The sequence below is a fragment of the Cnephaeus nilssonii genome (genome assembly GCF_951640355.1).
Source record: "Cnephaeus nilssonii genome assembly, chromosome: 21".
NCBI lineage: Eukaryota > Metazoa > Chordata > Mammalia > Chiroptera > Vespertilionidae > Cnephaeus > Cnephaeus nilssonii.
Window position 1 is genome coordinate 43,870,130 of NC_137092.1, and position 138,193 is coordinate 44,008,322.

Here is a 138,193-nt window from a genome sequence, read left to right on the forward strand (position 1 = left end):
CCACCCGCCCCGACCTCCCGCAGCGTCAGGGGGGGCTGCTCTCGGCCCTCACCCCAACCCCGGCCTGAGTCCTGAGGCTGAAAGGGCTCACGAGGGGGCCGTAGGGAGAAACTGGGAGTTTGGGATCCAGCCTGGCCCTTATTGCCCTTGAAGAAGAGGTCACGGCCATGGTCATTGCCGAGAGTGGGACCTAGAGCCAGGGCGGGGTCATGTGACACCCCTCATTCATGGCTTCATGCCATTAACAGATGCACTCAGTCCCACTCACGGCGTGCGGTCGGCTGTCCCGCACGGACCGCAGACAAGGCTGTGACACAGCCCGCCCGCCCTCGCCGGGCGCACGGGCTTCAATGCCCTTGATGTGAAGCCGGGAGGCAGGTGCACAGACCACGAGCGCGGGCCATGCCGGCGGCCCAGGCCGAGCCGGTCCTGACGGAGCCCGGACGTGCGCCTCGTCCAGTGTGAGGAGGTAAATGGCAACGTGACCCTGGCGATGGGGGAGGGACCCTGCACGTGGGGGCTCCAGGCCAGGTGAGAGGGGTGACGCTGAGGGCCCGGGCGAATCCCCTGGTCCGCCCCTGGCATGTCCTACATGTGGGTGGGGCCAGGGGGTCACTTCAGTTCCTTCTTAGGAGTCTTTGAACGAGCTCCTACCTCAGGGGGAAAGATGTCTGCGCAAACGCAGAGAGACCCTCCAGCACCTTTCCCCCCTCCCGCCTTCTCCTCGGAGGGCTGGGGGCTGGGCAGGTACTGTCCTTGGTTCGGCCTTCCCTGATTCTGTGGCCCCGGAGCTGAGCCCTCGGAGATGGAGGCCACCGGCTGGCAGGTGTGGATGCTCAGGTTCCCTCCACCCACAGCCTGGCCCTGCTCCCTGGCCGGCGCCTCTCTCCTCGGCCACCGGGCCGCCCCTCCCCCCTCGGCTCGCCTCTCTTCACAGCCCCTTCCGTGCTGCCAGGTGAAGCCTCGAGCTGAGGGGATCCGAGGGTGGGATCCCACCCCAGGTCCTCCCCTCCCCCCCCCCAGCGCCCATCAGCCCGGCCGGGGGCGCGGCTGCAGCCTGAGCCAGGCCCGGCCCCCAGACGCACCTGTTCTGACCTGCTGAGCAGGTTCCCAGTTTCTGCCGGAGCTGTTGGCCACGGCGTGGGAAGCAGCTCTGGGGGAGCTCGGAGCTCCCGTCACGGCTCAGGGGGGGCAGCTGCCGCTGGGTGCAGAACGGGGCCAGGTCCCCTAGCGGGAGCCCCAGGAGGACGGGCAGGTGCGCCAGGGCCTGGACCTGCGGCCCCGCTGCCCCCGGGGCCGGTGCCTCTCCAGCCCCAGAGCTGGCGCCCAGGGAGAGCCCGGCGGCACCTGAGGAACGCGGGGCAGCTCTGCGTGGGACCGATGGCCCTGGCCCGCGGAGCCGCCATGCGGGGGCCTGAGGCCTGGCTGCTGCTGCTGCTCCTGGCGTCACTGGCAGGTAGGCCTCCTGGAGCCACAGGACCCTCCCTTCCGAGCCCCAGTGCCCCCCCACCGCCCGCCCCCGCGAGGCTGGACTGAGGACCCACCTCTCCCACCCCGCTGCCGGCCTGCCCAGGGGAGTCAGGGTACTCTTCCCCACTGCACCCCTCCCGCTGAGGCCCGGGGCGGGGGGAGAGAGGAGTGGCCGGCAGGGAGCAGGGGCCTTCCACCAGGTCCCGGGAGGAGCCCTCACCTCCCTGCTGAGCCCGGAACTGCTGATGGCGCCGAGGCTGACTCAGGGGTGAACTGGTTCCAGTCAGGGGTGTGGGGAGCTGATGCCCAGAGAGGGGACGGGGTTCTTTCTCCTTCTCTCTCCCAGAGCCCCAGGACCCGGCGCTGGTGGGGTGATGCCCCCCTTCCCCTGGACACAGTTAGATGCCAGAGTGGTGATGAGGTGACTGCTCAGATGAGTTGGGGTCTAGGGAGGTGCCTTCTAGCTAGGTGTGGTTCCCTTTGCTCATTCCTGTCCCCCATTTCCTCACGGAGACGCCTGGTATCTGCTGTCTGAGGTCACGAAGCCGACGTAAATGACAGGAACGCTGAGCTTCAGATGGGACAGGGCCACAGTGGGATCACGTGGGCCATGCCAGGGCCCGGAGTAACCGGGACACCCTTCCCTTTGGGACACGGGGACCTGCCTGCCTGGGACTGTTTCACCCCAGTCCCAGGAGCAGCCACGGAGCCCCCCGCCCCCCGCGGAGGCTGACAGGGCAGCGAGCCTGGCTGTGTGTGTGTGGGGGGTGGCTGCTCTCCTTCCATCTGAAGGTGGAGGGGTCGTTGGCCCAGCCTCCAATCATAGGCACTGAGCTTCTACCCCCACCGCCCCCCATCTAAATTCCCCTTCTCCACAGAGCCCTCTCGCTTGCTCAGGCCCAGCAGGTGGGGCCTGGTTGCCCGCCAGGCGCTGGGCAGCCACTTGCCTGCAGGACCTCCCCACACTGAGGATGGGCAGGACCCGAGAGGTCCAGCTCCAACTCCCTCACTGCCCCAGGGAAACAGGCAGGGGGGCCCTCGGGGTTAGAACCAGGCCGTCCTGAGCCAGACCCGGCCCTGCACCTGCCATGGCCCAGAGCTTCTTTCTGAGAGAAGCCCGGGGGGCGGTGGGGGGCTTCTAGTGAGGGCGGCCTTGGCCTTGCCCAGGCCTGACAGACGGACAGGGGACGAGGCAATGGCGGGAAGCAGCCTGGCTTCAGGAGCCGCTGGCGCTGCTGTCACCGCCGCAGGCTGAGGGCTCCGGGGCGAGGTGCAGACCTCGGGTTCCAGGAGCGTCAGCGGCCCCCACGGCCCCATCGTCCAGGCTGCTCCGTTTGGGCTCCTTCTCAGCGCTCCCAGAGGCTGAAGTGTCTCTTGTCTCTGAAGAAGCCTGGCGTGTTTCTGCTCTGAATTTGTTAGGTGACCTTGGGCAACTCAGAAACGAGTCTTCGTAGACCCGGAGGTGGCCCGACGTCTCTGTGGCCCTCCAGCCCTGAGACCCGCCGCGGAGTGAATGGTCAGGCCCGGCGGAGGGGTGCTGGGTGCGGGAGGCAGGCAGTCTGGCTGTGGTGATAAAAGGGGGTCCCTCTGGGTGGGACCAAGGCTGGCTTCACCCCGACACCGTCCCCCCATTAGTGCCCCCCCTGCGGGCCCTGACAGCTGAGCCCCAGGGCCGAGCCCCACCCCAACCGAGGAGGAGGCTGGGGAGGCGCCCGCACCAAGGCTCTTTGTTTCTCTTTAATGAGATGAGTTTCCGGGTAGGTCCCCTCCCTGCTCCCTCCCCCACCTCCCGCCCTGGGCGTGAGGGACCCGGGTCGACAGACACCCTGTAGTAAGCAGATCCCCTTCCCAGCTCGGTCCGGCCCCCGCGGGCCGCAGGGCCAGGGGCGGGGTGTCCGTTTCTGCCCTCTGAGCGGAGGACAGCTCTTTGGGGCTGGTTTCCTAGAAAGGGAGGCACATCCCTGCTTTTCTGCTCACGTTCCGGGCAGCCCTTTCCCGGAGGGGCTTCCCTAACCCGAGGAGGCCAGAAGGGGCTGCTTCCGCCCACGGGGCAGGCGGCGGAGACCCAGGACCTCAGTCCTCCCTGGTGCCGCCGAGGTGGCGGCGAGGGGCTCCCAGCACGGTCTGGGCTGCAGCCCTGGGGCCCTGGTCCCCCGGAAAGCGGAGCGTTAAGCCCCGTGAGGGAGAAGGCCTGGGCTCTCTGGCCTCTCAAACGTGCCCTCTGCACCAGGTCTAGGCAGGAAGGAGGGTGCGGTGGGGGAGCTGAGTCGGGAGGGAGCCCAGAGGCTGGGTCTGGGAACAGAGTAAAAATGGAAGGTGAAGCTGGGAACTGGGGCCACAGCCCTGGAGGAGGGTGCAAGGTGGGACCCCTCAGCAGGCGATGGCCTGTGGCCCTGGCCTTTCCCATAGTTCTCTGCCCCTCCCCCCACTCACCTCAAACTGGTGTGTGCTGAGAGCTGAGGTGAGGCTGGGATTTGGGTGGGGCAGAGCTGGCCACACTTGGAGAGTGGCTGGCAGGATGGGGAGGGGGGGTGGCTAGGATCTCAGGAGTTTGGGAGAAGCTGAATTCTGGGTCTCCCACCCACAGTGTGGCTGTTTTGGTGACTCAGCCAGGCTCAGACTGGCTCCGGGGGGTTTAGGGGACTTATCTGAGCTGGAGCTGTGTCTGGGCCGAGCGGGGCTGCCTCCAGGCCTGCCCTGCCTCATTGTTGTCATCCCGCTCCGCTCCTGCTGCGCCCCCTCCCCAGACGCTAAGCGGTGGGTGGGCGCTGTGCCCAGGTTGCTAAGCTGGGGGCTTAGGACAATGGGAGGGAAGGAGGGAGGTGGGGGAAGCAGAGGGAGCATCTCCCGTTTTACTCCAAGGCCAAGGCTGCCCAGGAGGGGCGGGAGCAGGGCTGTGTCGCTGTCCTGAATGGGGGCTTCAGGGCTCCCCTCCAGGTCCTTTCTCCCCCCAATCTCACCTGTGTCTTCCCCTCTCTCTGGTGGAGGCTGCGCGGGGCTGGGGGTGGGGGTGGGGCGTGGGGCAGGGTTAACTCGGCCGAGACCCTGGATGGCTTGAACCCTCCCTCAGCCCCAGGCAGCATCCTCCTCCCACCAGCCCACACCAGACACCGTCACCCAAGCCGGGGCCGAGCCAGGCTTGCTTTGGTGGTGACAGCAGACATTCCCAGGGAGAGGCCTCCTCGGGCCACAGGTGCTGGGGGCCCTGGGGAGGGGCTGGGGGAGGAGGGGCGTCCTGAGGACAAGGGTGGAGAGAGCTCTTGTTCTGCTTTTGGGGAGCCCGTGATGGCAGCTGCCCAGGGCATCCCCTGAGGGCCAGGACTTCACCTCTGGGCCCCTCCCCCTGAGGTGACTGCCCTCGGTGAGGGGAGGGCAAGAGGGCGACATTCCAGATGGACACACGCCACCACCACCCACCACCGACCGCACACCACCGACCGGGCACCACCGACCGCACACCACCGACCGGGCACCACCGACCGCACACCACCGACCGCGCACCACCGACCGGGCACCACCCACCACCCACCACCGACCGGGCACCACCGACCGCACACCACCCACCACCCACCACCGACCGGGCACCACCGACCGGGCACCACCCACCACCGACCGCACACCACCCACCACCCACCACCGACCGCACACCACCGACCGGGCACCACCGACCGGGCACCACCGACCGGGCACCACCGACCGCACACCACCGACCGCGCACCACCGACCGGGCACCACCGACCGGGCACCACCGACCGCGCACCACCGACCGCGCACCACCGACCGCGCACCACCGACCGCGCACCACCGACCGCGCACCACCGACCGCACACCACCCACCACCCACCACCCACCACCCACCACCGACCGGGCACCACCGACCGCACACCACCCACCACCCACCACCCACCACCCACCACCGACCGGGCACCACCCACCACCGACCGCACACCACCCACCACCCACCACCGACCGCACACCACCGACCGGGCACCACCGACCGGGCCGCCGAGACAGGGCGGCATGCAGACACCAGGGGAACCCACATCCAAACATTCGCCACGCGAGTCCGTGGGACAGGAGTGTGAGACACGGGCACATGCACACTCGTAGCGCGGCTCTCTGGATGCAGACAAGCACGTACACTCACTGAAGGCAAGGCCTGAACACGAGTGAGTGGCAAACCCCTTCGTGCAAGGAGGCAGCCTCACAGGCGTGTGAACGGCAACAAGAGCAGCCAGGCCTCACCAGAGCTGCACGTCCCGATCCACAGGCTCACACTCCCCTCTGGTCCTCCCCACCCCCTGTACTCCCGGGGTGCTGGAGGGAGAGGCCCCCCAAGGAAGATCCTCCCTCCCCAGAGACCCTCTCTGGTGGCAGCCTCAGTTCCCCTCCCTGGGGCACAGGCCCGGCCTCACGCCCAGGAAAGCCGGGACAGGAGCTCAGGGTGGGAGCAGCCAGGCCTGGAGGAGCTGTCTGGCTGGTGGCTGGGGCCTGGCCGGGGGGAGCGAGGGGGGGGGGAGGCCGAGGGCAGGGCTCTCGTTGGGCCAGTTGGGCCTGTTCTTTCCCTTGCGCAAGGTGGCGGCTGTGGCTGAATCACCCAGGCTCCTGACCACGTCCTGAGCTCAGGGAGGAGGCTGGGAGGGTCAGAGGGAGGAGGCTGGGAGGGTCAGAGGAAGGGTGCAGCCAGCAGAGGCTGCGGGACAGACCCCAGCAATGTGCAGCAGGAGGGTGGCGGGCCTGGCCACGGGGTGCCCACACAGTGACCTCACCTGGCAGGCGGCTCTGGTGACGCCATCCTTTGCTCTGGTGACGTCATCATGCTGATGCGGGGAGGCGCTGGCTGGGGGAGAGGAGGCTGCTGGGCTGGCGGCTGGGCTCTGGATCCATGGAGACTGAGCTGCGACAGCGGGCTGTGGGAGCACCCAGAGGGCTTTCCTGTCTCCGGGGTCCTGGGCAGGGCTGGGCTGGTCTCTGGGGCGTGTGGGGCTTGGACTCAGGCGTGTGCTGGGCACCCGCTGCCTGTTGTGCTCTGTGACGTTACCTGTTGGGGACATGTGGTGATTAGTGGGGAGCAGGTGGCCGATGGTTGGCAAGTGCCAGGAGTGAGAGAAAAACTGGCCTCTGACTGTCTCGGCAGCAGTCTGTACGAGGGCTCGGGCCTGGCCGGAGCCCTGCGGCCCCCAGACGGCAGTGCTGGGCGCAGAGGAGCGCGGGAAGCCGCCTCAAGCCCGCCCTGGCAGCCCTGCCCTCCTGTGTCCAGGGGACGTGCCGGGAGGGGCGAAGGCGGGTAGCTGGACTCCCAGGCTGGGCTGGGTGGGACCAACATCAGCTCAGGCAGCTCAGGGCCCTGGCATCCAGCCCTGCAGGTCTGTCCTGTCCCTTTCAGGCGCTCCCAGCTCCCAACAGCATCCCCCTCCCCCCGCTCCGCTCCGCCTTTCGGTACCCTCGGATCCCCTGTAGTTGGGCTTCTCTGTCTCCCCCCCATGCTTGCCCTCCACCCCTTTCTTTTTAAAAACATATTTTTATTGACTTCAGAGAGGAAGGGAAAGGGAGAGAGAGAAACATCCATGGTGGGAGAGAATCATGGATCGGCTGCCTCCTGCACGCCCCCCACTGGGGATCAAGCCCGCAACCCGGGCCTGTGGCCTGACTTGGAATGGAACCGTGACCTCCTGGTTCATAGGTCCGCGCTCAACCGCTGAGCCACAGCGCCGGGCCTCCACCCTTCTTTTTTCCTTTGCAGTGAACCCAGCTAACCGGTCTGTCCTGCCTGCACCCCAAGGTTGCCATGCACACCCCTCCCTGCCTAGCCCAGCCACAGACTGCTCCTTCCTCAGGGTCCACCCCTCCATCTTCTGCCTGTCTTGTCTGTTCACTCACTCACTCACTCACCCACCCAGCCATCGGTGAACGTGGCTTGAGTATCAATTACGAGCCAGGAATTCAGTCCCCGGGCCCCCAGAGGAGGCACTGAGTCAGAACCCAGGTCCCCACAGCGATGTGAGGCCCAGGTTCTGCTCTGAGGAGCGCTGTCCGGTGGCGAGGCAGCTGCTACCCGGGTAACGCTGTGCGGGGAGAGCGGGCGGCGGACAGGAAGGAGGGCCTGGGGCGCCGCGAGCAGCGGGCCAGGGGTCAGAGGCTCCCGCTCCCGGTTCGGTGACCAAACGCTGCCCTTTCCCAGGAACGGTGCCCCCCCCCCAGGCTCCCGCTCCCCCGCCGGAGGCACAGCCCCCCTGCCTCCTGGATTCGTGACCCCGCTCCCTCCTGACCCCACCTGCACCCCCTGCCCGGTGCGAAGGTCCGGGCGGCTGCGCTCCAACCACGGACTCGGACGCACCTGCCGGGCTCCCCGCCCTCTGCCTCCGCCCCCGGCTCTGCGCCCCGGGGCTGCCTGCTCCGCGGAGGAGGCTCCAGGGCGGGCCTCCACGCCGCTCGCCTCCCGCCTGGGCCCGCGTCCTGGTCCCGGGCCACCGGGTCCCAGACGCCCGACCGACCGACCTCATCTCTGAGCCTCGGCCTCGGCCTTCCTGTCTCAGCGACTGGCCGGCGGGGGGCCTCCGCCCCCACCTTCCTCCCTGGAACCCGGTCTCCCTCCGAGCAGGAGCCACGTTCCCGCCCGCGGCTCTCACCCTCCTGGGGGGGGGGGGGGGCAGGCCGGCCCCGGCCCCGGTTTTGCGCTTTAGAACCCGCGCCCCTGAGGGCAGAGGCTGCGCCCCCAGCGGCCGCGGCCGCACGGTGCGGGCGGGAGGGGTGGCCCCGCACCTCCGCCGCGGGCCGCAGTCACTCCCTCCCGGGCCTCAGTTTCCCCCCGGGCAGCAGGGACGGCACCGCCCACGCGGGTCTGTGGGCGTCCGGGGGGCGGGCCCAGGTGCTGCCGGCACCGAGGCTCCGAGTCGCTGAGTCCCTAACGCGCTGCCTCTGTGCCCGCAGGCCGCTGCCCGGCGGGCGAGCTGGAGACCCCGGAGCTGGTGACGGTGGTGCTGGGCCAGGACGCCAGGCTGCCCTGCCTCTACCGCGGGGGCCCCGACGAGCAGGTGGCGCAGGTGGCCTGGGCGCGCGCCGACGCGGGCGAGGGCGCCCGGGAGCTGGCGCTGCTGCACGCGCAGTACGGGCTGCACGTGGGCCCCGCCTACGAGGGCCGCGTGGAGCGGCCGCCCCCGCGAGGCCCCCTGGACGGCGCGGTGCTGCTGCGCAACGCGGTGCAGGCGGACGAGGGCGAGTACGAGTGCCGCGTGAGCACCTTCCCCGCCGGCAGCTTCCAGGCGCGGCTGCGGCTCCGCGTGCTGGGTGAGCGGGGGCGGGGCCCTGCGGGGGCGGGTCCTGCGGGGGCGGGGCCCGGGGCGGGGGCGGGTCCTGCGGGGGCGGGGCCGGGGCGGGGCGGGTCCTGCGGGGGCGGGGCGCGCGGCCTGCAGCCCACCCCGCCCGCAGCCCAGAGGACCCCGCGCCTGGGTACCACCGGCTCAGCCCCCAGTGAGTTCTTTCACGCGAGTTCTTCCTCCCGGTGACCTGAGACCGCCCTCGGCTTCTTTCGGGCGACAGGGCCCAGCCAGCTCTCACCTGCACCTGGGCTCTCGGCCGGAGCGACGGGGCAGTCAGCCGGGTGCCTCCTTCTGCCCCGTCCCCGCCGCGCTCACTGGGTCTCACCGAGGTCCCCCAGGCCCTGGTCAGAGCCCCTCGGCACCTGGGCTCCACGTGGGGCAGGAGTGGGCGGGCAGGCCCAGGGTGATGTCTCTCTTGGCCGGACCTCAGGGAGGCTGGTCAGAGGCCACAGTGAGCCTTTGAGTCAGGCTTTCCCCTTGGCGCTCTGGTCGGCGGAAGCCCCAAACCTAAGGTCAAGTCAAGGCTTTTCCGTGCTGGTTCCGGCTGCCAATGTTGTGAAGGTGAAAAGGTTTTGTCATCTCCCTTTAGTCACCAGCTTTGTAGGAAAATATGAGTGTGACCTCGGCTTGAGCACCTAAGAGCCGGGGTCTGGGACCAGCCCTTTCCCCGCCCTGAGCCTCGGGTTCCTCCGATGGGCAACCGTATCTGTGCACCTCAACGGCTTGTTGGCGGGACTGATGAGATACTGTTTGTAAAGTGTTTAGCATAATACTTGGCACTTAGCAAGTGCGTGATAAGGGGTGCCTATTACTATTCTGTCCACGTTATCTTTAATTAGTTCACTGTTTTTATAAAAAATAACCCAAGCTCATGGTTAAAAAGACAAACAACGGACAGGTACAGTCAGATGAGATTCTGCCGCTCACCTGGTGTCTTTCCTGGTAAAATAAGAGAGCGGGCCTGGAACTTGGCACCTGTGGGGATGCGACAGGATGGGGCGGGGCCTCCTGACAGGGGGTGCAGACAGTGACCCCTCCCCCCGCCCCCCTGCAGTGCCTCCCCTGCCCTCACTGAATCCTGGTCCAGCGCTGGAAGAGGGCCAGGGCCTGACACTGGCCGCCTCCTGCACAGCTGAGGGCAGCCCGGCCCCCAACGTGACCTGGGACACAGAGGTCAAGGGCACCATGTCCAGCCGCGCCTTCGAGCACTCGCGCTCGGCGGCTGTCACTTCAGAGTTCCGCCTGGTGCCCAGCCGCAGCATGAATGGGCGGCCTCTCACCTGCGTGGTGTCCCACCCAGGCCTGCTCCAGGACCAGAGGATCACCCACATCCTGCAAGTGGCCTGTGAGTACTGGGGTCTTGGGTGGGGCCCCGTGGCTTCGAGGGGAGGGGAGATCCTGAGACCCTGAGCCCCACTGTCAGGCCAGCCGGGTCCTGGGCCACAACGTGTGGCTGAGAGCACCGGTCTGAGAGGTGAGGCCTGGGGGAGCCGCCCAGATGACCTTAGGTCTCTGACCTAAAAGGGTGGTGGGGAGACTCACACGTGAACTGGGAATTGAAAGGACTTCGGGGGGGGGGGGTGTCCAGGCCGGGATCCGGAGCTGGCTGCCCGCTGTCGTCCGGTCTCCTTCCTTTTCTTCCTCCGCCGCAGGAGGACAGTTACACCCACTCAGGGCTCCGTGGGAACTAGGAGCCCGGAGTGCGGAGCGGCTCAGGCTCAGTGCAGGGGGTGCGCAGAGCGCGGGGGCCTGGCAGTAGGTGTGCTTTCTGACTCAGCTAACCCAGCATGTGGCCCAGCGTGGGTCCCCAGCAGATGCTCGTTAAGGAAATGAATGGAATAGTAGATGGTTTAGCTTCCCAGAATCTGGGAGCATGAACCAGTACAGCTCTGCGGGACGTGCGGGGGAGGGGCTTATGCTGAGGCACTTAGGGGCTCCTCGCACTGTACCCCAGAGAGGAGAGGGCGCTGCGTGGCGAGGCACCACCAGCCAGGGGTGGGGGCTGGGCTGGCACAGTGAGTAGGAAGGAGAAGGCGGGGAGGCTCTTCCAGGTAGGTGGAGCCTGGGGTGGGGGCCCTTGAAGGAACAGCAAGATCAAAGCCCCCATTCCCATTTCCTCCCTCCCACCTCCGTTCCAGACCTGGCAGAGGCCTCTGTGAGGGGCCTGGAAGACCAAAAGCTGTGGCAGATGGGCAGAGAAGGCGCCACGCTCAAGTGCCTGAGCGAGGGGCAGCCCCCGCCCACCTACAACTGGACACGGTGAGGGCCTGGCCTGGGGAGGGCTCGCTCGGACCCAGGCCCCTCTCTCTAAGGCCAGCATGTGCTCCTGGGGGCTGGGACGGCATGTTTGAGCCCCAGGTAAATGGGAGCACAGCCCTGGGGGGGGGGGGGGGGGCGGGCACGCGATCATTCGAGGGAGCCATCCAGTGAACACCTTGGCTTTCCCCTAACTTTTACATGGCCATGTGCTTAAATACGAATACTGTGTATGTTTACGTAAGTTCCTAAAGTGGGTAAGACAACACGACACAGCTGATGTAACTGCGTGAGACCACGCCCCTGTGCCCCCCGGGGGTGCCCGCCCCGGAAGCACCCACCACTCCCCGCTTCCCGCAGGAGCGCTGGGCTCTCTCCAGGGTCTGAGGTCCAGGGACGCAGGGAGGGCCAGGCCCACGGTGTGGGAGCCTCGGGCGCCCGTGGCCTGTGCCCGAGGCCCTGCCTGCCTGTGCCCGGCGCCTGGGGATGGGGCCCCAGTCACTTTTTCCAAGTGCGTCTGAGCCCAGACGGGAATGAAGTGTCCCGTTGTGTGGACTTCATGCCAGGGGTGCCGGTGCCCAGGCTGGGCGATGTGCCGCCGTGGGAGCGTGTGGGATGGCATGCGCGTGTGGAGGGCGCCCGGGTCAGGCTGAGCAGCAGGGAGGGCCGCTGCCTGGACCTGCCTGGGTGGGAGGGGCGCCGTGGGAACAGCCCGCGGCTCTGGGTGACGACATGGGGCGGGAGGGGGAGCCAGGCCTGGGCACGTCGGTGGCGGTGGTGCGGCCGGCCCGGCGGCCCCATCAGCTCCCTGTCCTCCAGGCTGGACGGGCCTCTGCCGAGCGGGGTGCGTGTGGACGGGGACACCCTGGGCTTCCCCCCGCTGACGGCTGAGCACAGTGGCGTCTACGTCTGCCGCGTCAGCAATGACCTCTCCTGGCGGGAGTCCCAGGTCACCGTGGAGGTGCTAGGTGAGCTTTGGGAGACGGGGCGGGCCGAGGGGCTGGCTGAGGTCTGCTCCGCCAGCCGGCAGGCGGGGGAGGCTCGGCTCAGGCAGCCTGTCCCCAGCAGACCCAGAGGCAGCCTCGGGGAAGCAGGTGGACCTGGTGTCGGCCTCCGTGGTGGTGGTGGGAGTGATCGCCGGGCTCCTGCTCTGCCTCCTGGTGGTGGTGGTGGTGCTGATGTCACGATACCATCGGCGCAAGGCCCAGCAGATGACCCAGAAGTAGTGAGTACTGGCCGCTCCTGGGGACAGAAGAGGCAGGCAGCGGTGGGGGGACCGAGGAGAGGAAGTGGGGGTGGGCTTCTGGGGCTCGGGGTCTGGGCCACGGCTGGATGGGGAGGACCTCACTGCCTGTGTGAGGGTCGGATCCACACGCCCAGGTGTCACCACGCACGCGCACACGCACACGCACACGCACGCGCCGCAGCCATGCTGCCGCCACAGCCGTCAGGCACACTTGCGGGGACAGCACATCACCCAGGGCCCGTCTCCCAGAGCCTGGCCGGGGGCTCCCTGTGGAGGGCCACCCTGCCCCGCTCCCGACAAAGAGGTGTCTTTCCCAGCGAGGAGGAGCTGACCCTGACCAGGGAGAACTCCATCCGGAGGCTGCATTCCCACCACTCGGACCCCAGGAGCCAGGTGGGTGCCCCTCTGCCCAGGAGCACAGCCCTCCGTCGGGCTGGCCACCGACTCACAGCTGGGCTGGGCTGGGCTGGGCTGGGCTGGGCCCCGGGGGTCATGGCTGCTCCGTTCCCTGGGTGCTCCCGTTCCCCAGGTCCTCGGGAAGCCCCGTCAGCAGGGATCCTGGGGGGTGGCGGCACGAGGATGTTGTATCCGGGAGAGAATGGCTGTGGGCTGGGGGGGGGGGGGGGTGGTCGGGAGGAGCTGGTGGAAGACAGGTGGAGGCCGAGCCCCGGCTGACTCCTCCCCATGTCTGGGCCCTGCAGCCGGAGGAGAGTGTAGGGCTGAGAGCCGAGGGCCACCCCGATAGTCTCAAGGACAACAGTAGCTGCTCTGTGATGGTGAGGCCGGCCCCCCGCGTCCCCACCACTCTCCTCAGGCTCCTGTCCTGTTCCCAGGGCGGGGGTCATGGCCCCTCCCTGTCCTTTGTGGCCTGCCCCTCAGCCTGGCTCAGACAGCCCACCCCGCCCCCTGCTCCATCTTCGTCTCCATTTCTGTCCCCACACCCCGCACTTGCTCCCAGCTCCTCCTCTTACGCCCAGTGCCTCTCTGAGACAGCCATGACCCCTGACCCCTGTTTATACTTGACCTACAACCCCACCTTGCCCCTCCGCCCCACGAGGGCGTGGCTGCCTGTCTTGGTTCCTGACGTGCCCTCTGCCCTCGGCCTCCAGAGTGAAGAGCCCGAAGGCCGCAGCTACTCCACGCTGACCACCGTGCGGGAGATCGAGACCCAGACGGAGCTGCTGGCGCCCGGTCCCGGCTGCGAGCGGGCCGCGGGGGAGGAGGACAGCGACGAAGGCATCAAGCAGGCCATGAGCCACTTCGTGCAGGAGAATGGGACGCTGCGGGCCAAGCCCACGGGCAACGGCATCTACATCAACGGGCGGGGCCACCTGGTCTGACCCAGGCCACCGCCCAGCCTCCCGGCGCCTGGCTCCCTCTGCCGACCTGGGGACTTCAGCTCAGCTCATCCCCCTCCTGCCCCCTGACTGTTCGCCTCTTCCTCCCGCCCTGTGTCTGACACCCAGATGGCTCCATTGGTTGGTTGAGTCCCTGCTGTGTGTGCAGGTCAGTGTGTGTGTGTGTGTGTGTGTGTGTGTGTGTGCGTGCGTGCGTGTGCGCGCATGGAAGGTGCCTGTGCTGCGTGTCATGCCATCTGTCAGGGTTCAGTGCCCGGTGCTGCTGTGCCCATCTCCCTGGGCAGCTGCATGCAGTCCACCTGCAAACACAGGTGTTTTCGTCAGACCCCAGAGCAGTATTATAATAATGCAGAGGCTGCAGGCTGCTGCGGGCACTTCCAGGTGTGCGGGCACAGCTGGAGCTGGGATCTGGCTCGGGTCAGAGCGGGAGTGTGAAGCAGCCTGGTCCCCGGAGGCTCCGGCTGCCACAGGAAGCCCTCTGCCCTCTAGTGGCCGGGCCCGCGGCACGCACGTGTCTCTAAGGACCAGCGCTGTGAGTCCTTGGAGAAGAGGAAGACTGGAAACAAGCTTTTCACGTACACAAAAGTGTCTCATTCCTTGAAGTGAGGCCGCCAGCACAGACCCGCCCGGGACAACCGGGCGGCCTCGGGGAGGGAGCCGGAGCCAGTGGGTCCGCGGGTGGGAGTGGCCGTGGCCCGGAGGCAGGGCCGTCCTCTGTCCCCTGAGCCCCCTGCTTTCTTCGTTGTGCTCGCAGTGGCCTGTGGACCTGGGGGGTGTTGGGACTCGGTGACAAGAGTTCCTGTTCAGTTGCTGGGGAGAGAGGGTGGGGGATCAGGGGCTGCCGGGGGCCTGACTGGCTCCTTCCCCTGGGGTCCTGGGCCACCACCTCGGCTTTTCTGGCCCCTCTCTGCCGGGTCCGCTCACACACCTCAGGCCTGCCGTGGGGTTCCCGGTCACAGGAGAGACCCGCCCTGCTCCCCGGCCAGCCCAGGGCTTGGGATCTGGGACCCTAGTGTGTACATTCTATGTAAATATGTCCATAGTTGTACATAAATAAACACGATACCTGTTCTGTCTTGTTCCTGTTTGCCCCCCGAGCGGTGTAAGCCTGGACCCTGCTGTCTGTCTCCTGCTGCCTGTGGTCCCGAGGACCCCCTGTGAGGCCGGGGGTGGGGGTGGGGGGTGGGGCTGTGGTCCGGGTGGCACAGGCTGAGGAGCCAAACCGCAGAGGAGTTCCCCGGAGGCTCGAGCTGGAAGGGCTTCCAGGGCCCTCCTGCGTGTGCCGGGCACGGCGCCGGCTGCCTCGGGGGCCGGCCTGGGGGGCCGGCCTGGGGTCTGCACCTGGGGCCCAGCACCCTTGGCCTAAGTGCCGGTCACCTGCTCCCGCCCAGCGCACGCTCACCCAGGCCTCTGACATCACCTCCCGCGGCCAATGGGCCGAGCGCGGCACCGAGTGAGGATGTGAGTGTCAGCTACCTCCCCGCCCCGCCCTGTGGTTGCAGAGATGCTCTGACAGGAAGCGGGTTTGGGGCGCTGCACTGCTTCCTGCCCTCGGGCCGAGCTGGAGGGGCGAGTGCCAGGTCGGCCACGAGACAGTTTGGTGTCAGGGTCCCGGCAGCTTCCTCTTCCGCCGCCACTTCCTCGGCCGGAGCCCCGAGGCAGGAGCTGCTGCCCAGGCCGCCCTCCACCCCGACTCCGAGCCCGCCCCCTGGGGCTGGGTCAGGCCCGCGGGCTGGCTAGGACTTTTGTGGGGAGCCCATAGGCCAAAGGTCTGGGGGACGGAGGTGGCTGGGCCAGAGGCCTGGGCTCCAGCCATGAAGGCTCGGCAGAAAGGCAAGAAGAAGGGCGGCTCGAAGGAGCGGGTGTTCGGGTGTGACCTGCAGGACCACCTGCGGCACTCGGGCCAGGAGGGTAAGGCGGGGCGGGGCGGCAGGGAGGGGCTGGGTGCCCCCAGCAGGCGAGGGGCCGGCGAGGCAGGAAGCTTCGTGAAGAAGGCAGGGCCCTCCGGGGGCAATGGCGGGTCCTTGGGTCTGAAGGGAGGGCTGGGCGAGGGCTGGGAGAGCCGCAGGAGGCACTGGGGTGGGTCCTGGTGAGGAGAGTGCCCTTCCAGCCTGGCTGGGCCCCAGTGAGGGTCCCGGGGGGACAGCCCCCCGTTCTCTGGGATCCTCCCGGTCCCTTTGTGCCAAGGGGAGGGCAGGGGAGGCCGTGGGCATGGGGACGCCAGAGAACAAGGCAGCCTGAGGCCCGGTCTGAAGAGGGGTGAAGGGCAGAGGAGGGGTGGGGACTGTCCCAGAGCTTGCCAGCCGCCTCTCCCTGAGGCCCCGGGGCCTGGGGACAGCAGGATGGGGACTCGGCTCCCTCTGCTCCCAGGAGCGGCTGCGTTTCTGTGTGATTGAGATTGAGCGCAGGTGTCCTGGCTGCCCCGCCCGGCCTGTTTTTGGCAGGTCCAGCTCCTCCCAGAGACCCCCCCCCCCCCGCCCCAATCTGTCATTTCCTCTTTGCCCTTCTCTGCTCGCGCTGTGGCCCCTGCAGTGCAGGGAGGGCCCTGGTTCCTGCCGGCTTCCTGCTCAGGGCCGCCCGCACCCCAGACACCTTCCCCTTTTCTCCCCCAGAGGCCTCAGCCCGGGCTCGGCCTCAGCAAAGCCGGCCCGGGAGGCGTGCAGAGCAGCCGGCGGCCCCCTGGCCTTTCTCCTCGCCAGGGGCTGCGGGGCACGGCCGGCCCTCGATCGGGGTTTGTCTGGAGAAGGAGGCTCTGGGCCCAGGGCCCGCGATGAACGGCTGGCGATCCTCCCCCCAGTTCGCTGTCCTCCCCCCGGGGCCCCGGCACCCCCACGGTGAACACTGACCCGCCTCAGCACAGACCCCACGCCCGAGCCTCTGTCTGCGCTTCCAGCGGGCTGGGGCGCATGTTCTTGGGAAGGACAGCATCGGGTGCTGGGTCGGATCTCAGTGCCTCCGGAGGGTGAGAGGAGGGCCCGGCCCTCGCAGGACCCACCTGAGCCCTCGGGAGGCGCGATCGGCACCAGAGCGGCAGCGGGGCCTGGCCGGCACAGAGAGTGGGAGCGAAGGGGAGACACCCTGCTGGGGGCTGCTGCAGCCCAGGCCCCACAGGAAGGAAGCCCCCATGGGGCCTACGCCATCCTCCCACCGTCCATCTGGCCACTGCTCCCAGCTCTTTGCCCCGGGGGCTCCTCCTCCCCAAGCCCTCTGTTCACCCAGCTTTCTTTTACGTTTTCCCTGATTGTAGAGAGAGAGGAAGGAGAGGGATAAAGATAGAAACATAGATCTGCTGCCTCCTGCACACCCCGACTGGGGATCGGGGATCGAGCCTGCAACCTGGGCATGTGCCCTGACTGGGCATTGAACCGTGACCTCCTGGTTCATGGGTTGACAGTCAACCACTGAGCCACGCCCGCCGGGCCTGATCTCCAGCTCTGACACCTCACTCAGGTTTCTCCAGGCCCGGCCGTGGACTCCGCCCCCCTCCCTTCTCTGGATTTGTGCCTCTGACCCCATCTCTGATCTCTGGCTCCTCACCCCTCCATCTGTCCAACCCTGGCCTCTCTCCCCACCTCCTTGACCCATTTCCTCAGTGGCTCTGACGCCCTGGGCTCCCACGTGCCTTCTCAAGGGCCTGCTCTGGAGGCTCACAATCAGCAGAGGACGCGTGGGGCGGTCTGTCTGCTTGGCTGCCGTTCCCGTGACAAGGACCTGCGTTCCGTATGAGCCGTGTGGCAGCCAACAACGCTGGTGCAGCATGAGGTCCCCGAGAGCAGGGTAGCAGGTGTGACGCGGAGAACCCACCCGTCACTCTGCATTCAGGGAGGGCTGGCGTCCGGCGTGCACAGGTGCCGAGGGTGGTGGGAGCCGGGCCGGCGGGCACAGGTGCTGAGGGTGGTGGGAGCCGGGCCGGCGGGCACAGGTGCTCAGGGTAGTGGGAGCCGGGCCGGCGGGCACAGGTGCCGAGGGTGGTGGGAGCCGGGCCGGCGGGCACAGGTGCTCAGGGTGGTGGGAGCCGGGCCGGCGGGCACAGGTGCCGAGGGTGGTGGGAGCCGGGCCGGCGGGCACAGGTGCCGAGGGTGGTGGGAGCCGGGCCGGCGGGCACAGGTGCCGAGGGTGGTGGGAGCCGGGCCGGCGGGCACAGGTGGGAGCCCGGGGAGGGGGGGGGAACCGGGCGAGGCAGTTGAAGAAGCCCCGCTCTCCAGAGCTGGCACAGCGCACGCACGCGGCACCGCACGGGCCGCACCTGTGCCCTCGGCCTCCTCCAGGCCCTGGGGCTGAGTGCAGGCGGCACATGAGGGGTTTAGAATGGTGGCGGGTGGGTGTGTGAGCTCCTTCATTCCGTGTTTCCACTCACTCACTCCCACAAAGCGCTGGGGGAGTTGACTTTCCACACACAACCCTTCACAGGAGAGCAGGCGACGGGGGCGAGGGGGGGGCGGGGAGTGTGCTGAAGGGACGGGAAGAGGAAGGTAGGATAGTGCCGACTGCTTCCCAGCTCCCATGTGGCCGGGGCGTCCTGGGGCTGACGTGGGGCATGCGGTCGAGCTCACGTCTCCGAAGCCCCGAAGGAGGGACGGGCCGGAGTGGGAGGAACAGCTCTCGGACACAGAGCCGGGTCAGCCAATGGGACTCAGGGTTGTGTCACCAATTATCACAACTGGTGACCAACTGCGTCGTCAACAAGCATTTCCTGAGCATATGCTGTTCCCACACTGTGCTGTCGGGGGTGAGGGGGGTGCTGCTGTCCAGAGGGGCAGACAGAGACGGCCCTCAGGGCGCAGCGGGAGGGGGGGGGACTGCTGTCCAGAGGGGTGGACAGAGACGGCCCTCAGGGCGCAGCGGGAGGGGGGGGCTGCTGTCCAGAGGGGTGGACAGAGACGGCCCTCAGGGCGCAGCGGGAGGGGGGGGCTGCTGTCCAGAGGGGCAGACAGAGACGGGCCTCAGGGCGCAGCGGGAGGGGGGGCTGCTGTCCAGAGGGGCAGACAGAGACGGGCCTCAGGGCGCCGCGGGAGGGGGGGCTGCTGTCCAGAGGGGCAGACAGAGACGGCCCTCAGGGCGCAGCGGGGGGGGGGGGGGACTGCTGTCCAGAGGGGTGGACAGAGACGGCCCTCCGGGCGCAGCGGGAGGGGGGGGCTGCTGTCCAGAGGGGTGGACAGAGACGGCCCTCAGGGCGCAGCGGGAGGGGGGGGCTGCTGTCCAGAGGGGTGGACAGAGACGGCCCTCCGGGCGCAGCGGGAGGGCGGGGCTGCTGTCCAGAGGGGTGGACAGAGACGGCCCTCCGGGCGCAGCGGGAGGGGGGGCTGCTGTCCAGAGGGGCAGACAGAGACGGCCCTCAGGGCGCAGCGGGAGGGGGGGGCTGCTGTCCAGAGGGGTGGACAGAGACGGCCCTCAGGGCGCAGCGGGAGGGGGGGCTGCTGTCCAGAGGGGTAGACAGACGGCCCTCAGGGCGCAGTGAGCGCCGCAGCATCGGTGGCCGCTGGGAGCCGGCACAGATCTACGCCCGCGGCTGGCGATTGGAGGCAGGGTTTGAGGTGTGTTTTGAAGAGCGCATAGGAGTTCTCAGGCAGAGTCACAGGGGAGGGCATTTCCAGGCGAGGGAACAACATGGTGGAATAACAAGGAAGGACATGGTCCCGAGCCTCGTCCAGAGAGCAGCAAAGGGCTGATCAGGGATCTGACGGGAGACTGGCTGGCGCTGAGGCTGAGATGGCAGCCTGGACCCGAGTTATGAAGGGTCTTACCGATCACCTGAATAGTTTATATTTTATTCCGTGTCTGTCAGGTGAGCCATGAAGACGGGTGGAGCAGGGTGTGTATATAACAAAGGATTTGAAGCAGGGAATTGTGGGGTTTCGAGGGTTTCCCATGTGGGAGGCACCGGGTCACACACAGGAGGAATATCAAGGTGGGTCACGTGAGATCTTGTCCTTAGGATGCTTCCCGTCCAGTAGCAGGGGCTTGGGAGGCATGGCGCAGCTCTTTGAGCTCATGGAATTCAATCCTGGCTCTGACTGGGTGATACTGGGCACTTGCTAGTCCTTCGATCCTCAGTTTTCCTATCTGTAAAATGGGAACTAGTGCCCAAACCGGTTTGGCTCAGTGGATAGAACATCGGCCTGTGGACTGAAGGGTCCCAGGTTCGACTCCGGTCAAGGGCACGTACCTTGGTTGCGGGCACATCCCCAGTAGGGGGTGGGCAGGAGGCAGCTGATCGATGTTTCTCTCTCATCGATGTTTCTCACTCTCTATCCCTCTCCCTTCCTCTCTGTAAGAAATCAATAAAATATGTTTTTTTAAAATGGGGACTAGCTCCCCAGTGCGTGGCACACGGGAGCTTCTCTCCTGAACGGACAGGTTTGGGGCCTGTCACTGTGCACCTTCCTGCGACAGAGGTGACATCCGAGGGAGAGTCACGGCGGCCCGGCAGCCCTGTCCCAGGTGGTTGGGACGAGGAGTAAAGCCTGGCCTTGGAAGTGCATTTGTATCACACTTTCAAGCAGATCGCTGCCCACCTGGGTGATGCTGAGGCTCTGCCCGGTGGGCAGACAGGTGGGGGAGGTGGGGAGGGTGGAGCTGATGTCCGGTGAGAATCTTCTTGACAAGTTTTATTCCACGGGCACTGCCCTCGGTCTCCCCCCTCCCTGAGGCTGCCCTCTGACCTGAGACGCCTGTTTCTGTGTCCGCCCCGCGCCCCAGTGCCCCAGGTGCTGAGGAGCTGCGCGGAGTTCGTGGAGGAGTACGGAGTGGTGGACGGCATCTACCGCCTCTCAGGGGTCTCCTCCAACATCCAGAAGCTCCGGTGAGTCGGGCCGTGGGGGCGGAGGCACAGACCGGCACTGTGTCAGGGCGGGGCTGCAGGAGAGCCTGCGCAGGAGAGGCCGAGACCACGCTCCCTCGCCCAGGCTAGCACGTGCAGACACACACTCTCACACATACACACCAGCTTTTTGGTTTTTAAAATATATTTTTATTGATTTCAGAGAGGAAGGGAGAGGGAGAGAGAGAGAGAAACATCAATGATGGGAGAATCATTGATCGGCTGCCTCCTGCACGCCCCCACTGGGGATCGAGCCCTTACCCTGGGCCTGTGCCCTGGCGGGAATCGAACCGTGACCTCCTGTTCATATGCCAGCTTGGCTATTTTTACATTAAAAACAAAACAAAAAACAACTCGGTGTTGCCTGGCCGATGTGGCTCAGGGGTTGAGCGTCGACCTATGAAGCCGGTCACTGTACGACTCCTGGTCAGGGCGCAGGGCTGGGTTGCAGGGTTGCTGGCTTGATTCCCAGTAGGGGGTGTTCAGGAGGCAGCCAATCAATGATTCTCTCTTATCGATGTTTCTCTCTCTTCCTCTCTGAAATCAACTAAAAATATATTTTAAAACATAGGTATAATTCTCCTACCATAAAATTCACCACTTAAAGATTCACATTTCAGCCCTAGCTGGTTTGGCTCAATGGATAGAGTGTAGGCCTATGGACTGAAGGGTCCCGGGTTCGATTCTGGCCAAGAGCACATGCCTGGCTTGCGGGCTCAATCCCCAGTGGGGGGGGAGGCGTGAAGGAGGCAGCCATTCAATGATTCTCTCTCATCATGGATGTTTCTCTCTGCCTCTCCCTTCCTCTCTGAAATCAATAAAAACACATATTACAAAAATAAAAGGAAGATGCCCATTTCAGTGGTTGTTATATGGCCACAGGCTGTGAGCCATCACCACTCAGTTCAGAGCATCTCCTCACCTCCACAGCCATGGCCGTGGGCTCGCCCCTGGCGGCCACTACTTCCGTCTGCATGGGCTTCCTATCTGGCCCATTTCCCATAAATGGATCATATCAGTGTAAATGTTTGTGTGTGTTTTTCACTTGGCCTGTTTTCAAAGTCCATGTGTGTAGCCGCATGTACTAGCACTTCATTCCTTTTTATGGCTGAATGACATTCCGTGGTGTGGCTTGACTACATTGAGTTTATTCCCTCATCAGTTAATGGCTATTTGGGCTGTTTCCGCCTGCTGGCTGTTATGATAACGGTGCAGAGACATTCATGTACATATGTACGTTGACATATGCTTGCAGTTCTCTGTGTATGTATACAGGTGTGGGATTGCGGGTCATGTGGAAACTCTATGTTGAACTTTGAAAGGGCCACCAAACGGTTCCCAAGCAGTTGCATCGTTTTACATTCCCAGGAGGGTCCAGCGCTCCGGCCGTCCCGGCGGCTGTGATGTGCGTTTCCCCTGCGCTTGCATCTCCAACAGCTGGTGCCGTTGCGCATCTTGTGTGCTTATTGGCTGTTTGCGTATCTTCTCTGAGAAATGTCTACTCAAGTCTTCTGTCCATGTTTAAGTGGGGTTGTGTCTTTTGAATTGTAAGAGTTCTTTATATTCTGGACACTCATTCAATGTTAGACACTCATCCAGTCTGACTTGCAAGCCCCATCCTGTGGCCTCGCCCCCTCTCGGCAGTGCCCTTTGACACGCACTAGTTTGTAATCTTTTTTAAATCCTCATCCAAGGAATGAGGATATTTTTTCCATTGATATTTAGAGAGTGGAAGGGTGGGGACGGGGCAGAGAGAGAAACATCAATGTGAGAGAGACACATTGATGTGAAAGAGACGTGGATTGGTTGCCTCCTACACGCACCCTGATGGGGGGCAGGGGAGGGAGGGCAGGCGAGGATTGAACCTGCCACCCAGGAACATGCCCTTGACTGGGAATCAAACCTGCGACCCTTCAGCCCATCCATCATGGCTCAGTGGTGGAGCTTGAACTATGAACCAGGAGGTCATGGTTTGATTCCCAGTGTGAGGCGTGCAAGAGGCAGCCGATCAATGACTCTCTTTCATCACTGACGTTTCTCTCTCTCCCCCTCCCCCCTCCTCTCTGAAATCAATAGAAATACACTAAAACAACGACAACCACACAAAACCCATGACCCTCTGGTGCCAGACCTATTCTCTAACCACTGAACCACGCCAACCAGGGCTCAGAAGTGTGCAATTTTGATGTTCAATTTATTTTTTCTTGGGTTGCCTGTGCTTTTGGTGCCATATCCAAGATTATGAAGATTTACACATACCTTTCCATGTAAGGTTACACTCACCCACCTTTCCCTCTCTGCACCCAGACACAGCCAGGCCGCCTCCCACTTCTACTGGTCCCAGCCCCGCCCTCCTCACACCGCTGTGCCTGCAGCCACACCCCGCTGTGGGCCCTGCCCACGCCCTGAGCCGCTCACTCTGCTCACCGCTGCCCTGTGCCCTGCTCCTTCCAAGTCACACACGTTGCCCCTCACCCCCGTCTGGAGCCCTCCTCAGCTCCCCCATTTTTCGGCCGCACTCCTGACCACTCTGCACCTCCCCCAGGCAGGAGTTTGAGGTGGAGCGGAAGCCAGACCTGCGGCGAGATGTTTACCTCCAAGACATCCACTGCGTGTCCTCACTGTGCAAGGCCTATTTCAGAGAGCTGCCCGACCCGCTCCTCACGTACCGCCTCTATGACAAGTTTGCTGTGAGTTAGAGGCTGGGGTGCCCGAGCGGGCTGAGGGGGTCCTGGTTTGTTTATTGAGCAGCAGGACCCGGAGACCCGAGCAGCAAAGGCGTGCCTCCGTCCACACCGCTGAACCGCGCCTTGGAACCACTCGGGCCTGGGTGCCGGGGGTGGGGGTATCCGGGACCAGGACCCACGGAGGGTGCCAGGCAGAGTGGCAGTGGGTTGTTCAAGGTCACAGGCTATTAAGGGGCACAGCCAAGATTCCGCTGCAGGTCTGTGGGTCCCCGACTCAGCTCTCCCTGCTGCCCTGTGCATCTGCCTCAGAGCTCTGGGAGGAAGCAGAGCAGGCTGGGCCACTGACCCGCTTCTGGAACCTTCCCCCAATCAGGAGGCGGTGGCGGTGCAGCTGGAACCTGAGCGCTTGGTCAAGATCCTAGAGGTGCTTCGAGAGCTCCCCCCACCAAACTACAGGTGCGCAGGCTCCTCCCCACGCCCAGCCCTGCCCGCACACCCAGTCCTTCCAGGGGCCAGTCCTACGCCTGCCCCTGACCCCTGACCCCTGACCTTGGCCCTCTCTGCAGGACCCTGGAGTTCCTCATGCGCCACTTGGTGCACATGGCCTCGCTCAGTGCCCAGACCAACATGCATGCCCGCAACCTGGCCATCGTGTGGGCCCCCAACCTGCTGAGGTGCGAGCTCGTGCGAGCAGCGTGGGGACCCCGGCAGCGCGGGGCCGCGGGCGGCACAGGAGGGGGCCGTGCGGGCGGCTGGAGCGGGACTGGGGTCCCCGAGCCCATGCAGCACAGAAACATTCGGCGTTCACCGAGTGGGATGCGGCTCCGCCCGCGGACGCTGCCTCTGAGCTCCCAGGCCTGGCCCGGTGGTTCCCGAGCCAACGCCTTCTCTCCTGGGCGGAGCCGGGCCTGGCAGCTCTGCGGGAGGGAGCCTCCGGGGCCCATGACACGCAGGCCCCGGTGGGCGCGGGAGCAGAGATGAGTTCAGAGGGTGCCTCGGGCTTCCTGGAGGAAGTGGCTTTGAGCTGGAACCCTGTGGGAGGAGGTGGAGATGGGCTGAGCGCGCAGGGAAAAGTGTGAGGGACTTTTAGGGAGGATGCAGGTAAGGGATTTCCCGCCTCGGCCGTGAGAATAACTCCCCTCCGCACAGGTCCAAGGACATCGAGGCCTCGGGCTTCAATGGGACAGCAGCCTTCATGGAGGTGCGTGTGCAGTCCATCGTGGTGGAGTTCATCCTCACGCACGTGGACCGGCTCTTCGGGAACACCGCCCTCCCTGGTGAGTGTCCTCCAGCCCAGCATGTCACCGCGTCCGGGAGTCCCGGCAGAGCTGCAGGGCCGCGAGGTCATCTGGGCCAGTCTCCCATTTTGCAGATGAGAAAACTGAGTCTCAGGGCGGTGTTGCTGACGGCTCAGGGCGGAGGCCTGGAGATGCAGGCGCTCCTGCTGTGCCGGCAGCACGGTCTCTAGCTGCTTGTTGATCCCCCTCCCCCACAGGCCAGTGCCTGGGACCTCTGGCCCCCTTTGTCCCTGGGACTCACCCCCCGCCCTTGAGGAGCTAGACCAGGGCCTCCGGGTCCACCCCTCGCTGGTGAGCGGGCAGCTGCGATGGAGCTGGTGCCCGGAGCCCTCACTTCTGTTCTCGGTGGCGACTCCCCTCCCTTCCCAGGTGGGGAGCTGGAGAGTGGATGGCGGTCCCTTCCGGGGCTCCGGGCATCGAGCAGCCCCGAGGACCTGATGCCAAGGTCGCTGCCCTACCACCTGCCTAGCGTCCTGCAGGCTGGCGACGGCCCCCCGCAGCTCCGGCCCTATCACACCATCATCGAGGTCACAGAGCACAAGTAAGGCTCCCTCCCGCCTCTGCCCGCCCGCCCGCCAGGCCACCCCCTGACCGCTCCGCCCCCTCCAGGAGGAAAGGGTCTTTGAAGGTCAGGAAGTGGAGGTCTATCTTCAATCTGGGTCGCTCTGGCCACGAGACCAAGAGGAAATTCCCACGGGGGGCTGAGGACAGGGGTAAGTTTGGGGTGAGGGAGGGGCCCTCTGGTGTGGGAGTGCCCGGCCCAGGCCCTACACACCCCCGTCTTGCAGAGGACAGAGCTGACACGGGGACCCTGCGGCCAGCCAAGAGCATGGACTCCCTGAGTGCCGGGGCCGGGCCCGGGGACGGTGAGTGCCGCATGCCGGGGGGCTGCACGGGCCTTGGCATCTGCATGTGGAGCCCCTCTGTGAGGGCGGCAGTGTTATAAGACCATGGTGTGTGCACTTGTGCGTGTGCACTCGTTTACTTCAAAAACAGCGAATATTGCTACACCACAAAGATATGTAACATTACATGCCAGCCACAGTGCTGGCTGTCAGGTTTACAGCGGTTTATCTCCTAATCACATGCAGATGCCGTGGCGTGTGGGGCGACCTGGGACCTCCGGGTGTGGGAGGTGTGCGGTCGGTCGTGGCGGGGAAGGGGCGCGGTGCCTGCGGGCTGTCCTCCGTGCGGTGCCGCCCGCTGAGGCTGCTGCGCTCTCCCCGGCAGAGGCAGAGGCAGAGGCAGGGGCCCCCAGCAGCCCCCGGCCCAGCCCCCGGGCGCCTGAGAGCTCGGAGGATGACCCTGCAGAGGCAGCAGCAGGTGAACCGGAGCCCGAGGCAGGGGCCCCGGGCAGCACCAGCTCGGAGCCAGGAACGCCACGCGCCGGGCGGTCAGCGGCCCGTGCTGGGGGCGGCAGCCGGGCCGAGCGCTGCGCCGGCGTCCACATCTCAGACCCCTACAACGTCAACCTGCCGCTGCACATCACCTCGATCCTCAGCGTGCCTCCGCACATCATCTCCAACGTCTCCCTGGCCAGGCTCACCCGCGGCCTGGAGTGCCCTGCCCTCCAGCCCCGGCCGAGCCCCGCCTCTGGCCCCTGCCCGGGCCCCGGGCCCCCAGGTGAGGACCCGGGACAGGGAGTGGGGCTAGACCCTGCAGCTGGAGGTCTGATGCTGGGCCGGGGCCGGGGCAGGGGCCTCACAGGCCTTGGGCTTTGGGTGGTCACCTTCGCCTGCCCTCGGTTCAAGGTGGGGGAACCCAGTCCTTCACAAGAAATCTATGGCAAGAGGGTCTCTCCTCCGCCTGAGGGTGGGGTCGTGGTGGGACATAGGCAGGGTCACTAAGGACAGGAAGCACCGAGTCACAGCGTTAGTGCTGACGGACGGCTAACCCTACTGACGGGCCATTCTGTGCCAAGTGCCATGTGAAGGGCATGTGGCGCCCGGTACCCCACCTTCTCATCTGTGTGGCCAGGCCTGCTGGCTCCGCGTGGCGCAGCGGCACCAGCCTGGCTGAGCCCGGCGCTGCTTCAGGTCAGCGGCAGAGCGGGTCAGAGCTTTGCTCTGAGCTCCTTCCGCAGCGTCACCCCCGAGGGCGGCAGCGTCGGGCAGGGGCGAAGGCCGTGGCTGTGGGTCCGTGTGGGACCAAATGTGTCTGCCACCCTGTGGCCTGGGCAGCCTGTTTCATCAGAGTCTCAGGTCCCTCACGTGGAACATGGAGACCACACCCTGTGTGACAGTGCTTTGTGGGGAAACAGACGAGTTGCATGTGCTTGGCACCTGGTAGGAGCTCAGTGCAAGCGGCTCTGAGCCGATGGGGTGGAACGCTGGTCTGAAAGGATGGCCACGTGGGGGTCAGGGCTGGGGGGCCTGCAGCAGTGCTGGAAAGGCCACCCTGGAGGGGTCTGGGCTGGCCTTGACCTTTGTGTTCCTGGGGCCACCTCTTCCAACAGAGAAGTCCGAGGCGAGTCCAGCCCCAGGCCCCCTGGCCGACTCTGGCCCAGCAGCCTTGGCCGCTGCCCTGGAGGACTGCCTGTCCCAAGAGGTGCAAGACTCCTTCTCCTTCCTGGAGGACTCCAGCAGCTCGGAGCCCGAGTGGGCGGGGGCGGAGGACGGGGAGGCGGCCAAGGCAGGAGCAGCCTTCTCCCCTGGGGAGGAGGACCCTGGGCTGGGCTACCTGGAGGAGCTGCTGGGAGCTGGGCCTCAGGTAAGGAGCAGCCTGCTGGGTTGGGCAGTGAGGAATCCCGAGGAAAGACAGGACCCGGTCCTCAGCACTGCTGTGCCCACAGGTGGAGGAGTTCTCCGTGGAGCCCCCCCTGGATGACCTGTCTCTGGACGAGGCGCAGTTTGTCCTGGCTCCCAGCTGCTGTTCCCCGGCCTCCACGGGGCCTGGGCCGGAGGCAGAGGACAACGGGGAGGAAGTCTTCCTGAGTGCCTATGACGACCTAAGTCCTCTCCTGGGGCCCAAACCCCTGGCCGGGGAGGGTCCGGACAGTCTGGAGGCTCCGGGACAGGCTGAGGGGGTGCAGGCATGCTGGCAAGTGGAGGAGGTCAAGGAGATGGAGCCTGGCAGCAGATGGGACATCAGGGAGGAGGCTGAGGGAAGTCCAGAGAACAAGGTGGAGGCTGGAGAGGCAGGTGAAGAAGGCGGGGAGGCTGAGGTGAGCCAAGAGCTGATGGTCAGTTTGAGGGAAGGAGGTGGGGAGGAGACAGAGGCCAAGGAAGAGTCCAGAGGTCGGCAGGAGGGTGAGAGCATGGAGGAAGCTGAGGGTGTGGAGCAAACAGGAGAGCCAGGTGAAGACCAGAAGAAAGTAAAGACTGAAAGACGGGGAGAGGCTGAGGAAGGAGAGGACGCCCGGGTGGAAGCTGGAAGGGGCCCAGAGCAGGGTGCCCAGGAAGTGCTAGCTGCTGGCGAGAGCTGGGCCGTTGTCCACACCCCAGCGGCTGAGGAAGGCGGAGAGGGTGAGGATCAAGGCAAAGGGCAGAGGGAGAACAGAGACCAAGACGCCAGAGAAGACCGAGGGGATGGTGAAGACGGCGCAGAAGCAGCCGAAGGAGCAGCGGAGGCCAGCAGGGAGCGGGAGAGCGGGGATGGAGAGGCAGAGGGAGAGCAGAGGGCTGGAGGAGACCATCAAGGGGGCGTCCTCCTCCAAGGGTCGCATGTAGTGTCCCTAGAGGTGGACGATGCCAAAGTGGGCAGTGCCCAGGCCTCTGAGACCCAGCAGGCAGCCCCACAGCGCCCCCGGCCAGAGGAGATGGAGCCCGAGGGGCAGCTCAGTCCAGAGGGCTGCCACCTGTGCCCCTGTCCCCTCAGCTCGGCGGGCAGCGTGGGCATGCGCCTGGCCTCCACCCTGGTTCAGGTCCAACAGGTCCGCTCTGTGCCGGTGGTGCCCCCTAAGCCGCAATTTGCCAAGATGCCCAGTGTGATGTGTAGCAAGATCCACGTGGCACCGGCAACCCCGTGCCCAAGGCCCGGCCGGCTGGATGGGACTCCTGGGGAAAGGGCTCGGGGGTCCGGAGCCTCCCGCTCCTCTTGGAGGAATGGAGGCAGTCTTTCCTTCGATGCTGCTGTGGCCCTGGCCAGGGACCGCCAGAGAACCGAGGCGCCGGGGGTGTGGCGGCCCCAGACCTGTGCCGGGAGTGAGGACTACGGCCTCCTGCCCAGAACCCCTCCCTGTAGTACGATCCCTGCCCTTTCCCCGCGGCCCCTCAGCTGCCTCGAGCTCCCACCTGAAGGCACAGAAGGGTCTGAACCCCGGAGTCGGTTTAGTCTACCCCCCAGGGAGCCCCAGCCTCCTCAGCCCCTTTTGCCCCCACAGCGCCGATCATATGCATTTGAAACACAGGCCGACCCTGGAAGAGGCGAGGGCCTATGATTGGGACGGAGCACCAGAGCAGGGCACAGGGGCGGCGAGCGGCCTTCAGTCCCTGGGGTCCCTGACTAGCGGTCTCCTGCAGCCTGAGCAGCCGGCACCCCCTCTTCAGGCGGGGCCTCGGACTGCTGGCTGTGGGAAGCAGCCTGGCTGGCTGGTTTGCCTCAACTTGTCCCAGACACAAAGCCCCTGCCCCTGCGGAGCCTGTTCCTGGGAGTGAGGTCACTGGCCAAGGGGTAGGCAGGCACCGCGGAGGCTCCCCACGGGGAGAGTGGAGGCGGGGAGGGCAGGGCCAGGGCCAGGGCGGAGCCTGCCCGCGAGCACTCCTGGGGCGTCCGGTTCGGCTCTCCGACCCGGTGGCCGCTCGGCCCCAGGTCAGAACAGGTCCGGGAAGCTTGGGAGACTGTCTGGGGGAAGGTCTGGCTCCCTCCAGCCCCCCGCGGTCTCCTCCAGATTCTCCGGCCTCTTTCCCCCTTGGAAGCCCCTCCCTCCTCTCCAGGGCGGGGAATGGCGCCCCTCGGCCCGGCCGCCCCGGTGGCCACAGGCCGCGCTTCGGAATAAAAGCGGTGTCGCCACAGGCCAGCGTGCGGTTTCGTTATTCCTGTTGCCGCCCCGGGACAGGGAACCTCGCTCACGTCCGGCCAGCCCTGCCGGTGGCCGCTCGGGCGCGGTCGCTGTCACGGGGACCTCGGCTGGCGCCGGAGCGGGCCCGCGGCGGTCAGGAAACGGGAGAGAAACGGGCATCTGCGCAAGTGCCCGCAGCGGCGGCCCCGCGTCCTGGGCTCTGCCCGTTCCCCGGCCGGTTCTGCGCGGCTGGGCTCTGCGTTTACAGCCGAGGAAACCAAGGCCGACGGAGTCCCCGATCTGCGGAGGCACCCGGGGCAGGCCTGCGACCCGGTCCGTGCAGCTCCCTCTGCCGCCATCGCGCTCCGGACCCGCCAGGGGGGCTGGCCGCGAAGGGGCGGAGCGGGGTCCCTCTCGCGGGAGCCGCCGCACCCGCTGGAAGCCTCGGGTCCGGAGGAGCCGGCGGACGCCCACACTGAGGTGTGCGGCGAAGGACGTGCGCCGAGGCGCCGCCCCGAAACGCTCCGGGGAGGGGGCCTGACGCCCAGCGGCCTCCACGCCGGCCCTTATCAAAGATGGCGCCGCCGGTCGGCGTCCCTCCCTCCCGGGAACGCAATAGGAAGGCCCGCCCCTCCGGGAGGTGGCAGCACTAGTCGGTCGTCTTCCTCCCATCCTGCTGGAAGCGCCTAGAAAGAGCGTCGCGCTTCTGGGGTCCCGGGAAGCCGCACCTTCCAACCCCCGTCCAGGTGCAGCGGCCGGAAAGGGCGGCGCTCAGAGGCGGAGCGGGCGGGGGGCGCGGGGCCACTTCCGCCCCGCACCAGCATGGCTGCCGGCCGGGCGCGCATGCGCAGCTGCCCATGGAGCCCCCGAAGACGGAGGGGAGCCCTGTCCCGGAGAGGCGGCAGCTGAGGCGGGTGAGTGCAGGACGGGCCGGGGGCCGGAGGCGGGCTGCGCCGGCAGGAACGGCAGCCTCGACGGCGTGTCCGTCTCGGGCCGGGGAGCCCGGGAGGAAGCCTTTGCTCAGGGGAGGGGCCGCGCCGGGCTCTCTCTCCGGCCCGCACGTCCCGCCTCCGCGCCGGGCCGAACGCCGCGCCGTGGTCCGCTGCGGGCGGCGCCCCCGCGCTCCGTCTTCCCTTTGTGCCCGCCGAGCACCGCCCGCCGGCCTCCCGCCGAGCGTGCGCGCCGCCGCCGGCCGGTCCCGCGTCGCGCCCTCCGCGCGCCCGGGAAAGGCTTCCGGACGCCGGCTGAGGCGCGGTGACCGCGGCCGGGTCCTCGGAGGCCGTCCTCGCCGCCGCCTCCACCGCCTCGTCCCGCGCCCGCCTGGCGCCAGGGGCACGGCCCGCGCGGGCTCGGGACGGGCAGGCGGGTGGTCCGGCCGCCGAGCGCCTCCCGCGGGGACCCCGACCTCCGTGCAGCGCTGCTTCCTCCCGACGGTTTCGCTTTCAGTTCCCTTTTTGTGGAGAGCACTTTCCTTGGATCCGGGTTTTCCACGGCTCATCGCTGCAGGTTTTCTTGGATGGGAAAGGTTTGGGGACCCATTGGGTAGAGGATTTACCCACAAGTTTCCCCTTTCGCGCCGGGATTATTCGTTGCTTTGCCCTGTGTTTCTCTCTGGAGCCTCTGTCTGCTCGGCGCGCTCCCCCCCACCCCCCCGCTGGGTGTCGGGCCCCGGCGGGCACCTCGGGGTGTCTCTTCCCTTTAGAGCCCGGCCTGGAGTTTCCTCCCTTCCTGACCGGCCTCCTTGGATTGGGAGTTGTGGCAACATTTTGGCAACTGTGTCGTTCTTCGCTTTGTGAACGAGATACACGGGGTGGGAGAGGATACATTTGGCTTTAAGAGGATGCACTTGTGCTTTTGGGTCTTCAGCAACATCGTGCATCTGGACACCGGAACAAGAGCCTGTCGCTGTAACGGGTCTCAAAGGCCCAGTCTGGTGTTTATGGTCGTTTGGGAGGGTGTCCCAGGGCCATGGGCTTCTGGTTTCTCCTTCCTGGACCTGAGAACAGGAATTGGTTGGCACTGGGCTCAGCGTGCTGCTGAGCACTTGGAAGAGGCATCAGCGTCAGTGGTCCTGTGGTTTGGTTTTTTTTTTTTTTTAAATATGTTTCTGTTGATTTTTTTTTTTTCTTGAGAGAGAGAGGAGAAATAGAAACAGCGATGAGAGGAACATCATCAATTGGCTGCCTCCTGCACACCCCCAAATGGGGATCCAGCCCGCAACCTGGGCCTGTGCCCTGAACAGGAATCAACCCGGCGACCCTTTGGTTCCAGGGTCAGTCAGCCCTGTGGGTTTTGGAGATGGTGTTCTAATCATGGCTCTTCCTGATCCCCAAGCCATTGCCGATCACAGTGGCTGTGATCACAATCCGTCGTGCTTCGGTGTGATCATTCCCTCTCCCCCAGGGGTGAAGTGCCGCTGGAGGTGAGGGAGGCTGTTAGCGGAGCTGCTTTTTCAGTCACTTGCAGCCCACTCCTCAGCGTCAGGATAGAGGAAACGGATTGTCCCCTGCAGAAATGGGCTTACGTTCCTGGCTGTGTCTTCATGGAGCCTAAGTTTTAATATGGGGCTGTTCAGTTTCCTAGGGTCACTGCAAACTCCTGATTTCTGCCAGGACTTACCACTCAGGCCGGTGAGGCAGGAGATAAGGAGACTTCCAAAGAAGGCCGGTTCCTTGGATGTGCCGCCTCACAGAGAGATGAAGGGGTGAGTGAAGACGAGGGGGTGTGGCTGGGAGCTGGGAGCTGGGAGAAGGTGCTGGCTCTGGAGTCAGGCAGGCCCGATCCAGGCCCATCTCCTGAAGCTCTTGTGGCTGTGTGACTTGGTTTCCTGTCTGTGAAACGCAGGCACTGCTACCTGCCTCGTGGTGCTGTTCTTCGCGTTGGGTGGGTGCTGCCTGCTCAGTGCTAGCTCAGTGTCCGTGTCCGTAAGACACAGCACATTCCAGGCTAGCCCAGTGTCTGTTGGGAATGCCCGTGAGCTTTCCAGGCACTCCTTCCCTTAGCCTAACCCTTGGTCCCTTCACAAACAGGCAGCAGAAAACAGCTGAAACGGAAGAGGGGACAGTGCAGATCCAGGAAGGTGAGTGGTAGAAAGAGAACTGAGCTGGGACCCAGAGCCCATGCTGGCCTTTCCCTCCCTGTGGGCCGTCTGCGCACCTTTTCCTCTGATGACAGGCTAGTGAGATGGGGAGAAAGGCAACAACACATAGGTTCTTCTTGCTCCTTGAATCCAGGTGCCGTGGCAACTGGGGAGGACCCGACCAGTGTGGCTATTGCCAGCATCCAGTCATCTGCCACCTTCCCCGACCCCAACGTCAAGTACGTCTTCCGAGCTGAGAATGGGGGCCAGGTAAAGGAGGGCAGGTGCTGCAGGTGCTACCTGGGCTGGGCAGAGGGAGGTCATGGAGCCTGTCATGTGGAGACCTGGCTCGGAGGATGAGGTGACCATGTGGACTGTTGGGGGTTGGATTTGGAAGAGAGGTAGGTATGGAGTAGGGCTATTTTGAAACCTCCATATGGGGATAGACGGGGAGCGGCTGGGTCGTGTCTCTGAAGGACTTGGGGGCCTGTCTGGGAGACACTTTGTAAGGGGCCCTGGAGCCCTAGCACTTACTCTCTTGTCCTCTCTTCTCCTTCCCCTTTCCTCCCTGCTTCTAGGTGATGTACAGGGTGATCCAGGTGTCTGAGGGGCAGCTGGATGGCCAGACCGAGGGGACTGGCGCCATCAGCGGCTACCCTGCCACTCAGTCCATGACCCAGGTACGGGAGGGGAGGGGCTAGACTCTAGAGGGAGATGAGGCCGGGAAGGAGTGGGGTGTGAGGCATCTCGCTCCCTGTCCGCAGGCACTCTGGACTCTCCCCCTCCCCTCAGGGCTAGCAGCAGCAGAGAGTTCCCTGGGGAGGATCTGATGGTCACTGGACTCTGTCCTCTTGGTCCCTTCCAGGCGGTGATCCAGGGTGCGTTCACCAGCGACGATGCAGTTGACACGGAGGGGACGGCCGCGGAGACACACTATGCTTACTTCCCTGGCACTGCTGTGGGCGACGGGGCGGCAGGGAGCACGGCAGGGAGTGCAGCGGCTGTTGTCACCACCCAGGGCTCGGAGGCACTGCTGGGACAGGCCACCCCGCCTGGCACCGGTGAGATGCTGTGTGAGGCGCCGGCTGCAGGGTAGGGTGGACAGTGGGACATGCTGGGGCAGTGGGCAGGGTTCCTGGTTGCTAGGCCGCCCTCAGCAGGAGGAAGTTTGTCCTTTTTGATTATTTGTTTGTTTGTTTGTTTATTGTCTTTTTTCTGCCCTTTTTATTTTTACTTATTTAAAAAATATATTTTTATTGATTTCAGAGTGGAAGGGAAAGGGAGAGAGACAGAAGAGAGAGAAATATCAATGCTGAGAGAGAATCATTGATTGGCTGCCTCCTGCATGCCCCATCCTGGGGATTGAGCCCAAAACCCAGGCATGTGCCTTAACCTGGAATCAAACTGATCTCATGGTTTATAGGTTAACGCTCAACCACTGAGCCACACTGGCCGGCAGAAGTTTGCCATTCTTAGAGGAGGGTCCCAGGGCCTTGGCCTCAGAGCTCGCTGAGGTTCTTAGTTCCATGCGCTGACGACCTACCCGAACCCTCCCAGGTCAGTTCTTCGTGATGATGTCACCACAAGAAGTGCTGCAAGGAGGAAGCCAGCGCTCCATTGCCCCCAGGACCCACCCTTACTCCCCGTGAGTAACCCTGTTCCTTCTGTTACCACGAGTGCCAGATCTTGTGTGATTACCTACCCCAAGTGCCAATCTGACTTTTTGACCTTCATCACTTGGCTGCCCTGGGCTCCGTGGTCAGGAAGTCAGAAGCTCCCCGGACGACTCGGGATGAGAAACGCAGAGCTCAGCATAATGAAGGTGGGTGCGGTCGGGGCGTGATGCTAGGAGCTGCCTGGTGGGATTGCGGACAGGACAGCGGTGGTGTGTGAGGGGAAAAGTCGGGTAACTTCCTGGGCCTGTGGCGAGCGTGGGCTGAGTCACCTTGTCCTCACTGTTCCCACAGTGGAGCGGCGCCGCCGGGACAAGATCAACAACTGGATTGTGCAGCTGTCCAAGATCATCCCCGACTGCTCCATGGAGAGCACCAAGTCAGGCCAGGTCAGGCCCTGGGCAGCAGGCGCCTGTGTGCCGGGCCGCACGCAGTAGTCGCCCTTTCCTCGGAGGTTTCTTGGGGGAAAGGAATGCCGAGAGGGAACTGCTGTGGGAAAGTATCTCACAGCCCAGCCCTCGTTCTGTTGGCTTTTCCTGCAGAGTAAAGGTGGGATTCTCTCCAAAGCCTGCGATTACATCCAGGAGCTGCGGCAGAGCAACCACCGGTTGTCTGAGGAGCTGCAAGGGCTGGACCAGCTGCAGCTGGACAACGAAGTGCTTCGCCAGCAGGTCAGCCTCCTGTCCCAGGGAGCCCTCTCGGACCCCGAAGCCGCTGAGCCCTGTTGGGACTCTGTACTTCACTTTCCATAGACAGGCGTCGCCCCCCCTTCACCAGCGGAGGTGGGAGTCAGCTCAGGGACCCTGTTCCCTCTCTGCTCCTTCTCCTGCAGGTGGAGGACCTCAAGAACAAGAACCTGCTGCTCCGCGCCCAGCTGCGGCACCACGGCGTGGAGGTGGTCATCAAGAGCGACAGCAGCTGACGGCTCCCTGTGGCGGAGCGGCAGGAAGCCTGGAGCAGCGGCTCCCGTGCCGTGCCTTCCCTGCCCTGCCCACTTCTGGCACGAGACTGGGAGGCTCAGAGGGTGTGTCGGGCAGCAGCCTGCAGGGTGTGAAACACGGAGGGGCACTGGCAGACAGCCCGGTGCACACTCGGTGTCCGTGCTGGATGCTGGACACACCCAGTGGGCCTGCCTGGTGCCTGCTGATGTGACACCTGGCTGCCCCGGACTCGGGGCTTTCGCGGTTCCCCCTTTCCCTGGAGCTCAGGGGTGCACCTGAGGACGCCAGGGGACAGGCTTCAGCAAGACGTGGGGGAAGGAGCAGTGGCCGCTGCCCCAGAAGGTTGGGCAGCGGCTGAGACTTATGCAGACGTCCGGGGAGAACCATAGCCGGGCCCACGTGGGCCTTCCCCCTTGTGGGGACGGTTCCCCCTTTTTCTTTTGTTTCCAAGATAAAGTGTTCAGAGCCGCGATCGACTCCTGTCTCCTTTGTGGGCCCCAGGGCGGACGGAGGGGCTCACTGCGCTTGGACCAGTGCGGCTTGCTCAGGAGGCCAGCGCAGTCCGGGGACAGACCCGCGGGTTTCTAGGGCAGGTGCTCGGGGGCGGGGCGGGAGGCGGGACCTCGCTTCCGGTTCCGGTCTGCTCCCGGAGGGCGGGAGGCGGGCGGAGGGCGGGAGGCGGGCGGAGGGCTGGCCGGGCCGTGTCCCTGCAGCTCGCGCAGGGGTCGTGGGGTCGTCGGGCCGCGTCGTGCCCTCCTGGACCCTGGAGCGTGCGGGCCGGAGAGGAGTCTCGCGCCGGAAGAAGGAGAAGGGGGAGGGCGGCAGGAAGGGGCGCCGCGGGGGCCGGTCCCCAGGCTCCCCCCCCCCCCCCCCCCCCGCAGTACCCACAGTGGCTCCCGGAGCCCCGCTCGCTCCTGGCCAAGGGCCGGCCCGGCTTGTCGACGTGAGGTCTCGGGAGGAGGCGGCTGCGGGAACCATCCCCGGGGCGCTCATCCCGGGTACGGGATTTGGAGGGGGCGCCCGCCGGTTGCGGACCCAGGGGGTCTCAGCTAAGAGGCGTGGGGAGGCCCAGTACGGGGTCCTGAATTCCCGCCCCCCAGCCTCCCCGAGAGGGGCTGGTTGAGGTGGGTCCTGGCGGGGGAGCCGGCCCTCCATGTGGGTGACCTGGTGGGAAAGGGCTACACCCCCTCCCCAGGCCTGATCCCGGGCTGTGGCCCCAGTCCTGCTAGCCCTCAGTCCTGAATTCCGGCCCAGCTGGGCGTATCTTATCCTCGAGGTTGGGGTGGTGCCACGAGGGGCTCCTTGGGGACCCAGTCCTCCAGGCCCAGCCTCTGAACTTGAGGTTGCCAGCCGCCAACCCCCCCTCCCCCCCCCCCCCCCCAGTCCAGCCCCCCTTCCAGTGTCTGAGTTGGAACGTGCCCTGCAGATGGACCCTGCGGCCTTCCGGGCTCTGTTCTCCGCGGAAGCTGGACTGGGAGCTGCGGACCTCCTGTCCAAGGGGCAAGCGGGGCTGGGGCTTGGACACAGAGGGTCTGGGGGAGGTGGGGTGCTGCTGGGCCATAATTGGGCCTGCCCGGCTGTGCTCACCCCTCCTGGTCTCCAGGAGGCTCGCAACTACGCAGGAGCCTATAGGGAGTGGCTCCGGCTCCTACCAGAGGCTGGGGAGAAGGTGGGGTCCGCCCCAGAGCTGCTCCAGGAGGGGGGGCGCAAGGCCTTGTAGTGCTGCGCATCTGATCGCAGCATTGGACGCATTTAATGTTTCAGTTCTATTGAAAACAGTTCTGTAGACCTCAGTTCAGCCCTGGGTCATTCTTCCAGTATTCACCTCCTTCCCCACACCTCCACCCTCACCCCCCACCTCCAGCAATTTCCCAAGACCACAGTTCTCTTTCTAGAAAAATTGTTTTCAGTCCAGAATGCACATCATAATCACCTAAGAGCGTGGGGGAGGGGGGGGAGCTTGGGCCCCGATCCTAGATTTGGAATCTCTGGAACCCCCAAGTGAGCCCCTCAAGTGGTTCCCCTCTGCAATCAGGAGAGAACCACTGCTCTGGTTAGAGGTCCCAGCCTGAGCCCGGCCGCCGCTCACCTACATACTGCCTGTGGCTGCTTTTGTATAAAAACAGCAGATGTTTGTAACTATGTGTCCTTCAAAACCTAACATGGTTACTATCTCGTTCTTTCTGGGAGGTTTGCCTACCTTTGCTCTAGACCAGCTATTTTCAACCCGGTGCCATGAGAATAAGCAGTACCTGACTAGTCAGGGGCACGGACCCTTTTCCCTTAGATTGTCAGATAAAAAAATGACAACAGCCGAAACCGGTTTGGCTCAGTGGATAGAGCGTCGGCCTGCGGACTGAATGGTCCCGGGTTCGATTCCGGTCAAGGGCATGTACCTTGGTTGCGGGCACATCCCCAGTAGGGGGTGTGCAAGAGGCAGCTGATCGATGTTTCTAACTCTCTATCCCTCTCTCTTCCTCTCTGTAAAGAATCAATAAAATATATTTTAAAAAAATGACAACAGCCAACGTAACAATAGCTGTCTGGTGTGAGTGAATCAAAATTATACTTTTTTTTTATCAGATCGTATAAAAGTATAATCTGGTGTGCGGTAGGATCTCGATAGTTGATGTGTGCCATGATTGAAGCCTGCTCTAGACCTTCAGGCCCTGGTACCAGCAGCGGGGGAAGGCTGAATGCCATCCACAGAAGCGCCCAACACATACAGGTGTGAGGCTCCTTCGATGCCACCAAAAACAGGTCCCAGGTTTTTTGTGTGTTTTTTTTTTAATTCTCACCAGTGGATATGTTTATTGATTTTAGAGAGAGGAAGGGAGAGAGAGGAAAAAACATCAATTGGTTGCCTCCCAAATGTGCCTTGACCAGGGATCCAGCCCACAAACCCAGGCGTGTGCTCTGACTGGGAACAGAACCTGAAACCTTTTAGGTGTGTGAAACGGCACTCCAACCAATTGAGCCACCCAGCCAGGGTCAGGTCCCACTTTCTATCAACATTGTTCTCCGATCCCACACTGGATTTAACAACATTTTACTTGTTAAAAACAATGAAAATGTTTACTGAGGCAAAATTCAACACTATAGGGCAGGTGTATAACTTCCCTCTTGCATGGTGATCATTTGCTGTGTATCCTTTTAAATATAATAATGGAAGAGTTTTGACTTAAGTTTGAAAGGTTTTGTTAGGAAGAGGTAGAGAGAGAAACATCAGTTGTGAGAGCCAGACACCGGCTCAAACCTGCAGCCTGGGCATGTGCCCTGACTGGGAACTGGAATGACACGCATCCACCTGAGCCGCATTGGCCAAGGCCTTACACTTTACTTCCTTTTTTTTTTTTTTAATACATTTTTACAGAGAGGAAGGGAGAGGGATAGAAAGTTAGGAACATTGATGAGAGAAACATCAACCAGCTGCCTCCTGAACACCTCCTACTGGGGATGTGCCTTCAACCAAGGTACATGCCCTTGACCAGAATCGAACCTGGGACCCTTCAGTCCATAGGCTGATGCTCTATCCACGAGCCAAACCGGTCAGGGCTCTTATGCTTTACTTCTTAAAGTGTTACTCCTTTACTTGTGGAAGAGGAAGTCGGGTGAGAGATGGACCCGATTTTCTGATTTATCAAGTCTCTGGAGAAATTCTTTCAGATCTTGCATTCCTTTCCTTTCTATCTTCTTCCTTCTGCCCTCCTATCTAACCTCACCACTTACACTGCACACACTGTAAAATCTTCCGTTCATCTAAGCTCCTGCCTCCTCGGCCACAGAGCTGTCCCACTCTGGGTAATCAGCCAAGTACCGCCTGTGCTTAGCTGGACATGGTTAGGTCTGGAGACACAGTTGAAATAGGTGAGAGAGTCTAGCCCGGGTCTGGCAAAGAGGTGTGTTTCTCTTTCCCCAAATACCCAAGTGCTTTTGGTTTTCAGACTGGTTAGTGTCCTTGACCAGAATTGAACCCCCGACGCCTCAGTCTGTGGGCCAGCACTCTAACCACTGAGCAACCCAGCCAGGTCTGGTTCATAATCTTGATAGGCTTTTCCAACCAATTAATTACCTTACCCTCTGCAGTTCTCTCCCTTTCCTTGGAGCTGCGTCATCAGGTGAGTGCGGAGCCAGCGCTGACTGGCTGTGTGTCCCCCCTTGCCTTCTGTTTTCCTTTTCAAACCACATAGACGCCTGCCTCTCAACAAACGTTATCTACCCCAGGTTTGTGATGACAGTACACCTGTGTCCTCACAGGTACTCCCTCACATTTTTCTCTCTCCCAGTATGCTGTGGGCTCCTCAAAAGGGCACTGGTTTCATCTCCTGACCTGCGGGGCCTCAAACACGAGTTCTCAGTAGCCTTCTGACTTTCAGAATCTTCTCATTTGGCCTTTCTAACACATCACTGCCTGAGCAATCTTATAAGAACCCCAGAGGCCCGGCCTGCAGGGATCGGGCAAAACAGGCCTGGTGCACGGATTCATCCAGGGCGTTTCTGGCCCATCTCGCCCAGTCCCCGTCAGCCGGATCCCAGCAGCAAATTAACCTACTGGTTGGAGCCTCTGTCCCCTGGTGGTCAGTGCGTGTCATAGCAACTGGTCAAACTGTCAGATGGATACTTAGCATATTAGGCTTTTATTTATATAGATTTTTATCTTATCAGAGTTGATAATTCACAATAGCTCTCTGTTGCCTAGTGACTCAAGCACAGACCTGAGCCTGGCCCATTGAGCAATCTGCAGTCTGGCTCTGGAGCCACCTGCCTTTCCAAAGTCACCGCTCAGTGCCTGCTCCCTGCAGTGGCTGAAGTCGACCTCCCTACTTCGGGTCCTGGCTTCACTCACCATTTCCCCTGTTGGGGAAGCTTCCAGTCTCTTAGGGACCACTCTGAGTGTCACAAGAACTGGAGGAATGTATTTGCTGCCTCATCCAGAGGGCTTTTAAACTGAAGGAGAAAAATAATCAGGACGCAAGAAACAGGAGAATGGTGGGCAAGGCACACCCTCCATGGCAGCACTTGGACCGGGTTATAACTTGCAAGGCTCTTCCCCTTCAGACTGAGCTTCATTTCATTTTTATTTGACCAACGATTAAACCAGAACTTGACATATAGGAGGAACTCAATAAATACTGAATTTGTATTGAGGTGTTTAGTAATTCCTGGGGGGCGGTACAAAGGAAGAAATTGAGAGCACTACTCACAAATAGTAGCAAGTTCTATAAAGAGTGAAGGCTCCCAGTCAGTTCTGAGGTTGTTTCGACTCAGCACTGCTTAATGGTCACTGCAAGTTACTTAAAAAAAACAAAAAAACAACCACAAACCCAACCACAACCTATTTCAACTATTGGTTCCAATAAGAAAATAATTCTGAAATGTAGGGCTCTCATTTTTTTAAAAATATATTTTTACTAGAGGCCTGGTGCCTAAAATTTGTGCACGGGTAGGGTCCCTAGGCCTGGCCTGCAATCAGGGTGGATCTGTGGGGCAATGGGGCGGGGGGTGGGGGACACTGGCACCTGCCTTGGCTGGCCTGGGGTCTGTGGGCAGCTCCTGTGTTGCGCGTTTGCCCCCTGGTGGTCAGTGTGCGTCATAGCGACCTATTGCTCAACCATTTGGTCAATTTGCATATTAGGCTTTTATTATATAGGATTATTATATAGGATTGATTTCAGAGAGGAAGAGAGAGGGAGAGAAACACATCAATGATGAGAGAGAATCAGTGATTGCCTCCTGCACGCCCTGCACGGGGGATCGAGCCTGCAACCCAAGCATGTGAGGAATGGCAGGGTGGCCTCCTGGCTCAGAGGTCAGGTGAGTGGAGCCAGCGGCTGAGCAGTGAGGGCTCTTCGGACACACCACACGCGTTCAAGGACATATCCGTGATATTGATAGAATTATCTGTAGGTCAGTTTGTATTACTTGGAGTATTTGGTGTATAGATGCTTAAAGTTCTCGAGAAAATGTAATTCTGCTTTCCCCACTTCCCCTCTTGTCTGCGCAGGTTCTCAAGTGAGTGCTGCCGAGGGGTGCACGGAGGAACAGGGTTTGAGGGTGGTATCACTGCTCTCCTGGTCCTCAGCCCCCACCGCCCGCATCCAGTATGCGGTTTTCATTTGCTAAGGATGCGACCACGGTTTCTATAGCCCCCGTCATTTCCATTCAAACCTCCACCAAGAAACAAAGCCAGGCCCTGCTCCTAGCTTCCCTACCTGCCCTTCCAGGTATTCCCCACCCCGGCGCCAGCTGGGCACCCAGCCAGCCAGAGACCTCACTTCCGGAGGCCGCCCGGGCAGGTGCGCACCTGAGGAAGGTGGGGCCTGGTCTCCCTGCGCGGCAGGCTCCCGGCCAATCGGCACCTCGGGCTGGGAGGGCGCCCCGCCTCTGGGGTGTGGTCGTGGACGGGACTGCACCTGGCGGCGGCAAGTCACTCAGCGGAGCGGCGGCTGCCTCTGCCAATCGCAACGCGAAGGGGCGTGGCCCCAGCCAATCGGCTTCTGGGGGACGGGCCGCGGCGCGACCTGGGCCAAGCTGGGCGCGCGGCTGGGTCTGTCCCGGGCGCGGCGGCCGCTTTCGCGTCGGGATCCTGATCGTGATGGATTCGAAGGCGAAAGTCGGGAGGAAAGAGTTGCTTCTCTTCGCGTCCGTGGTCCTGTGTAAGTTCGCGAATTTCGGGAAGGGTCGGTGGGTCGGGACCGAGGTGGGAGCGCGCCGCCCTCACGGCCCTGCCCGCAGCCGGGACGGGCCCGAACCTGCCGGCCTCGCCCTCCGCGGCCTTTCCACGCCCGGCGCGCCCTGCCTTCCCCGCCCTCCCTCCCTCCGGGCGGCGCGGTCGGCTCCCCTCCCTGACACTCGCCGGCGGGGAGTAATGGGGGGTCGGGTCCCCTCCCCGTCCTGACCCAGGTGAGGGTCCTGCCTCCACGTGCCCCCGGGAAGGGCCCCCCGCAATCCCGACCCGCAGCCGCGGGCCCCGCTCCCGAAGGGACCCCAGGACTCCTGGGGCGGCGGCCGGAGAGCCCCTGGCCCCGGGCTCGGGAGGCGGGGCGGCTGCTGGAGGGTCTGCGAGCGGAGCCCGAAGAGGGAATAAAACAAACTCGGATTTTCTCGGAGGACCTGGGTCAGGAGCCCGCACGAGCGGGCGGCGGGCGCTCCGGGCCCCGCGCTTCCTGGGCGCGTGCTTCTCCCGCCCGGCCCGCTCCTCCACCGCAGCTCGGCCCGAGCGGCTGCGGCCGTGACGCCGGGGAGCCCGCCGGCCCCGGGGGACGTGGCCCGCGCCTGGCGGGACGGGGTCCCGGAGGCCGTGTCCGCGGTGGAGGAGCGGGCCCCGCCGCATGGCCGCACCCCGAGAGGGATGGTCAGTGCGCGGCTGCGGTCGGAGCCCCCGCCCCCGTCCGGCCTGGCTTCGCGTCCCCGGTGCCCCGAGGCCGGGCCCCGTCCCCCGTCGGTGAGCACCGGCCTGGCCGCAGGCAGTGGGGGGGCCATCCCGGTCCAGCGCGGGTGCCTGGTTGCAGGTTCGATCGCTGCCCGGTCCGGGCACCGCGGAGGCACCTTCATGGACGGCTCTCGGGCCGCCGCCGGGAAGGCAGGCGCTGCCCCGGAGGACTGAGCCGTGCGCGGGCCGGCCCTCCAGGCTGGGGCGCGGCAGCCGCCGAGGGGTGGCGGTGGGACCCCGGGTTCGTGAGGAGGGAAGCGCTGCTCCGGCGACGAGCTCCGGGCAGGGAAGGGGCCGGGAGGTCCGGCGCGGCTCCTCCCCAGGGAGAAGGGGGACCGGAAGGTCGGCCTGGTCACCCCGCGGAGGCCCACACCCGGGGGGGGGGGCGGGGCCGCCTGAGCCTGCGGGGCGGCAGCTCCCGCCCCCGAGGACCGGCCCTCGGGGCTCCCCTCCCTCGGCTGCCGCCCCGGTGCCTGCCCGGCGGGGGCCCGCGTGGGGGGGTCGTGGCCCCGCTGTTTCTGGTGGACGTGGCTCCTGGCTTTGCGGGTCAGGGCTGTGCCTGACCTCACCTGCAGTCACTCCTGTCGGCTCGGGGGGGGGGGGTCCCCGGGGTCCGGGACACTTTGATGATGACGTTTCTCTTCGGCCTGATCCCGCCGTGTCTGGTTGGGGCTAGAGCTCCGGGATTTTAGCTTTTAAAAGTGTTAGAATAGGTTCACATCGCGGTGCGCTCGGAGGATCACAATGACGGCCAGGTTCGCTGTCCACTCCCACCCTTTCCTGCTCACGGCATGCCTCCCACAGTGCCGGTCCCTCGGGTTTTGTTACAGGTACATGTGTACACATGTGTATTTGCTTCTACTCCCTTTTCTCACAAAAAGAGGCACAGTAGACTCCCATCGCATCCTCCATCCTGTTCCTGGCACTGAATGTGCCGGGATAGGACCCTCCCGGGCGCCATCGGGTTTGAAAGCGCGGTGTGTGCGCTGGGCGAGAAGAGGGGGCTGGTTTCCCCCTTGTCGGCGCCGAGGAGAGACGGCTGCACTCTCCTGCTTCCTGCTCGCAGGCCGGCGGGGACCACCTGCCACGTTCTCTGCGGGAGACTTTGCAGCGTTTTGGGGGGATCGTGGGAGCAGAGTGAGTGGACACATCCTGGGGCTTTCCAGGCCCGAGAACTCCCGAGTTCATCTGCCTGGGACTCCCTGATAAAAGCAGGGTTTCGTCCAAAGTCCGGCGCCTGTCGATTGTGCACTCGGTGGGGGAGGACGGAGGAAGCAGCTGGCTGCCAGGAAGTCTGGTCCCTGCCCCTGGAGCACTGGGCCGGCAGGCCGGCCTTCCCGGGGCCGGGGCGGGGGAGGGGCGGCGCCGAGCTGGCAGAACTGGAAATGCTGCTGAGAATGGGCGGGAGGGGCGGGAGGGAGAGCCCCCTGGCCTGCGTGCCACCCCTTCTGACCCTCAGAGCGCGCTGCCGGCCGGCTGTGGACACCGTCCTGCCTGTTGTTGGGCCCAAAGCTCTCCTCCCGCGCTCGCCTTCCTGCGCTGCCCCACCCCAGCCTCCAGGAATGAGAGGAGCGGTGCTGACCTGGCCTGCCTGGGCGGGAGCCTGTTTTTGAGTTCTAGTTGTACAGCAACGTCAAATTCATTTGTTAATTCAATAAACATCAGTGTTTACAATGTTCTGAGCGGGTGCCAGAGATCAGGGATAAAACAGTGAGTAACACCTGCTATCAAGAGGCTCTGAGGGGCCCTAACCGGTTTGGCTCAGTGGATAGAGCAGCGGCCTGCGGACTGAAGGGTCCCGGGTTCGATTCCGGTCAAGGGCATGTACCTTGGTTGCGGGCACATCCCCAGTAGGAGGTGGGCAGGAGGCAGCTGATCGATGTTTCTAACTCTTCTATCCTTCTCCCTTCCTCTCTGTAAAAAGTCAATAAAATATATTTTTAAAAAAAAAAGAAGAAGAAGAAGCTGAGGGGAGCAGAGGCACTGGGAACCACGAGCCCACCAAGAGGCACCAAGCCAAGCCCTGCGCGGTCCGGCCCAGGGTCCTGGGAGGCTCATGGCTGGAGGGGACGTTTGGATGAATTTGTAGAGAAAACCAGAGGCTGGCTGGCTCCTTTCTGTCCCTCCCCTTCCTTCCTTTCTAAAAAAATGAATTCAAAAAAATCATAACAAGAAGGCTACTTAAGGAAATTTATAATAACGGTGTATAGAGAAGACAAGGCTTTCTTAATAAAGCAGTAAGAAGTCACTTTTCCACTGTGGGTTTGACCTGCTGACCTGCTGTGCAAGGAACGGGTGTTAGGTGCCCGGAGGCCTCCGCCCTCTGGCGCATCCTTCTTGCTTCTCCTCACAGCACCTTCCCTCTGGCAAAGGGGGTGAGGAGCTGGGGTGGAGCATCCCTGGGGGGCTGCTCCCAAGGAGCCGGAGACAAACAGGAGCCAAGCAGAGGGCGCCAGGAGCTGTCCGAGGACAACCCGTTCGGGGCGCACAGAATGGAAGTTACTTTTTTAAGTCTTATTTTTATGATACATGCTCTAGGGAGAAAAATGAGAAAACACGGAGGAATACAGAACATCACGTTAATCCTATTATCTGGAGAGAAACACTTAATGCTGCCATTCCATTCCAGTCTTTCCTCATATATTACTAGTATACATATCAAAATATGCTTTAAGCAAATTCCACTGTGTGGCTATAGCATAATTTACTTGTTCACCCTTGTTGGCATTTAGTTTTCTTTTTCTTTGCTGTACTAAATAACGCGCAGCTGTCCTGTGCATGCATCTTTAAGGGCATCTTTAAGTCTAACTTGGGTTAAGTTTCCTTCCTTGCTGCTTGTAGCTGTGTGATTCGGGGCAACTATGCTCAGCCTCAGTGTTCTCATCTGTAAAGTGGAGGGAAGCAATAGTGCTTGTCTCAAGGTTTCTGTGAGACTCTGTTGAGACAGTGCACACCAGACACAAATCTAAATGTGGGGTTTGGAGACCTCTCTGTCATCACTCCACTGGCCCCGACAGTCACAAGACCTGCCCAGATCCCAGAGGAAGGGGCTTAGGCTCTCCTGCAGCCACAATGTAAGACAAGCACACGGACAAGTGTATACATAGAACCTATTTTGGAAAATACAGTTTGCTAGTTTTCGTATTACTTGGATACAAAGTGATTTTCAGGCATTATATCCGCAGTCTTACAGGTTGGCACAGCTGAATGTCTGGGAACACGCTTGATTGATTTGAGTGTGAATACCAGCATCACCCCCGCCCCTTCTCGGTACCTCACTCACTCCTCTCCCACCTCCTACCCTGTGCTGTCCACCTGCCCGCTTTCCTGTTCTCACCAGGGTCCAGGTGACCTGTGCTCTCTTCGTCTCCTGCCATTTTTCTTTCCTGGAAATTTATCAAGACTCACATGCACACTTCAGATCTTGATGGTGTAGTAATCTATTTCTTACTCATCTGTTACCTCATTTCACCATTAAAGTTTTATTTAATCATTCAGTGTTTCCTGGTGTGACAATATTTCCATATTTCCTGTTATTCTTTGTTCTGAAATATATTTTTTATTGATTTCAGAGAGGAAGGGAGAGGGAGAAATAGAAACATTAGTGGTGAGAGAGAATCATTGATTGGCTGCCTGCTGTACACTAGCTGCAACCTGGGCCTGTGCCCTGACCAGGAATTCAACCATGACCTCCTGGTCTATAGGTCCACGCTCAACACTGAGCCACCCGGCCTGGCATGCTGATCTTTAAATAATGTGATTATTTTCTCTTTGATGGAGTTCATGTGTACAGCACAATGACTCACTGTTTGTTTACATTGTGAACCGATCACCACAGTCAGTCTAGTTAACCATCACCGTGCATAGTTACAGATGTCCCCCCTTGGGTAAAAACTTAAACAAAAAGTTTTTTTAATTCATTGATTCTTTAAAATTGTGGGGTGTTTTTTTTTTTTGAAGTGAGAGAGGGAGAGGGAGGGAAAAAGAAAAAGAAACATCAATGTGTTGCTTCACTTACTTACTTATGTATTCATTTGTTGCTTCTTGTATGTGCCCTGACAGAGGGATGGATGATGCTCTCACCAACTGAGCTACTTGACTAGGGCTCTGTGATGGTAAAAACATTGAAACCTGTAAAGACTTTTTGTAAGATTATTTGAGCCAAACAATTGATTGAGATGATGCTCCGGAGAGTGGTGGATTTTCCTCAATTTTTATACATTGCAATCAAAGGAGGGGACGTAGGTAGGTTACCTGAAATCTATTGGTGATAGACTAGAGAGGTGGGAGAAAGCAAAGTGTAGGGGGGGGGACCCCTGGGATTGGATAAAAAGTAAAATGATGGACACATCCTTAGGTGGGTGCAGGAACAATTAACATAACAATGAAGGAATCTGTGGTCTCTGCCTGGCGGCCAGGCGCATTAGGTTGTGCCCCGAGGGGTCCAGGAAAAGGGAAGTTACAAGTGACCCAGACATTTCAAGGATGTTATCATAGATGCAAAAAGACAGATAGGCTCAGTGAAGGTAAAGGCTGACCTTGTCAGTGAAGATACCGGCCTAGGATGTGACTACCCACCATAACTGCATTTAGTTCAAGTTTAATTTCAGACCATCCTTTGTGGTTACTTTAGGTCTGAGTTTGCAAGACCACCATGCAGGCCTCCCCTGAGCTTGTCAGGTCAGCATGTGGCCCCTTTTGTCCACAGAACTTTTAAGATTTACTTTCTTAGCAACTTTAAGTATTCAATACAGTATTATTAACTATACTCATGCTGTATATTACATCCCCACAAAGTTTTTGCCACCAATCTGTTTTCTGTATCTTTGAAGTTGTATGTGTGTTTTGTTTTTGTTTCACATATAACTGAGATGATAGGGTATTGGTCTTTCTCTCTGTCTGATTTATTTTACTTAGCATAATGCCCTTAAGTCCATCCATGTTATCATAAAGGGCAAGATTTCATTCTTTTTTTCCCCCTCAGAAATTTTATTTCATAATGAACTATTCATAAACAAATTATAAGTAACTATCTGTAGATGTATAAATATATAGATATGTTTCCTTTTATTGGATGATAGCATTTTATCCTACGAATATCGCTCATTCTATTTTTCCATTCCTCTACTGATGAAGTTGAAGATTTTATTCTTTTATGGCTGAATAATATTCACTGTCTGTTGATGGATATTAACGTGGCTATTGTAAATGCTGCAATGGGCATGGGGCTGTAACATTTTGAGTTAGTGTTTTTATTTTTTTCGGGCAAATACTCAGGTGAAATTGCTGGCTCATATGGTAGTCACCTTTTTAATTTCCCCCCAGGAATCTCCGTACTGCTTTCCATAGCTGCTGCGCCAGTCTGCACTCCCCACAGCGCAGGCCTCCCTTTCTCCCCCTTCTGGGCAACACTGGTTATTTCTTGTCTTTTGATAATAGCTACTCTAGCAGGTGGGAGGTGTTCTATCATGGTGGCCATTTGTATGTCTTTGGGAAAATGTCTATCCAGAACTTCGACCCACATTTTAGCGCGCACGCGTGTGGTGTGTGTGTGTGTGTGTTTGCTATTAAGTAGTATGCATTTTTTTAAACGTATTTTGGACATTAACTCTGTATCAGATATATGATTTGCAAACATTTTCTCCCATTCAATAAGCTGCCTTTTCATTTTGTTGATAGTGTCCTTCTCTGGGCAGAATGTTGATTCTTTCATTGTGCAGAAATATCATCATGCTGACTTGAGAATCAATGGGGATTCGAATGACATGCCCATTACTGGTGCCCAGCTTATGAACCTGGCCAATCAATGGGTCCGGGCTGCCTGTCACCACGTGAGCCAGTTGAGCAGAGGCAGGGTTGAATCATATGAGCGTGTATTCCCGTCCTGCCGGCAGCATGGAGAGCAGCAGGTCGTCCACAAACATCTGCTCGGCGCCCCATGAGCCAGCTGCTGCTATTGGGTAGAAGGACAGAGGTTACTGGGGGGCTCGGGGGTACAGGCAGGGGAAGGAGGCAAAAGGAATAAAAATGAGTACAATGGTTGCAGTTGCAGGCCCTGCGGGCTGGGCGAGGTCCCTTGTTGGGGCCATAGGTTAATCTTTCCTGACAACAGGCAGTTCTGGAAGGATCCTGGGCCCCTCTCTCAGGGGGGACCTGCTCAGCCAGGTTACAATGTGCTTTACTTACTCAGAACAAAACAATCCAGTTTAACAGAATGACCAGTATTTCTTATAACGGTAGCTAGTTCCCAACATTTTATTTTTGTCCCTGAACTCCGACCTCTGATGATTCTGCTCGGCCGGGATAGCAAGCCCCACAGCACGGCGGCCCTCGGCCTGCCCTCCGGCGGGAGCCGGTCCCGGGGCTGGAGCCGCCCGGCCCCTCCGCCTCGTCCTAGAGCGCCCCGCCCGCCGGGGTGAGCGGGCGTCTTGAGGGCCCTGTTTTCAATGGGCCCCATTTCCAGGCCCCGGCGTGGAGCGTTCCCCTGGAACTTTGAAGGCGTCTCCCCTGCAGCAGGCCCCGCCGAGGGGCCTTTGAAGACCGTGGGGTGTTTTAAGTGGAGGCACCTCCTCCCCACTTTCTGCTGCTAATTGAGAGTTTGCGTTACAAAACCTCCTGGAGCGCCCCCACATTCTGATCTCCCCACACCCCTCCCCGGGGCCGGCGCCCTTGGCGGTGCAGGGGCAGAGCGGGAAGTAAGCTTCCAGACTGGAGCGGCTTTGAGAACACTTAATTGTTAAGTTGATGAAGCTACGTTTTAAAAAAGATAAATGGACACTCATTTCCCCCCTTGAGAACTGAACATTTGGAAAAACACACACCTTTGTTAGTATTAATTTTTTTAAAGATTGGGTTTTAAATTTAGGTTTTTTCCCCTTCTGTTAATGTAAGAAACATTCAAACCGGTAAAGAAATTTTGTGAGTTTATTTGAGCCAAACTGTCAACAATTTCCAGAAGCAGAATCTCAATGTGTTGAAATAATGCTCCTTTTCTAGAGAATGGCAATTTTCACCGTTTTTATAAATTATCATCAAAGGAGGAACCGCTAGTGGGTGACTTGAACGCCATTGGTAGTAGGTTAGGGAGGTGGGAGAAAGCAAAGCGGGGGTGCGGGGGTTGAGAGAACCTCTGGGATTGGAGGAAATGAAGCGATAAGACATACTAATTTTGCATAGGTGGGTATAGAATAGTTAACAGTCAACAATTAACATGATAACAATAACAATGAGGGAATTTGTGGTCTCCCAGGCACATTGGTTTTCCAGAGGGGTCTGGAAAAAAGAGAAGTTACAAGTTACCCTGACATTCCAACGTCATGTTGTCATGTTGTCGTAGATGCAAAAAGAAAATAGGCTCAGTTAAGATCAAAGTTGATCTTTTTCTGGGAAGCTTAGGACATGATTACCCACCATACACTGCCTTTTTTAAAAAAAAATATATATTTTTTTATTCTTTTCAGAGAGGAAGGGAGAAGGAGAGAGAGAGATAGAAACATCCATGATGAGAGAGAATCATTGATTGGCTGACTCCTGCACTTCCCCTGCTGGAGATCGAGCCCACAACCCCGGCATGTGCCCTGACCAGGTATCGAACCCGGGACCCTTCACTCGCAGGCTGACGCTCTATCCACTGAGCCACACTGCTAGGGCCGTAGACTTCTTTTTAATTCTAACAGTTTTAATTTCAGACCATCGCCGCACAGGCCTTCCCTGAGCTGGGCAGGTGAGATGTGGCCCCTTTCACCACACTTGGTTGGGACACAGCCTATCTGCCAGTTGGAAAATGGGCTTCTCTTTTAGATAAGCCTCAATGAGTGAATGCCTGCTGGGAGTAAGTTACAGCTCTTTGTTGTTCATTCATTGCAGATTTGAGCAGATTTTGCCTGGAGCAGTACTCAGCATCACTCCAGGGGTTTACTCGATAGGAGATGCTCTGACTCCGAGGGTTACCGCCGATAGGAGGTGCTCTGACTCAGGGTTACTGCCGATAGGAGGTGCTCTGACTCAGGGTTACCGCCGACAGGAGGTGCTCTGACTCAGGGTTACCGCCGACAGGAGGTGCTCTGACTCAGGGTTACCGCCGACAGGGGGTGCTCTGACTCCGAGGGTTACCGCCGACAGGGGGTGCTCTGACTCAGGGTTACCGCCGACAGGAGGTGCTCTGACTCTGGGTTACCGCCGACAGGGGGTGCTCTGACTCAGGGTTACCGCCGACAGGAGGTGCTCTGACTCCGAGGGTTACTGCCGATAGGAGGTGCTCTGACTCAGGGTTACCGCCGACAGGAGGTGCTCTGACTCTGGGTTACCGCCGACAGGAGGTGCTCTGACTCAGGGTTACCGCCGACAGGAGGTGCTCTGACTCAGGGTTACTGCCGACAGGGGGTGCTCTGACTCAGGGTTACTGCCGACAGGAGGTGCTCTGACTCAGGGTTACTGCCGACAGGGGGTGCTCTGACTCAGGGTTACTGCCGACAGGGGGTGCTCTGACTCAGGGTTACCGCCGACAGGGGGTGCTCTGACTGCCGACAGGGGGTGCTCTGACTCAGGGTTACCGCCGACAGGGGGTGCTCTGACTGCCGACAGGGGGTGCTCTGACTCAGGGTTACCGCCGACAGGGGGTGCTCTGACTCAGGGTTACCGCCGACAGGGGGTGCTCTGACTCCGAGGGTTACCGCCGACAGGAGGTGCTCTGACTCTGGGTTACCGCCGACAGGGGGTGCTCTGACTCAGGGTTACCGCCGACAGGAGGTGCTCTGACTCCGAGGGTTACTGCCGATAGGAGGTGCTCTGACTCAGGGTTACCGCCGACAGGAGGTGCTCTGACTCAGGGTTACTGCCGACAGGAGGTGCTCTGACTCAGGGTTACCGCCGACAGGAGGTGCTCTGACTCAGGGTTACTGCCGACAGGGGGTGCTCTGACTCAGGGTTACTGCCGACAGGAGGTGCTCTGACTCAGGGTTACTGCCGACAGGGGGTGCTCTGACTGCCGACAGGGGGTGCTCTGACTCAGGGTTACCGCCGACAGGGGGTGCTCTGACTGCCGACAGGGGGTGCTCTGACTCAGGGTTACCGCCGACAGGAGGTGCTCTGACTCTGGGTTACCACCGACAGGGGGTGCTCTGACTCAGGGTTACCGCCGACAGGAGGTGCTCTGACTCAGGGTTACCGCCGACAGGAGGTGCTCTGACTCAGGGTTACCGCCGACAGGAGGTGCTCTGACTCAGGGTTACTGCCGACAGGGGGTGCTCTGACTCAGGGTTACTGCCGACAGGAGGTGCTCTGACTCAGGGTTACTGCCGACAGGGGGTGCTCTGACTCAGGGTTACTGCCGACAGGGGGTGCTCTGACTCAGGGTTACTGCCGACAGGGGGTGCTCTGACTGCCGACAGGGGGTGCTCTGACTCAGGGTTACCGCCGACAGGGGGTGCTCTGACTGCCGACAGGGGGTGCTCTGACTCAGGGTTACCGCCGACAGGAGGTGCTCTGACTCTGGGTTACCACCGACAGGGGGTGCTCTGACTCAGGGTTACCGCCGACAGGAGGTGCTCTGACTCTGGGTTACCGCCGACAGGGGGTGCTCTGACTCAGGGTTACTGCCGACAGGAGGTGCTCTGACTCAGGGTTACTGCCGACAGGAGGTGCTCTGACTCCGAGGGTTACTGCCGACAGGGGGTGCTCTGACTCAGGGTTACTGCCGACAGGAGGTGCTCTGACTCCGAGGGTTACTGCCGACAGGAGGTGCTCTGACTCAGGGTTACCGCCGACAGGGGGTGCTCTGACTCAGGGTTACTGCCGACAGGAGGTGCTCTGACTCAGGGTTACTGCCGACAGGGGGTGCTCTGACTCAGGGTTACTGCCGACAGGAGGTGCTCTGACTCGGGACCTGCGGTGACAGTGCTTTGCTCGGGGCGTGGGAGCCTCGCCTCTGCGGGAGGCCTTTCTGGAAGGCAGGCGGATGAAGAAAGAGGGGAGGGGGCTCATGTGGCCGGAACAGTGTGTTGTGAAAAAGCAGCCGCACTTCTGGGAGCTGTATTCAGGTTTTAGTTGCTGGAGGGCCAATTGCAAGAGCAGAGGGTGATGGCAGCGCCTCACCAGGCCAGGGCGTGGAGAATCCGGTGCTCCGGGCCTCTTTAAGGACCGCAGCTGTGCCACCCACAGACGTGCCGCTGTGGGAGAAACAGTCCTTGTGGTGGGTGCTCACAGCAGTGCCTGGCAGGTAGTGAGCGCTCCCTGAGTGCCCGCTCCTCCTCAGCAGGGGGATGGAGGGTGGTCTGAGTGGGATGAGGTTAACAAGGCAGAGAAGCTGATTGGAGAGTAATTGCAGTTCTCCAGGTGACGTTGGCACTCAAACGCGGCAGTGGAATTAGCGGAGGGGCAGCTTGAGGGGATTGGGGAGGTGACGTCGTAAAGCTGGGTGCTGGACTAGAGGGAAGGGCAGATGGTGGTAGCCAGAAGGTGACCGAGTAAGCAGTGGTCCCGCCAACCTGGAGAGGGCAGGGAGGCAGGGGCGATGGCAGGAGTGGTGGGAAGTCCGTGGACGTGTCAGGTGAGGTGGTGGCTAGAGGTGGCTGGTGTGGTGTAAATGGATTTTGGGCTGCACTGAGATTTCCTGGGGAATATGGAGAAGAGAAAAGGCCAGGACCCGTGGTCGGCAAACCGCGGCTCGCGAGCCACATGCTCTTCCACAAAACAGCACGGCCTGGGCGAGTCTATTTTGAAGAAGTGGCGTTAGAAGAAGTTTAAGTTTAAAAAATTTGGCTCTCAAAAGAAATTTCAATCGTTGGACTGTTGATACTTGGCTCTGTTGACTAGTGAGTGTGTCGACCACTGGCCAGGATGCTGCTGGGGATCACACATTAAGAGATGGACAGAGGAGGTGAAGCTAAGACCGGACTCTGAGGCCACACATAGAAACCAAGGGGCTGGAGGGACCTCTGAGGAGGGTGATGGGCAGGGCAAATGTCTTGCAAAGGACACAGAAGGTAACCAGAGAATGCTGCATGCTCCTGATTCTATGACAATTATAATGTTTTGGAAATTGGGTGTGATGTATAGCCTACATATCCTCCTATATAATAAAGAGGGAATATGCAAATTGATCATCACTCTGCCACAAAGATGGCGGCACCCACAGCAGAGATGGGGTTTCTGTAACACAAGATGGCTGCCCCCACAGCGGAGGCTGAGTTCCTGTAATGAGCCTTAATGAGCAATCAGCAGGGACCTGAGGCTGTGTGACCCCCCACCCCTACCTGTGGGGCTTGACAGGGAACCTCAGGCCAAGCCCCCTCCCCCCCCCCCCACCCCGGGGCTGGACCAGAGGACCTCCGGCTGCTCCCCCATCCCAGCGCCAGGCCAGGGGACCACATCTGCACCCCTCACCCTGGTGCCAGCCCTGGGGGACCTTAAGCCATGCCCCCCCCCCCCCCCCGGCCCTGGCACCGAGCCAGGGGACCTGAGGCCGCACCCCCACTCCCTGCCCAGTGGGGCTTGACGGGGGACCTCAAGGTGTGCCCCCTGCCCCAGTGCTGGGCTGGGACCTCAAGGCTGTGTCCCCCATCCAGTGGGACTTGACTGGGGGACCTTAAGGTGTGTCCCCCGTCCCGGGCTGGGGGACCTCAGGCCATGCTCCCCACCTCGGTGCTGGGCCAGGGAACCTGAGGCTGAGGCCACCGTCCCCCCCCCCCCCCCCCCCCCCCCCTGCCCAGCGGGACTTGATAAGGGTGGGATGGCCGGGTCTGGATCTAGCCCAATGTGCGGGGGTGAGAGCCGGGTCTGGGTCTCCTGCAATTTTGAGGTGCACGTGGGTGGGTGGGGACTTGACTCTGGGTCCCATGGTGCACCCCAGACTCTGACAGGAGGAAGGTTTTCATATACATTTTACTAATTTTCTTTCATCTCTGCCACTTCTATTATAGAGAAAGGGCAAATAGCAATATTAAAATATATCTAATTAATCCCCTTTTAATGTGCACGAATTTTGTGCATTGGGGCACTAGTGTTTAATATAATTTCCCCTCAAGAAGCTCTTACTAAATTGATGTTATACCTTATAATCAGGGCATCTTAGAATTGCGAAATATGATGACTGGTGACCTTAGTAAAAGCAATTTTAATTCCAAGGTCAGAGCCAAAGCCATACTGCAGTAGGTGGGTGGTGACTAGGTGTGTTGGCTGGAAACTGGATGGACAACTTCCTTAACGGAGGGAAGAGGATTCAGCTGGAGAGGAACAAGATTAAGTGGAGGTTTTCTGTGCAGGAAAGGGCCACAGGTCTATTGATTGATGCCTTTGACTTTGTGGCTTTTCTTGTTGTGAAATTAGAGTGAATTAAACATTACAATGCAAAGGATGAAGTTCCCTTCAGTCTTGGTGCATGATGGACATTAGTAGACATTGGTGTATGTATCACAGTATGCCAAGTACAGGTTCAAGGTCAAGGGCAAAGGGTTTTGCGATGAGGCGAGGGCAACAGAACTGATGAGGAGGTGGCTGCTGGCTGGCTTCACTCTGCTGGCTGCCCCTGCAATTACAGTGATAAAGGAGAGGGTTTGGTGGGCTGGAGTACTTATACTCCAGGCAGTATTTACATTTATGTCTAACTGAAGAACATATTGAAGTCAGAAAAAGAAGCATGTGCAGAGGAGCTATGTGCCGAAGAAGCCATTAACTTAAAAAAACATCCAAACCTGTGAAGAATGTGAGTTTATTTGAGCCCAACTGTCAACAATTGTCGGGAAGCAGAATTTCAATGTTGCAGAGAATGGCTGTTTTCCACCTTGTTTTGTACATCACAATCAAAGGAGGAGAGGTAAGTGGGTTACATGAACTCCATTGGTGATGAATTAGGGAGGCGGGAGAAAGCAAAGGGGGGGAACCTCGGATTGGATAAAAAGTAAAGTGATAGACACAAACTTCTTTACTTAGGTGGGTGCAGGATAGATAATAGTCAACGATTAACTCAGTAACAATGACGAGATTTGTGGTCTCTGCAGAGTGGTGCCTGTGCTTTGAGGGTTCTGGGAAAAGGAAAATTACTTTCACATTCCAACGACATGTTATCATAGATGCAAAAAGGCAACAGGCTCAGTGAAGGTAAAGGTTGACCTTGTCAGGGAAGATACTGGCCTAGGACGTGACTACCCACCGTAACTGCTTCTAGTTGAAGTTTTAATTTCAGACCATCCTTTGTGGTGACTTTAGGTCTCTGAGTTTGCAAGACTGCCATGCAGGCCTTCCCTGAGTTGGTCAGGCTAGCATGTAGCTCTTTTCACCCACACATCCACCTTTTGGCCATAAATCAATCCAAAGGATGCACTGATGACCAACCTTCTGGTTGGATCATGGGGTCCCACGGTGCTAGGCAGGCTCATTCCTGGGAAGTCTCAGTGGCGGCATTTGTCTTGCTGAACAGGGTGGACCACTGGGGATGGGGCAAGACCATAACTTTAGATGGCACTTAAGGTTGAATTATTATTATTCAAAATAAAAGGCAAGTAAACGAGAGGCAGTCAGATCCTATACGTTCTTGTTAAAAAGTATCTTGGATCATTTCTAATATTTGAGCCACCATGAACCAAGTCTTTTTGCTGCTCGTCTTAAGTTTTGTTTTTCTGCATCTAGTGTAACATTTACATACCAGGAACAAAAGCAATAATATTAAACCAATAACACTGATTAGGAACAGAAAATGTCTAATATTAGACAAGGAAGGCTCTGAGGGGAACAAGTATCTGCTATTATCCAGAAGTTCTCATTTTCCTTCTGGGCAGTTAGTTTCATCCATTCCTATAGTTAAGCAATATTCATCTAGAATACTCATCTAGATTAGATCCATATATAATGGTACCACGGGAAGTATGGGGAGGTGTTCTTGGGGGGGTTTGTCCAAGATGGTCCTCTGTAATAGATACAGCCTGAAAAATGTACCAAAGCTTACATTGATAGTAGAAGACCACCAGTGTGTGGCCAACAGAACATTAACTTCATTATCATAGCTGATAACCAGAATATCATTGTCTATCAGGTAGGAAAGATTAACAGATACCCAAGTTAACTTTTTCATGTCTAATAGGAAAAGGTTTCTAGAAAGACAGATATTGTTTCCACCAGGAATCCATAAGGAGGATAATCTATATAATAAAAACCAAGTAGTCATAGCCTTATTGCTATGACGCCCACTGCGACCAGCGAGGCCGGCCCCTCCCCTGGCCTCACCCCAGATCAGCCTCTCCCACCCTGATTTAGGGTGGGTGGCTAGCCAACCCCCACGCTACTCCCCCGTGGCCCCTCGCCCAGGCCAACCCACAACCCTGGCATGTGCCCTTGACTGGAATCGAACCCGGGACCCTTCAGTCTGCAGGCTAACGCTCTACCCACTGAGCCACACCAGCTAGGGCCAAAAATGTTATTTTACTTTGAAGACAGTAATAACTGAAAATAACAGGTTTCTTTCAGGCCACATCCTAAAAAGGTAGCTGCTTTTTTGTCTTAGGCCTATATACAAAGATCTTAAAAGACCCCTGACCCTGCCTTCTGAAGATTTTAGGTTAACACGTTTATCTTAAAAACTGTGAGGTGCTTCATTTTTAAAAAAACCGGCCACACCCCCTTCCTCAACCATATTGTCACATCATCCAAGTTATTCTTTATAAACAGCCTTGCTGTGCTACACACGTGCAAAAAGTACACAAAGTGGGTAAACTGCTTTACCTTAGAAGCATATATTTAGTAATCACTTAGTCACATTATTTTATTTTTGTGAAATGAGAACTGATCGACCAAACCTTTCCAGCAGACTCACCAGACGATAAATATCGCCATATGTTTGATTCACAGCACGTTTGGGCATAAACACTTCCATTACAGCTTTGTGTTTCGCACCAAAACCTTTTCTCCTGTGCGTGTTTTCGCTAAGATCCCTGGCTCTGGGTTACATTTTGAAAACTGCCCATTACAGATAAAGCACCTTTCCAGGTACGTGCACCTCTGAGAAACAGCTGTATCTGTGCACACCAAGGTGTGGGCACACGTTTTCAGACACACATGTCCATAGGGTGCCTGCACTGCGCTCCCAGCACATGCCCACCGCATGCGTGCGGCCGTGCACCCAGGTCCCGGCACAAACAGGCTGCCCCCGAACACGCGGGAGCCCCGCGGCCTCCCCAGCAAAGTTATCGGCGCAGCTACACTGGCTGCGGCGCGACCCTCTCCACCCCCACGGGCCTGGGGCCGCATGGTCCACACCCACCCAGCGGGAGTGGCTCTGCCTGGGGCTCCACTCCACTGGGGTGGGGGCGGGACAGCCAGTGCCGGGAGGCGCCAGAGGGTCTTTCTTTATTTTTAAAAGACTGAGCCACGCATGCCGGGCCCCCAGAGCCGCCCTGGCCTGGGTGAGAGGCCGCCAGTGGTTTGCTGGGCCAGCCTGGGCGAGGGGCCGCGGGGGAGTACCGTGGGGGTTGGCTAGCCACCCACCCTCAATTAGGGTGGGAGAGGCTGATCTGGGGTGGGGCTGGCGGAGGGGCTGGGTTCACTGGCCGCAGTAGGCGTCATAGCAACTGCTCTTTGGTCGTTATGGCATTACGACCACTGGGTTTTTATTATATAGACTAGAGGCCCGGTGCACAAAATTCGTGCATGGGGGCGGGGTGTCCCTCAGCCTAGGCTGCACCCTCTCCAATCTGGGACCCCTTGAGGGATGTCCGACTGCCCGTTTAGGCCCGATCCCAGTAGGATTGGGCATAAACAGGCAGTCGGACATCCCTCTCACAATCCAGGACTGCTGGCTCCCAACTGCTCGCCTGCCTTCCTAATTTCCCCTAACTGCTTCTGCCTGCCAGCCTGATCACCCCCTAACCACTCCCCTGCCAGCCTGATTGATGCCTAACTGTTCCCCTGCCAGTCTGTTTGCCCCTAACTGATCTCCCCTGCAGGCCTGGTCACCCCTACCTCCCCTGCAGGCCTGGTCCCCCCCAACTGCCCTCCTTTGCCGGCTTGGTCACCCCTAACTGCCCTCCCCGTAGGCTTGATCGCCCCCAACTGCCTTCCCTTGCAGACCTGGTCCCTCCCAACTGCCCTCCCCTGCTGGCCATCTTGTGGTGGCCATCTTGTGTCCACATGGGGGCAGCCATCTTTGACCACATGGGGGCAGCCATCTTATGTGTTGGAGTGATGGTCAATCTGCATATTACTATTTTATTAGATAGGATAGAGGCCTGGTGCACGGGTGGTGGCCGGCTGGTTTGCCCTGAAGGGTGTCCCGGATCGGGGTGGGGGTTCCTTTGGGGCGTGGGGCGGCCTGTGCGAGGGGCCTGTGGTGGTTTGCAGGCTGGCCATGCCCCATGGCGACTCAAGCGGAGGCCCTGATATCTGGAGTTTATTTATCTTTTACAATTGAAACTTTGTAGCCTGGAGCGGAGGCCTGGGCCGGCCAGGGTGTGCGGAAAGCTTGGCTTCCTCCATTGCCGGGGAAACCCAAGCCTCCCTTCTGTTCTCTGTGGCTGTAGCCATCTTGGTTGGGTTTATTTGCATATTTTATCCTGATTGGCTTGTGGGTGTAGCAGAGTGACTGTTAATTTGCATATTGCTCTTTTATTAGATAGGATGTTCACAGTAGGATGGTGTCTATAGATTAAATTAGACTAGGGTTTAATAAAAATTGTGAAAGTTAAAAAAAAGGAGTTCCTGGTATTTGCATCTCAAAGGTCCTGGGACATTGGTTTTTGAAAGCCAATCTATATAATAAAAGGCTAATATGCAAATTGTCCCCTCGTCTGGGAGTTCTACCAGAGTTCCCCCAGCTGGCCAGGTGGCCTAATCAGTCCTGATCAGGGCAGGCCGGCTGGCTGGACCCACCCATGCACAAATTCGTGCACCAGGCTTCTAGTTCTCTAGAAGCATTTTGAGCTGAGCAGGGGAGGTTTGGGGGAATGTAAAGGTTCAGTGGGCTTTGATATTCTGAGCCACACACCTCTGACCCTGTCAAGACTGCAATGTAAAAGAAGGACAGTATTTTTTAATTCCTCAAGGATTGGCAGATGTTGGCAAAGGACTAACAAATTCACCCATTTTGAAATGTTTCTTTCCATTTTCCTCTTGGGAGGTTTCTCTGCGGCTCTGTAGCCATTACAGAGATCTAGTTTACAGGGAGCATATAGCTGAGGGCCTTTTCTGACTCATAAGGGCTTTCTTGTATGGAAAAGACACATTGATCTCAGAAGGCCTCATTCTCCATTCACTTCCCTGGGAATGGGAAAGCAGGGTCAGCTGCAGGGTAGCATTCCACTTACTGGTGCCAGTAACTGGCCAGACCTCTCCATTATCACTTTATAGTGGGGCCAGGCTATGTTGCAAAAGATTAGCCTTTTTTCTTGAGGGACCTCGAGTCAAATTTCTCCCAGATGAAGAGTTTGTACCCCAATAGGAAAGGGGACTCCGAAGGCCCTGTGGCCAGGTTCCCGTCCACAGAGGCATGTGCAGCAAGCCGAGGGTTAGGCATCTCTGCACGTCTCTGGGCTGTTTGGGCCATTCTGAGGGGCGGGTCCCCTGTTAAGCCTTCTCTCAGGCTCTCATGGAAGTTAATCATGAAGAAAGGTGGTTAGCAAACGTCAGTCAGTCTCAAGGTTAGTTTCCTCTTGGGAGGTTCTTTTAAAATCATCGTTTTCCCTTTTGGTTCAGCATCTGGTTCATTTAGTTCTAAATACTTATTGCCCTTCTGCGAAAAGCATACGGACATCACTCATTAAAAAACAAAACACAAAAACTCGCCCTATCTGATCAATTGGGACCGATCTGACCAGTAAAATATATGTTGTCCCTTAACGTGCCCTAGTTGAAAGGGGACCGGTTCTGATTTTAAAACAGCCGTGGGTTGCTTAGGTACCACTACCACTTGTACAGAAGCCTTACTCCGAGGCAGAGGGGAACTTACGTGGGCAGGTTAATAACAGATAAAGTAGCCCCAGTATCTACAAGGCCCTTAGTGACTTCCCCTTTTATGGTAATTTCAATTTCTCCTAAAGAGTTAGTAAGGAGAAGGGGGAATACCCCCTCATCGTCCTGGAGCAGCCCAATGCTCGCTTCTGTTTTCTCTCAGTAAATCGCCTTCAGGCTTTCTTTTCAGACAATCTTTCTTATGGTGACCTGGCTTCTTACCGCAAAGCCTCCTCTGCAGTTTCCCAGCAGACCGGACTGAGTGACTGTGGCCTTCCCTCGGAAACCAGTGGTGTGTTGATTGGAACGGGTCAGAAGAGCCAGGATCACCTGTTCTGACAGTTACGTTTTTGTGAATCCTTCAGGGTCCGGGTAAAGTCGGGAACAATTCTGGTTCCTCTCTAGCCGAGACCAGCTTTTTCCAAAGGGAGCTGTTGGAATCCCTCTTCTCATTTTCCCTCAAGTGAGTGGTAGTAGAGGAGGTGGAAGGGGAAGGAAGAAGGGAGGGGAAAGGGCGAGTGTGGACAGGGAAGCTCAGAAAGGGAGGGGGGATGGGGTAGGCATTTATTAGCTTCAGAATACTAGTTCTGAGACAGTCTCTAGCATTTCTTATTACTTTCCTTTTTTAAAAAAATATATTTTATTGATTTTTTACAGAGAGGAAGGGAGAGGGATAGAGAGTCAGAAACATCGATGAGAGAAACATCTATCAGCTGCCTCCTGCACACCTCCCACTGGGGATGTGCCCGCAACCAAGGTACATGGCCTTGACCGGAATCGAACCTGGGACCTTTCAGTCCGCAGGCCGACGCTCTATCCACTGAGCCAAACCGGTTAGGGCTCCTTTTTTTTTTAAAAAGAATATTTTTTTCTATGCTTTTCCTTAGAAACTTCTAACTTCCAAATCAAGATATGCTTCCCGTATAGTCATTCAGTTCAGTGTTAGAGCCGGCATTTTTCTAATTTCCGCAGGCAGAATGTTAATGTAGGTGCCCAAGGACAACTGCATTGGGGCCATTTGTAAGTTGACGTTTTCTGGTTAAATCTTCCCATTTCTGTAAAGCACCTGCAAGTAAAGGCTTTCTGTCAGGAGGATTAAGAGGCTGGGGTCTGGGAGCTTCTGGCCTCGGAGACACAATGTCCCATGTTAACTTTTTATTTTATTTTTGGATATCTGCAAATTTCCTAGGGTTGTAATGTAGTGGGTCCAAGTGAGCTGCTATGGATTGAGCTTCACGAGGCTCTCACCCCTCGAGTCCCATTCACCCTCTTACGTGCCTCAGTTTCTCTCCCGGCTGTCTAACACAACCAGAAGGGCTGGGGCCCTGGCAGACCACGCCTTATGGGGCCTCTGGATGAGCCAGTTAGTTAATTACGGTTGAGTTGGGACTTCCCTATGGGGCTCCTGCACATTGTGGGAAGGACCTCTGACCCCTCCACAGAGATTCTTAGTCACCTAAGGACACACGAGAACCGGGCTGCAGAGAGCATGTGCCCTTTATCTTCGGAGCTGAAGGAGTTCAGCTCTCATTTATATAGTGAGGGCTTTTTGCTCAGACTCTCAGAAAGCAATTCCGATCGAAAAGCCAAAATCAAAACCAGCCACCCATTTTCCCCTCCAGTCTTGCCTTAGCCTGGGTTCTTACCCTTAACCTTAGTTCCACCTTGAGGATTTTAAAATACAGCTCAAATAAAGTCAGACCCTCTACCAAAAAAGCAAGGGAAGGTCCCAGATCCAAGAGACAACCCACCCAAGTTCACCCAATGGGCGGGGAACTGGCGGGCTCTATGGGCCCCTTGCTGGATCCTACACTGGGTCCAGGTCCGCAGGATGGTCCTGGGTGAGCTTCTTTGGAATCCTGCCGCACTACTCCAAGTAATGTTCATGTAAAAACATTCAAACCTGTGAAGCATTTTTGTGTTTATTTGAGCCAAACTGTTGACAATTGCCAGGAAGCAGAATCTCAATATCCTATACTAGAGGCCCGGTGCACGAAATTCGTGCACGGAGAGGGGTTGTCCCTCAGCCCAGCCTGTACCCTCTGCAATCTGGGACCCCTCAAGGGATGTCCGACTTCCCGTTTAGGCCCGATCCCCGGGATCGGGCTTAAACGGGAAGTCGGACATCCCTCTCACAATCCAGGACTGCTGGCTCCCAACTGCTTGCCTGCCTGCCTTCCTGATTGCCCCTAACCGCTTCTGCCTGCCAGCCTGATCACCCCCTAACCACTCTGCTGCCAACCTGTTTGCCCCCAACTTCCCTCCTCTGCCGGCCTGGTTACCCCTAACTGCCCTCTCCTGCAGGGTTGATCACCTCCAACTGCCCTCCCTTGCAGGCCTGGTCCTTCTCAACTGCCCTCCCTTGCAGGCCGGGTGCCTTCCAACTGCCCTCTCCTGCTGGCCATCTTGTGGTTGCCATCTTGTGTCCACATGGGGGCAGGATCTTTGACCACATGGGGGCAGCTATATTGTGTGTTGCAGTGATGATCAATCTGCATAGTACTCTTTTATTAGATAGGATAATAAAAGAGAAACATGCAAATAGACCTTACCTCTGCTATGCCCATAAGCCACGCCCACCAGCCAATCAGGAGCAAGTATGCAAATTAACCCCCCAAAGATGGTGGTTAATTTGCATACGCAGGCACCAAGCGGCCTGGGTCCCAGGAACATACTTGGGACTCAGGCCGCTCCTAGCCTGTAGGCCTGCACTTAGGCCCTGAGCGGCAGGGGTCCCAGAACACCCTCGGCCATTCCGGGACTATGGGTGCAGCAGCCAAGCTACTGGGGGTGGGGCAGGAACATCCTCGCATCGCCCCACCCCCAGCCACTTGAGCGTGCTCTGGCGCCAAGTGGCGGTTCGGGTCCACACCCCCAGCCGGGTGCTCACAATGGGGCTGGCTGCTGGCCTCCAGGGCATTCAGAGACAGGGATGTTCCTGCTCCGCCCCCAGCTGCTTGCATGTGCTCCGGTGCTAAGCGGCAGTTCGGGTCCATGCCCCCAGCCTGGCACCCATGACAGGGAGTTGGCTGCTGGCCTCTGGAGCATGCGGAGACCCTGGTGGCCACTACCGTGTACGACCCAGGGGTCCCTGCATACCCCCCAGCCCGGTGCCCATGACGGGGCTGGCTACTGGCCTCTGGGGCATTCGGAGACGGGGATGTTCCAACCCCGCCCCCAGCCGCTTGCATGTGCTCAGGTGCCAAGCGGTGGTTCGGGTCCATACCCCCAGCCCAGCGCCCATGATGGGGGGGCCTGGCTGCTGGCCTCTGGGGTATGCAGAGACCCTGGTGGCTGCTGTTGCATGCAGCCCGGGGATCCCAGCACCCATGACGGGGCTGGCTGCCAGTCTCTGGGGTGTGCGGAGACCCCAGTGGCCACCACCGGGTGGCAGGGACACCCCTTTAGCCCAGTGGATACAACGCAGGGACTGCATGAGCTGCAGAGGAAACACCATTTAAAAAAATATATATATATTATATTGATTTTTTTTTTACAGAGAAGAGGGGAGAGGGATAGACAGTTGGAAACATCAATGAGAGAGAAACATCGATTAGCGGCCTCCTGCACACTCCCCACTGGGGATGTGCCTCCAACCAAGGTACATGCCCTTAACAGGAATCAAACCTGGGACCCTTCAGTCTGCAGGCCCACGGTCTATCCACTGAGCCAAACCAGTTCCAGTGTAAACACCTTTTCTGACAGCTCATTGGCTAAGCTCCTGTATGCCGCCACTTGCAGTGTTCTTGGTAACTTGGGTTATAAGAATCCGAGAAGGCGATCTAGGGTTTTTCCACCACACTCCTGGAGGAACAAAACGAAGGTCTGCAGCTGGAGGGGCTAAGAAATGTCATATCCTGCCCTAGCCGGTTTGGCTCAGTGGATATAGCCTTGGCCTGCTGACCACAGGGTCTGGGTTCGATTCTGATCAAGGGCAGGTACCTAGGTTACAGGCTCCTCCCTGGCTGGGGCCCAGGTCAGGGCTCATGCAGGAGGCAACCAGTCAAAGTTTCCCTCTCACATTGATGTTTCTCTCTGTCTTTCCCTCTCTCTTCCACACTCTCTAAAAATCAATGGAAACATATCCTCATGTGAGGATAAAAAAAAAAGAAAGAAAGAAAGGTCATATCCTATGAAAGACACATCTTGAAAATGCCTAAAGAAAGTTGTCATTTTTTCACAGTGAAGGGACTAGAGTCCGTGTTGATGAAAACACCTTGGCGGCTGCTGTGGCTGGCAGTGGCTGCAGCAGTGGGGTAATGGGGCTGGTGCCTTCCCCTGATCAGCCCAGTCACCTCCCACAGAGGGTGGCCAGACTGCGGCTGAGGCCCGCTCCCCATGAGGAGCGGGCCTCAGCCATCAGTAGGACATCTCCTGAGGGCTCCCAGTCTGTGAGAGGGGGCAGGCTGGGCTGAGGGAACCCCCCACCGTGCATGAATTTCGTGCACCGGGTCACTAGTATTGGGATAATGTTCTAGAGAATGTTTCCACCTTGTTTTGTACATCACAATCGAAGGAGGAGACGTAAGTGGGTCACATGAACTCCACTGGTGATGGATTAGGGAGGCGGGAGAAAGCAAAGCAGGGAAACCACTCGGATTGGATAAAAAGTAAAGTGATAGACACATGCTTCTTTACTTAGGTGGGTGCAGGATAGTCAGCAATTAACTCAGTAACAATGAGGGGATTTGTGCTTTGAGGGGTCCAGGAAAAGGAACGTTACTTTCACATTCCAAGGATGTTACCATAGATACAAAAAGACAACCTGCTCAGCTTTGTCAGGGAAGATACCAGCCTAGGAGGTGACTGCCCACCATCACTGCTTTTAGTTACAGTTTTAATTTCAGACCATCCTTTGTGGTGACTTTAGGTCTCCTGCGTTTGCAAGGCTGCCAGGCAGGCCTTCCCTGAGCTGGTCAGGTTAGATGTGGCCCCTTTTCCATCCACGAAGCTGTGATAGTTATCTGGCCCTTCCTCTGGGTCGTCCACTCTTCTAAGTCCTTTGTGTTAACTTGTTTAATTCTCAGCAACAGCCCTTTGATAAAGAAACTGTGTTAATCCCCATTAAAAAAAATAATATATTTTATTGATTTTTTACAGAGAGGAAGGGAGAGGGATAGAGAGTTAGAAACATCGATGAGAGAGAAACATCAATTAGCTGCCTCCTGCCCACCCCCTACGGGGGATGTGCCCGCAACCAAGGTACATGCCCTTGACCGGAATTGAACCTGGGACCTTTCAGTCCACAGGCCGATGCTCTATCCACTGAGCCAAACTGGTCAGGGCTGTTTATCCTCATTTTACAAATGGGCAGACTGAAGTTGAACGTGACCAAGTGACAGAGATGGGGTTTGAATGCATCTGGTCCCAGGGGCTGGCTCAGGCCTGGAAGGGACTCGGACCAGGATGGCTGTGAAGTGCTGGGCGGCCCGGAGCGGCTGGAGGGTGCCGAGGATTGGCAGTGAGGCAGGCTGCATTCCTGCCCAGAGGAAGGTGTGTGTGTGTGTGTGTGTGTGTGTGTGTGTGTGGTGGGGGGGGCGGGTTTGAGGTGCAGGGCCTTGTATTTTAAACAAGGAAATAGCGGCCTGGGGCAGCCACGAGTCAGGATTCCTGGGGAGAATGAAGACGGCTGCAGCAAATGTGTAATTACTGATGTGTTCTGGATCTGATTATCTGAAAGGACTCAAAAGGAACTTTAGCTAAAGTTTTGTGGGGTGTTTGTTTGTTTTGCTTTGCTTTTGTGTGTGTGTTGCTGGTTATTTCAGAGGTTGGTTTTTAGTTTAATTATGTTCTATTTGGGTGGTGCCGTAGGTAGGGTTCTCGGAAAGCTAACAGATGTCAGCTGTGGCACCAAGACGGCGTTAGGGAGTGTTCCTGAGGTCCTGGTGTGGGAAGGAGGGGGGGATGCGGACTGCAGAAGCCCGGGCGGCACCCACCGCTCGTAGGTGGGAGGGGGCTTTATGCACCTGTCCTCTCGGGGACCAGGTGTGCGGGCCGGCTGCCCTGCTGTGTCCCTGCTGGGGTGCTTGTCCTTATCTATCTATCATCTATCTATCTATCTATCTATCTATCTATCTATCTATCTATCTATCTATCTATCATCTATCTATCTATCTATCTATCATCTATTATCTATCTATCATCTATCTATCTATCTATCTATCTATCTATCTATCTATCATCTATTATCTATCTATCATCTATCTATCTATCTATCTATCTATCTATCTATCTATCATCTATCTATCTATCATCTATCTATCATCTATCTATCATCTATCATCTATCATCCATCTATCATCTATCTATCATCTATCATCTATCATCCATCTATCATCTATCATCTATCTATCATCTATCTATCTATCATCTATCTATCTATATATCTATCTATCATCTATCATCTATCGATCTATCATCTATCGATCTATCATCTATCTATCATCTATCTATCTATCTATAAAAATATATTTTTAAAAAATATATTTTATTGATTTTTTACAGAGAAGAAGGGAGAGAGATAGAGAGGTAGAAACATCGATGAGAGAGAAACATCGATCAACTGCCTCCTGCACACCTCCTACTGGGGATGTGCCCGCAACCAAGGTACATGCCCTTGACCGGAATCGAACCTGGGACCCTTGAATCTGCAGGCCGACGCTCAATCCACTGAGCCAAACCGGTTAGATCTATCTATCATCTATCTATCTATCTATCTATCTATCTATCTATCTATCTCTATTGTCCTCCTCTCTGTCATTAGTGTTTATGTGCCTTTATTTTAATTTTACAAACACTGTGAATTAATCCAGGTAAGTCTTCCTCCCACGCAGGGGGTGGGAGTGACCTGCCTGCTCATCCCAGTTCTGCCATTTCCAAGGGGGAAGCTGGGCAGGGCCAGCCACCTAACCTGTAAAATGGGGAGGGAAGACTTACCCGGATTAATTCACAGTGTTTGTAAAATTAAAATAAATGCACATAAACACTAATGACAGAGGAGGAGAATAGAGATAGATAGATAGATAGATAGATAGATAGATAGATAGATAGACAGAGAGCAAAAGAAGAGAAGGGGGTTGAGAGATAGAGGGGAGGGAAGGGGGGCCCTGAGAGTGTAGAGAGCTCTAGCTCGTCCTTCAGATGAGCAGAGGGAGCTCAGGGTCAAGGCCCTGCTCAGTTATGTGTAAAGGAAGATGCCGTGTGTATCAGGGTTTGCATTTACCTCGGAAGGCAGGGTTCAGACTCAAGGCTGCAAGTGAAGCTCCATGAGTTTGAGTGTTGGAAACAGGAACGAGAACAAGGTGTGAGGCCCTCCCGCCCTCCCGCAGTCCTGGCCTCTGTTGCGTCTAGTGGTAGCGTTGGCCCCTCCCGGCAGCCTGCTGCCTGCCCCCTGCCCTGCTATGGAAGTCGCTCTGTCTCTCCACCCCCCACACACCATCCTTCCTTGTCCTTGGGCAGGAGGAGATGCTGGTGAAATTATCTGAGCCCAGTTCTGGTCCTGGCTCCATCTCAGAACCAGCAAGGTGACCTTAGGTTTGTCGCCTCTGTTCCGTGTGTAAAATTGGGTGATGATACTGGTCCTGCTAGTCTGCCCTGCTTGTTTCAAGGGTCAAGCGACATCATGTATGAGAAACATGCTGAGATGCACCAGATACCCTACGAATGCGCCTCCTCGGCCGGCTGGTCTCCTGCCGGGGGATGGTGGAGAAGTTGTGAACCTTGAAGTGCCATTTTGGGGAGCTGCTCTCGACTAGTGGGAATCTAATTAGATTACTGGGAGTCAGGGGGGTTGGGGGGTAATAAAAAATGAAATAAATTGCATTTGAAATAAATATTTTATTTCCACTAATAACAGAAGTATTGGCCTGCAATCGTAGCAAAAGCATCTGAAGAAGATTATTTAAGACTAGAGGCCCGGTGCATGAAATTCGTGCATGTGGGGGGGTGTCCCTCAGCCCAGCTTGCACCCTCTCCAATCTGGGACCCCTTGAGGGATGTCCGACCGCCTCTTTAGGCCCAGTGGGATCGGGCTTAAATGAGCAGTTGGACATCCCTCTCACAATCCAGGACTGCTGGCTCCCAACTGCCCTCCCCTGCAGGCCTTGTCCCCTCTAACTGCCCTCCCCTGCTGGCCTCGTCCACCCCAACTGCCCTCCTCTGCTGGCCCGATTACCCCTAACTGCCCTCCCTGCTGGACTGATTGCCCACAACTGTCCTCCCCTGCAGGCCTGGTCCCCCCCAACTGCCCTCCGTGCAGGCCTGGTCCCCCTGCAACTCCCCTCCCTTGCTGGCCTGGTCTCCCCCAACTGCCTCCCTTGCCAGCCATCTTGTGGTAGCCATCTTTGACCACATGGGGGTGGCCATCTTGTGTCTTGGTGTGATGGTCAATTTGCATATTACTCTTTTATTAGATAGGATATTGGTGTGAGATGGGCAAGAGCTTGACTCTGAGTCCTTGCACCTTGGAGGCTCAGGGCCTTTGCCAGGTGCTGCCCTCCTGATGGGAGCCTCTCCTCCTAGGCTCGCTGGCTCTGGGCAGGGGAGCCGTGTACACTTCCAACCCCGAGGTCAAAATTCCCGAGGATAAACGTGAGTTGGGAGGAGCTGGGAGGGTGGAGCCGGCCAGGGTCCTGTCTTCTCTATTTGCTGCTGCTTCCTCCCACTCACGTTGATCTCCGTCGTCTGCAGCTGCCAAGTTGTCCTGCTCCTACTCTGGCTTCTCCTCTCCCCGAGTGGAGTGGAAGTTTGCCCAGGGTGACATCACCAGCCTCGTTTGCTATAACAACAAGATCACAGGTGAGTCCTTCCCCTGGGCGCCCGGTCCCCAGGGCCTTCCCGCCTCCTGCTCTGCTGCCTCAGTGTCACAGGCACAGCTTCCCCAGCTCTCCAATTCCCCCCGTGCTGGTTCCTCTCCCCGCAGCTCCCTTTGAGGACAGAGTCACCTTCTCCAACACTGGCATCACCTTCCACTCCGTGACCCGGAAGGACACGGGGATGTACACATGCATGGTCTCTGATGAAGGCGGCACCGCCTACGGGGAGGTCAGCGTCCATCTCATTGTCCTTGGTATGTGCCAGTCTTCTGTGCCCACTGGGCATCGTTGCTTCCCCCAATGCTGGGTGGGCTCTGCTGAGCCTGGGAGCTCGCTGATGGTGCAGGTGCTCTGGGCGGGGACTCGGTCACAGTGAGGGAGGGAGGCCAGCGTGGTGGCTGGGGTATCGCCCTCGTCAGCCACTTTGCCTCCAGGCGCCCTCCCTGCCCTGTGGTCAGCACCTTCTCTCCTCTCCAGTGCCGCCATCCAAACCCACGGTCAACATCCCCTCCTCCGCCACCATCGGGAGCCGGGCGGTGCTGACCTGTTCGGAGCCAGATGGCTCCCCGCCCTCTGAGTACCTGTGGTACAGGGACGGGGCCCTGATGCCTCTGGAGCCCAAGAGAAACCGTGCCTTCAGCAACTCTTCCTACAGCCTGAACCCCAAGACAGGGGAGCTGGTACGGATGGGTGGGCTGAAAAGGGCGGGGCACAGGTATGGAACCCCTGAAGGTGGGGGAGGAACGAACAGCAGGGTGAGCTGGGCTTTAGGATCCAGAGACATAAAAGGCAGGTGCTTGGCTTCTCGCCAGGACAGGGTGGTTTTCTGCCTCCAGGTCTTCGATCCCGTCTCGGCCTCTGACACCGGAGAGTACTCTTGCCAGGCCCAGAACGGGTACGGGACCCCTGTGATGTCCGCCGCGGTGCGCATGGAGGCCGGTGCGTGCGGGCAGGGCAGGGCGGTCGGACGGGGGTCTTTTCTGCTGCGCGGACCGTGTGGTTGGCACCATGAGTGACCTTCGTGGCCCGACCGCTCACTTGTGTCTCTAGTGGAGCTGAACGTCGGGGGCATCGTGGCAGCTGTCCTAGTCACTCTCATTCTCCTCGGACTCCTGGTTTTCGGCATCTGGTTTGCCTACAGCCGGGGCTACTTTGACAGTAAGTACTTGGCCTCAGAGGCTCTCCCTCCTCCTGTCCCCACGTTGGGCTCCGCTCCAGAGCTGTGGGGGCTGCATGACGGCTCCTCTCTTCCTGGCTGAGCTGCCTCTGTTCTGCTGCCACTCACCATCTATTTCTTCTCTTCCAGGAAAGAAGAAAGGGTGAGTGAGGCGCTGTGCCGGACTCTGAGGTGGAGAACATGATGCGTGTGGTTTGATGCCGAGAGGGGCCCGGGGGTAGGGGTGGAGGTGGAGGCCACGCCTGGCAGGGAGACAGCTTCTCCGGCTCACTGCGGCCTGCGCTGTCCTTCCCCTCCGCCCCTCGTCCCCACTGAGACCTCGGGATTCTGTCAGGGGCTCAGGTCTGACTGTCCGTCTTCTGCAGGACCGAGAGCAAGAAGGTCATTTACAGCCAGCCCACCGCTCGGAGCGAGGCAAGTGTCTCGGGGGAGGGGGCTCTGGGGCCTGGGTGTGTGTGTTCATGTGTGAACTGAAAAAGATGAGAGGGCCTGGGCCCGTGTGGCTCGGTGGATAGAGGGTCAGCTCACGGCCTGAAGGGTCCTGGGTTCGATTCCAGTCAAGGCCATGTACTTTGGTTGCAGGATCCCTAGCCTGGGTGGGGCCTGTGCAGGAGGCAACCAATGGATGTCTCTCTCTCTCTCTCTCTCTCTCTCTCTCTCTCCCCCCCCCCCCTCCCTTCCACTCTCTCTAAAAATCAATGGAAAAATATCCTCGGTGAGGATCACCCAAAAGGAGGAGGAGGAGGAGGGGGAGGAGGAGAGGGTAGGGGAGGAGGAGGGGAAGGGGGAAGGAGGAGGGGGAGGGGAGGGAAGGAGAAAGGGGAGAGAGAAGGGGGAGGGAGAGGAGGAGGAGAAGGAGGGGGAGGGGGAGGGGGAGACTGGAAAGATTGACGGGGTTCCGTTTCCACAGGGGGAGTTCAGACAGACCTCGTCCTTCCTGGTGTGAGCCTCCCAGGTCTCGCTGCCGCCTTCCTTGGGTGCTTCGGACTCTGGCCCCGAAGCGCCGTCCCCAGGAGGCCTGGCATCTTCCCGCCCGCCCGCGGCCCCCTCTGTTGTCACTGGGATGTGTTTTTAATGTCAGCCCCGCGCCCTCCCCTCCTGCCCGCACTGCGAGGCCCTGTGGCTCCAGCAGGAGCCGGGCCCCGCCCGCCGCTCCCTGTCCTCGGAGGCGGGAGCCAAGGGACCTCGGCTGCGGACACCCCGCGGTCTGGGGGCTGCGCGCCGCGGCTCAAGGGGTGGATTTCCGGCATCAGTTTCTTCCGCCTCTGCGCCCCTCCCCCCACCAAAGTGCACAAACAGAAGGACCTCCGTGTGTCTGGAGGAGCGGGCCTGGTTGTGGGGAACATCCAAGCTCGCGGGTGCGAGGCGGAGTCTCGGCGCCCCGGCCCTGGAGGAGAAGCGGTGCGGTGGCTGCGCAGCCGGAGCGCCCGCCCTGCCCGCGGTGGCAGCACCTCGTGGGCCCCCCGGGGGTGGGGGGTGGGGGGCAGGAGTGTGCGTTCAGGGCTTCCCAGCTCCTCGGTGAGGTTGTTTGAGTCTTCGGATGATGCTGGAAATAAAACCTTGGATCGTGGAAGCTCCTGTTGTGAGTGGGAGGTGAGGTTCTTTGGCTCCTTTGTACCGACAAGGAAACGCCTGTAGCCCCGCTCCTGCCCCCTCCTCTCGAGGTGGAGCTTCTGAGACCCTGACCCTCCTCCCAGCCCCTGTGGTGGCGCCCGCTGGCTGGCGAGGGCTCCCAGGCAGGCTGCGGGGTCCAATCACCCCACCCCCGCCTCCAGCTCCGTCACAGACCGCAGGGCTGCAGGTAAGGGCGTCGGCCCAGCAGGGCTCTCAGGCCTTCGGAGAGCTGCACCTCCCGGAGGAGGGGAGCACCTGGTGGCTTCACCTGTGAGTCGGGAAGAGACCGCCTGGGACGGCGTGCGGCTGTGTGTGTGTGTGTGTGTGTGTGAGAGAGAGAGAGAGAGAGAGAGAGAGGGAGAGAGCAGGCCTGCCCAGCCTTGCCTTTCTGTCCCCACTCTGATCCTTCTTTGCTCTTCAATGACTGGCCCCCACCAGCCCCGGTCTGTGGCATAACCAGCGAACATGGCGTCCCAGCAGCTTTGTGCTGTTTCTGTGGGACCGCAAGCACCACTCGCCACTCCTGCTGCCGTGGAAATCCCGGCGGGACTGGTTCCAAAAGGAAAAACAGCCGCCAAGTAAAGGTCACTCACCAATAAGAATCCCCAGACGGAAATAAAATCTGATTAGCCAATGGAAGTAGAGATTAGGACACATTCAGGAGGAGTGTGACGCGGGTTTCGGATCTGGGTCCTCGTGGGGGGGGGGGGGTGGGAGTGAGGGAAGGGCCGGCGTGGGATCCACTTGTGAGTCAGCCGTTAGCACCTTGGAATTCACCTCTGGCCGCAACAGCCCCTTGGGAAACATGTCAGCTTTGTGGAATGTCAGAACCATTTTTTAAAATAAGTTGTTCACATTGAGTTTATTTAAGTCCTGAAGTAATACATTTAAAGAATTTTGTCCTTCAAAATCCTCCTGATAGTCTTACTGATTAAGAAATTTGCCCTGACCAGTTTGCCTCAGTGGATAGAGTGTCAGCCTGCAGACTGAAGGGTTCCAGGTTCAATCCTGGCTTGTGGGCTTGATCCCCAGTGGGGGGCATGCAGGAGGCCGCCGATTCATGATTATCATCATTGATGTTTCAGTGTCCCTCTACCTCTTCCTTCCTCTGTGAAATAAAAAGAAAAGAAATTAGCGATAGCCTTCCCTAAGACTTGATGATTATACTTTAACTAGCGGCCTGGTGCATGAAATTTGTGCATGGGGGAGAGGGTCCCCTCAGCCCAACCTGTACCCTCTCCAAACCGGGACATCCCTCTCACAATCTGGGACCGCTGGCTCCTAACTGCTCACCTGCCTGCCTGCCTGCCTGGTCACCCAACACTACCCCCCTCTGCTGGCCTGGTTTTCTCTAACTGCCGCCCCCCCAACCCCGCCAGCCTGGTCGCCCCCAACTGCTCCCTCCCCTCACCACCCCTGCCGACCTTGTTGCCTCACGCAGCCTTCTGTTCACTCGTTTGGTCGCCCCTCACTAACCCCCCTGCTGGCCTGGTTGCCCCACACAGCCTGCTGTTCGGTTGTTACTGTTACTGCGTCACGGATAATTTGCATATTCCTCTATTATTAATATAGATTTGGCCTGTGCTTAAATGGGAATGACAGACTGGGAGGTGGATACCAGCACAATTTCCTGGACATGATGTCTGTCTGACATGAATCCACCAGAACAGGGAAGAAATGGTTGAGTGCTAAGTTTTCCCACTTTGCTAAGAGTTTTTTTTATCAAAAATGGGTGTTGGATTTTGTCGAATGCTTTTTCTGTGCCTATTGATATGAGCATGTGATTTTTGTCTCTCAGTTTGTTTATGTGATGTATCACATTTATTGATTTGCGTATATTGTATCAGCCTTGCATCCTTGGAATAAATCCCACTTGGTAATGGTGTATGATCTTTTTAATATATTGCTGGATGCGATTTGCTAATATTTTGTTGAAGATTTTAACATCTATGTTCATCAGGGATATTGGCCTGTAATTCTCTTTCATTGTGTTGTCTTTATCTGGTTTTGGAATCAGGATAAGGCTGGCCTCATAAAAAGAGCTGGAAGTGTTCCTTCCTCTTGGATTTTCTGAAATAGTTTGAGGAGGATAGGTGTCTGTTCTTTGGATGTTTGGTCAAACTCCCTGTCAGGGACCAGCCTGACAGGTTGAACCGGGCTGAGGTAGGGAGGTGGGAATTGAGAAAAGAAAGAAAGACAGAACAGCGGGATCGGGAGGAGTCGGCAGGTAGTCATTGACTCACTGCACCTCTGCAAGCCGTCGAGCTACTGCAGCTAGCTTTATTAACCGCGTAATGCCTTTTATACCCAAATACTGAATAGGAGGTCAACAAAGAGGAATGTACTCTCTGTTCTTAATCTCTAAGATAAAGCAGGAGGCCAAATTCTCGGTAAATATCCACAGACTTTTGATAAACTATGAAAGGTCTCTCTATTCTGCTCATCTGCTGACAATAGGAATGTGCCATCAAAACAAGTTAGATCAAAACAAGTCAGGGGACACTGCGTGGGAAGGGACTAATTCTTGTCAGTCCCTTCGGGTGCAAGGACTCTGTTAGCTTACACCTGGTCTCCAACAACTCCCCTGTGAAGCCTTCCAGACCTGGTTTTTTGTTTGGTGAGAGTTTTTTTTTTTTTTTCTTCTTCTTTTGCAAAATGTGGTGAACCAAACTCTTTTTTGTTTGTTTGTTTGTTTAAATTTCTTTATTGATTAAGGTATCACATATTTGTCCTCATCCCCCCATTCCCATCCCACACCCCTCCCCACGCATGCCCCCACCCGCCTGTTGTCCTTAACCACTGGTTAGGCTCATATGCATGCACACAAGTCCTTTGGTTGATCTCCCCCTTTACCCCCACCCTTCCCTACCCTCCCTCTGAGGCCCGACAGTCTGATCCATGCCTCCTTGTTTCTGGATCTGTTCTTGTTCATCAGTCTATGTTGTTTAGCATTTCCCTAGATGAGTGAGATCATGTGCTATTAGAAATGCACTTATAAGAACCGAAAATGAAACAAGCAATAATGGTTATGCTGACAGGCAAATGAATCAGTCTGTAGTGAGTTTCTTTCTGGACCAACAGTTCTTTTGAGACCCAATTATAATGTCCACCAGTTCCTTATGTGTACATGTCGGCATTGACCCCTCAGCTCTGGATGGTGGACAAATGGTGGTAATGCAGGTCCGACTCTCTCTGGTTTGGTCCTGGGCAATCTGCAGTGACACACAGCTGCTAACTGCTAGTATGGGAAGACCACGTCAGCGTCTTCCATCTCTGGACTGCTTCTCTTCTGTCTTCATGGCTGGAGTAGTCCTGTCGATTCCTATCTGTTGCCGGAATCCACATGGTCTCCGAGTTGTTTTCTGAAAATATACAAACATATTCTCGACCAAAAGTTAATAAAGGGATATTTTCTATAAAATTGACTTTGGATCCTTTTTCATTTTTTGCCCAAATGATTTTCCTCTGCTTGTTTTGACACCATGTGTGTTTTTCATGGATGTCTTGCTTTTAGCCTTACAATTAATTTTCTAAAGTACAAATTTTCTAGATGTAATTTACTTACAGGATATTTTTCCTTACATGATATTCTACTATTCCCTCCTTTTTTGATGTAAATATTAGGAGTGGTGAGAATTTTTTGATTACTCCTTCTATTTACTCAGTTGTTATTGGCCTACTCAGGTTTTATTCTTCCTGGTTCAGTTTTGGGAGATCATATTTTTCTAGGACTTTGTCCATTTCATCCACATTGTCCAGCTTGTTGGCATAGAGTTGTTCCTGGTATTTTCTTACAATCCTTTCTTCACTGCTTTCATTTCTGATTTTATTGAGGTGGTTCATCTCTCTCTCTTTGTTTCTTGATGAGTCTGGCTAACGCTTCATCACTCTTGGTTTCATTGATTTTTTTTTCATTTTAAAAAAAATTTCTTTATTGATTAAGGTGTCACATATTTGTCCTCATCCCCCCATTCCCATCCCACACCCCTCCCCACGGATGCCCCCACCCCCCTGTTGTCCTTAACCATTGGGTAGGCTTGTATGCATGCACACAAGTCCTTTGGTTGATCTCTCCCCCCTACCCCCACCCTCCCCTACCCTCCCTCTGAGGCCCGACAGTCCGATTGATGCCTCCTTGTTTCTGGGTCTGTTCTTGTTCATCAGTCTATGTTGTTCATCATTTCCCCTAGATGAGTGAGATCATGAGTTACTAGAAATATACTTATAAGAACCGAATGTGAGACGAGCAATAATAGTTATGCTGACAGGCAAATGAATCAGTCTGTAGTGAGTTTCTTTCTGGACCAACAGTTCTTTTGAGACCCAATTTCAATGTCCACCAGTTCCTTATGTGTACATGTCGGCACTGACTTTTCAGCTCTGGATGGTGGACAAATGGTGGTAATGCAGGTCCGACTCCCTCTGGTCTGGTCTCGCCCGGACCCAGGGGCGCAGCTTCACCCGGACTCAGGGGCACGCGGCCTCACCTGGACCTGGGACCCAGCATCACCCGGGCCCCGGGGTGCGTGGCCTCACCCAGACCCAGGTGTGCGCGGCCTCACCCAGTCCTGGATCCAGCCTCACCCGGACCCAGGGGCACATGGCCTCACCCAGACCCGGAACCCAGCCTCACCCGGATCCAGGGGCCCACGGCCTCACCCGGACCCGGCATCCAGCTTCTCCCGGATCCAGGGGCACACGGCCTCACCCGGCCCCGGGGGCGCACGGCCTGACCCGGACCCAGGACCCAGCCTCACCTGGATCCAGGGGCGCGTGGCCTCACCCGGATCCAGGGGCGCGTGGCCTCACCCGGACCCCGGGGTGCGTGTTCTCTCTAGGACCCAGGGGCGCGCGGCCTCACCCGGACCCGGGACCCAGCCTCACCTGGATCCAGGGGCGCATGGCCTTACCCGGACCCGGGATCCAGCTTCACCCGGACCCCAGGGTGCGTGGCCTCTCCCGGACCCAGGAGCGCATGGCCTCACCCTGACCCAGGATCCAGCTTCACCCGGACCCAGGGGCACGCGGCCTCGCCCGGACCCGGGACCCAGCCTTACCCGGATCCAGGGCCGTGTGGCCTCACCCGGACCCAGGGGCGCGTGGCCTCGCCTGGACCCAGGGGCGCGGCCTCACCCGGACCCGGTACCCAGCGGGGCTTCATCTTCTTGATTCCAATTCCTGTCGGTCAATTCCCTCTCAGCAATTCCTTCAGCCATTTTCTCAAAGCTCCGGGGCGGCTGCCGCGGAACTTGCTGGGCGGCGGGCTTGGCGAAGCTCCAGTGCGCCCGGTGCGCGGCGGCGGGCTGGTCCGAGGTCGCTGCGGTGGCACTCAGGTCTGCAGCGGCGACCAGTCGCCCGGCAAGCACACCTGGATCCAGGACCCAGCGGGGCCTCGTCTTCCCGATCCCAACTCCCATCGGTCAATTCCTTCACAGCAATTCCTCCGGCCATTGTTCTGGATGGTGTCTGCTCTGTTTTCCAGTTGTAGTTTCAAAATTGTTGTGGTAGGCAACAATCAGGCGTCTGCCCTATGCCGCCATCTTGGTCCTCCAGAAGATTCGTAAGTAACCTTATAAATGTGGTTCTGAACACTGTGTCGTCCATTAGTTTACTTTCCTTCATCCCTTCTATTAGTGACCTGCTTCGGTGTCTTCACCTTTTGGCTGCCTCCCTATCGCTCAGCTTCCCCAATCTCCCTAGGTGGTCGCTCTTGATAACCCCCTTTGTGGGCTGAGTGCAAAGTCTTGGTGTTGTTAAGCCTTGATTGCTGTTGGTACACTGGGAGGATTTGACCTCCAGTCCAATTGGCTGTGAGGATCAGCTGTGTCTACGCCGGGAGACAGCCTTATTCAACTAGACTTGCAAAATTGTAAAAGCCTCTGTGCTCAGCTTGGATGGGGTGGAGTTACAGGGCGGAGCCTACAGCCTTGGCTTCCCGTCAGCCCCGCCCTATGAGGTTCCTGTGTCTCAGTGTCCCTCTGTACTCCCAGCAAACACCTCTGAGAGAAAAGCGCCCTGGAGTTTCGCCCGCTGCCAAACAGTCTAGTCTCTCCCCCAATGAATCTGGATTCCCAGATTCTCGCCCGGAACTGGGTTTCAGTGTAGTGGAACTGGGGCTCAGCGCAGTCTGGTGCTTTTGTCTCCTTCCCACGAGGGCAATTCAGCGGCACAGTCAACAGACCATCCTCTGCGCGCATTCCCGTGCGCTCCTCCGGTGCTCTGCCTTTCGCCGCTTCTCTGCATTTCCGCCTTACAGCCCAGATTCCCCCAGTACGAGCCTGGCTTTCCAGGGTCTTGCCCAGAACTGGGGTTCAGTGCAGTCGGAGCTGGGGTTCAGCACGGTCCGGAGCCCCTGTCTCCTCCCTGCCAGGGCAATTCAGCGGCACAGGCAACAGTCTGTCCTCTGCGCGCATTCCCGTGCGCGCCTCCGGAGCTCTGCCTTTCGCCGCTCCTCTGTGTTCCCGCCCCACAGCCCAGATTTCCCCAGCATGAGCCTGGCTTCCCAGGGTTTCGCCAGGAACAGGGGTTCAGTGCAGTCGGAGCTGGGGTTCAGCGCAATCTGGAGCTTTTATCTCCTTTCTGCTAGAGAACGCCGGCCAGGCTGTCAGCCGCCCCTTCCTCTCCGGCTCCGTCCTCCCCGCACGCGCGCATGCTCGTGTCTCTGCCCGTGTCTCCATACCTCAGGCTTTTACGGCTCCTCTGATTTTCCTTGTGGTTTTCTCTTTCCTTCTAGTTGTGGGCATTTCAGTCAGCCAGCTTTCCTGTGGTTCTGGATGATGTCCGTTTTGACTTTTAGTTGTATTTTTGAAATTGTTGTGCCAGGCTGTAGGTTAGGTGTTTAACCTATGCCGCCATCTTGGTTTCTCTCTCTCTCTCTCTCTTTTTTTTTTTTAGTATCTATGTCATTTATTTCTGCTCTAATCTTTATTATTTCATTCCTTATACTAACTCTGGGTTTTTCTTGTTCTCTTTCTAGTTCTTTAAGTTGTAGGGTTAAATAGTTTATTATTAATTTTGTGGGTTTTTTTTTTTTTTTTTTGGTTTTTTTGAGGTAGGCCTGTAGTGCTATGAACTTCCATCTCAGGACTGCTTTTGCTGTGTCTCAAAGATTTGGGGTTGTTGTGTGTTCATTTTCATTTGTTTACAGGAAGTTTTTGATTTCTTTCTTGATCTCATTGGTAATCCATTCACTGTTTAATAACATACTATTTAGCCTCTATGTGTCTGAATGTTTTGGGGTGTTTTTACTATAGTTGATTTCTAATTTCATTCCATTGTGATCTGAGAAAATGCTTGATATGATTTCAATCTTCTTGAACTTGTAGAGACTTGTTTTGTGTCCTAACATGTGGTCTATTTTTGTGAATGGTCCATGTGCACTTGAGAAGAGTGTATATTCTGCAGCTTTGGTTTGAAATGTTCTATAAATGTCAACTAAATCCGTCTGATCCAGTGTGTCCTTGAGGGTCACTATTTCCTTGTTAATTTTTAGTCTGAAAGATCTATCCAGTGAAGTCAGTGGGTATTAAAGTCCCTACTATGACTGTATTGTTGTTTATCTCTCCCTTAATGTCTTCCAGAATTTAAAAAATATATATATTTAGGTGCTCCTATATTGAGTGGATATATGTTTACCAGTGTTATATCATCTTGTTGGATTATATAGTACTAGTGGCCCAGTGCACGAAATTCGTGCACTGGGCGGGGGGTGCCCCTCTGCCCAATCTGCACCCTCTTCAACCTGGGACCCCTCAGGGGATGTCCAACTTCCAGCAGTCGGACATCCCTCTCACAATCTGGAACCGCTGGCTCCTAACCACTCACCTGCCTGCCTGCCTGATTGCCCCTAACTCCACTGCCTGCCTGCCTGCTCGCCCCTACCTTGATCCCCTGCCAGCCTGATTGCCCAAACCTTGCCCTCCCTATCGGCCTGATCACCCCAAACTGCCTGTGTCTTGGCCCCCAGTCTGGCCTCCCTCTGGGGCACCGCCCCCATTACCCCAATGCTGCTGCCACTGCTGGCCTGAGCCTCAGCGCTTCGCAGCTGGTAATGGCTGCCTGAGCCTCGGCCTTTGTAGCCACTGCGGCGTTGTCTGGAAGGATGTCCGGAAGACAACCACTCTAATTAGCATATTACCCTTTTATTAGTATAGATTTGGGGACCATTACAACCACGCAGAACTTGAAGAAAACACATGGCCCTGGTCAGTTTGGCTCAATGGAGAGAGCATCGGCCTGTGGACGGTAGAGTCCAGGTTTGATTCTGGTCAGGGGCACATGCCTGGGTTGCGGGCTCAATCCCCAGTAGGGGGCCTGTGGGCGGCAGCTGATCAGTGATTCTTATCATTGATGTTTCTATCTCTCTCTCCGTCTCCCTTTCTGAAATTTAAAAAATATATTTTTTAAAGAAAACACATGATCTTCACTTTGGGCTTTGTCATCTTACAATATCCTTTGTGCAGTGTTTTAACTTCCCTCAGCTTTCCTTTACCCACCCTTAAAAGGCAATCTCTTTTGGGGAAGATGATCAGGAAAGTGATTCCAGTGGGTAGAAGTTTTTTTTGGAGCGGGTAGGGTCGTGAAGATATTTAAAAATTGAGCATGGTGATGGTTCTACCACTCTGAATTTACTTTAAAAAACCAGTTCATTGTACACTTTAGGTGACATGTACAGTATATGGGTTATATCTCAACAAAGCTGTTCTTTTATTTTTTTTAAATGAAGACCAGTCTTATAATCAATTGCAGATGTTTTCAGAGGCCCCCCAAGATTTGCTTACCACATCCCAAATCACGACTGTGATTCCCAGTTGCCTCCAGTCCTGGTGGATCTGGATGGTGTGGTTTGCAAAGGAGAAGGTGGCAAGAGGCTTATGGAATTTCTGCAGCCCCGTTCCGCCCGGTCTCCTCATAGGGCACCAGGACCATTCCCACTGTGCCAGCTCTGCTTCCTTTAACCTATTGGGCAAAAGAATCCTGCGTGCTCTGGCCAGAAAGTGCATTCTCTCTTAGGTGGCCCGAATGCTTTTTTTAAGGTCGTTTTATGGATTCAAAGGAATAAACAGAGATGTGGAAAGCTTTTGTCAAAATCCTTTCACATGGTTCTTCCAGTCTCATGGGAAGTGAGATGTGGCTCTGAATTCATCCCAAAGGGTGTCTGGGCAAAAGCACCCAGAACAGCACAACTCCTGCAGGATGCCCTACACACTTTGCTGTCAGGACTCAGGGGGGCTTGAGGGTGAGCGAGGCGGCAGTGCCAGCACAGGACCTGGGAGAAGGTAGCACTTTCTACGCTGCCCAGGCCACGTGGACTGCAGCTGCCCCCGCCCAGGTGGGCAGGGTGTTTCTGTTGTTTTGTTTTGGTCTGGCCTCCACCCCGTCAGCCACGGACCTGTGTCTGCACTGAGACTGAGCTGTTTGATGGCCCTGCTTTTTGGTGGACAGTGGATGCACTCCCACCTCCCCGAGACTGGCAGTTAGGCTCTGGCGGCTTCTGAGTCCCTCCCGGGGAGAGCCCGGCCCTAGGTCAAGAACAGACTCGGGCGTCCTCGGCCAGGAGGCCTCTTCGGGCTAGGGGCCGCCATAGTTTGAAGGCCGGCCATGACCCCAATCCTGGCAGGGGTCTCCTCTGGGGTGCTGGCAGGCCTGGGCTAATGGCTGCCCACGGTTTGGAGGCCGGTCACGCCCCTGATCCTGGCGGGGGTCTCCTCTGGGGTGCTGGCAGGCCTGGGCTAGGGCTGCGGGCGAGTCCCCGCCCCCCCTCTCCTCCCACCAGCCCAATCGGCCACCCTGAGTCCCGCCCCCGGCGCCTCCCGCCAGCCCAATCGTGGGCGTATTGGAGTGATGTAATTTGCATATTACCCTTTTATTATGCAGGATTATGTAGTGACATTTGTTGTCTCTTTGATAGCCTTGATTTTGAAGTCTATTTTGTTGGTATATGAGTACTGCTAGCCCAGCTTTTTTTTCTTTTCCATTTGCATGGAAAGTTTTTTTCCATCCCTTCACTTTCATCCTTTTTGAGTCTTTTGTCCTGAGGTGTGTCTCTTGTAGACAGCATATAGTTGGGTCATGGTTTTGTATCCATTCACCTACCTTATGCCTTTTGATTGGAGCATTTAATCCATTTACATTTAAGGTTATTATTATTTAAAAATATATTTTTATTATTGATTTCAGAGAGGAAGGAAGAGCGAGGGAGAGAGAAACATCAATGATGAGAGACAATCATTGATTGGCTGCCTCCTGCATGCCCCACACTGGGGATTGAGCATACAACCCGGCATTTGCCTTGACTGGGAATTGAACTGTGATCTCCCAGTTCATAGATCGATGCTTAACCACTGAGCCATGCCAGCTGGGCAAGGATATTAGTCATAGGTACTTATTTGTTGCCATTTTTAAAAATATATATATTTTATTGATTTTTTACAGAGAGGAAGGGAGAGGGATAGAGAGTTAGAAACATCGATGAGAGAGAAACACCGATGAGAAAGAAACACCCCCTACTGGGGATGTGCCCGCAACCAAGCCCTTGACCAGAATCGAACCTGGGACCCTTGAGTCCGCAGGCCGACGCTCTATCCACTGAGCCAAACCGGTTTCGGCTTGTTGCCATTTTAATTATGTATGCCTCGGTTTCTCTATCTCTCTCTCTCTTCTTCTCATTATAGTAGTCCCATTAGCATTTCTTATAATGCTGGCTAGGTTGTGATAAACTCCTTTAGCCATTTTTTTTGTGTGTGTGGGAAGCTCTTTGTTTGACCGTCTTATTTTTTTATTTTTACGACCACCGAGATCAGTGTTCTGATCTGAGGGAAAAGGAAACAGGAAGGTTTGGCCATTTATTTATTTATTTTTTAATGTATTTTTTATTGAATTTCAGAGAGGAAGGGAGAAGAAGAGAGATGGAAACATCAGTGATGAGAGAGAATCATTTATCGGGTGTCTCCTGGATGCCCCCTACTGGAGATTGAGCCCACAACACATGCATATGCCCTTGACCGGAATCAAACCTGGGACCTTTCCATCTGCAGGCCGACACTATCCACTGAGCCAGACCATTGAGGGCTGACCATCTGTTTTGAATGATTCTTGCTGGATGTAGTCATCTTCGTTTCAAATCCTTGCTTCCCATTCCCTTGAGTACTTCATGCCATCCCTTTCTGGCCTGTGGAGTTTCTATGAGAAATCAGCTGACAGCCTTATGGGAGCTCCTTTGTAGGTAACAGTTTGCTTTTCTCTCACTGCCTTTAAGATTCTCTCTTTGTCTTTAATTTTTGGCATTTAATTATGATGTGTCTGGGTGTGGGCCTGTTTGGGTCTTCTTTATTTATTTATTTTTAAAAATATATTTTATTGATTTTTCTACAGAGAGGAAGGGAGAGGGATAGAGAGTTAGAAACCTCGATGAGAGAGAAACATCAATCAGCTGCCTCCTGCACACCCCCTACTGGGGATGTGCCTACAACCAAGGTACCTTCCCTTGACCGGAATCAAACCTGGGACCTTTCAGTCCGCAGGCAGACGCTCTAGCCACTGAGCCAAACCGGTCAGGGCATGTTTGGGTTCTTCTTGCTTGGGGTTCTCTGTGCCTCCTGAACTTGTGTGACTTTTTCCTTCACCAGGTTAGGGAAGTTTTCTGCCATTATTTCTTCAAACATGTTCTCTGTCCCTTTCTCCCTTTCTGCCTCTTCTGGCACACCTGCTATTTGAATATTGTTATTTCATGTTGTCCCACAGCTCCCTTAAGTTGTCCTCCTGTTTTTTATTTGTTTTTTTTCTTTTTGGTTCTCTGATTTTTTTCTACCCTGTCGTCTAATTCACTGATTTGATCCTTGGCTTCTCCTGGTGCTATTTCATTCTTTCTGTTTTCATTATTACTATATCTTTTATCAGGCTGTTGAGCATCTTTGCCATCATTATTCCGAACTCTATCTCTGATAAATTTCTTTCTTTTTTTTTGTCCACACAATGTTTATATTTTTATTCAACTGTAATCAAACAGCAGAATTAACACATTTGGCAACTCCAGACTTTTGTTTCACCAATGGAGAGTGATAAACGTAATACCACAAACTAACGGATTTCAGGGAACCTCTCACCCAGTCCTGCAGCTCAACAGCAAAAGGACTCTGCAGGTTTCCTGTACTGCTCTTCCGAGGATACACCTTTAAATTCTGGGTTACTATTCTTTGTTTTTTTAAAAATATATTTTATTGATTTTTTACAGAGAGGAAGGGAGAGGGAGAGAGAGTTCGACACCATGAGAGTGAAACATCAATCAGCTGCCTCCGGCACACCCCCTACTGGGGATGTGCCTGCAACCAAGGTACATGCCCTTGACCAGAATCGAACCTGGGACCCTTGAGTCCACAGGCCGATGCTCTATCCATTGAGCCATACTGGTCAGGGCTGGGTTATTATTCTTATATTAACAATCTGATGACCACATCACAGTACCAAAATAGCCTCCCCAAAATGGAGTTCAAATTTGATCAAAGCATAAATCTAAATGTGTGACCCTGGACAACGATAAAGGACAGGCAGAAGGAAAAGTCACCCCACACCTCTGTCTGCTCAGGTCTCGCCTGTGAGAGTGGGAACAGGGAAGATAAATCAACATGCATCACTGAACTTGAGAACAGTGCTTGGGGCCCCCGGGGCCATGTCTGTCTCCCGGCTTTCCCCTACTTCCCAGCCAGTGGCTCATAGAGCTTGGGCACAGAGTCATCCCATTCTGCCTGGAACACGTGCTGGCCAGTGGGGGCCCGAGCTCGTACTTTTTGCAGAAAGCTGCCACCTTGAATTTGCCACGGTGGTCTCCAGATCGGTTGCTGAGAATGGGCTCGTCACACTTCAGTGGGTTGGCCTGCTTGTCAACCAGCCAGTTACAACGGTGAAGGCTGTGCCCTTAGGAGGCCCAGAGCCCACATCATCAGAGAGGACGGTGCCACTGCTGATGTTGACATGATGCCGTTCCCTAAGTGTGGGGTCCTTTCTGCTTGGAGCATCTGGGTCTGTCAAGACCAAGATGTAGCCCCACCTGGTTTGGCTCAATGGATAGAGCATCAGCCTATGGACTGAAGGGTCCCAGGTTCAGTTCCAGTCAAGGACACATGCCCGGGTTGTGGGCTCAATTCCCAGTAGGGGGCGTGCAGGAGGCAGCTAATCAATGATTCTCTCATCATTGATGTTTCTCTCTTTCTCTCTGAAATCAATAAAAAATACACTAATTAGAGAGAAAGATGCAAATTGACCGTACCTCCATGAGGCCTACCAGCCAATCAGGAGTGAGTATGCAAATCAACCAAAATGGCAGGTTAATTTGCATACGCAGGCACCAAAGCGAACTGGGTTCTGGGGATGAGCACCAAGCCCGCAGCCTTCCGGGACCATCGCCGCCCTGGGAGGTGAGGGTGGCTGCGCCAGGCCACGCCTGCAGGCTCCCGGGATTATCGTAGGCCCTCAGAAGCAAGGGTGGCCACACAGCTTGACAGCAGACAGCAGGGCCTGCTTGGCTGTAGCCGCAGTGACCGTGAGCAGGCAAACAGGCCCTGCAGGGAGCACCCAGCAGGGCCTGTTTGCCCATCTCTGTGGCGTGGAGCAGCAGGCTCCGCAGAGAGCAGAGAACCATGGGGAGCGGGCCTAAGCTGTCAGTAGGACATTCCCTGAGGGCTCCTGGATTGGAGAGGGTGCAGGTTAGGCTGAGGGACCCCGCCCCATGCACAAGTTTCGTGTACTGGGCCTCTAGTATATATATTTAAAAAAAACCAGGTTGTAGAGATTACTTGGATCAAGGCCATCCCATGAAATACCAGTGGGTCAGTTCTTTTTTAAAAAAATATATTTTATTGATTTTTTTACAGAGAGGAAGGGAGAGGGAGAGAGAGTTAGAAACATTGATGAGAGAGAAACATCTATCAGCTGCCTCCTGCACGCCCCCTACTGGGGATGTGCCCACAACCAGGGTACATGCCCTTGACCAGAATCGAACCTGGGACCCTTCAGTCTGTAGGCCGACGCTCTATTCACTGAGCCAAACCGGTTAGGGCAGTGGGCCAGTTCTTAACCTGGGTGGGTGTCAGCACTTTGCCCAGCTTGTCGACCTCCACCCCAGAGTATTTGACCTGCAGCGGGAACTTCAGCCTCTTGTCCACTTCCTGCAGGCTCAAGGGCCCAGCAGGCTCACCCGCATCGCGGGTGAACCAGGGGCAGGTTAACAGCACTGATGAAGTGGTTCATCTGCCTGATAAATTTATGATCTCCATTTCATTTAGCTCTTCATCTGGAGAATTCTCTAGTTCTTGCATTTGGGGGTTGGTGTTTTATCTCCCCATTTTGGCTGCCTGTTTGGGTTTGTGACTGTGTATTAGGTAGGCACAGATCAGGCAATGACTCAAAGCCTCTAGCTTGCCTCTGCACACTGATTGTATTCAGTCTTGAGTAGCCGCAGGCCATTGTCCACAGGCTGACTGTGAGGTTTTCTAATAGGGTGGGGCAACTGTCTTACCCCCAGGCAAAAACCACCTGGACAACAAAGGGCTGCCTGCAAGAGTTGTCCTCCGCAGCGTGAGGGAAGGACTCAGCATAGAAACGGGTGTCTGCCCTCCACTTTCTAATCCTAAAGCCCCCATCTCTGGCTTCTGCTCACACAGCTCAAGTCCACTCTGCCCTCCCTTTGCTGGAGCCCAGGGTAAGTGGCTGCACACGAAATTTTGTGTGTTAGCTCTTTAAGAGGGTGCCTGCATCTCCCCCACCCACCCCCGCTGGGTTATATCTTTATTATTATTTTCTTTTTTTTAATATTTCAAAAAAAGGATCTTAAATATAATAATGTTACATGCAATAAACCTTAATATCTCAAGAAAAACTTTTAAATATGATAATATTACATACAATAAACCAATTATTCAAGAAAAAGATCTTAATATAATAATATTACATGTGATAAGCATTAATATTTCAAGAGGAAAAAGGATTTTAAGTATAAATATATTATCAAAACTGTACTAACAGTATGAAGCACAAAAGTTGTAGGAAATATTAAAGATCTGCAAATAGCAGGATTGCTTCTATTCTAAGATATTTTTTTCTCTGGCTCTATTTTTGTTCATCAGTTTATGTTGTTCATTATATTCCACACATGAGTGAGATCATTTGATATCTTTCTCTGACTGGCTTATTTCACTTAGCATGATGCTCTCCAGTTCCATCCATGCTGTTGCAAATGGTAAGAATTCCTTGCTTTTTACAGCAGCGTAGTATTCCATTGTGTAGATGTACCACAGTTTTTGTTTTTTTAAAATATATTTTATTGATTTTTACAGAGAGGAAGGGAGAGGGAAAGAGAGCCAGAAACATCGATGAGAGAGAAACATCGATCAGCCGCCTCCCGCACACCCCCCACTGGGGATGTGCCCGCAACCAAGGTACATGCCCTTGACCGGAATCGAACCCGGGACCCTTGAGTCCGCAGGCCTACGCTCTAGCCACTGAGCCAAACCGGTTTTGGCTGTACCACAGGTTTTAATCCACTCATCTGCTGATGGGCACTTAGGCTGTTTCAAATCTTAGCTATTGTAAATTGTGCTGCCATGAACATAGGGGTGCATATATACTTATTGGTGTTTCTAATTTCTTGGCATATATTCCTAGAAGTGGGATTACTGGGTCAAATGGGAGCTCCATTTTTAGTTTTTTGAGCAAACTTCATACTGTTCTCCACAGTGGCTGCACCAGTCTGCATTTCCACCAGCAGTGCTGCTATGAACATAGGGGATACTACACTGGTAGTATTCCATTGTGTTTTCATATGTCTCTTGGCCTTCTTTATGTCCTCTTTCGAAAAGTGTCTATTTAGGTCTGTTGCCCATTTTTTTTTATTGGATTGTTTATCTTCCTTTTGTTAAGGTGTATGAGTTCCCTGTCAATGTTGGAGATTAAACCTTTATTGGAGATAACATTGGCAAATATGTTCTCCCATACAGTGGGCTTTCTTGTTATTTTGTTGATGGTTTCCTTTGCTGTGCAGAAGCTTCTTATTTTGATGTGGTCCCGTTTGTTTATTTTCTCCTTAGTTTTCATTGCCCTAAGATCTGTACCGGTGGAGATATTTCTACAATATATGTCTGATATTTTGCTGCCTATGGATTCTTCCAAGATTTTTATGGTTTCCCATTTTGTGTTTAGGTCCTTTATCCATTTTGAGTTTATTTTTGTGTATGGTGTATGTTGGTGGTCCAGTTTCACTTTTTACATGTATCTTTTCAATTTTCCCAGCACCATTTATTGAAGAGACTATCTTGTCTCCATTGTATGCTCTTGCCTCCTTTGTCAAATATTATCCTATATAATGAAAGCCTAATATGCTAAGTATCTGTTCGTCCGTTCAACCAATCAAAGTTTAATGCTAAGGCTGTTCAGACGCTCTGACTGGTAGGTTAGCTTGCTGCTGGGGTCCGGCGTATTGGGACTGAGTGAGATGGGCTGGACACACCCTGTAGCCCTCCCACAGTCCCTCCCCGGCTGGCCAACTTCCCACGTCCCTCCCCAGCCCCGTCTGTGCATCTGTGGGGTCCCTTGGCCTGGCCTGAGCCCTCTTGCAATCTGGAACCCCTCAGGGGATATTGGAGAGCCGGTTTCAGCCTGATTCCACAGGCCAGGCCGAGGGACCCCACTGGTGCATGAATTTGTGCACTGGGCCTCTAGTTTGAGTATAATGGCTTGGGTTGATTTCTGGGTTCTCTGTTCTGTTCCATTGGTCTATATGTCTGTTCTTGTGCCAGTACCAGGCAGTTTTAAGGACAGTGGCTTTGTAATACAGCTTGATAGCTGGTATTGTGATTCCCCCAACTTTGGTCTTCTTTCTCAGGATTGCTGCAGCTATTTGGGGTCTGGTGCCTGAATTTCTAGCCGTCTCTCTCTGGGAGACAGCAATCCTGCTGCTTTTCACAGCCAGATGTTATGTGGGCAACTTTCTCAGTTCTGGTGCTCTCTGCTGGGGGGCCCAGCTTGGGGGTTACACCCCAGAGTTCTCAGTGGCAAACCCTTCACGGCTGAGATGTCCCTCTGGGACTTGAGCTGCTCTCTGTGGGAGCCCGGCCGGCCCTTTCACGCCTCTGCCCCTCCCACCAGTCTCTGTGTCTCCACTTTCGGTCCTTGGTATCAGGGTTCTCTCCAGCTAGCCTTCAGTTGGTTGTTCAGGATGCTTTTTGTTGTTGTATTTTAGTTGTAATTCTAGTTTGATTCTGAGAGGATGTCTGTGTAGCATCCACTTACTCTGCTGCCATTTTTAATGCTCCTTGGGGTTTATTCTTGACCACACAGCTAACAACCTGAGGCCATTTGTTCTTACTTTATTTTTTAATTCTTTATTGTTTAAAGTATTACATAAGTCTCCTTTTTCTCCCATTGACCTCTCCCCAGCCGCCCCCACCCCCCAGCACATGCCCTTACCCCCAACTATCTGTGCCCATTGGTTATGCTCATATGCATGCATACAAGTCCTTTGGTTGATTTCTTACCCCCTCACCCCCTGCCTTCCCTCATAGGTTGGACAGTCTGTTCGATTGTAGCCAATTTTCCCAGCACCTTTTATCTTGTCTCCAAACTCAGTTTGATGCTGACCAGAATCTGGTGTCCTAAGGGCTTAATAATTAAGGAATGCAGTGAATGAACAGAAAGGAGAAAAGGGATATATATATATATATATATATATATATATATATATATATATATTTAATTTATTTATTTATTTATTGGTTTCACAGAGGAAGGGAGAGGGAAAGAGAGAGAAACACCAGTGGTGAGAGAATCATCGATCTGCTGCCTTCTGCATGTCCCCCCTGGAGACTGAGCTTGCAACTGGGGCATGTGCCCTTGACCAGAATAGAACCCCAGACCCTTCAGTCTGCAGGCCAATGCTCTAGCCACTGAGCCAAACTGGCTAGGGCAGAAAGGGTCATATTAAAGAAATGGAGTTTCTGAGCAATTAAATTGATCTGTTTTATGTCAACTTCATTAGGTCAGCCGAAGAGCCTAGAAACGTAGGGGAACGTTTTCCTCCGTGACAGTTCGCACACACATCACCTAAAGTCCACGTATGTGCTGTCGGGGAGAAACACTGCCTTCAGCTGGAATAATCGAAGTGGCATGTTTTGGGGTAGCATATTCTGTCACCCATCAATGTCGATTTTTGGATGGGAGTATCCTATAAAGGACAGGTTGAAATCCTTAAAGATGTTCAGACTGTGAAGGGGTGGCATTAATGTTGGGTGAAACCATTTCAGATTTTTAAACAGGTGTCAGAGGTGGGTGCTCTGTGGAGGTGAAGGTGAGCAGGTGCAGGTGGAGCCACAGAGCAGTGTGTCAGGGAGTGGTTCCGGGGCAGCACCAATCCGGTTGGAGGGCAGGTTACAGGGTACGTACATAGTCATCTTTGGCCTGGAGTTCCCGTAAATGCTGTGGATTGTTCTAGATGCCCTAAATTCATGACTTATTTAATCCTCACACCTAACAGAAGGTGTTGTTACTATCCCCATTTCCAGATGAGGAAAGGGGGCAGAGGCTGGCTGCTCGCTGCAGGTCACAGCTGAGAGATGGCCTCCGAGCCTGGGTTCTGAGGACGGCTCCCCGCGCCGCCTCCACCAAGTTATGGAAACACCGTCCGCGTGGAAGCGAGCTGAGTCTGCACCTTGACCTCACTCGCATGCAGCCCTCCGTTCGGAGCACCAGGCCTTCGTGGCCCAGCCCAGCCTCAGCCTCGGGACCGGACGTGGGTCAAAGGGTGGAAACGAGAAGGGCCGGCCTGAGGGGAACTGGAAGCATTTGCTCTGGCGGGAATGTCCCTGCCTTTGCCCTCCCTGGTGACGGGAACGGGGCCGGGCGCTGAGAGAGGGCAGGAGGGAATGTGGGAGCACAGACAGGGGCCTGGGCCAAAGCGGCTTCTTAAGAAAGCTTCCGTTTGCAGCGCTTACACGTGGATGTGAACTTGCAGAGAAGGCCAGGCCTAGTAGGGTTTTCTAGCACCAACACCCGCCCCCCCTTACCCAGGGCTCCACCTCTCAGCCACACTCCCTCCGCCCCACAGCGTGTTGGAATGGGACGTCTAGGACAGGCGGTGTGGCCCCATCCCACGTAGGCCTCCATGTCGCCAGTGAGATGGAGAGAGCGGGACAAGTTCTTGGCTCTGCCTTCACCGAGCTGCTGGGCTGGGAGAGCGAAGGACAAGATTGCGAAGCGGGTGAGTCACTGAACCCGCCCGCTTGAGGCCGGCGTGGCCAGTCTAACCGGCGGGAACTGTCAGCTGAGCAAGGCACTGTGGCTCCTCAGCAGCCCCGTGAGCTCTGTCAACGAGGAAGCCTCTGGTGAGGAAACTGTGGCCAGACCAGCAGCGGCCGCACCCCGTCCCCCTGGCTGGTGGCTGTGGGCCGTGCGCAGAGGTCTGCAGCCGGAGCCGCCCAGCACCGGCCGGTGGGGATGCCGGGGCCAGCTCTCACCTTCCTAGTCCTGTTCCTGCAGGGACGGCACAGCCACGGTGAGGAGCCCCCATCTGCATGGGGAGGGGTGCATGGACTAGGGGCCAGGCCCATGGGCGTCAGGTCCTGCCCCCTCTGGGTGGTGGGGCTCGCCATGGCCATTTGGAACTGGGCTGAGCACCTGCCGGGGACAGGCTGGGGACAGGCTCGGGCTTAGTTACCTCTGTGAGGTGGCCGCCAGGAGGCCAGGAAACAGCCTCTCACGGGGCGCTTTGGCCGCAGAGAGGAGAGGGCCCTGGGCTGGGGTTTCCACCAGGAAGCGTGGTTCTGGAGTCCAGAGACCACACATCGTCCCGGAGGCAGGACGCTGGTGCCCAGGAGGGACGGCTGTCCTCCGCTCGGTGGCCTGGCCCTGTGGTGGCACCAAGGCCACAGGCGCCTGCAGGGCGGAAGGTGAGGCCACTGGAAGCTGCAGAGACGGCGCTGCCTTCACTGCGGGTCCCGCCTGCAGGCAGCCCCGCCGGGAGACCTGGAGGGCATTGTGGTGGGTGCTGAGGGCACCCCGGGCCTGAAGCGAGGGCACAGGCCCACGAGTGTTTGTCCGGGGCCTGTGAGAGGCTGAGCTCGGGCTGAGGGGTCAGCAGCCTGGCTTTGGGGGTGAGCGTGGCAGAAGGCTGAGGCCGAGATGAGATGATGAGGATGCGATGGGGCGAGCTCTCCCTCAGCGGCCGGCTCTGCGGGCAGCTCTGCAGCCCTGGAGGGTGGCGCTGGGTGCGGGGGCACGGGCTCGGGCGGCGCTGGGTGCGGGGGCACGGGCTCGGGCGGCGCTGGGTGCGGGGGCACGGGCTCGGGCGGCGCTGGGTGCGGGGGCACGGGCTCGGGCGGCGCTGGGTGCGAGGGCACGGGCTCGGGCTAAGGAAACCACTTGCTGGTCCTGTGGGGCTGGCCTGGTGGAGGCTGACAGAAACCGCTCTTGTTTTAATTTTTTAAAGGTATAGTTTGAAAAAATTTTGGAGCTCCAGAGCAGTTGTAAGAAAATGCTTGTATTTCTTCACCTAGATTCACCAGTTAACATCTAATCGCCTTCGCTTCATTCCCTCTTCTCTCCACATGGCGTGTGTGCGTGCACATCGGAGTGGATGCTGGTGATGGCTGGTTGAGCCATTTGAGAGTAATGCCCCTTTACTCCTAAATAGGTTGGCACGTACCTTTTAAGAACAGGAATATTTCCTTATCCTATGACTTCATCATAATCATCACATTTAGAAAACCTAATGCTGATCCTGTCGAGTACAGAGGCCACTTGTAAGTGTGCCGTGGCCAGCAGCGCCGACGGCATGCCGGCTGCCCCAGGCGGGCTGTGAGCCCAGCCACTGCCGTCCTCCGCAGCGCGGCCGCCGCGGCCCCGCTCCTTCTTGCAGGACGTTTGTGGCGACAGTCAGAGGCTTTACAGAGGCTCCCGGTCCGGGTTTGTCGGTGTCTCCGCTGACTCAGAGGAGCCGTTTGGGCCAGAATGCCATACGAGTGCTGCCGCCTTTGTTTTCAGTCCTCACCTGAGGATGCTTTTCCGCTGATGTTTGTAGAGGGGGTGGCAGGGAGGGGGGGGGGTTGAGAGAGGGAGAAACACTGATGTGAGAGGGACACGTTGATTGGCTGCCTCCCCCAGGACTAGTGATTGAAACTGCAACCAGGTACGTGCGTGCCTTGACCCAGAATCGAACTGGCGACCTTGGGTGCTCAGGCCAGCGCTGTAACCACTGAGCCACCGGGGGGGGTTGGTTTGTTTCATTTCATCCCTTCAGGAGACATGATGACAGTGAAATGTTTTCTTAAAAACATGGGTTCCTGCGGAATTTAATGACACGTGCAGGACCGCACCCTCCGGCCCGCACAGCCTCCCACCGGCTGCTCCCGGGGCCAGAGGAGCGCCGGGCAGTGGCCTGCGCTCTGCCTCCCCGGCCGCCCGCCCGCCCTTCCTCTCTGCCCACTGCCTCCAGCCGCGCCTGCAGGCTCCTCCCCACCCGGCTTCCTCCCTCACCGGTTCCGCGAACCCCACCTCCTCAGTGATGTCTTCCTTCCTCCTGAAAGGTCAGCCCTGCCTCCGCAAGGCCCGGGCCCGCGGGCTTCCTCCTCTCTGCGGCCATCCCTTTCACACGCGGTGCTGACGGCGCATTGTTTGTCTCCAGGCTGCTCTGCACGGCCCGGGACGCAGTGTCTGGAGGCCAGGCTGTCTGTCCTGCTCACCGCCGTCTCCTCGGCAGGTAGACTAGCACCTGGCGGACTCTCAGGGCACGAGAGGGAACGAGTCAAGTGCGAGTTATCCGGCTTCTGTGGCCGTGAGGGTGGGAACGCGCCTCCGGGTTCCTCGTTTCTCGCGTGTGAAGTGAGGACACAGCGGCCGCGTCCTGGGGCGGCGAGGCTGGGGAGGCGCCGAACCGAGCGCCTCGAAGCCAGGCCTCCAGCCCCGAGGCCGGCTGGCTCGCTTAGCTCTGTCCTCAGAGTCCAGGGAGACCGCGCCGTCATCCTTCCTGGACCACTTAATTGAATAGAAAGTAAGAAAATGTTGAGATGAGATGATAAACCTGGACTGTGTGGCTCTTTGCTGAGGTTTCTTATAATCGTAACCAGGAATTTAGGGAGACCTCAACACTTTTAGCTTAAGGGAACATGTATTTAACTTAGGAGATATTTAGTTGTATTATTACATCATGTTGTGAAACATTTAATTTTAATCTCCATTCCCACTCCTTCCCTGGACGCGTTTGAGCAGCTGTCTGAGACCCTGGGTTCCACGGCCTTCCTCGCGCGGCCAGTGTCTGCCACGGGAGTCAGCACGTGGCTACAGGGTGGTCCGTGCTCACCACGGGCCGGCACAGGCCGAGGCAGCGGTGACTGAGGAAGGGAACCGTGTCAAGCATCTCAGAGGCAGAGGGGGGAGCTTGGGTCAGATGAGTTGGGGGACCTTCAGGGCACTGCCCACAGGAGGGGCTTGGTCCTAAAGGTCACTCTGGACCCTAAATTCCGGTTTGGGCTGTGCATTCTGAGGAAACCCCGAAGGACCCTGGAGGCTGCGAACAAAATGGGCAGCACCTGGGGGCCAGCCGGAGCGCTGCGGCCGCCACGCCACTTCCCCGGAAATCGGACCGGCTGCGAGGCGGCCTGGCACGCTCCCCTCTCCCTCCAAGCGAGTGGTGGCTGCGGGCAGAGACGCCGGGCCGCCGAAGGAGCTCGGGCGGCACAAAGCACTGGGGTGCTGAGCCGTGCTTCATGGCCACGCCTCCCCCCGACGTGCGACAGGCACAGAGGCACCGTCACTGCTCGTTACATGGACAGCTGTGCGGCCACGCCTCCCCCCCCCCCACGTGTGACAGGCAGAGGCGCCGTCACTGCTCGTTACATGGACAGCTGTGCGGCCGCGCCTTCCCGCCGTGCTTCTTCCCCCTTTCCAGAAACACCCCCCAACACGCACACACACACACACGCACACACACCCCCAACACGTACACACACACGCACACACACACCCAACACGCACACACGCACACACATGCACACACGCACACACACGCGCACGCACACGCACACACCCCCAACACACACACACGCGCACACACACACACACCCAACACACACGCACACACACACATGCACACCCCCCAACACGCACACACGCGCACGCGCACGCACACGCTGGCATCCTGGGTCAGCTCCCTGTGCTTGCAGACAGTAGTACTCTTGTCTTTGGCCTCTTCTGCTCCACATCTGATGAGATGGTATTTGTAGCTGGTCACGCTCATGGCTGGATGAGGTTTCATGGTCTACCGTATGGAGTTGATTCACCCATTCTGCCGTCGAGGAGGCTGGGCTTTCTGTTGTAATGCTTCTGTGAGCCTCTCGCGGGTGCTACATCAGACTCATTTCCGGGAGTTAACTGAGGCAGATTTTGGAATTTAACTAATTAGGTAATTAAACAGCTCCATTAAGCCCTTGTTATGTTCCAAGACATATGCAAGATTTTGTGAGGGAAAAAGATGAAACAGATGTGGATTCTATTCTTAAGACTCTTCCCGACTTTTAGAGGAAGAGTCACGTAAAACAAGGAAAGACAGAAAATGCTAAGGGTTGCTCGGAGGCAAGCTGTACTTAGAGAACAAAGACCCGAGGAAATGGAGATTCCTGTGGGCACAGACACTGGGAAGGGGCTTTGCGGGATGAAGAGGAGTTTGGGAGGAGGGAGGACAGTGCAAGCCAGGGAGCAGCCTGGACAGACGGAGGGCGCACACGGTGTGACGCACCCTGAAAGGCGCCCTCCTTTTCTTGGAGAGACAGTGCGGGTGACAGGCTGCGGGTCCCCAGCAGCGGCTGCGGCCAGGGCTGCCCGGGAGAGCAGGCCTGAGTGTCGCGGGAGGCGAGCGGGGCTCGGGGAATGGGGGCGCGGGCCCCGCTGTGGGACTTTGCAGACGGGTCCTGAGCCAGCATCTGAGGCTCCCGGCCCCGCAGACCCGCCCTCCGGCCCTGAGCTGAGAAACCGCCACACCTTTGTCGCTGGTGGAAGTTCCTCCCCGAGGCCCCCTGCGCCTCCGCCCTGAGGGCGCCCCGACCCCCTCCCCTCATCTAGAGCGACTCCCTCCCGCGGGGTCAGATGCCTCCCGGCCGCCCTCCCCCCTCCGCCCTCCGTCCTCCGTCCTGCCCTCCCGCCCTCCTCCCCCTGTCCTCCCCCATCCCCCCTCCCCCTCCCCCCTCCGCCCTCCCTCCTGCCTCCCCCTCCCCCTTCCCCCTCCGCCCTCCCTCCTGCCCTCCCCAGGACACCGACACCTGCTCGGCGGGCGCCACCTCTGTCTCCCGCTTCCCACTCCCTTTCCCCCAGGATTGCGCCTGGGCACGCGCCGCGCCCCCCCTTCCCCCCGCCCCTGCTCTGCTCCCTGCGAGCGGGGCCATTCTGCAGCCCCCTATGACACAGGCCTGGGCCACCGGCCGTGGGGCTCAGTGGTGAGCGCCCGCCCGTGGACCGGGAGGCCACCGTCAGGGCACAGGCCCGGACTCCATCCGCAGTCGGGAGCGGCAGGAGGCGGTCGGGCGGTGATTCTCAGCATTGTTTCTGTCTCCCTCTCCCGTCCTCTCTAAAATCGGTTTAAAAGGTCCAATTCGGGAAGCATTCGCAGAGGGAACGGCCGTGCCTGCATCGCCACGTTAGTTCTCTGCTGGAAGCTCCAGCTCGGCCTCAGCCCCCAGCGCGAGAGCAGCGTCGCTCCGAAGCTGCTGCCTCCTGGGCCAAGAGGTCCGGCCTGCCGGCGGCGTTGCCTTTGGATTTGGGGATGGGTTTCCTCTTGTGAGGCCGCTTTTTTGTTTGTTTTGTTTTGTTTCATTTTGGGCATCATTTCTGAAAAGTTTTAGAAGCAATTTAATGCTCTGGTTTATGGCATTTTTCTCCAGGAATAACTTACAGTTCCTTCGAGCAGCCAGCCGGGCTGGAAATAGGAGACCCTGGAACACTGTAGTCTAAGTCTGTGCACGTGACTCCACACGGGGCCTGAGTCTGTGAGCGATGAGTTCTCGTTCACTCTTCACAATGTTTGCATTCACTCATTTTAGGGAGAGAGGAAGGGAGAGAGAGACCAATCTGCTGCTCCACCTGGTGATGCGTTCACTGGTTGATTGGGGATCGAACCCACAACCTGGGGGTGACAGGTGACCCTCTCTGGCGGGGGTTCTTGTTCACTCTTAATTCTTAGTGTGTAGCCATTCCTGGCACCGACCCCGAGCCTGGTGGGTGGAGCACCCACACCTCCTTGCTAAGAGAGGCCGCTCTGAGCTCCGCGTTCTCTTGGTTCCTGGAGCTGATTGCAAACTCTGCTAAGCTGCTCAGCCTTTCAGCTGCTCTTTGTGGAATCAGAGGTGCCTCCAGGGAACCACAGGAAAAACCGCGAACCCTCTGAATTTCCTTCTTTAAGATCCTGGCCCTTAATATTTCACCGTTTTTTTTGCCCTAGCTGGTTTGGCTCAGTGGATAGAGCATTGACCTGCAGACTGAGGGTCCTGGGTTCGATTCCCCAAGGGCACATGCCCGGGTTTTGGGCTTGATCCCCAGGGTGGGTGTGCAGGAGGCAGCCAATCTATGTTTCTCTCTCATCATTGATGTTTCTCTCTCTCTCTCCCTTCCTCTCTGAAATCAATAAAAGAAATATATATTTTTAAACAAAGAAAGCTATGCCAGAGTGTGTCTTACCATCTTAAAACCAAAAAAATGCTTTCTTATAAAGTCCCCCCCACCACCATTTTATTAGCTCTCTGACGCCTTTAACAACATGTCCTTATATTTTGCCCATTTTTATTGTTATTCTTAGTGGGAGCGTTGGTTAGCACGTCTCGACCTGGTCTTCTGTGATCAGATTAAACTCCCTGGGTGACTCCTTATCTCAGGCACTAGCCTGTGCTGTGGAACACGGGATGACCTGGTCTTCTGTGATCGGATTAAAACTCCCTGGGTGACTCCTTATCTCAGGCACTAGCCTGTGCTGTGGAACACGGGATGACCTGGTCCCAGGTCCCGGACTCCGGCGGCAGGAGTGCCGACACAGGAAGCAGTGCGGAGTCCAGGGCCCGGGGGCAGCGGGGACAGTGCAGACGGAACGCCCAGCCCTTTCTAGAAGCTTATGGCTTTCCATTCCCTCGGGGCCTGTGTGCAGGGCTTGGCGTGCTGGCCCGCTCTCAGGTGTAAGAGTCTGAGGACCACGGAGACGGCCACGCGGGTCCAGTCTGCTCGCAGCGTGGTCACAGGCAGATCCCCGTCGTGTGCGTCCACCTCAGGAGTCACCATCAAAGGAACATTCTGTCAGCCAAGCGGTAATTACAAGCCCGGCAGTGATTTGGGCAGTGTCTGCAGGAATGCGGGGTGAAGGTGTGGCTGAGTGAGTGTACTTACAACACATGTGGACATCCAAACTCCTCCCCATCGCTCTTGTCTTAATGGCCTCATTTTAACAGATCTGTTCGTATCGATAGCCATCTCCTAATCTCTCCTCCAAATTCTCTGACCTCTCCAGCCCACAGGGCCACAGGGCAGCCCTGCTCTTCCCCGCGCTGGCTGCTCTGCGAGGGCAGGGGCACCCTCCTGTGCAACAGTTCCCACCCTGAACCGGGCAGGAGGCTGGGAGGAGGCTGGGAGGAGGCTGGGCGGTGCCCGGGCAGGAGGCTGGGAGGTGCCCGGGGAGGAGGCTGGGAGGTGCCCGGGGAGGAGGCTGGGAGGTGCCCGGGCAGGAGGCTGGGAGGTGCCCGGGGAGGAGGCTGGGCGGTGCCCGGGCAGGAGGCTGGGAGGTGCCCAGGGAGGAGGCTGGGAGGAGGCTGGGCGGTGCCCGGGCAGGAGGCTGGGAGGTGCCCGGGGAGGAGGCTGGGAGGAGGCTGGACGGTGCCCGGGCAGGAGGCCTGGGTAGTGTATTTTTCTTCTTGCCTTTTGTTAACGTAAAAAACCATTGAAACTTGTAAAGAATTTTAGTGAGTTTATTTGAGCCAAACTGTCGACATATTCTGGGAAGCAGAACCTCAATGAATTGAGATAATGCTCCGGAGAATGCAGGGTTACATCTGTATTTATACATTGAAATCAAAGGAAAGGGACGTAGGTGAGTTACATGAAATCCATTGGTGACAGACCAGGGAGGTGGGACAAAGCAAAGCGGGGAAACCTCTGGGATAGGGTGAAAAGTGAAATGATGGACATGTGCTTCTCTTACAGAGATGGATACAGGATACTTTAACGTAATTAACAGTTGACAATTAACTTGATAACAGTAACAATGAGGGAATGTCCCGGTGCCATTTGTTGTGCCCTGAGGGGCCGGGGTAAAAAGGAAGTTACAAGTTACCCAGACATCTCACAGATATGTTATCTTAGAGGCAAAAAGGCAAATGGGCTCAGTAAAGAAGATCTAAGTTGATCTTTGTCAGGGAAAATATCGGCCTAGCGGACATGACTACCCACTATAACCTGTTTGTAGTTAAATATTTAATTTTCAAACCATCCTTTGTGGTGACTCCAGGTCTCTGAGTTTGCAAGACTGCCACACAGGCCTCCCCTGAGCTTGTCAAGTTAGCATGTGGCTCCTTCCGTCCACACTTTCCATTTTGTTCCTACGGAGCAATACTTGTGGAGACCTTCCCGGGACTGAAAACCTGGCAAACAGGAGCCCAGCTCTGTGGGAGGGCGAGGAGGGCGCTGGGAATTCCGACCATTCAGAACGTGTAGTGGCCACCACTGGTCACCAATGGTCCCCTGCAGGGGGCCGTCACATCAGATAGGATGTTTATTTAGAGCATTGTAGTTAAGAACTCACCCTCGGCCCTAGCTGGTTTGGCTCAGTGGATAGAGTGTTGACCTGCAGAAGGGTCCCACGTTCGATTCCGGCCCAGGGCACACGCCTGGGTTGCAGGCTTCATCCCCAGTAGGGGGTGGGCAGAAGGCAGATGATCAATGATTCTCATCACTGATGTTTCTATCTCTCCGTTCCTCTCTGAAATCAATAAAAATATATTAAAAGTCACCTTCTAAAGCCAAATTGACTGTGTTGCAAGCTCATCTTTCTCACTGTGTAATTAGGGGTTGTGACTTTTAAGTTCTTTCTAAACCTGTTTCCTCGCTTGTAAGATGGGGATGAGCGCCTTGTAGGGCAGTGAAAGGGTTACCACCCGCCGGCTCCAGGCTGCATGCCGAGAGCTCAATGCTCCCTCTGCCGCGGCGAAGGGCGGAGAAGGGCGGAGAAGGGCGCCGGCGAGGGTGCGTGCGCTCAGGCCCCGGCCCCGTCCAGCCGCCCATGCTGAGCCGGGCGCCCTCTCTGCCGCAGCCGCTGCCTCCTGCCCAGGTGAGCCGGTCGGGCACGTCTGTCTGCTTGGGGCCCGGCAGCCCCCGGCAGCGGTGAGCTCCTTCGAATGGAAGGTCAGCCGCGCGCACCCACGCCCCCGCGCTGTCCACCTGGAGGCCTCTGCCCGGCGGCAGGCTGGGCCCCGCGGCTCCGCTTCAGCGCCCGGCGGGCCTCCTCCTCCAGGCCGCGGCCGGACAGCGGCACCTACTCCTTGGGGGTCCCCAGCGCGGGGGCGCCGTCAGGACCCAGACCGAACCCCCCTTCCTGACCGGAACCCCCTTCCTGACCGGGACCCTCTTCCTGACCGGGACCCCCTTCCTGACCGGGAACCCCCCTTCCTGACCGGGACCCCCCTTCCTGACCGGAACCCCCTTCCTGACCGGGAACCCCCTTCCTGACCGGGACCCCCTTCCTGACCGGGAACCCCCTTCCTGACCGGGAACCCCCTTCCTGACCGGGAACCCCCTTCCTGACCGGGACCCTCTTCCTGACCGGAACCCCCTTCCTGACCGGGAACCCCCCTTCCTGACCGGGACCCCCCTTCCTGACCGGAACCCCCTTCCTGACCGGGAACCCCCTTCCTGACCGGGACCCCCTTCCTGACCGGGAACCCCCTTCCTGACCGGGAACCCCCTTCCTGACCGGAACCCCCTTCCTGACCGGGAACCCCCTTCCTGACCGGAACCCCCTTCCTGACCGGGACCCCCCTTCCTGACCGGAACCCCCCTTCCTGACCGGGACCCCCCTTCCTGACCGGAACCCCCTTCCTGACCGGGAACCCCCTTCCTGACCGGGAACCCCCTTCCTGACCGGGACCCTCTTCCTGACCGGGACCCCCTTCCTGACCGGAACCCCCTTCCTGGCCGAACCCCCCTTCCTGACCGGAACCCCCTTCCTGACCGGAACCCCCTTCCTGACCGGGACCCCCTTCCTGACCGGGACCCCCCTTCCTGACCGGGACCCCCTTCCTGACCGGAACCCCCTTCCTGACCGGAACCCCCTTCCTGACCGAACCCCCTTCCTGACCCGGTGGGGCCGCCCGAGCTGCAGCTGCTGGAGCAGGAGGAGGCCCCGGGGGCGGTGTGACCTGGGACGAGGGGGCGCCTGGATCCCGCCGCCCCGGAGCCCCTTCCCCGGGAGGATCGGCCGGCACACGTTCACCTGCAGCGCCAGCAACCCGGTCAGCTGGGCCCGCCGGAGCCTCCAGCTGGGCCCGGGCTGCGGGAGTGAGTGCCCGCCGGGGCTGGGGCAGGGCGAGGGCGCAGGAGCCCTTCGCCGGGGTCCGGGCGGCCGGGCCCGTCTGCGGCGGGGAGAGCGCCGTCCCGACAAGAACCTGGGAGACCGTCTTCCTCCCCAGGAAACGCCTCCTGTTCGGACTGTGGGAGGGACGGCCGCCGGCTGCGAGTTGTTTCCCTCTTTGGCTCCGGGGCCGCTTCCTCCTTCGGGGCCGTCCGCCCTGTGGTCGCGGAGCAGAGCCCGGGTCCTGGCAGCCTCGGGCGGGCACCGGGCGGGCACTGCGCATTGCCGTGCTCACCTGTTACCCGGAGCCGCTTTGCTCTGCTTGTTCTTCGGTGAATGAGACCTAACTGGTGTCAGCGCGGGCAGAACCCGCCTGCGGCCCTGCCTGTAGGCACTGACAGCCAGGCGGGCACGAAGTGAGCTCTCCCGGCGCGGCCGCGGCACGGGCGGCTCCGGCAAAGCGGGGCGAGGCCTGCGAGGGCGTCCGCAGCGCCCGGGCGCCGCCTCCTCCCTGCCCGGCGGCTCGGCTCCGCCCTCCCTCCCTGCCCGGCGGCTCGGCACCGCCCTGGGCGGCGGGAGGCCCTGCACAGAAGTCCCGCAGGAGCAGAAGGCCGGACGGAGGCGGCTTGGCGGAGCAGACGTGCTTGTGGAGTTAGAACAAAGGAACGGGTCTGTGAACGGATCCATCGATGTTCTTCACTTGCTGCGCACACACTGTCTCCTTCCTGTGAGGAAACGGCCCAGAGAGGCCGAGGCGCTCGCCCAGGGCACAGAGCTTAGTCGGCGTCTGACTCCCAGTCCCCAGTCCGAGTGCCACGGGCGGCCTTCCAGCGGAGCAGGGAGACACCCCGACCTGAGCGCACCGCTGTGAGAGCAGCACCCGGAGTGAGAGCAGCACCCGGTGTGGGAGCAGCACCCGGTGTGAGAGCAGCACCCGGTGTGAGAGCAGCACCCGGTGTGGGAGCAGCACCCGGTGTGGGAGCAGCACCCGGTGTGGGAGCAGCACCCGGTGTGAGAGCAGCACCCGGTGTGAGAGCAGCACCCGGTGTGGGAGCAGCACCCGGTGTGAGAGCAGCACCCGGTGTGGGAGCAGCACCCGGTGTGAGAGCAGCACCCGGAGTGAGAGCAGCACCCGGTGTGGGAGCAGCACCCGGTGTGGGAGCAGCACCCGGTGTGAGAGCAGCACCCGGTGTGAGAGCAGCACCCGGTGTGGGAGCAGCACCCGGTGTGGGAGCAGCACCCGGTGTGGGAGCAGCACCCGGTGTGAGAGCAGCACCCGGAGTGAGAGCAGCACCCGGTGTGAGAGCAGCACCCGGAGTGAGAGCAGCACCCGGTGTGGGAGCAGCACCCGGAGTGAGAGCAGCACCCGCTGTGGGAGCAGCACCCGGAGTGAGAGCAGCACCCGGTGTGGGAGCAGCACCCGGTGTGAGAGCAGCACCCGGAGTGAGAGCAGCACCCGGAGTGAGAGCAGCACCCGGTGTGAGAGCAGCACCCGGTGTGAGAGCAGCACCCGGAGTGAGAGCAGCACCCGGTGTGAGAGCAGCACCCGGCGAGTGGGGGCGGGCGGGCGGGGGGAAGGCGAGTCCTCACGCCCCGTCTCCGGCCCCCTCAGAGCTCGGCCTCCTGCCCCTTTCCATGATCATCGTGGTTCCCATACTCACGCTGCTCGGCACCCTCACCGGCGGGCGTCTGCGTGCGGAGAAGCGGGAGGAAGCCGGCAGGTAAGCGCAGGGTCCTCGGGACAGGCTGCCTGACCTGCCGCCCCGCGTGCCCGTGTCAGGGAGGGAAAGCAATGGCTGCTCCCAGGTCTCGCTGGGGGGGGGGGGGACCCCACAGGTGCACGGTCTGACCCCTAACAGCAGCTTTACTGGCTGTGGCTGGTTTGGGGGAAACTCTCAGGCGGGTGCTGCCTTGAGCTCTTTGAGTCTCCTGGGACGAGCACTAACCCTCCTCCCTTCTAGAACCTTCCTCAAGGTCTCGCCACCTTGGACGAGGGTGGGATGCCGAGGGTGGGATGCCGGGAGCAAGCGCCTGGCCCGGCTCCCAGAGGGCTCTGCCGCTCTGCTCTTTGCTCCCTCCACACAGAGCCCCGCCCAGAGGCCTCGCTGACGGTGTATGAGGATGCCCCCAACCTGCCCCTCCGGAGCGGCCAGGTGCGGCCGAGGGCGGCTTCTCTCCTTCCGGCTGGCAGTGCCCCGGGAGCATGGCCCTGCTGAGCAGGGGCCAGAGAGCCCGCTGCTGCCTCCGAGTGGCCTCGGCCCCCATCTCTGTCCCACTCAGCGTCCTAGCTCTGGCTGTGGGTGGACAGAGAAAACTGGGGGTGAGATGAGGAAATGAGGCCAAAGGGCATTTGGGGCAGAACTGGGACCCCCTGGTGCCCTCATTTCCTGAGGCTGGGCTAAGGCTCAGGATGAGTGCCACCTTGTACGTTGTGTCTGACGAATTCTCCTGCCCCTGTAAGTTCAGGTTTACTTTTGGGGGCCCTGGGTCATTGCCCAGCGGGGAGGGTGCTGGCCGACCCGCCGCGGCGGCGCGGTCTTGCTGCTGGCTCAGCGCCGGTGCCCAGATGCTCGGGAAGGAGGCCCGAGTCTGGCCGAGGCGCTGGGAGAGCAGCACCGAGCGGTGAGCAGGGCGGCGCTCCGAGGGAAGCGGAGGCCAGCGCAGAGGGGCTGCAGGACAGGGTGGGGAAAGGCCGGGCGAAAGGAGGGGCAGGAAGGACCCTCCTCCCGAAGCAGGAAGTCGTGTGGGGCCTCCTGGAACCACGGAACAGGGGCAGCCCCCTGAGGCTCTGTGGGGCCTTGTCGGGGCCCAGCAGCAGAATACTGGGGTGTCTGTGCCTCTCCCGTCAGCCACACCTAGTACCAATCACAGCAAATACAAATGCCTACAGCCACGGAGGCCCTACTCAGTGTAGGTCACTTTAGATTAGAAAAATGGAGGAGAATATTGGGGGAAATGAGTATTTAGGAGTAAAAAGTCTATTGGGGATTCAGGCCCATTACTGTGTTTCTAAGCCAGGGGTTCGTCTCTCGTGGCCTTGTCCCGCTGTCCCCAAGGTTCTGTCCAAAGGCCTCCACCTCCCCACGGGGTCCGGCTGGGCCTTTCTGGGGACGCTTCCCGCAGGCCTGGGAAGAAGAGAGCAGCAGCAGAGCCGGGTTCTGCCAGCTGCCTGTGCCGCCCCGGCCTCCAGGTGACCAGACACCAAGGGGTGGAGCCAGTTCAGCAGAGACGGGGCAGAGCCCAGTGTGAGCGTACATCCCGTCCTGCGGGCCCGGCGGCATGAGAGCAGCAGGTCAGCCACACACATCTGGCCGCCCCAAGCCAGCTGCTGCTGTCGGGTGGAAGGACAGAGGTTACATGGGAAGGAGGCAGAAGGGGTAGGAATGGGCATGCAAAATGGGCAGTTTACAGGCAACGCAGGCTGGGGTTTTGCAAGGGGGGTCTGGGGGCCCCTCTGGTCTCTGTAACAAGATTGTTCATCTTTCCGTGACAACAGGCAGCTCCCGGGTGGGGAGGGTGGGCTGCGTTTCCAGGGAGCTCCCAGGTTCCATGTGCAACTCCAGCCAGGTTAGAATGTGCCTTTTGTTTGTTTGTTTGTTTTGTTTTTTTTATTTCAGAGAGGAAGAGAGAGGGAGAGAGAGATAGAAACATCCATGATGAGAGAGAATCATGGATTGGCTGCCTCCTGCACGCCCCACACTGGGGATCCAGAATAGATCCGGAATAGAATTGTGACCTCCTGGTTCATAGGTCAATACTCAACCCCTGAGCCAGGCCGGCTGGGCTGTGCCTTCTTTAATCAGAACCAAACAACCCTGGTTAACAGAGCAGGATTCATATTTCTTCGTTACAGATGGGCCCCAGGATCCCATTTCTGTCCCAACACAAGAACAGCTGAATGCTGAACCCCCAGAGCCCTTCCTGGCAGCAGACCCGCAGCGGGAAGGGCATGAATGACCTCGGACCCCATGGCGGGCAGCACTGAGAGAGGGAGGCAGCGTCGGTTCACCAGCTGCTCACTGCAGGGCTGGCTGGAGCCAAGGGCACGCGGACTAGCAAGGCTGGGTCTGGGCTGGGTCTGGGCTGGGTCTGGGCTGGGTCTGGGCTGGGGCTCGCAACCATCTAGCCCTGGAATTAGTGGCCGCAGCGAGGCTCCGACCTCACTTAGCGCACAGTCAGGCGGCGAAGGGACGTTTCTGCGCAGGACAGGCGCTCAGTGGGCAGGGTCTCCCGGCCCGGCCCTTTCGCGGTGCTTCGTCCCAGCTGCTGCCCGGTGGTTGCTCTCCATGCCTCTCCGTCCTGGGACCTGGCGCTCCCTCCCAGCTCCTGGGAGCGCCTCTCTTTTGCACCCTTCTCCCCATGTGACCCAAACCCGGAAGGCTGAGCGCCTGCTGATGCTGCCACATGCCTTCCCCGTTTCTCCTGCAGGAGCGGAGGCAGGAGCAGGACTTCCCTGGGAACGGGAGCACTGTCTACTCCATGGTGCTGCCTCAGGTACCGCTCGTTCTCGCTTGTAGTCCACACCTGTCTATGAGCTTCCCCAGGCCCCCCCCCCCCCCCCCCGATTTCCACATACCTCAGACCCTTGAATGGCGAGTGAGACCTCAGTGCTCCCAGAGGGAAGGTGGCTGGGCAGCGGCCCCTGAGGTTGGCTGGCTGACAGTCCTAGTGCTCTGGGGTCCCCACAGCCTAATAGCTGAAGGTCAAGGTCGGGCAGGAGGTTTCCTCCGTCACGGGAGTATGACCATGACAGGAGTTCGGCTTCTGGTTTCTGTGTTCTTTTCCCCTCTTCCCTGCTGCTTCCAGGACATGGGGCCCTTGCACTTAAAAAAAAAAAAATTATATATATATATATATATTCATTTTAGAGAGGAAGGGAGAGGGAGAGAACCATCAATGATAAGAATCATTGATCTGAGGAGAAACCAAGATGGCGGCATAGGTAAACACCTGAACTTGCTGCCTCGCACAACAACTTCAAAACTACAACTAAAAGACAAAACGGACATCATCCAGACCACAGGAAGGCTGGCTGAGTGGAAATTCTACAACTAGAAGGGAAGAGAAAAGCACACTGAGACTCAGAGGAGCTGAGGAAGTAAAGTACAGAGGTACGGAGATGCGTGTGTGCGTGGAGAGGGCTGGCAACTGAGTACACGGTTGTCTTTTTCAATCTGCAGGGAGACACAGGCTCCCAACTGCTCTGAACTCCAGTTCTGGGCGAGACTCTGGGGACCCAGACTCATATGGGGAGAAACTGGACTGTCTGGCATTGGGCAGAACTTGAGGGTGGCTTTCTCTCAGAGGTGCTTGCAGCGATTACCACGGGACACTGAGACACAGGGGCCTATTAGGGCAGGGCTGATGGGAAGCCATTGCTGTTTACTCTGCCCTGAGACTCCGCCCCATCCAAGCTGTGCGCAGAGGCTTTTGCATATGAATGGCCTGGTCCTTATGGGCACATCCCCAGTGGGGGGTGTGCAGGAGGCAGCTGATCGATGTCTCTCATCGATGTTTCTGGCTCTCTGTCCCTCTCCCTTCCTCTCTGTGAAAAATCAAAAAAAAAAAAAAAAAGTCTAAACCTGTAAGAATTTTTAAAAAATATATATTTTATTGATTTTTTTTTTTTTTTTTTTTTTTTTTTTTTACAGAGAGGAAGGGAGAGGGATAGAGAGCTAGAAACATCAATGAGAGAGAAACATTGATCAGCTACCTCCTGCACACCCCCTACTGGGGATGTGCCCACAACCAAGGTACATGCCCTTGACCAGAATCGAGCTTGGGACCCTTCAGTCTGCAGGCCGAAGTTCTATCCACTGAACCAAACTGGTTAGGGCCAAACCTGTAAGAATTTTTATGAGTTTATTTGATACAAACTGACCACAATCATCTGGAATCAAAATCTATGGATTGAGAAAATGCTCTGGAGAATGGCAGTTTTGCCCCTTGTTTTGTACATTACAATAAAGAAAGGCATAAGTGGGTTGCATGAACTCCCATAGGTGATGGATTCGGGAGGCAAGAGAAAGCAAAGTGGGGAAATCTCTGGGATTGGATAATAAGTAAAATGAAGCCTGGCCAGCGTGGCTCAGTGGTTGAGCATCGACCTATGAACCAGGAGGTCACGGATTGATTCTGAGTCAGGGCACATGCCTGGATTGCGGGCTCCATCCCCAGTAGGGGGCGTGCAGGAGGCAGCTGATCAATGGCTCTCTCTCATCATTGATGTTTCTATCTCTCCCTTTCCCTCCTCTCTGAAAAAAATAAAAATATATATTTAAAACAAAAAAAGTAAAATGAAAAGACACAGAAAAGAAAAAATAAACAAAAAAAGAAGAAAAATAAGAATAGGTGTTTGTGGGTACAGGATAGTTAACAGTTCACAATGAACATGATAACAGTAACAGTGAGAGGCGCTGTGGTCTGCTCTGGTGGGAGTGGCGCCCTCAGGGGTCTGGAGAAGGGGATCACTCCACAGGTGTTATCTATGTCAGTTGCAGAAAGACAATAGGCAGGCTCAGGCTTGGCCTTTGTCGAGGAAGATGCAGGCCTAGGACATGCCTGCCCACCAGGACTCACTTTCAGGTGGAAGCTGTGACCGCAGGCCGTCCTGTGTGGTTACCGCAGGTCTCTGGGTTTCTAAGGCCCGCCTTGCAGGCCTCTTTGAGCCTGTCAGGATTAGTATGTGGCCCCGTTTTGCCCACAGATGTAAGAGCGATTGATTCCCCAGCCTTGGGTTTAGCCACATTGTATTCTAAGAAGAGGACTTTGGCCCTGACCAGTTGGGCTCAGTGGATAGAGCGTTGGCCTGTGGACTGAAGGGTCCCAGGTTCGATTCTGGTCAAGGACATGTACCTTGGTTGCAGGCACATCCTCAGTAGGGGGTGTGCAGGAGGCAGCTGATCAATGTTTCTCTCTCTCTCATCAATGTTTCTAACTCTCTTTCCTTCTCCCTTCCTCTCTGTAAAAAATCAATAAAATATATTTTAAAAAATAAGAAGAGGACTTTGAGATGCCGAGGGAGACTTCCCTCGCCTGGAACATGGAGATGCTTCTTTCAGACACAGAGAAGGAAAACGGTTGCCAGAAGGAGACATGGAGGTGCTGAGGAAAGAACCCTGGGGAGTCTGTGTTTAAATTCTGCTGCTTCTGTGAACACTGTGACTTGGGCTATTTCTCTTTTTGGAGGCTCATCTGTAGAATGAGGCAGATCATAGTCATTCTTATCGGACAGGAGTGTCCTAAAGAGCAGGGGAGAATACAAGTGCAGGGCCGGTTCGCCCCAGCCAGTTTGGCTCAGTTGGTTGAGTGCCGTCCCATACACTGAGAGGTCCAGGCTCGATTCCTGGTCAGGGCACATGCCCGGGTTGTGGGCTCGATACCCAGTAGGGGGCGTGCAGCAGGCAGCCAGTGATGTTGCTCTCTCTCCCCCTCCCTTCCCCTTTCTCTAAAATCAAACATATTTTCCAAAAAAGCAGCAACCGCCTTAAAGAGAGGGACTAGCATTCAGCTGGGCCACTCCCTCCTACTGGCGGGCCTCTTCCAATGGACACTGACCTCCTCTCTCTGGGCAGGGCTGCGGGCTGCGTGGAAGAGGTACCTCCCTCCCTAGGGGTGTGCTAGATCTATCGATGCCTCTGTAATGATTTCATTTCTCCTCTCATTAGTCTTCCGCTTCCACATCACAAGAAACTGCAACCACCCTGTATTCGGTGGTGCTGCCCGCGAATAAGGTGAATCTCCACCCCGGAGGTGCGGGGCAGGGTGTGTTTTGCATGTGCAGTGCACGCGGGCTTGCACTTCTGAGCGACTTGACTTCCACTGCGTGTATCTAAGGGACTTGTGTTAAATGACTATTGAAAAGTGAATGGGCAAGTGCCTTTCTAGTTCTGTTTGGAGAAAAACAACAGCTCTGAGTCTGGGAGAAGAGTATATTAAAGGTGTTTCCAGAAGTTTCTGTGGAAGGTAGAGGACAATCAGAGGAATTGCTTGGTGCAGGGACCACAGGATCCTGGTAGGCCAGCCGAGGCCGTGGTGAGAGAAGCCAGAGATTTCCGATGCATGGGCATGCGGACTGAGCGGCAGGACCGCACTGGACCTAGAGAGACACAGTATTGACCTCAGGGAACCCGACAAAGTTCGGCCAGTCACCTCAGGGTGGAGGCCTGGGACTGAGGCAGCCCAGTGGAGTCCTCTCTAATCTTGGTCCGGGGGGCTCGCAGCCCACATGTGTCCCACAGAGCTGGGGTCCTGGGCCCTTTGTCATCTTTTCATCGCAGGTGGGAGGGGTGGGAAGGATGATATTCCCAAGGCTGGACTCACAGTACAGACCATAAGCTGAACTTGGTGATGAGAGCGGGGAGCCTGGTGGATGTGAAGGACGGCGTTCAAGCAGGTCAGCGATTGTGTGTTTGTATAAAAGGGGGGTGAAGGTCAGAACACATTTTCAGACTTTTAATTCACCCCCCTTCCAATAAGTCATTCAGTCAACTTGGATTCTACCGAGAGGGACTGATATTTAAATTATATGCTACACACATGGCCAGACATGGCATAGCCCTGGCCGCAGCTTCGGTTTTATATCTGAAGACTCTGCCGGCTACCGAGCGCTCCTGAGCATCGCTGGTGGGTGTGTGCCAGGCATTGAACAGATGCACGGTTGGAGGCCGTGTGTGTATTAGGTTTGTCTGAAGGCTGTGTGTGTGTGTGTGTGTGTGTGTGGTCTGAGGGGTACATGGCTGTGGTATGTTAAACTGATTTTGGTTCAGAAATGTCATATCATAGGAAAGTATGTGTTAACACCTTCTGGAAACCAAGCACAACATTGTTTGCTCCTGGGGTAGGAGATTTTATTCACTTTTGGTTGGGGACACTTCAAGGGTTCTCTGGGCACCGAGTCTCTTTGGGGACCTCTCACACCAGTTCGGAGTGGGGCATTTCTTAACCTGAAGTTAAGCACTCTTTGCCCTCTGAATCTCATCTGGATCTAAGAAGAGGAGCCACAGCCCTTCCGTCTATGAAGGGGTAAGATTCTGAATGGGCTAGTGCCTGTAGCATCTCTGGGAAGTCACCCACAGAGTCTTAGATCTGTAGGGATTTTAGGCAGATTCTAATCCAAATCCTCATTCAGAGGTGAAGAAACTGAGGACCAAGCAGAGTGAGGGTCTCACACAAGGTCATGCCATGTGTTGGGGTTTGACTCTTACTGGGGAGACTGAGTTTCAAATTAGGGCCATCTCCAGGCATTTCCCCAGCTGTGAATCCTACAATGGACACCTCTCCCTTCCAAGTGCGTTTGTGGGGGTGGGGAGATCAGAGAAGGGAGGATTAGTAAGTCTGAATGATTTTCTAAAGTTAGCAAGTAGTTGAGAATCATTCCAGAATACAGGTGATCTTCAGCTGCTTCTAGGGTGACGACTGAACCAAGGTGCCCCTGAGCATGGACCACCTAGGGAATGGAAAGCAGGGTCTCAACATTTATTGAGGGTGGGATGCTGTAGGTGGCCTGCCAGTGGCTTCATATGAATCGCTCGTTTAATCCCACAGAATGTGTGAAGTAGGTATAATTCTACCTCCCATTTGTACCCATAGAAAGTAGGGCATGGAGAACACCCCCACTCATTCCCCATTAGCCTCCTACTGCAACCCACGTTTCCAGCTGTGGCCCAGCAATAATGTTGCCATTGGTCCCAAGGGAGGGGAGGATGGGTGCCTGCTGTGCTGCGTGGCGTTTTGACAGCAGCTCCACATTAAAGCCACCTGGACAGCCCAGAGCTGCAGAGGACACTGTGTGGCCCCAAGCAATCTCGGGGGAGTCAGGAGGAAGCAAGAAGCATGGTGTGGTTATAAACACTAGACTTGGAGCCAAAAGAATTGGATTCAAGCTCCTCCTGTACTTCAGTCAGTTATTCTGAGCTTCATTTTCTTAATCTGTAAAATGGGGTTAACAATTCATACCCCACAGAGTTGTTATGGGGATCTCCTAGTGGGAGTGTCTGAACTTCGTTTCTTCTGCAGGTTGGAAAGATACAACCCAGAGCTCAACACCCTGCTTGACTCAACACCAGGAGCTGAAGAGCTTTTCTGGATAATCCCAGGGGCTAGTGCCGGCCTCCCCTCTGTTAGGCCCCCGCGTCTGCTTTGGGAATCAGTGCACTGGATGACACCATATGAGTTTACATAATAGTTCCTAGTCTGGGAGTTTGTTGATGGACTATATTTTATTTTGAAAATTATTTTTAACAGCCATTAAAATAGCAAGGCATCTGCACCAAAGGGTTGAGGGCTTGATCCCCGGTGGGATGCTGTAGGAGGCAGCCAATTGGTGGTTAGCTCTCGCATTGATGTTTCTCTCTCCCTCTCCCTTCCCCTCTCTCTCTCTCTAAAAAAAAAAAAAGAACAAAGGTGTTGCCCTGGCCAGGTAGTTCAGTTAGTTAGATCCTTATCCCAATACCCAAGGTTGAGAGTTTGATCCCCAGTCAGGACATATACAAGAATCAGCCAATGAATATATACATAAGTGGAACAACACATTAATGTTTCTCTCTCACTCTCACTTTCAAATTAAAAAAAAATGAACAAGTCGCTCAACAAACAGACTGGATAAGATTGGGGAGTTCACAAAAGATCACACATCAAGTCCAGGTACTGGAAATCTAAGTTCTATGTAAATGTAGGGTGAGCCATGAATGGTTTGGCTCAGTGGATAGAGTGTTGGCCTGCGGACTGGAGGGTCCCAGGTTCGATACTTGTCAAGGGCATGTACCTGGGTTGTGGGCACATCCCCAGTAGGGGGTGTGCAGGAGGCATCTGATTGATGTTCCTCTCTCATCGATGTTTCCCAACTCTCTATCCCTCTCCCTTCCTCTCTGTAAAAAAATCAATAAAATATATTAAAAAAAATAAATGTAGGGTGTTCTTCCCTTATTCAACATAGTACTGGAAGTCCTAGCCACAGCAATCAGACAAGAAGAAGAAATGAAAGGCATCCAAATTGGAAAGGAGGAAGTGAAACTCTCATTATTTGCAGGCAACATGATGTTGTACATAGGAAACCCTAAAGACTCCACCAATAAACTACTAGATTTAATAAATGAATTTGGCAATGTAGCAGGATACAAAATCAACACTAAAATATCAATGGCTTTTTTATACAACAATAATGAATTATCAGGAAGAGAAACTAAACAAACAATCCCAGTTTCCATTGCAACCAAAACTAAGATACTTAGAAATAAACTTAACTAAGGAGGTAAACGACTTGTACTCGAAAACTATAGTTCCTTGAAAAAAAGAGATAGAGGATGACATAAACAAGTGGGAGAATATGCTGTGTTCATGGATTGGTAGAATCAACATCATTAAAATATCTATACTAAGAGATTAAAAATGGCGGGAGAGTAAGTGGATGCTACATAGACACCTTCCCAGGACCAAACAAGTTACAACTAAAATACAAAAAAATTCCTGAATAATCAACAGAACAATCACTGGAGAGAACCCTGATAACCAAGAATGGAAAGTGGAGATCACATAGAGACTGGTAGGATGGACAGAGGCATGAAATGGCTGGCTGGGTTCCCACAGAGAGCAGCTGAAATTCCGGAGAGATATCCCAGCTGTGGGGGGTTGCCAATGAGAACTCTGAGATCTAATCCCCAAGCTGGGCCCCCCAGCAGAGAACACCAGAACTGAGAAGGGTGCCTACAACCCTGTGAAAAGCAGCAGGGTTGCTGTCTGCTAGGGAGAGATGACTGGAATTTCCAGCACCTTTTAAAAGGGCCAACACATAAAATTCCCTGTGGAGCCACTAATCGTGTTCTCTGGCAGAGAGAGGGCAGATTAGACTGGAGCTGTGTGAGCAGAAGCCAGATTGGAGGCTCTGGAGTTAGAGTTCAGAAGGCAGATATCTCAGTTTCCTGTGCTGAGGACAGCTTAAGGGAGCTGTGGGACAACATGAAACATAACAATATTCAAATAGTAGGTGTGTCAGAAGAGGCAGAAAGGGAGAAAGGGATAGAGAACATGTTTGAAGAAATAATGGCAGAAAACTTCCCTAACCTGGTGAAGGAAAAAGTCACACAAGTTCAGGAGGCACAGAGAACCCCAAGCAAGAAGAACCCAAACAGGCCCACAGCCAGACACATCATAATTAAATGCCAAGGACCAAGAGAGAATCTTAAAGGCAGTGAGAGAAAAGCAAACTTTACCTAGAAAGGAACTCCCATAAGGCGGACACCTGATCTCTCATCAGAAACTCTATAGGCCAGAAGGGAATGGCATGAAGTACTCAAGGTTAGGATCTGAGACCAAGATTACTATATCCAGCAAGGCTATCATTCAAAATAGGTGGTGAAATAAACAGCTCCCCCGCCCTACACACACACATACACACAAAGCTAAAGGAGTACATCACCACCAAGTCAGCATTACAAGAAATGCTAAACGGACTGCTGAAATAATAATTAAAAAAATAGAGAGGGAAACCTAGGCATACAACTTAAAGAACTAGAAATCGAACAACAAGAGAAGTCCAGAGTAAGTAGAAAGAAAGAAATAATAAAGATTAGAGCAGAAATGAATGCATAGAAACTAAAACAACAATATAAAAAAATCAATGAAACCAAGAGCTAGTTCTTTGAAACAATAAACAACATTGATGAACCATTAACCAGACGCATCAAGAAGCAAAGAGAAAGGGCCCAAATAAATAAAATCAGAAACAAAAGTGGAGAAATAGCCACTGACACCACAGAAATACAGAGGATTGTAAGGAAATACCATGAACAGAACTCTATGCCAACAAGCTGGACAATATGGATGAAACTGACAAATACCTAGAAAAATACAATCTCCCTAAACTGAATCAGGAAGAGTCAGAAAACCTGAATAGGCCAATAACAACTGAGTAAATAGAAGCAGTAATCAAAAAACTCCCAGCAAACAAAAGCTTCACAGGGGAGTTTTACCAACATTCAAAGAACTGACACCTATCCTCCTCAAACTGTTTCAAAAAATCCAAGAGCAAGGAACACTTCTAGTGTTCCTTTTTATGAGGCCAGCATTATCCTGATTCCAAAACCAGATAAAGACACTACAAAGAAAGAGAATTACAGGCCAATATCCCTGATGAACATAGATGCTAAAATCCTCAACAAAATATTAGCAAATCGCATCCAGCAATATATTAAAAAGATTATTCACCATGACTAAGTGGGATTTATTCCAGGGATGCAAGGCTGGTACAATATGCGCAAATCAATAAATATACATCACAAACAAATTGAAAGACAAGAAAATCACATGATCATATTAGTAGACATAGAAAAAGCATTCAACAAAATCCAACACTCATTTTTGATAAAAACTCTCAGCAAAGTGGGAATAGAGGGAGCATATCTCAACAGGATAAAGGCCATACATGACAAATGTACAGCCAACATCATACTCAATGGGCAAACACTAAAACCATTTCCCCTAACAACGGGAACAGTACAGGGATGTCTGCTTTCACCACTCTTATTCAACATAGTACTGGAAGTGCTAGCCCCAGCGATCAGACAAGAAGAAATGAAAGGCATCCAAATTGGAAAGGACGAAGTTAAGCTCTCATTACTCGCAGACAACATGAAAACCTCAAGACTCCACCAAAAAACTACTAGGTTGAATAAATGAATTTGCCAATGTAGCAGGATACAGAATCAACACCCAAAAATGGATGGCTTTTTTATACACCAACTGGAGGCCTCGTGCATTAATTCATGCACCAGTGGGGTCTCTTGGCCTGGCCTGCGTGATCAGGCCGAAACCAGCTCTCCGATATCCCCCAAGGGGTTCTAGATTGCGAGAGGGCACAGGCCAGGATGAGGGACCCCACCGGTGTATGGTCGGGGCTGGGGAGGGATGCAGGAGGTTGGCTAGCTGGGGAGGGACCACATGAGGGCTCCAGGGTGTGTCCTGCCTGTCTTGCTCAGTCCGGACCCCAGCAGCAAGCTAGCCTACTGGTTGGAGTGTCTGCCCCTTGGTGGTCAGTGAACATCATAACGACTGGACGGCTGGTCGACTGTCTGCCTGCGGTGGTCAGTGCACATCATAGCAGCGGTTGAGAGGCCTTAGCATATCATTAGCATATTATGCTTTGATTGGTTGAACGGATGACCGGACGACTGGACACTTAGCATATTAGGCTTTTATTATATAGGAAAATGAATTCTCAGAAAGAAAAACTAAGCAAGCAATCCCATTTACCACTGCAACAAAAAAATCAAAATACTTAGAAATAAATTTAACCAAGTAGGCAAAAGACCTGTATTCTGAAAACTACAGGATGTTAACAAGTGAAAAAATATACCGTGTTCATGGATTGGTAGAATCAACACCTTTAAAATTCCCATACTACCCAAGGCAATCTACAGATTCAATGCAATCCCTATTAAAATACCAACAGCATATTTTACAGAGTTAGAACAAATACTCCAAAAATTTATATGGAATCATAAAAGACCCTGAATAGCTGCAGCAATATTGAGAAAGAAGAACAAAATTGGAAGAATCACAATACCAGATTCCAAGTTATACTACAAAGCTCCGTAATCAAAACAGCCTGGTACTGGCACAAGAACAGGCATACAGATCAGAACAGAACAGAGAACCCAGAAATTGATCCAAGCCATTATGATCAATCAATATTTGACAAAGGAGGTAAGAGCATACAATGGAGTCAAGACAGTTTCTTCAATAAACAGTGTTGGAAAAATTGGACAGATATATGCAAAAAAAAAAAAAAGAAGAAAGAAAGAAAGTAGACCATATATAAGAATAAACTCAAAATGGATAAAAGACTTAAATGTAAGCTGGGAAACCATAAAAATCTTAGAAGAAACCATAGCCAGCAAAGTCTCAGACATCTCTCATAGCAATATGTTTACAGATACATCTCCTAGGGCAGTGGTCGGCAAATTCATTAGTCAACAGAGCCAAATATCAACAGTATAATGATTGAAATTTCTTTTGAGAGCCAAATTTTTTAAACGTAACCCTACCAGACCTGAGGCCCTGAATTTAACTGTCCCCTATACCTGGGCTCCTGAGCATTAAAGAGAAAAAAATCAACATGATATAGAAAAAGGTTAGTTACATGCAAACAAGTGGTTAGAATAAGATGGAACTTGGAGACATTGTAGAAAATAGGAACTAGGCAAAGTACAGAAAATTAGGTAAAGCAATATAGCGGCAGATTCGGAAATTACCGAAAAATTGGTACAGCGTTCTGGTAGCCTTAAACTTCTTCTAACGCCACTTCTTCAAAATAGACTCGCCCAGGCTGTGGTATTTTGTGGAAGAGCCACACTCAAGGGGCCAAAGAGCCACATGTGGCTCGCGAGCCACAGTTTGCAGACCACGGTTCTAGGACAAAGGAAACTAAGAGAAAATAAACAAACGAGACTACATCAAAATGAAAAGCTTCTGCTCAGCAAAAGAAACTATCAATAAAATGAAAGGGAGCCCACTGGGAGAATGCATTTGGCAATGATTCATCTGATAAAGGGTTAATATCCAAAATATAAAAGGAAATCATACAACTTAACAAAAGGAAGACAAGAAATTCAATTAAAAAACAGGCCCTAGCTGGTTTGGCTCACTGGATAGACTGTTGGTCTGCAGACTGAAGGGTTAGTGTTAAGGTTAGGGTAATATCTAAGAACGTGCTTGAAACACTAGGAATACATTAACAAAGAGCCTTAATATCTGTAGGACATTGTTTAATGACAGGGAAATTGTGTTCAAAGATCAGAGAACCGAGTTGGATACTGGTTACATTTATATTTAAGTGCCAATAAGTTAGCGTTTTTGAAAGAAGTTTGGTTAAGCTTTTAAACCGGAAGTGCTGATGTCATCAAGGGAGAAGGGCCACATGGCCAGGCTGAAGTGCTCAGGTGGTTAATGGTTTGGAGCCAGGGGACCAGCCGGAAGTGGGAGTGCTGACGTCATCAAGGTTAGGACTAGGGTTAGGATTAGGGTTAGGGTTAGGGTTAGGATTAGGGTTAGTGTTAGTGTTAGGGTTAGGGCTGGGTTAGAGCTAAGGTTAGGGTTAGGATTAGGGTTAGTGTTAGTGTTAGGGCTGGGTTAGAGCTAAGGTTAGGGTTAGGGTTAGGACGAGGATTAGGGTTGGGGTTAGGGTTAGGGTTAGGGTTAGAGTTAAAGTTAGGTTTAGGGTTAGGGTTAGGGTTTGGACTAGGCTTCAGGCAAAAATTAGGGTTAGGGCAGTGGTCCGGAAACTCATTAGTCAACGGAGCCAAATATCAACAGTACAATGATTGAAATTTCTTTGAGAGCCAAATTTTTAAAATTTAAACTTCTTCTAACGCCTAACGGTATCTCGGCAGGGTGCTAAGAGCAGAGTCCGGGCCTCCTGGGCTCCCAGCAGGGTGCTGAGTGCAGTCAGTGCCTCCCAAGCTCCCGGTTGGGTGCTGTGAGCAGAATCAGGGCTACCCGGGCACCCGGTTGGGTTCTGAGAGCAAAGCCAGGTTACCCGGGCTCACAGCAGGGTGCAGAGAGCACAGCACAGTGCCTCCTGGGCTTCCGGCAGGGTACTGAGGGCCGAGCACAGTGCCTACCAGGCTCCCGGCAGGGTGCTGAGAGCAGAGTCAGTGCCTGCCAGCCTCCAAGCAGGCAGCTGACGGCAGAGTACGGTTCCTCCCGGGCTTGTGGCAGGGTGCTGAGAGCAGAGCACAGTGCCTCCCGGGATCCCGGTGGGTGCTGAGTGCCGAGTCAGTGTCTCCCGGGCTCGCGGCAGGATGCTGAGAGCAGATTCAGTGCCTCCAGGGCTTCTGCCAGGGTACTGAGAGCAGAACACAGTCCTTCCGGGCTTCTGGTTGGGTGCAGAGAGCAGAGCACGGTGCCTCCCCGGCTCTCCGCAGGCTGCTGAGAGCAGAGCTCGGTGCCTCCGAGCTCCTAGCAGGGTGCTGAGAACAGAGTCAGGGCTTCCCGGGCCTCGGGCAGGGTGCTGAGAGCAGAGCACGGTGCCTGCCAGGCTCTGGGTTGGGTGCTAAGAGTAGAGCAAGGTGCATTCGGTGCGCCCGGTAGAGTGCTAATAACAGAGTCAGTGCCTCCCGGGCTCCCCAAAGCCTGCTTAGAGCAGAGCACGTTGTCTCCTGGGCTCCCGGCAGGGTGCTGAGAGCAGAGCATAGTGCCTCCCTGGTTCCCGGCAGGGTGCTGAGAGCAGAGTCAGTGCCTCCTAGGCTCTAGGTTGGGTGCTGAGTTCCGAGCAAGGTGCCTCCCGAGCTCCCGTAGGGTGCTGAGTGCAGAGTCAGTGCCTCCTGGGCTCCCTGCAGGCTGTTGGAAAAAGAGCACGGTGCCTCCGGGCTCCCAGCAGGGTGCTGAGAGCAGAGTCAGTGCCTCCCGGGCTCCCGGTTGGGTGATGAGAGTAGAGCACAGTGCCTCTCGGGCTCCCGGTTGGTTGCTGACAGCAGGATCAGGGCAACCTGGGCTCCCGGTTGGGTGCTTAGAGAAGAGTCAAGTTACCTGGGCTCCCGTCAGGGTGCAGAGAGCCGAGCACAGTGCCTCCCGGGCTTCCCACAGGGTGCTGAGAGCCGAGTCAGTGCCTCCCAGGCTCTACGTTGGGTGCTGAGAATCGAGCATGGCCCCCCCCCCCCCCCCGAGCTCCCGTCCGGGTGCTGAGGGCAGTGTCAGTTGCCTCCCGGGCTCCCTGTAGGCTGCTGAATGAAGAGCACGGTGCCTCTGGGCTCCCGTCCGGGTGCTGAGAGCCGAGCACAGTACCTCCCGGGCTCCCTGCAGGGTGCTGAGAGCAGAGTCAGTGCCTCCCGGGCTCCTGGTTGGGTGCTGAGAGCAGAGCATGGCGTAAAAATGTCGAATTTGGTGCCAAAAAAGAGCCTTTGCGGGAAGTTTTAATTCATTACTGGTAACTCCATCTCTGGCCGTGGTCTGCAAACTGCGGATCGAGAGCCGCGGTTTGCCCGCTCTGTTGACTGATGAGTTTGCCGACCACTGACCTAGACCAGTGGTTGGAAAACTCATTAGTCAGCAGGGCCAAATATCAACAGTACAACGATTGAAATTTCTTTTGAGAGCCAAAATTTTTATACTTCAACTAAATAGGTAGGTACATTGAATTAGGGAACTCCTCAGCTGGCCTTTGCTAAAAACTCGAGGGGCCAAAGAGCCGCACGTGGCTCGTGAGCCGCAGTTTGCCGACCGCTGACCTAGACTCTGGATTCCAATAATTACAGGCTGTTGTTGTTCCTTGTGATTTGAGATGAAGCCCCTATGGAAAACGATCCGCATTATTAACCCATACACCCGGTAAAACCAGTTTTGTGGTCTGAGCTCACCGCCTTGTGGACACATCTGGAATTGCATGGTTTAAACTTTTTTTTAAGGGCAATCGATCCCCAGTCTGAGGCGTGCAGGAGGCAGCCAATTGATGGTTTTCTCCAATCATTGGTATTTCTCTGTCTCCCTCTCCCTTCCCCTCTGAGATCAATAATATATTTTTAAAAAACAAAAACACAAAACCTTGTTTAAAGCCCAGCAAGCGAAATGGCAAGTACTCATATGTTGATATATGTGCGATTTGATATGTATGCTATTTTGTTGTATTGACAACAAGCTTCAAAACTTCATGTCAAATTTTCTGAAGGTGTTAACATTATAGATTTTTTTACGCCTAAAAATGTCGAGTTTAGTGCCAAAAAATAGAGCACTATTTTGAGTTCATTACTAGTAACTCCATCGAGGGGAAAAAATCCGCATTGTTAACCGCGATACCTGGTAAACCAGTTTTGTGGTCTTAGGACGCCGTCTTGTGGACACATCTGGAATTGCGTTGTCTGTGGAAACTATTTTTTAAGCCATCCCAAAGTAAAGCTACAGAAAAGTGACAAGTATAGCACAGAAATCTCTCTTCATGAGCAATCTGAAATTGCCCGTATGATACCCCGTGACCCCCCAAATAGTTTAATTTTTTTTCTCCCAAATATTTCAGGGGCAATTTCCTATAAACCAGGGCCTTCTCCTGCACAACCATCCGAATTGGGAAGTTCACGCTGATACGTCTATACCGCCCAGTGCTCTGGCGGGATTCAAACGTTGCCCGTGGTCCCCGGAATGCCCGTCGCAGGCGGCCAGAGACCCCCTCCTCCCTCCCGCTTACACGCCCTTCCCGTGAGAGGCGCACTCTGCACTGAGTCTTCATCTCTGGCCAGTCCCTCCAGGCTCCAGAGACCCGCCCCCCCCCCCCCCCCCCCCCCGGAAAGTAACCAGAACCCGGGACGTAGCCAAGGCCCCCAGGACCTCCGAACCGCAGGAGATGGGGAGCTGGCACTCAAACCTGCAGGGAGCCGCTGGGGGCGGGGAGAGGGCGGGATTTCTCGGGGAGCGACAGGATGGAGCACCAATCCCAGGCCTGCTCCGCCGAGTTGCTGCTTTAAGACCCTGGCAGGTGCCGAATGGCTCTGCAAGTGGCAGGTCCTATGCTAGCAGGTGGTAGGGGCTGGTTGCAGTGCTCGGTTCAGGTTTCCGGTGAAGTAGGTCGTGGACTTCCATCATGAGGAGAAGGTGCGGGCTGTGGGGGAGTTGGGGATGCAAGAGGGGGGACGCCCGTCCCAGGTGCGGGACCTGTGGGGCTGCCAGAGGCCCCTCTGGGCCCTGAGCGAGGGCGTCACACTTCATTTACTAGCCTGTGACTTGAGACAGGATGGGAATGTGGCTTCTCGCCTTGAAGATAAAAGTTACACGCCCTCGCAGGTTTGGCTTGGCAGATAGAGCATTGGCCTGGGGACTGGCTGGGGACTGGTCCTGGGTTCAATTCCGACCAAGGGCACATGCCCGGGTTGCAGGCTCCATCCCCAGTGCGGAGCATGCAGGAGGCAGCCGATGAATGATTGTCTCTCTTCATTGATGTTTCTCTCTCCCTCTCCCTTCCTCTCTGAAATTACATATGCATAAGGCTAATTTAAAAAGGTGTACTTTAAATATATATAAATAAATAAAATGAAAGCTACACGATAATTTTGTGTTAATGTAAGAAGGTCCTCTCCTTGGGGCTCCAAGCCTGATGTTCTGGGCACTGGCTCGGCTCTAAGGAGATGGCCCCCGGCCAGGCCTCAGCGCCCAGCCCCACAAGTCACTCAGGGCACAGCCTGGCTACACTGGAGGGCTCCCCTAGCCTTGAAGGGCTCCCCATCTCGCTCTGACAAGCAGTCCCGTCCATTGCCCACACCTGACCTACGGCAGCAGCAGGTGTGGCCAATGGATGGACTGCTTGGCCCCAGGATGCCCCAAACTACCTGTGTCTCACCAGGTGCGGCTCACACCCTCTTTTCTTCCTTCCCTGCCTCCCTAGCCCTTGCACTAGGCTGGGCAGCCCCGTAAGGGGCACAGGAAGGCAGGCAGGAGGGGTTTGAGCCCCTTACCTACCCTGCCTGCTTCCATTGTAGGCCTCAAGTTCCCCCTTTTCTCACACGGGGCGCTACTCACAAGGACCTAGCCTTGCCCACTCCCACCCCCTGCTCCTCCCCAGATAGGTACGGGATCCTGTACAAATCTCCATCCTTTCCCATTTCAGTGTTTTTGTTTCTTACTGGAAGGATAGGAGAATTACAGGCCACACCCTGACCAGGGCCAGGGATCCAGTCTTCAACCGAGGTATATACTAGCTGTACCGGTTAATCATGCAGATTTTGTAATCAAAGAAAACAGGATAATTTCAAGAGAAACATCAAAAGTGCTTTATTCAAAGTAATGTCCATCGCTAGCTACACATTTCGCCCATCTTTTACGTAATTTGTGAATACTGTCCCAATAGAACTTTTCTTGTTTTGAGGAAGACCATTCAGAGACCCAATTTTCCACTTCTTCATATGTTTTTTTTTTTTTTTTTTTAGTATAGTTCTTTTTTTTTTTTTTTTTTCAGAGAGGAAGGGGGAGAGAGAGAGAGTTAGAAACATCGATGAGAGAGAAACATCTATCAGCTGCCTCCTGCACACCCCTACTGGGGATGTGCCTGCAACCAAGGTACATGCCCTTGACCAGAATCGAACCTGGGACCCTCCAGTCCGCAGGCCGACACTCTATCCACTGAACCAAACCGGTTTCGGCTTCTTCATATGTTTTGAAGTGCTTCTCAGAAAGTGCGTTTGCCATTGATTGGAACAAGTGGTAATCTGAAGTAGGTCTGGTGAATATGGTGAGTGGGTTAATACTTCACAGGCAAGATCTTTTTTTTTTTTTTTAAATATATTTTATTGGTTTTTTACAGAGAGGAAGGGAGAGGGATAGAGAGCTAGAAACATTGATCAGCTGCCTCATGCACACCCCCTACTGGGGATGTGCCCGCAACCAAGGTACATGCCCTTGACCAGAGTCAAACCTGGGACCTTTCAGTCCGCAGGCTGACGCTCTATCCACTGAGCCAAACTGGTTTTGGCAACAGGCAAGATCTTTTAACGTGTCTTTAACTAGTGTTGAAGTGTGTGATGGTGCGTCACCAGGAAGCTTAATTACTATGCCATGTCTTCTGGCCCATTCTGGTTGTTTTATGATCAAAACGTAGTTCAAATTGATTTATTTGTTGTTTGGAGGGATCAGAATTAACGGTTTCACCTGGTTTTAGAAGCTCATAATACACCACACCTTCCTGATCCCACCAAACGCAGAGCATTGTCTTCTTTCCAAAGCGATTTGGCCTTGCATTCAATGTTGATGGTTGACCTGGATCAACCCATAATTTTGTGCATTTGGGATTCTCCAAGTAAATCCACATTTCATTGCCAGTCACAAATTGATGCAAAAAAGACTTTCGTGCTGTTGAAGCAACATTTTACTGATGACTTTTCGGTTTTCCATTTGTCTTTTGTTCAGTGGATGTGGCACCCATTTTCTTTCCTTTAAAAACTTTCCCATTGCTTGTAAACGATCGGAAATTGTTTGTGGAGCAATGGTTAATCTTTTTGCAATTTTTTTTTGAGTTTGGCACGCACCTTCATCCAATAATGCTTGTAATGGTTGGTCTTCAAACTTTTTCGGTTGACCTGGACATTCTTTGTTTTTCACTTTGAAATCATCACTTTTAAAGTGTTTAAACCAGCATTCACAAGTATCTTGAGATGGAGCATGTTCACCATAGCTTCCGGAAATATTCAGCAGAACTTTTCTTCAAAATAAAGAAATGAATTAAAACTTCCCGCAAATGCTCTTTTTTTTTTGGCACGAAATTTGAGATTTTAAGCGTAAAAATATGTTAACACCTTCAGAAAATGTGACATATGAAGCTTTGAAGCTTGTTGTCAATATAACAAAATAGCATACATATCAAATCACATATATATCAACATATGTGTAACTCCATCTATTGAAAAAAATCCGCATTATTAATGACGACACCTAGTGTCCTTGCCTGGGAATAAAGGAGAATTGAACCCGAGGCTCTTTGGTCTGTGGTGCAATGCTCTAACCACTGACCTAACCATCCAGGGCTATAAATACTTCTCTTAGTGTGTCAGAGGCAGTGGCTCAGGCAGCTGATTTCTCTTTTGCTTCCCAGTGAGGTGATTGCGGAGGACTCCACATTCTATCTCCAAAAAGCCCTGAGTCACCTTCGGGAAATATGGGAATTGATTGGGATTCCTGAGGACCAGCGGTTACAAAGAACTCAGGTTGTACACACGCATATCAAGGTGAGTTTAGTGCTGTGTTTCGCAGGAGGACAAGGGTATTAAAATTTTGAAATTACTGGTGTTTTGGTATTATTTGTTGTTTGGTGTTTTTTCCCCCCCTTAGTTCCAAACTTTTATGGGGCTGTCTTCTCTGTGGTAGGACCTCCTGGATAGGATGATTGCTGAAGAAAGAGGAACGTCTGAAGGAAAGGCTCATTAAAAGCATCGGCAGCAGTCAAAAAGAGTTGGCTGTCTTGTGCAGCGAGTTGCGTGTTGAGCCATTTCAGGTACACAGGGTCTGGGCTTCTGTTTGAGTCTGAGATTGAGGCAGGCGCTTTGCCTTGGGGCTGAGTGGAGGGTTTCTGTGTCAGGGTGGTCCTGGACACGAGAAGTGGGGGAAATGTGCTGCCCAGCCAACCAGTTTCAGCAGTCATTTTTACGGACGTAAAGAGTTGCCCTGTTGAGAGGTGAAGCAGCTAATTTATTTTTTTGAGAGTTTGTTTATTAAAGCTGGGGACAGCAAAACAAGGAAGGGCTTAGGATAGAAGAAATAGGAGAGTCTCGTTGGAGCTGTTTTGGGAAGTCAGAGAAAAGGGGGCCATGGAGACAGCTTCCAGGGGTTGGCCAGGGGCAAGACCCTGCGCATTGCTCCCCTGATTGTGAGTCTCCTGGGGAGTCTTAGAGTTTCCGCGTGAGGGAGAGGCGTGGGCGTGCTCCCAGGAGGGACAGCTTGCCAGGGGTGAATCAGCTAATGAGTGTGGCAGTGCTTTAGTCTAAAACACTTCCTCTTGCTATCAGTCTGGGAGGCATATACTACAACTATCTTATTTTTAACTCTCAGGAAAAGTTAGGCAGAGATGACACTGTGCCGTGAACTGATTTATTTGTAAGTTGTCCCACTCTTTTGTTGTCCTACTCTTCCTTTGAGGAAATCCACTTGGAACTTGTAACAACGGTGTATCCTCTTCTGCATCAGGAAGGAGAGCCGACCATCAGCGAGAAGGAGACTTGCGCACTGAAGTGGAGCTGAGGGGCAAACAGAAAGAGGAGAGGAAACGTCAACTGAAACTACTTAGGGGACAAGGTCAAGAACTGTGTGAAGTGCTTTGCAGGCCACACTATGACATTGACAGTGACTCCGTTCCCAGCCTGGAAGAGCTGAACCAGTTCAGAAAACATGTGGCAACTTTGAGGGAAACAAAGGTATACTCCTTGCCACCATACTTCCTAAAAGTCAGTTTGACTTTCCTGTGGGTGTCTTCTGATCATTTGATTTTACAGGCATCTTGGCGTGAGGAGTTTGTCAACATAAAAAGACAGATCATAGTGTATATGGAAGAATTAGATCACACCCCAGATCAAACTTCGAAAGAGATGTGGTGTGTGCAGATGAAGATGCCTTTGTTTGTCTTTGGAGAATATTGCAGCACTACAGAAGTTGCTGCTGCAGGTAATGTCTATTCGGAATATGGCCTGGGATCTCATCTCCATAGTATCCAGATTTGAAAAGAGGGACAGTTCTTTCCCTGCAGTGTTTTTTAGGGCCCAATGTAGGTTAAGAGAATGAGGGAGGGAGTATGAAGATAGTATATGATATACAACCATGATTTTTTTAAACAGGAAACTTAATTTATATGTAGCTCTAAGAACATGAAATTGAAATGATGGATGAAATAATAGTCATTGAATTAGTGTTTAATTGAAAAAAAATTTAAATCTTTATTGTTGAGTTTATTACAGATATCCCTCTCCCCCCCCCATTACCCCCCTCCACCAGAAAAAAATTTTATTTCAAAATTTGAATCCTAATTCTTGGGGTGTGAGATCCTGCTGTAAACGACAGACACAGTTTGTGTTCAGAAGTCATGAAAACACACCTCTTCACAGTCTTATAACAGTACTTACTCTGCATCGGGTCCAGACACTTCTTTGTGGGAAGCCAGAGGGCTCGCCTCCGCTGCTGCCTTGCCATAACCACTGTCTTTCCTTGTCAGCTGGAAGGGCGGCAATCACAAAACGAAGCAGTGTGTGAGGGGCTGCGTGCTCAGATCCGGGAGCCCTGGGACAGACTGCAGATACCACAGGAAGAGAGAGAAGCTGTTGTGGCCGTGGTTATGACTGGGTCGAAGGCCAAAGTTCAGAAAGCGGTAGGAAACCCATAGGGTGCTGGGTCCACAGTCTCTACAGGCATTTTTATGTCTGATCTCATGTTTGTACCAACTTCTGCCTTGAACAAGTCTTTTTTGTTGTTGTGAATCCTCACCCGAGGATATTTTCTCCATTGATTTTTAGAGAGAGTAGAAGGGAGGAAGAGAAACATTGATGTGATAGAGAGACATGAGTTAGTTGCCTTCCACATGCACCCTGACAGACTGGGGATCACCCCAGCAACCCAGGTACCTGCTTTTGACCAGGAATCAAATCTGAGACCCTTCGGTGCCTAGGCTAACGCTCTAACCACTAAACACACTGGCCAGGCAAGCAAGTCTATTTTAAAGCCAGCATCAGAAAAAGGTGGCAGTAACCCACTTACCTTTTATCTTTCCTGTACCTTTCTTAGGTTTCTGGCTCCTTTGATAGCATTGTTAGAGTGTCGACTTACCTCTGTGATTTTGTGCTATAATTTTATTTAAAAAGGGGAAATTTAAAAAAAATATATTTTATTGATGTTTTGCAAAGAGGATGGGAGAGGGAGAGAGAGAGTTAGAAACATTGATGAGAGAGAAACATCAACCAGCTGCCTCCTGCACCACCCCCACCGGGGATGTGCCTGCAACCAAGGTACGTGCCCTTGACCGAATCGAACCTAGGACCCTTGAGTCCACAGGCTGACACTCTATCCACTGAGCCAAACTGGTTAGGGCAAAAAGGGGAAATTTTTGCCCTAGCCAGTTTGGCTCAGTAGATAGAGCGTCGGCCTGTGAAACAAAGGGTCCCGGTTGGATTCTGGTCAAGGGCATATACCTTGGTTGTAGGCTCCTCCCAAGCCCGGGTCCTCATGGGGCTCATGCAGGAGGCAACCAATCGATGTGTTTCTCTCACATCGATGTTTCCCTCTTGTCTTTCCCTCTTCCTTAAAAAAAAAAAAAGAAAGAAAAGAAAGAAAGAAAAAAAAGAATGGAAAAATATCCTTGGCCCTAGCCGGTTTGGCTCAGTGGATAGAGGGTCGGCCTGCGGAATGAAGGGTCCCCAGGTTCAATTCCGGTCAAGTGCACATGCCAAGGTTGTGGGCTCCATCCAAGGTTGCTGGCTCGATCCCCAGTAGGGGGCATGCAGGAGGCAGCCAGTCAATAATTCTCTCTCATCATTGGTGTTTCTGTCTCTTTTTCCCTCTCCCTTCCTCTCTGAAATCAATAAATATATTTAAAAAACATATCCTTGTGTGAGGATTAACAAAAATAAATAAAAATGGAAAATTTTTGCAAAGCTCTGTAAATGTAAAAGTAGAACAAGCACATTTACCAGATATCTGTGTTTCAGCTGCAATTAGAAGTGGATCGCTTGGAGGAACTGAAAATGCAAAACATAAAGAAATTGATTGAGGCGACACGAGTGGAGCTGGCTAAGTGCTGGGACCAGTGTTTGTACAGCCAGGAGCAGAGACAAGCTTTTGCTGCTTACTGCGATGGTTAGTACAGGAGCGCTGGCCTTACTGTGGCTGCACTTGTAAAGATGTGCAGATGTTCACCAGAAAGTGTTTCCTCTGCGGAACAGATAAAACTGCCTTTTCAAGCCTTTCACCATGAGTTGCCATTCCTGTATCAGTGAGCATTTGCAGGTGCTACTGGGAAATAAGGGATGTCTTGATTTCTGAAGCAGCTTATCACTGTAGCCTGTAGTTGTGAAGCTCAAGTTTATCAGCGCGTGCTCACTCTATGCCAGGTGCAATGGCAAACTCTTAACAATAATACCTCAATCTCGTGTCGAGAGATGAGGACACAAAGGTGCATAAATGTTGAGCAACTTGAACCCGAGGCACAGCAGGTAAAGGGCAGAGCTCACATTTAAGGCCACAGATTCTGACCCCAGAGCCCAGCAGCATTCTAGTCTGACCTGAACTGAGTATAAAGATGAGGTTATCTACTAAATTCCACATTGGGGACATTTCCTGTGACCCAACCCATTCCTGAGCAGGGTGGAAACAAAGGATATGAAAGAAAGCTAAGAGAAGGTGAGAGACGACAGAGAGGTTTGCGAATCTTAGTCATTTTAGTCCACACGTTAGCTCCTTACTCCCTAGTCCCTCCAGGCGGATGGTGACAAACCAGATTTTTATTGTCCACAATGTATACTTATTCATGTAGCGTTTTTACTATCGTGAAGAATAACCTATTTCCAGTTTAGGGAATGAGGGGTTAGAAAGTAAGATGCTGAACACTAGAGGAATTTTTTAAACTCCTGGGCTTCTGTCTTGCAGAGGACTACACAGAAAGTCTGCTCCAGGTCCATGATGCTGAGGTTGTGCGGTTAAGACACTTCGAGGTTCACAAAGAACTCTTTGAAGGCGTGCAGAAGTGGGAAGACAGCTGGAGGCTTTTCTTAGAGTTTGAGGTACTGCCCTCACTTTCCTCTGTTTTCCTAAGACGACAATGAAGTATTAAGAAAGCATGTCCTTGCCCTGGCCGGTTTGGCTCAGTGGATAGAGCGTCGGCCCGCGGACTAAAGGGTCCCGAGTTTAGTTTTGGTCAAGGGCACTTACCTCTCAATCCGTTGCAGGCTCAATCCCTGGTCCTGGTCAGGGAGCATCGGGGAGGCAACCAGTTGATGTGAGAGAGACATCTATCGATGGTTTCTCTCTGCCTCCTCCCCTCCCTTCCCCTGTCTCTAAAAATGGAACAGTATCCTTGGGTGAGGATTAAAAGAAGAAAGAAAGAAAGCATGTCCTTACAGAGCCAGTCTCCTTTTCTCTTTGCTGAGCGTCTAATACCAGTGTCTTCATCACTAAGTCTCTAGCTTACTACTGACCCACATGTATTTGTGAGGCTCGTGTACAGGAACATATAAGAGAAAGACCCTGAACAGATATCTTCATGAAGGTAGAAGTTTCTGGCGTAAAGGAAGTCCAGAGGGGGCCAGTGCAGGACAGCTGTGCAGTTCCACAGTCAGTGGGGTCCCAGGCTTCTCCAGCTCATGGGCCTTAACCTCAGGTTCAGGTTGGCCCTCGAGCTCCCACCACAGCCCTCAGGCACCATGTGGAGGAAGGCACACAGAAGGCACTGTCCCGCCAGCCCCTCTGAGGGCTCTCCCAGCTCTCCTCTCAGCATCTCTCTCATGTGCCGCGCTGGTGAGGCTGGAGGTCCTGCTGCCACAGAGGAATCCGGTTCTGTTCCTGCGGAGGGAGAGAAGAATGGATATTGGGCCAGGCAAGCAATGTTTTCTCTTCCAACTTTTGCTTTTTTTCTTAGAAAATTGCCTGGGTGTTAGTGCACATTTGTATGCTGAATTCCGTTTCTTCTGATCAACATAGCACAGGCAGGTTCCCGCAGAGCATTTCAGAGCTCGGGGTAGGGACTAGGAGGAGGCATAGCGGACACAAAATTCAAGCAGCCTTGCTCCCAGGTTCATGCTGGCCCTGTTAGAGCCTAATGGGTCCTTCAGGGAGGCCTGAGTTCAAGCTCACGTTTACAGGTGGGAAACTAGGACTCAGGCGTGGGGAGAACTGTGTGGGTCCTTCCAGCTGGTTAAGGACAGGTTTCCCCGTCCTCAGTGACCACTGACTTCCGCTTGAAAGCAAGAAGGAGGAGGAATAACTGTCAGTAAAGAGCCAAATAAGTAACCCTTTTTGACATGCAGGTGTTTAAGAAGAAATAAGAGACTAACTCCCATCCCTTTTAGGAATTGTTTGTAGGCCATCACCGACCAAGCAGGCTGGGAGGGGGATGGAATGTTCACAAGCTTAGCAAATGGTCAGGGTTGCTTCTGTGCTTTTCTGATGACCTGCCCCTAACTTTGAGTGTACACGTCTAATTTCTATTTCCAAATTATATGCTTATATCACTGTTCTGGTATACTGTATGCATGATAGAATTAAACAAACCAACGAACAAAAAAACCCAGGCCCTAGCCGGTTTGGCTCAATGGATAGAGCGTGGGCCTGCGGACTGAAGGGTCCCAGGTTCCATCCTGGTCAAGGGCATGTACCTTGGTTGCGGGCACATCCCCAGTGGGGGCTGTGCAGGAGGCAGCTGATCGATGTTTCTCTCTCATTGATGTTTCTAACTCTCTATTCTTCTCCCTTCCTCTCTGTAAAAAAATCAATAAAATATATAAAATAAAAAAAAGAAGCCTAACATACTATATTTTTTGGGTCCATTTTGTGAGGGTCAATTCAATGGAAACCAGATTGTCTGTGACCCTTAACGTGCATATTTAAGCTGCATTGTCTCAATGGGCAGAAAGAGAGTGGACAGTAGGGTGCCCACCACACTCGGAGCGTGGACCTTTCCCGTGTCCCTCCACACAGCTCATTTCCTGTAGGTGACGCAGTCTTTTGACATCTGAACCAAGGAAGGGAGCCAGTGGCGTGGGGCGGTAATATCGCAGCCTGTCTCTTAGCTGACAGAGGAAGCACTGGTTTTCCTGCACCAAGTGGATGTGCTCACACCCAGCTCCCCTGCCTTAGGGCCCTCCCTTCCTCACTGCTGAGAGGCAGTGGGAATGCAAACCTCACAGACTCCTTAACCCGTTAACTGCCACGCATCCAAAACAGAAACCATCCCCACAAGCACGATATTTTGAATTTTAATTTCAAAAGTCAATTTGCAATGAATATTATATAAATAAATACATTACTCCCAATTCGGGTGTTCTTGAATATTTAGAGCTGAAAATTCTCACGAAAAATGATTTTAGAGTTGGTCAAGGCTGCCACATTTTTTTTTTTATAGATGTTTGTGGCGTGTGGGGTAGGTCTACCGCCTGCGTCTATAGACGCTCATGGCGTCCAATGGGTTAATGATGTACATCCGGGTATGACAGCACGGAGTCCTAGCAGAAGTGATTGGTCTTTAGCCTGTCCCAGGGTTTACTCTGATTAAAATGTATTTCCAGCCGAAACCGGTTTGGCTCAGTGGATAGAGCGTCGGCCTGCGGACTGAAAGGTCCCAGGTTCGATTCCGGTCAAGGGCATGTAACTTGGTTGCAGGCACATCCCCAGTAGGGGGTGTGCAAGAGGCAGCTGATCGATGTTTCTATCTCATCGATGTTTCTAACTCTCTATCCCTCTCTCTTCCTCTCTGTAAAAAATCAATAAAATATATTAAAAAAAATAAAATAAAATGTATTTCCACAGAGAAAAGCATCTGATCCAAGTCGATTCACAAATCGTGGAGGAAATCTTCTAAAGGAGGAAAAGCAGCGAGCCAGGCTCCACAAAACGCTCCCTGAGGTAATAGTGTTAATAGTTTTGGTGCTTGACTACAAAATACCTCACTTTTTGTGGATTCTTTGCTTTGAATCATTTGCCCCAAGCTGTCTCCTCTTTCAAAGGCGAGGCAAGGATAAGGAACACTGGGCCTTACTGGCTGAAGCAGCTGTATGTCAAGGTGTATTCCTTTCCTAGCACAGCCACAACACTGTACCACCGACTGGGTGGCCTGACAAAGACATGTATTTTCTCACAAGTCTGGGGGCTGGAAGTCTGAGGTCAAGGCCTAGGCAGGGCTGGTTTCCTCCAAGACGTGTAGGTGGTTGTCTTCTCCCTGTCTTCACACGTCAAATAAAACCACATTCCTAGATACTGGAGGTTAGACTTCAACATATGAACGGGGTGGGGAGGGGGCACAGTTCAGCCCATAACACAGAGCAAGCTCTTTATCTTGAGCAAGTTCTGTGGGCTTAGGTATCTTCTTTTTTTATTTATTTTTTATTTTTAAACTCTTTTTTTTAAAATCTTTATTGATTAAGGTGTCACATATTTGTCCTCATCCCACCATTCCCATCCCCCACCCCACCCCCCTGTTGTCCTTAACCATTGGTTAGGTTCGTATGCATGCACACAAGTCCTTTGGTTGATCTCTCCCCACTACCCCCACCCTCCCCTATCCTCCCTCTGAGGCCCGACAGTCCGATCGATGCCTCCTTGTTTCTGGGTCTGTTCTTGTTCATCAGTCTATGTTGTTCATCATTTCCCCTAGATGAGTGAGATCATGTGTTACTAGAAATATACTTATAAGAACCGAATGTGAGACGAGCAATAATAGTTATGCTGACAGGCAAATGAATCAGTCTGTAGTGAGTTTCTTTCTGGACCAACAGTTCTTTTGAGACCCAATTTCAATGTCCACCAGTTCCTTATGTGTACATGTCGGCACTGACTTTTCAGCTCTGGATGGTGGACAAATGGTGGTAATGCATGTCCGACTCCCTCTGGTTTGGTCTCGCCCGGACCCAGGGGTGCGCGGCCTCAACCGGACCTGGGACCCAGCATCACCCGGGCCCCGGGGTGCGTGGCCTCACCCGGACCCAGGTGCGCGCGGCCTCACCCGGTCCCGGGATCCAGCCTCACCCGGACCCAGGGGCACATGGTCTCACCCAGACCCAGGGGCGCGTGGCCTCTCCCAGACCCAGGGGCGCGGCCTCACCCGGACCCGGGACCCAGCCTCACCCAGACCCAGGGGCGCGTGGCCTCTCCCAGACCCAGGGGCGCGGCCTCACCCGGACCTGGGACCCAGCCTCACCCGGATCCAGGGGCGCGTGGCCTCTCCCGGACCCAGGGGAGTATCTTCTTTATTTTAATAATAATAATAGTATTTACTAAATGAAGGGCCAGGCATTATTTCAAAGTGCTTTCCCTTTTTGCAGATGAGGAAACGGGGCTGAGAACTTAAGAAACTTGCCCACCTTTCACGGCTCGCAGGAGGCAGGTCCCAGGCCTGACCCAGATGGTGCTGCCCTCACTGCACACCATCTTCTCACTTTTTTTAAAAATTTCTTTATTGATTAAGGTGTCACATATTTGTCCTCATCCCCCCATTCCCATCCCACACCCCTCCCCACGGATGCCCCAACCCCCTGTTGAACTTAACCATAGGTTAGGCTCATATGCATGCACACAAGTCCTTTGGTTGATCTCTCCCCCCTCCCCCCACCCTCCCCTATCCTCCCTCTGAGGCCCGATAGTCCGATCGATGCCTCCTTGTTTCTGGGTCTGTTCTTGTTCATCAGTCTATGTTGTTCATCATTTCCCCTAGATGAGCGAGATCATGTGTCACTAGAGATATACTTATAAGAACCGAATGTGAGACGAGCAATAATAGTTATGCTGACAGGCAAATGAATCAGTCTGTAGTGAGTTTCTTTCTGGACCAACAGTTCTTTTGAGACCCAATATCAATGTCCACCAGTTCCTTATGTGTACATGTCGGCACTGACCCCGCAGCTCTGGATGGTGGACAAATGGTGGTAATGCAGGTCCGACTCCCTCTGGTTTGGTCTCGGCTGGATCCAGGGGCACGGCTTCACCCGGACCCAGGGGCACGTGGCCTCACCCGGACCCAGGGGGTGCGTGGCCTCACCTGGACCCAGGTGCGCGCGGCTTCACCCGGACCCGGGACGCAGCCTCACCCGGATCCAGGGGCACACGGCCTCACCCGGACCCGGGATCCAACTTCACCCAGACCCAGGGGCGCGTGGCCTCTCCCGGGCCCGGAACCCATCCTCACCCGGATCCAGGGGCCCACAGCCTCACCCGGACCCGGGGCCCAGCCTCACCTGGATCCAGGGGCACACGGCCTCGCCCAGACCCAGGATTCAGTTTCACCCGGACCCAGGGGCGCATGGCCTCACCCGGACCCAGGGGCGCGTGGCCTCTCCCAGACCCAGGGTCGCGTGGCCTCACCCGGATCCAGGGGCCCACAGCCTCACCCGGACCCGGGACCCAGCCTCACCCGGATCCAGGGGCACACGGCCTCGCCCAGACCCAGGATTCAGTTTCACCTGGACCCAGGGGTGCATGGCCTCACCCGGACCCAGGGGCGTGTGGCCTCTCCCGGGCCCGGGACCCAGCCTCACCCGGATCCAGGGGCACACGGCCTCGCCCGGACCCGGGATCTAGCTTCCCCTGGACCCAGGGGCGCATGGCCTCACCCGGACCCAGGGGTGCGGGGCCTCTCCCAGATCCAGGGTCGCGTGGCCTCACCTGGATCCAGGGGCGCACAGCTTCACCTGGATCCGGGACCCAGCCTCACCCGGATCCAGGGGCACACGGCCTCACCCGGACCTGGGATCCAGCTTCACCTGGACCCAGGGGCGCGTGGCCTTACCCGGACCCAGGGGTGCGTGGCCTCACCCGGGCATCCTCTCACTTTCAGCATCAAAACCAGTGGCAACGCTGGCCCTCCGCATTGGGAACAAACCATCCCTCGCCTTTGATTTCAGCTACTCTGACATTTCCCCAAGTGGGTCCAGCTCCCCGGAGTCAGCCTAGTGATGCTCTGGGAAAGGAGTCATCATTTTTAGGGGGAAATCATTTCCTTCAGGCTTCACACCAAAGGTTTGAAGTAAATAACACGTGCTTAGCCCTGACCGGTTTGGCTCAGTGGTTAGAGCATTGGCCTGCAGACTAAAAGGTCCCAGGTTCAATTCTGGTCTAGGGCATGTATCTTGGTTTTAGGCACATCCCCGGTAGGAGGTGTCCAGGAAGCAGCTGAACAATGTTCCTCACTCATAGATGTTTCTAACTCTCTTTCCCTCTCCGTTTCTCTCTGTAAAAAAATAAAATAACACGTGCTTGTGTCTGGTCTCAGCTGGAAGAGGAATTGAAGGCCCAGATTGAAATGTGGGAACAGAAACACTCAACAGCATTTGTGGTCCACGGGCAGAAATTCACGGAGTATGTGACTGAGCAGTGGGAGATGCATCGGTTAGAGAAAGAGCGAGCGAAGCAGGAAAGGGTACGTGAGCCCATTTTGGGAAGAGGGAAGGGTGGCCACGTGAGCAGCCCAGACCTGCTCTCTCCCCGGGATGTGTCACTGTTGCTTCTAACTGTCACACAGCAACTGAAGAACAAGAAGCAGACAGAGACAGAGATGCTGTATGGCAGTACTCCCAGGACACCCAACAAGCGGCGAGGAATGACTCCCGCCACCCCGGGCAAAGTGCGCAAGGTAAGGAGGCTCCACGGCCCCCACTAGTGATGAGGGCGTGTGGAGGGCAGGGCCAAGCCGCCTCTTGCCATGTGCCCTGCAGAGATTGTCCTGCAGGCATGGGGAAGGGTTTTGGAGACTTTCAGTTGAGTCCATTTGAGATTGGAGCATTATTTCTCTTCTCCTACTCATACTTTACAATATATAAAAACCATTTTAAAAGCACCAAGAAGACTACTAAAACTATTTGGTGTTTTTCTTTTTTAAAAAAATATATTTCTTTATTGATTTCAGAGAGGAAGGGAGAGGGAGAGAGAGATAGGACCATCAATGATGAGAGAGAATCATTGATTGGCTGCCTCCTGCATGCCCCGCACTGGGGATCACTCCCACAACCCGAGCATGCGTCCTGCTGGTTCATAGGTCAATGCTCAACCACTGAGCCACCTTGGTGGGGCTTAAAAAAGCTTTTAAAAATAATGTATGTTTACAAAGTAGAGTTCCCATTATATAATTTTGATTTCTGTCTTTTTGCCTATTTTATATTGTTTGTGGGTTTTTCTTCATAGCATCAAACTTTCTTCAAATACATGGTCATTATTCGCTACTTATTTCTGTTCTCTTAACATTTTATGAAATTAGCTCCCTATTGTTCAATATTATTATGAAAATAATGTGAACTTTCTAAAACATATAACACTAATATTCAGTTCCAGGAAGGTTTATTTTAATTAAAAGTTTGAGCACCTCTCTGCTAAGAGTACAAGGTGGGCTATCTTTGCTGTCAAAGTGCTGCCCTCATATGTTTCTTGTTTTTTAATTTATTATTTTAATTTTAAATATAGATTAATTTTTTAATTGACTTTAGAGAGAGAGAGGAAGAGGGAGAAAGAGAAAAACATTGATTTGTGTTCCACTTACTAATGGCATTCATTGGTTGATTCTTGTATATGCCCTGACCTGGGATCGAACTGCAGTCTTGGTGTGTTGGGACAACACTCTAATTAGCTGAACTACTCAGCCAGGGTTCTATTATTTTTTATTTTGCAATTACAGTTGGTGTATCCCCGAAATAATATAATGGGGTACCACCCAGTGACTAAACATTTAAATAACTTAAAAAGTGATCACCCCGATAAGCCCAGTTCCCACCTGGCACCATACATAGTTGTTACAGTAATGACTCTGTTCCCTCCCTAGGACTACTTTGTAATCACCAATTTGTGCTTCTTAATCCCTTCATCTTTCACCCAGCCTTCCAACCCTCCTTCCTCTGGCAGCCATCAAAATATTCTCTGTATCTATAAGTCTGTTTCAGTTTTGTTTATTTATTTTGTTCTTTAGGTTTTCATATAAGTGAATAACATGGTATTTGTCTCTCTTTGACATTTCACTGAGCATAACACTCTCTAGGTCCATTCATGTTGTTGCAGGTGGCAAGATTTCATTCTTTTTATGGTTGAGTCATATTGCATTATATATATACTAGAGGCCCAGTGCACAAAATTCGTGCACGGAGGGGGGTTGTCCCTCAGCCCAGCCTGTACCCTCTCCAATCTGGGACCCCGCAAGGGATGTCCGACTGCCCGTTTAGGCCCTAAACGGGCAGTCGGACATCCCTCTCACAATCCAGGACTGCTGGCTCCCAACTGCTTGCCTGCCTGCCTTCCTGATTGCCCCTAACCGCTTCTGCCTGCCAGCCTGATCACCGCCTAACCACTCTGCTGCCAGCCTGTTTGCCCCCAACTTCCCTCCTCTGCTGGCCTGGTCACCCCTAACTGCCCTCTCCTGCAGGGTTGATCACCTCCAACTGCCCTCCCTTGCAGGCTTGGTCCCTCTCAACTGCCCTCCCTTGCAGGCCAGGTGCCTCCCAACTGCCCTTTCCTGCTGGCCATCTTGTAGTGGCCATTTTGTGTCCACATGGGGGCAGGATCTTTGACCACATGGGGGCAGCTATATTGTGTGTTGCAGTGATGATCAATCTGCATATTACTCTTTTATTAGATAGGATAGAGGCCTGGTACAGGGGTGGGGGCCAGCTGGTTTGCCCTGAATGGTGTCCCTGATCAGGGTGGGGTTCCCTTGGGGCATGGGGCGGCCTGAGCAAGGGGCCTGTGATGGTTTGCAGGCGGGCCACGCCCCCTGGCAACGTAAGCGGAGGCCCTGGTATCTGGAATTTATTTTCCTTCTACAATTGAAACTTTGTAGCCTGGAGCAGAGCCAAGCCTGGGGCTCCCTCCAAGGCCCGCAGCCATTTGTGTTGGGGTTATAATTGAAACTTTGTAGCCTTAAGCCGGTGGGCCTGGCCAGGGTGTGTGGAAAGCTTTGCTTCCCCTGTTGCCGGGGGCAACCCTGGCCTGCTCTCTCAAGCTCCATTCTGCCACCATTTCTGTTTGAATTTGTTTACCTTCTATAATTGAAACTTTGTAGCTTGAGTGGAGGCTTAGGCCTGGCAAGGGCAGGCAGAAAGCTTGGCTTCCTCTGTTACCTAGGAAACCTTGCTCTCTGTGGCTGTAGCCATCTTGGTTTGGGTTAATTTGCATACTCGCTCTGATCGGATGGTGGGCGTGGCTCGTGGGCGTGGCTCGTGGGTGTGTCGGAGTATGGTCAATTTGCATATTTGTCTATTATTAGATAGGATACCACTTAAAAAAAAAATCCTTGTCCAGAGATATTTTTCCCATTGACTTCTAGAGAGTAGAAGGGGAGGGAGAAGAGGGTGGAGAGAAAGACATCGATGTGAGAGACACATTGATTAGTTGCCTTCTATATGCACACTAACCAGAGCTAGGAATCAAACCTGCAATGGAG

At 55.5% G+C, this 138,193-nt stretch overlaps 6 protein-coding genes across 8 annotated transcripts in view; all 6 read left to right on the forward strand.

Moving 5' to 3' along the window:
* The first annotated feature begins 1,120 nt into the window (after positions 1 to 1,120).
* On the forward strand, positions 1,121 to 14,713 carry NECTIN4 (nectin cell adhesion molecule 4). Of its 2 annotated transcripts, XM_079761889.1 has the most exons (9): positions 1,121 to 1,456; positions 8,401 to 8,757; positions 9,844 to 10,134; positions 10,928 to 11,048; positions 11,865 to 12,013; positions 12,114 to 12,270; positions 12,609 to 12,684; positions 12,993 to 13,067; positions 13,401 to 14,712. In XM_079761889.1, the coding sequence occupies exons 1-9, from the start codon at positions 1,381 to 1,383 to the stop codon at positions 13,629 to 13,631; spliced, it is 1,533 nt and encodes a 510-aa protein (XP_079618015.1). In that variant the 5' UTR covers positions 1,121 to 1,380; the 3' UTR covers positions 13,632 to 14,712. The 2 variants fall into 2 exon arrangements, with proteins under 2 accessions (XP_079618015.1, XP_079618016.1); XM_079761890.1 differs by lacking the exon at positions 12,993 to 13,067 and having other exon boundaries at positions 13,401 to 14,713.
* Positions 14,714 to 15,306: 593 nt separating this feature from the next.
* On the forward strand, positions 15,307 to 29,979 carry ARHGAP30 (Rho GTPase activating protein 30). Its single transcript, XM_079761186.1, has 12 exons — positions 15,307 to 15,560; positions 20,349 to 20,451; positions 23,015 to 23,159; positions 23,530 to 23,612; positions 23,723 to 23,830; positions 24,306 to 24,433; positions 24,824 to 24,995; positions 25,064 to 25,167; positions 25,243 to 25,320; positions 25,685 to 26,077; positions 26,910 to 27,163; positions 27,246 to 29,979. Exons 1-12 carry the CDS (start codon positions 15,464 to 15,466, stop codon positions 28,830 to 28,832), a joined length of 3,252 nt encoding a protein of 1,083 aa, XP_079617312.1. The 5' UTR covers positions 15,307 to 15,463; the 3' UTR covers positions 28,833 to 29,979.
* A 235-nt stretch (positions 29,980 to 30,214) lies between these two features.
* Positions 30,215 to 35,556, forward strand: USF1 (upstream transcription factor 1). The gene is made up of 11 exons (XM_079761187.1): positions 30,215 to 30,307; positions 32,006 to 32,097; positions 32,423 to 32,472; positions 32,627 to 32,742; positions 33,051 to 33,152; positions 33,338 to 33,533; positions 34,030 to 34,117; positions 34,236 to 34,294; positions 34,440 to 34,534; positions 34,688 to 34,816; positions 34,978 to 35,556. The coding sequence occupies exons 1-11, from the start codon at positions 30,251 to 30,253 to the stop codon at positions 35,065 to 35,067; spliced, it is 1,074 nt and encodes a 357-aa protein (XP_079617313.1). The 5' UTR covers positions 30,215 to 30,250; the 3' UTR covers positions 35,068 to 35,556.
* A 6,027-nt stretch (positions 35,557 to 41,583) lies between these two features.
* On the forward strand, positions 41,584 to 73,938 carry F11R (F11 receptor). 2 transcript variants are annotated; one of them, XM_079760774.1, is made up of 9 exons: positions 41,584 to 41,742; positions 68,970 to 69,038; positions 69,138 to 69,245; positions 69,370 to 69,516; positions 69,740 to 69,942; positions 70,099 to 70,201; positions 70,313 to 70,424; positions 70,805 to 70,853; positions 71,350 to 73,938. In XM_079760774.1, the coding sequence occupies exons 1-9, from the start codon at positions 41,682 to 41,684 to the stop codon at positions 71,383 to 71,385; spliced, it is 888 nt and encodes a 295-aa protein (XP_079616900.1). In that variant the 5' UTR covers positions 41,584 to 41,681; the 3' UTR covers positions 71,386 to 73,938. The 2 variants fall into 2 exon arrangements, 1 of the variants encoding a protein (XP_079616900.1); XR_013812923.1 differs by having other exon boundaries at positions 70,313 to 70,853.
* A 16,354-nt stretch (positions 73,939 to 90,292) lies between these two features.
* Positions 90,293 to 112,480, forward strand: LOC307093816 (uncharacterized protein). The gene is given in 8 exon segments (XM_079762089.1): positions 90,293 to 91,742; positions 100,369 to 100,423; positions 100,426 to 100,699; positions 102,503 to 103,178; positions 103,240 to 103,305; positions 103,307 to 106,119; positions 106,494 to 106,736; positions 111,643 to 112,480. Coding segments are annotated over 6 exon segments (1,449 nt in total). The 5' UTR covers positions 90,293 to 91,532; the 3' UTR covers positions 103,475 to 106,119; positions 106,494 to 106,736; positions 111,643 to 112,480.
* An 8,709-nt stretch (positions 112,481 to 121,189) lies between these two features.
* Positions 121,190 to 138,193, forward strand: part of LOC307093817 (protein regulator of cytokinesis 1-like) — a gene marked incomplete at both ends in the record, with an annotated part of 18,452 nt that continues 1,448 nt past the window's right edge. The window contains 14 exon segments of the mRNA XM_079762090.1: positions 121,190 to 121,200; positions 124,187 to 124,319; positions 124,459 to 124,488; positions 124,490 to 124,585; positions 125,295 to 125,501; positions 125,580 to 125,655; positions 125,658 to 125,696; positions 125,699 to 125,748; positions 126,293 to 126,445; positions 127,779 to 127,926; positions 128,716 to 128,849; positions 131,590 to 131,685; positions 135,044 to 135,190; positions 135,293 to 135,403. Coding sequence (XP_079618216.1) covers positions 121,190 to 121,200; positions 124,187 to 124,319; positions 124,459 to 124,488; positions 124,490 to 124,585; positions 125,295 to 125,501; positions 125,580 to 125,655; positions 125,658 to 125,696; positions 125,699 to 125,748; positions 126,293 to 126,445; positions 127,779 to 127,926; positions 128,716 to 128,849; positions 131,590 to 131,685; positions 135,044 to 135,190; positions 135,293 to 135,403 — 1,431 coding nt within the window.

Bases quoted from the DNA above. Each gene is read 5' to 3' on its own strand.
- ARHGAP30 (XM_079761186.1), top strand. From the start codon at position 15,464: ATGAAGGCTCGGCAGAAAGGCAAGAAGAAGGGCGGCTCGAAGGAGCGG. The intron at 20,452-23,014 runs GTGAGTCGGGCC...CACCTCCCCCAG, and splicing joins TCCAACATCCAGAAGCTCCG to GCAGGAGTTTGAGGTGGAGC. The intron at 27,164-27,245 runs GTAAGGAGCAGC...CTGTGCCCACAG, and splicing joins TGCTGGGAGCTGGGCCTCAG to GTGGAGGAGTTCTCCGTGGA.
- F11R (XM_079760774.1), top strand. From the start codon at position 41,682: ATGGATTCGAAGGCGAAAGTCGGGAGGAAAGAGTTGCTTCTCTTCGCG. The intron at 69,246-69,369 runs GTGAGTCCTTCC...CTCTCCCCGCAG, and splicing joins CTATAACAACAAGATCACAG to CTCCCTTTGAGGACAGAGTC. The intron at 70,854-71,349 runs GCAAGTGTCTCG...CCGTTTCCACAG, and splicing joins AGCCCACCGCTCGGAGCGAG to GGGGAGTTCAGACAGACCTC.
- USF1 (XM_079761187.1), top strand. From the start codon at position 30,251: ATGGAGCCCCCGAAGACGGAGGGGAGCCCTGTCCCGGAGAGGCGGCAG. The intron at 32,473-32,626 runs GTGAGTGGTAGA...CCTTGAATCCAG, and splicing joins GACAGTGCAGATCCAGGAAG to GTGCCGTGGCAACTGGGGAG. The intron at 34,535-34,687 runs GTCAGGCCCTGG...CTTTTCCTGCAG, and splicing joins AGAGCACCAAGTCAGGCCAG to AGTAAAGGTGGGATTCTCTC.
- NECTIN4 (XM_079761889.1), top strand. From the start codon at position 1,381: ATGGCCCTGGCCCGCGGAGCCGCCATGCGGGGGCCTGAGGCCTGGCTG. The intron at 11,049-11,864 runs GTGAGGGCCTGG...CCTGTCCTCCAG, and splicing joins CCCACCTACAACTGGACACG to GCTGGACGGGCCTCTGCCGA. The intron at 12,685-12,992 runs GTGGGTGCCCCT...TGGGCCCTGCAG, and splicing joins ACTCGGACCCCAGGAGCCAG to CCGGAGGAGAGTGTAGGGCT.